General features: G+C 40.6%; 1 protein-coding gene across 5 annotated transcripts; it reads left to right on the top strand.

Moving 5' to 3' along the window:
* Positions 1-21,482: 21,482 nt before the first annotated feature.
* On the top strand, positions 21,483-128,498 carry phf14 (PHD finger protein 14). Of its 5 annotated transcripts, none has more exons than XM_034704301.1 (18): positions 21,493-21,615; positions 26,491-26,601; positions 27,644-28,425; positions 29,435-29,567; positions 45,622-45,781; positions 47,864-47,975; positions 49,236-49,373; positions 51,266-51,412; positions 53,764-54,034; positions 54,670-54,776; positions 59,375-59,470; positions 66,382-66,488; positions 66,855-66,986; positions 72,165-72,315; positions 80,996-81,058; positions 82,308-82,432; positions 104,162-104,279; positions 125,828-128,498. In XM_034704301.1, coding segments are annotated over exons 1-18 (2,829 nt in total). In that variant the 5' UTR covers positions 21,493-21,614; the 3' UTR covers positions 125,903-128,498. The 5 variants fall into 5 exon arrangements, with proteins under 5 accessions (XP_034560196.1, XP_034560192.1, XP_034560193.1 ...); XM_034704302.1 differs by lacking the exon at positions 125,828-128,498 and adding an exon at positions 105,190-105,465; XM_034704305.1 differs by lacking the exons at positions 104,162-104,279; positions 125,828-128,498 and adding an exon at positions 92,339-92,568 and having other exon boundaries at positions 21,483-21,615.
* Positions 128,499-141,324: the final 12,826 nt, after the last annotated feature.

Below are 141,324 nucleotides of genomic sequence, written 5' to 3'. Positions count from 1 at the left end.
CTACTTTTAAGAAAGTCAAATCCAAACATTAATGTCGGTATAAGCAAAAGTTTTATTTAGAAAGTGTTCAATGCTTTACATTGCTGTTTGTAAGTCATTCATGTTCCTCCGCCTGCAGCTCACTGATCAGCTTATTGGGTAAATGATGTGCAAATCACTGACATATTGTGAATATTGATATTTTTACGTCTCATTTTGATGTAATGATTGCAGAGTTTGTTATCTCAGCTCAGTCTTCCCCTTCAGCAGCTAACACAGTGTATTTTGATAAGGTGAACATATGGTGTGGATCAGTGAGAGCTGAAAACTTACTCTGAAGACGCTCTTACATTCAGCTTTTCTGATGTAACTTCTAAAAATTGAAGAAAACGGGTAAAACAGCGGCATTCAGTGAGGCTGGTACTCTGGATGGTGAGTGATGCAGACTGCAGCCATATGTGATATCCTCTGATTCAGAAAGTACTGAAGTACTGTTGTTACATAGTCCCAGTCCTGACTGCAGGAGCTCTCGGTGGGCTCACAGTTTACTCACCTGCACCACCAGGTAACTGTGGATCTCTCTGCTCTCCAGTTAGCTTAGAATTTTCTCCTCTCTCTTCTTTGGTCCATTGGATCTCATTCTTCCTCGTAAACTCTGGCTCATAAAGGTTCCCTTGTGTCCACAGTAATTGCAAAACTGCTGATCAGTGTACTGCAAGCAGGAGAAAAAATATATAAATAAAACTTGAACAAATTCCTGATGCCAAAGGACAGCACTGACATTTTTTTAAACAAAGCGTACAATTTGACTGTTCATATTTGTGTCTGACCTTCAAATTATCTGAAGTATGTGATAAAATTAACCCTGTCTGATAGCCCGGCTTCCATCATGCTGGTTCCAGGATACACACAGCAGAGGGGTCACAAATGGACCCTTGAAGGGCTCAACTGTGTGTATCCTAAGTAACTTTTATTGTTGTAACTTTATTAAGAAAAGAGCGTAGACACACTATGGTAATGAACATCTATACAAACTATAAGAATACGACACCATCCATCCATCCATCATCTCGACCGCTTATCCCGTTCAGGGTCACGGGGGGCTGGAGCTTATTCCAGCTGACATCGGGCGGAGGGCAGGGTACACCCAGGACAGGTCGCCAACCTATCACAGGGCTAACACAGAGAGACAGACAACCATTCACACACACACTCACACCTAAGGGCAATTTAGAGTGATCAATCAACCTGGTGAGCATGTTTTTGGACTGTGGGAGGAAGCTGGAGTACATAGAGACATGAACATGACACAAACACACAAAATAAAAGCAACTCTTTGTTACATAATACAGACCATTGAACAACCAGTAACTTCAACATCAGGTACGACCGCAGTCTCTCTGTCAAAGTGCAAACATTTTAATCAGATTCATAACACCTCAGGGATGTAGAGTTATGTGACCTTGCACAAGCTGGTGATGTTTTGTGCTGCTGTATCTGAGATACATTCATGTTTCAGACTTTAATATAACATAAATGAATGTTTGTACAGTCTGAGAAAGAAGAGAATAAACACACCATGTACTTCAGCTTCAGACTTCAGACACACTTACAACACACACACAAACACATACACACACACACAAACAGATGTGCACACTGCTCAACACACGCATAATGTGTTAAATGGTTTTCTCTGCAAAGCTAAGTGATCATTTAAAGGCTGCAGTCTGTTCACACAGCTGTGTGTGAACCTGCTGCTGTGTGCACGGGGAAGATGTTACCTTCATGTTGACAGTCGGGTTGCAGTCAGGTAGAGACAGTACAGCTGGAGACTGTTTAATCCCTCAGAGTGAAAAGCTCTGCCACTGGCTGCTCATTTAGCTCCTGTGGTATCAGTCTGTGCTGCAGCCTCTCTCTGCAAATCACAAACTGTCCCTCCAAAGCTGTTTATGCAGTTTAACCGAGTGACAACACATCCAGACCTGGACTGAATTAATGCTATCTAGCTAGCGGCATGTTTATGCGACGATTTTTTTTTTTTATCACTTTAGATTTTGTTTTTGTGCTGTTGGACCAACAGGAAAGTATGTGACAGGTAAGCTAGTGAGCAGTCCCTGAACTTCATGACATTTTGGTCCCTGTATCATCAAAGTAGAAGTCATTTTTCTTTGATGATGCAAATGTACCATTACTTTTTAACTTGTTCCTACCATACCTTTAAGGGGGCTTCCAGCTTTTTTAGCCATGGTCCTTCTCTTGTATATTTTCAGGTATGTAACATTTACCTTGGTCTAATTTCACAAGAATGACCCTCGCTCCTAAACATTAGCTCTATCTCTGCTGGGATCATTTCTGTAATGTTGAATGACTCTTAGTTTACCAATCTGAACCTATCAGAGACAAAAAACATAACTTTTAGTGGACTTAAAAGAGCTTTAGTCCGGCATACAAGCACTTAAGGATACTGTAACAGCCTGTTAATAGCTGCCTGCTAAAGATTTCACTGGAGTAAAACATATATGGGCTAATGGACTCTTCAGCTGGTCCAAAATGCTAGACTAGAATTTAAAATCCTTCTTCTGACCTACAAAGCTCTTAATGGTCAGACACCTTCGTATCTTAAGAGCTCATAGTGCCTATTACCCCTCTAGAACACTACGCTCCCAACATGCAGGCCTGTTCATCGTACCTAAAGTCTCTAAATGTAGTATGGGAGGTAGAGCCTTCAGCTATCAGGCGTCTCTCCTTTAGAATCATCTACCAGTCAGGGTCCGGGAGGCAGACACCCTCTCAACTTCTATGAGTATATTTAAAACTTTCCTTTTTGATAAAGCTTATAGTTAGAGCTGACTCAGGCTTGGACCAGCTCTTAGTTATGCTGCTATAGGCTTAGACTGCTGGGGAAACTGGCCTGTGTGCCTGCCTCTTTCTTTAACTCTCTCTGTTCCCTTAAAGTTACTTGGCATAGACCTTTCTGGAGTCCCTGAGCTCCTTTGTCTCATAGGTTCCTCTGGATCTCTGCCGTAGACGGTCTGCTGCTGTGGACGTGCCAGACTCCAGTGGCTACAACTATACTATCCGTCTCACAACTATCATCGCTCTCTTCCTGCATCTCGTTCTATCTCTCTTTCAACCCCAACTCAGTCTCAGCAGATGTCTGTCTAACATGAGTCTGGTACTGCTGGAAGTTTCTACCTGTTAAAGGAAGTTTGTCCTTGCCACTGTAACTTGCTAAATGCTGCAAAGTGCTCTGCTCATGGTGGATTAAGATGAGATCAGACTGAGTCCTGTCTGTAAGATGGAACTGGATCTGATCCTGTCTTGATGTTGGGTCTTTGTTAATAATAGAACATAGAGTACGGTCTAGACCTGCTCTGTTTGGAAAGAGTCTTCAGGCATCATTTGTTGTGATTTGGCGCTATATAAATGTTGATTGATTGATTGATTGATTGATTGATTGATTGATTGATTGATTGATTGATTGATTGATTGATTGATTGATTGATTGATTGATTGATTGATTGTTGGAGGTACCTTCTTTTTTATTTAGGGTTATTTTCTGGCATTTTTTGCCTTTATTGATAGGATAGTTGAAGAGAGACAGAAAATGTTGGGAGTATAGAATGAGGTAAGATATGTAGCAATGGTTTATGGCAAGGACTGGAACCAGCGACTGCTGCTACAAGGACTATAGCCTCTGCATGTTGGGCAGGCACTTTAACAACTTGGCCAACGATGCCCCAAACCTCTATTTCTTTGGTAAGTGCAACATTTTCATGTCAAAAAATGAAGTGAATTATTTCAAAAAAAGGAATTGAACAGCTTGTTCTGATTCCAAACTCCTCAAATACAGCAGTCTGTGGCCAAACACTTGTGAAATTCTAGCTATAGTAACAGCAGATTATTTAAATGGACTAATCAGCCCTGCATGTTTAAATCTTACCGTCTTAGACGGATACCCAGTTCTTAAAAATTTGAAGCAAAGGCTGCTGAAGGTCCTTTTGGCAGGAAAGGAGTGAATCAAGGGATCGGTTTTAGATGCTGCGGCGTGGAGAACATCTGCAGCTCTTAGCTGGTTTCATGGAAATGTTTGATTTAAGGAAGCTCAATGTTTGACAGAGCTTGTTAACCTTTCTGTGTTATTGATTTGTTTTCCTGTAGCCCTTACCATGGACACCAGCATCTCACCTGTAACTCAGCCTCAGGTAACTGTTCATACTTTGTGCTAAATACAGAGATTATTAATAACACCGACACTATCTGGAGCCGTCAGTCCAGCAGAATTATTCCCATCAGTACCTTTCAGAGCAGAATGACTCGAGTGTCGCATGATTTTGTTTACTCACGTTTTCTTTCCCCTGGGATTGAAGCATGCATATGAAAAGAAGGTTTAGATGCACTTTTTCTTTCTCCTTTGGTTTACAATGCTTTTTTTTCATCAGTGTTTATCACGTCAAAGTGAACTACACACAAGAACAGTGGCTTCCCAAGCGTTGACCTGGATGTGGTGCGAGTGCAGGGAAACAAGGGAATCAGCTTCTTTTGGACGAGCCGTCGAGCAGTCAGCAGATAAAGAGAGAAAAACAAAGCTGAGGCTGAACCTGCTGCCAGCACAAAGCTTTACTCAACCTGCCAATTAACTGATTGTGGGCAAGTGATCAGCAGCTGGAACCAAAACACATCCTCCTCTTCCAGGTTAGGATCTGCAGAAACATGAAGTGAGTCGTGTTCCACCCAGTTTCACACATTCAGCTTTTATTTTGGGGCAAATATCAAAGCTGCGGTTGTTATCCGGAGCATGTGACACCTCCTGTAACTGCAACTCCTGAGCATCTCATGAGTGCATCCTTTAGGAAATGATTTACTGTAAAATGTTTTGATCATGGAGCTCATGTTTAGGCTGGTTTTAGATTCTGAAAATATCTGCTGACACCCTAGTCTTTATTAACCTGTGTATATTTGAAGACAAGAACACAGGGCCAATACTTTAAACGGACAGGTGTTTGGGAGGGATGAACCCACCAGAGCTTGAGGGACTCATTCAACCATCCACGTAGAGTTGGGAGTGGCTTATGTGATGATAGATGAATGTCATCACAACTCCTCAAAAGTGAAGCCAATACATTTGTGGCTCCCCCTGCAGACTGGCTGCAGTAGAGATCTCAATATGGGTCGCAATAAAAATTAAAATACATGTCAAACAAATGTTTCTCAAACATGGTGTCCGTTGTTAAAGTTAGTTTTTATCACGCTGATTGTGTTTACAGTTGTGACTTTTGTGCATGTAGAGCTCTCTGTGCTCTCATTGGTCAAAATCACTGAAAGGCAGAGAGAAAAATTAAACATGCAAGCCTCTCTGCCAGGAGGTTCAGAGTTTGCAGATGTGGCCCCTTATTTTCGTTCACTATGACACACTATGCCGGAAAAAATCAGTCAATCAATCTTTATTTGTATAGCGCCAAATCACATCAAACGTTATCGCAAGATGCTTTTACTAACATAGCAGGTCTAGACCATTCTATGTCAAATTATGACCAGAGACCAAACATCAACATCATTGCACCTTGCAGCATGTAGCTAGTTACAGCGGCGAGGAAAAACTTCCTTTGAACAGGCAGAAACCTCGAGCAGAACCAGACTCATGGTATATATGTTAGACAAAATGAGCAATTATCTGGGCTGACAGGTCATGAAGTCCTAGGTCTGCCTATCAGGCTACGATGCAGTATAAAAAATATGGGTATGACATGCAGTCTGACCTCTGTTTTTCTTTTTTTTTTTTGTGGCCACCGCAAACTAACAGCCAAGGCTCTGTTAGTGTGAGCCCTACCACATGTCCACTAATGGCGGAGACATAGAGAGTCTGAAAAGCAATGTTAGGAGAGGACAGGGAAGCCTAATCCAGGGAAGAGAACGTTGTTTGGGTTGGAGCTCACCCCAGCCGTGTCAGGTTCTCTCCCTACTCCCTAATTTTCATGAGAGTAGAGAGATAGAGAGGGAGATAAATGATTATTTCTTAACTCTATTTAGCCCTCCAACTTGTGTTATTTCTGCTCATTCAAAGAAAAAAAGCACACTAAAATCTGTTTTAATCAAAGAAAAAAAGGACACTAAAATCTGTTTTAATAACCGAATCATTTTGATTTGGTCAGAATAAAATCTGTTAACGCTGTAAGAAGATGATAGAGAAAATACGTTTCCCAAAGGCTTTCCAATATATGAAATCTGCCTCAACTTACTGACAAGACTTGGCAGCAGATGTCTAAACATTACCTTCTGTGTGTGAGGAAGCAGTTTGAGCCACAGATCCCAGACTGAATGACTCAATGTGGATGTTTTATGATATTTCATGCTCTGTTTGCATGTTTTTGCATGTTATTATGGCCAAGAGTTTTCTGTCTATTTGCTCTGGCTTACATCAGCCTCTGTGTTTGCTGTTAGTTTTACTGCCCTCTGCAGGACATTAATACAGGGCACACACAGATTAACACACAGAGGTACAGTAGATGCATGTCTGTTTGCAGCTGGACACTATAATAACACATCAAATCACCTGCTTTAGTATTTTTGCATGAACACAAACACACAGAGAAACTGAACCCTCTTGTTCCCCTCTTAGTTAGTCTCATTTAAAGTTCTGCACAGAGTCATGACAATTAATCACACAATGCAACATAACACACCCTGCATGGTGTTCCTTGGGCCTCTAAATGGGGTAAATAACCCCGGCGCTCGCCATGCAGGGAGACATTTCGTCAAACAAATATGATCAAAACAAAACTAATGACGTGTAAATTGTTTATGATGTATTCTGAAATGAGCGGGCCCAGCGCTGTCTGGGAGTAATCACAGACACGAGCAAGACATAATCAGGAGGAAATGAATATGAACATAGCCGCAGTGCACTCTGACACTCGCTGTGTGTGTGTGGGAAGGTGTGTGTGATGGAGATGTGTGGCAGCTGGAGAACATGTGGTCTCTCTGCCATTTGTGCTCGCGGAGAAAAATGCAGTTTGAAGAGAGAATGACTGACACAGATATGAAAAGTGTTCCTCCGTTTCATAAAAGAGCAATCACAATACTGAGTGTTATTTGTAAGGGAGAGAGGCTCTATTGAATTTCCTGAACCGGCTGCTGTTGAACAGACACTCAATAAATGAACTCAGAAAGCTTCATTACACAACGTTTCAATTAGACAGCACACACACTGGTACCAACAAAGGCTGTGAAAACGAACTAATGGTTATGGCATGTATGTCCAAAAGAACCATGAGGCATATTAAAGGCATGATAGAGCGTTTTCGAGGAAATACAGAGGAAAGTGCCCGTGTAATTCAATCTAAATCTAACACCCATGTTTCCTTTTGTTCCACTAAGTCTGCCAATCTGTCACTAAATCATGGCCTATTTAGAGTTGTATATAGTCAATGTATAGCCAAACATCTCTGAAGAATATCAGCATGATTTCTCTACTCTGAAAAATAAACCAAGCTAGAACTTTTATAGGTGTTTCTTAAATATTTTAAATTTAGATTCTTAACCTTTTCAATATAGTTAAGAACACAAATCTTGTGGATGAACTTTGTTTTAGGCCTAAAATAATCATATTTAGGAATAATATGTTAAAACAGTTTCACATTTTAGATGGAAATAAGTCCCGACTACATCTCCAGTCATTAAAACCTCCAAAGTCCCTGTAAACCATTAAAGACTTGTCCCTTGTGTCCTTGACTGAAGCTGGGTTCCTTGTTGTGGTCGAGGTTGTAGTTTTAGTTTTACTCGCCAGGAGCCGTGTCCAGCCTGTTCCTTCACTGGTGGCCCCCTCCCACAAACAAAGCAGTGTGTGTCTGCAGCCGCTGTGCGACATGTGCAAACACAATCCAGCCCCTGCCAAGACAGTGAATTACCAGCGCTAATCCCAGCGGCTGAAGCTGAGCATCTTACATCAGAGAACAAAAGATTTATTTCCACAGTCTGACAGAGGCGGACACACAGCAGGGGGTTTGGCCGGGTCCTGAGGGGTGCTGCTGAGGAGGGATGAAGGTACAGACACAATGTTTTTTAGAAAGATGATAAGAACATGCTGTGGATATGAAAGCAAAGACAAAGGGAGGTAAAGTATCAGTTAAAGTCAGGTTTATTTTTGTAGCCCTTTAAATGAGACTAAGTATTCTCCATTTCCTCAAGACGGCCATGTTTCTTCCTTTTATTAGGTGCCCAGCAAACAAGACTTAGATTGTACCAGCATGTAAAATGTTGTAGGTTTGTGTATTGTGTAAAGATAGATAAAGAAAACAGGGTTACCAGGCTGAAGAAAAAGAACATAATGTAAGGGGCCATTAGTTCATGCGAAGACAACAGCTAGAATCAGCCTTACCGTAAAAAACATGGGTAGTTTCAGTTGCGTCGCATGTTGGTTTTAAAGAGGCGCTATGAGGCCCAATGAATGCGGTGGCCATATCGGAGATCCAACTAATTTTTGATCAATCTAGAGAGCTTTTTTTAAGATTACTTCTCATAAAGTTTTTTTCTTTTCTCTTCAAGGTTGACAACATTTCTGTTAAAATTGACACTGGGCTTTTGGAGACAGTCTCTAGTGGACACTCTACAAACTGCATTTTTGCACTTCTGAATTTGGGTTCATTTCTCACTGGAGATTTCTGCTTATTTTAAACCACTTCCAAGCCAATGTTAACCTATGAAAGCATGTTTGATTGCTGGTCTACCACTGGCTAGATCAGTCAGTTTGATCAGGTTACTGTCTAACCAAAGTGTTTAAAAGGTGTGTTTGTATCAAGCGGCAAACTCTGGTCTCAAACGATGAAGCCAATGCCGAAGTGCTATAAACTGCAATACATCGAAAATCCGCTCGAGGCTGGCTGCAGAAACACCGGAAACCACATAGATATGAATGGGGAAAAGACGATCTTTGCAGCATTAATAAACATGTTTACAGCCTGGTTCAAAAAACGGCTTGGCCCTACAACGCTAATCTCTCTAATGGCACTCACTGTATGGAGGTGAATTTTTTTCTAACGTGACGGTTAAGAAGATATTAAGATTATGAGTTTTGCCCAAATAAGGACATGACTGACGTGACTCCCAGTCGGGAACACACAGCCATTGGCTAAGAGGCTCACACTACGTCACACTCTGCCTAGTTGAGTTCCGCATTACCAATATGGCTGCTGCCGTCGATTTGCTTCAAAACAGCTCTCAGGAACAGATGGGTGACGTCACGGATACTACGTCCATATTTTATACAGTCTATGGTTTGTATTCAACACAGTATTTCTGTAACATACAAACAAACTTGATAATCAAGAAAGTGGTAAACTCCTGCATGTGTTAGATAAAAAGAGTCTGGCAGATTTGAACTAAAGATGTTTCGGGTTAAAAAAAAAACTTGAACAAGAAGGCCTGGTGTTCTAGTGTTGCTTGTTATTTTGTGTGTAACATTTGTATATACCTTGCATTTTTATTCTTACCTTTGTGTATCTATCTTTATTTTTATTTTCACTCATTTAAACCTATTCTAGATTTGTGTATGTGTCTTCATTGCTACAACAGCCGAATTTCCCCCCGGGGATCAATAAAGTGTAATCTTATCTTGTAAAAATATTGACCCTTTTAGGGCCCACGTCTTGATGATGTCACAGTATTAGCTGACGGCAAAAAGCAGCAAAACTGAAGGCAAACACGAATGGCCACCACAAGGGGGTAGACAACAGAGGAGTGTTAAAATGTTGTCTTGTTGTCTTGTTTGGGCCAGAATAGAAGGAGCGATAGTAATGTTTCAAAACTGAAATTCTACTGCACACCAGCTGACACTGCCCTTCAACAACAACAAAAACAACTATGGTTAAAGGCAATATGATGATAGGACTGGACCTCTGGATCATCAAAAATGCTCACATGTGAAGTGCAAACTTCATACAGCATGTATACTGTTGTATGGATGGATGACATTATGTACATTAAGGGTTGTCATCATACATTTCAGAGGCATTAAGAGGAATACTGGATTACTCCATTAGCATTTTAGCACATGGGCTAACATTAGCTTTGTTAGCAAAACAAAATGTCACAAATTGTTGATTTATCTTCCTCCTTTGTATTATTGCCATTGTAATCAACAACAAATATAAAGTCACCTAAGGATTTGAAGGTCCTCAGTTTGTCTTTACTGTACACACTTAGTTTTACCATCCAGGCATTCAACCTTTGGCAGCCCTGTCAAATCATCCATTCCTGGAATGTACGGGTTGGCCAGTCTCCTACTGTTCATCAATGTGAACTTATTCAAGTATTCGAGGACTCAGTCTGAACAGTAAGTGACCTTACAAATTCAGACAGACCAAAAATAGCACACACAAAAACAACCAACTGAGTTGTGGTAGATGAACAACGCCTGTGTCCTGCAGGGTACAAATATTGTGTTGTTCATGGAGTTTGGCAGCTTTGGAGAGACCAGGCGATGTTGATTCTGGTTAAGAATGATCACTTTCTCTATCTCTGTCAGAATCCTTTCTGTATCATTATCAGATTTTAAAAACAATAAGCCTGTCAGTAACAAAAAGAAGAACTTTTCGTGGATGCACAAAGATAGGTTTATTTGTCCCAAGGATTCCATCGCTGCCATTCAGCCTGTTTTTGGACTACAGCTGCAGCTGTCTCCTCGAGCAGCCCTCGTGTTTTTACACCTATTAGCCATTTAAACCCTCAAATGTAACAACCAGCTGAATTTTATTTGAGAGCAAAAAGTGCTGCTGTTGTATATCATGTGGTTCTCTTTATCTGGGTTTCAGAGTGAAGCACTTTGAGACTGTTTTCACCTTTCACTGAAATTTACAATGGCCCCAAAATCCAGCTCATGCACTGATTTTATTCTCCTCGTGCTCGTTTCCATCGTCTCTTCTCAAAGTTCTGAAAAACAGAGCAGTTCTCAGAGCTCGTTTGCTGTACCCAAACAGTGTTCTATTAAATCATACCTGTCAGTAAAACTCAGTGTTTCCCTTTTTTACAGCTGTGTATAATAGAACATCCTCCCTATTTCACAGAAAATGTATCACGTGCAGCGTTGCCAGAAGTTAATTTAGCATGGCTCGGATATGGCGAGCTGCTCTACCTGTTTTGATGTGGATGTAAATGGTTGTGTTTGAGGGCTTGAGGAAACATGATTTCTCCATACAATCTGTGGGCGCAACAGATGGATTTTCCCCTCCAGGAGCTGAATGAAGAAAAAGAACATTCAATATGTAATTACCTTCCATAGACATCGTCACGCTGTTGTCAGGAATTCAATATGCACCCATGACACTGGCGCTGTAACGCTAAGGAAATAAATGTTTGTTTGGCTTTGTGGAGGAGGGAAAGAACCACCTCAGCTGTTCATCATGAGAAGCAGGTCGAACCCTCGTCTGATACGGGAGGATGTCTCACTACACCAACGAGTTCTTGTCTAAACACACGCACACACACACACACACATACACACTCTCCCAGCAGCTACGTCTCTATGCTGTGTTTGTAATGCTTGTGTGAGACGCCGTCGCAATATATTTCTTATTCTTATTAACTGCATGTGTGCAATTTATTTTCCTCTCAGGCGACGGAGGTGGTTGGGCGTGTGGTCGGAGCTGATAAGCTGCTGCTGACACGCAGGCCTGCTGGAGGGACCAGATTTACCAGGAAGACAATGTCCACCAGGTCAGCACTCACATGCACGGACACAGACCAACTCATTTGATTAAGTATTCTTGTCAGGACAGCAGCTATGAAACTACCACAACCTCTAACCTTGAAATTAAATATTTTAGTGTTTTCAAACTGCTTCATGGATGAAAAGAGAATACAACTCAGCAGCTTTGGCATCAAGGTTCTGCTGATTTACGTCTGTATTGGAGCAGAATTTTACATCAGTGAAGAACATTTTTTGATGAAGAATACAAGCAAAAACATCATATTTGAAAAAACGGAACATTATCAAATAAAAGTGTATTTCTGATTGGTTGGAATACTTATAAAATACTATGCTACTTAATTAGGACTGTATCTAGCCCAAAGCCACTTAGCATGCAGTGCAAGTCTCATTGATATTTCCCACCTGACATACTCATAATCTTTAGCCCAACACCAACGTTAGCACCCATGGGTGGGTCGGTCTTACAATGAGGTGTGGTCAGGCACAAAGATTGCATGTTGCTATCTTGAGGAAACAGAGAGCGACCGCACCTTCGACCAACAAAAATCTGGTTCAGAGTCTTAAGTCAGTGGCGTAGTACTTTACTGATATTAAGAGGACACATTGACGAGACAGTAACATGAGCATCAGAGTTCACAATGAGCTTCCCTTTGCTTTTTAATAATAATACTAATTGATAGGACTTGTATAGCGCTTTTATGGGGGCTCAAAGTCGCTTACAGAAAGTGTGAAAAATAAAGTGAATAGATAAAACAGAACAAAGACAGAGGTGGGGCGGGAGTAGAGGTTATTCGTTGTATGCTGTTTTGAACAGGAAAGTCTTGAGGTGGTTTTTAAATGAGTGAAGAGAATCAGAGATGTAGATGTTTGGAGGGAGAGAGTTCCAGAGAGTTGGGGCAGCGATGGCAAAGGCTCTGTCCCCCAAGGTGAGGTGCTTTGTCTTGGTGATGGGGGACAGGAGATCTGCATCTGATGATCTGAGGCGGCGAGATGAGGAATGGCGTTTGAGGAGGTCGTCAGGTATGAGGGGGCGAGGTCATTGAGGGCTTTTTAAGTGATGAGCAGGATCTTGAAGTGGATTTGGTGATGTATGGGGAGCCAGTGGAGGTGCTGAAGGATGGGTGTGATGTGAGCTCTGGAGCAGGAGGGGGTAAGTAACCGTGCAGCTTAGTTCTGGACATATTGGAGTTTTGGAAAGTCACTGGAGGGAAGGCTGTAAAGGACGCTGTTGCAGTAGTCCAGTCTTGAGGTTATGAAGGCGTGGAGGGTTTTGGCAGCAGAGAGAGAGACACATACACAGACATACAGCATTTTATTGGGACAAGGGGCTTAGAAATGCATCATCATTACATCATTGTGCTTTTGGTTTGGTATCGAGGCGAGGACACCATCACTGCTACCTCCTCCCGCTTTGCGTCAGGGTCTTGTCTCACCCTGTCAGGATTATTTTTCCCATAACAACCTGCTAACCGTACATTATCCCTTACTTATATACAGTCATTGTTTAAACTGTGCTTTATTAACCAGTACGTATGGGAAATGTTTGGTAAGTATCTAAAATAAGCAGTTGTGGCACAGATAACAATGAAAGAAGAAGCTTGGACCTTCACAGCAGTGACACTGAAAAACTGTTCCTAATTGGACAGATGCAAGGTGTTGTACTTGTTTACTCTTTAACAGTATTGAGACAGCTGACCAGATGGAAGTACTATCATTTACCCTTACCTTCACCCTCAACTCACAAACTGACCCTTTAAAGACACCTGCACAGGGTTGTTTACCTTTGTTTACCTTTCTGATAGCTATTTTAGCTTGCAAACTCTTGCCCACATCACATGAATACGTATCATCTCTGCAACACTACAATGTTTATGATGAGTAAGTGAGTTATGATGATGTCCGTATACTTTCTATGAGCTCCGAAGGCTGAGATAAACCCTCCCAAAGTCCTGATTATTCAGTGGTGCTGCTTGTTTGTTTACATGAGGAGGCCAGAAGCAGCAGTGTAAAGATAAGGGAGAAAAAGTAGAGCTTGCAGTGCACCGTCAGGAGCAAAGAGACGTCCATAAAGTGAAAGAAGCGCTGCTCTGTCGGAATATGACAGCCAATCCATCAGAGAAATGGAGGCTGCGTCTGAAGCGCCAAGGAGAGACTGCTCGCAAGTTTTATAAATAGTTGCGTCTTTTAAAGGAAATTGGAAGTTGTCAGACACATGCCATCTGCATTTTTTTGAGACTATCTCCAACAGAGGCTCTCTTTGAACACGACTGAAGCATCATAACATATGAAGTGGCAGAGCTTAGAGCCGATTGGATCTGCACTGAGACGAGTCTATTCGCAGTAACACAGTGTCAAGGTGCCCGACTAATGAATACTGTTTCCATGACATCTATTAACCTTATTTATAGTTGTGTTGTATATGTGCTTGTGTGACTGAGTGTGTGTCAGTGTTTTCTCAACATCTATCTTCATGAGGACAGCTGACTAAAATCCTCACAGGCCTTTTTTCTTGTTTTGCTAAGAGGGCATTTAAACTTTGGGGCCTTGAGACTCAAGGTTGTTTAGTGTCGAAGAATTAAAAACTTTGAGTAAATTGGACAGTTTAAGTTAAGTCTAAAGAAGTTATAAGTATAGACTAGCAACCCTGATGTCACACTTCATTTGTGTATGCCCTTGTTTCATATAAGAGCTCAAAGATACTGTATATGGACAAGAGAGTGGAGCTGGAAAAAAAGTGAGGTTATCAAAAGTATAAAGTCTATTGCAAGGGCTCATTCGAGAGCTGGCTACAAACACCTTGTCTCCCAAAGATTGGCCTTCTTTTTGAAGTGGTAGCTGATGAGAGTTGCTTTATCCAGAAGTGAAAGTGCTTGTTTCCATACCCAACACAGTCTCAGCAGATGTGTGTCTAACATGAGTCTGGTCCTGCTGGAGATTTCTGCCTGTTAAAGGAAGTTTGTCCTTGCTGCTGTAACTTGCTAAATGCTGCAAAGTGCTCTGCTCATGGTGGATTAAGATGAGATCAGACTGAGTCCTGTCTGTAAAATGGGACTGGATCTTATCCTGTCTTGATGTTGGATCTTTGTTAATAATAGAACATAGAGTAGGTCTAGACCTGCTATGTTTGGAAAGTTTCTTGAGATAACAATAGTTGGGATTTGGCGCTATATGAATTAAGATTGATTGATTGTTGATTGATTGTTTGCCACGTTACATCAGTTAGAATCAAACAAGCTGATTATCTGGAAAGAAACAATATGCCCTGGCAGCACGCCAAATGGGACGGGGTCACCTGTGGGCGGCCTTACACATGAGATGGGTGGTCCCACACATAAGATATTAAAATATATTTCAAAAATTAAAAGTAATACTCATTTGAGAGCTATATGTTGTATTAAATATAAAAATGTATGCTGCATTCCCAGAAATGGATTCATTTTTAAGCTGTAGTTTCATGTATGATATACTATAGATATATAAATAAATTGTATCACTATTTCCACATAGAAAAAAAACAATAGATCTGAAAAAACTAATTCAATTGAATCATTCAATTTCTTAGATACAACAAACAAGTGTATAATGACCCAATTGGACAGCAGCACAAAAAAATAATCTTGCATTTTGCATTCCCCATTCCATATTCAGCATTCTGAACTTTGTATTCAGCATTCTGAATTCTGTATTCTGTATTACATATTCCGTATTCTGTATTTCCAATCCATATTCCATATTCCATATTCTGTATTCAGTACCCTGTATTGTGTATTCCGTATTCCATATTCTCTATTCTGTATTCCTGATCTGTATTCCGTATTCTCTATTCTGTATTTCGTGTTCCGTATTCTGTATTCCCTGTTCTGTATTCTGTATTCAGTACCCTTTATTCCATGTTCCGTATTCCGTATTCTGTATTCTGTATTCCACTCTTCGGTATTCTGTATTCTGTATTCTGTATTCCCTATTCCGTATTCTGTATTCTGTATTCCCTATTCCCTATTCTGTATTCAGTACCCTGCATTGTGTATTCTGTATTCCATATTCTGTATTCTGTATTCCATATTCCATATTTCATATTCTGTGTTCTGTATTCCATATCCAGCTTTCTGTATTCGGCATTCAGGAATCTGCATTCTGCCTTCCACTTGCCATGGACCTATTGAGTAGTGCGTTTAGCAATACAGAGAATGTCTGCATGTTAGCTTATTTGTGAAAAACTGAAGCAGTAATTTTTTAATCAGTATATAGTGGAGAAAATATTATCTTATGGTGACAGTTTGATCATTTATTTTCAAAAAGAAAACATGTCATCTTCTAAGATTTTATGGTTCCCATCAGTCATGGACCCTTAGTATCATACTAACTTGTCTTCCTCATACAGCACCTATTCCTGCAATTCTTGTGGTCTTCAAGGTTCAATGACTGTTGTTATCAATGTAATCTGGTGGATCTGAAGAGAGTGGTATAACAGCTGTGTCTGGTAGAAAAAAAGGGTCTTACTGTAACAGAGATTTATCTCTCGAGGGATACTTTCTGTTAAGTTTGTGTGAGTCACATGCAGGTATATAAAAACTATAACTTCCATTAAAGAGAGAGCACTTTCATAAAAACCCTCTTAGCACATATTCAAAATGAGCACGATTTCCACTGTCCTCCTTGACTTTGCCAGTTTAGCAAACAAGAGACGATTAAAATAAATGAGCCTAGATTGATCCCGATACATGGTGAGGGGGAAGACTGATGGGAAAGGCAAGCAAAAGGGATGATTACAACTGTCCTGGCCTGATGACAAATGGCCCTGTATTGTTCTGGAAAGAGGCAGTTTTTTATCAGCTGCATCAAAACACTTTGAGGATATCACAGCAGCCATCACTGTCATCATCACTATCAGCATTTTCATCTTTTCTCTGCGGCCCGGCTCTGATCAACATACAGACTGAGATGCAGGCTGATAGTGTCTGAGGGAATATGACAGGTAGAGGGCCTGAAATTGCATTGATCAGTGAGATAATGTTAGTGAGGCCAAGTGTGAATTTAACAGAATAACACTCACTGATACGCAACTTTCTTAGCAGTTTGAAAATATTCTGAACAGAATAAAGGGATATAGTCCCATCAGGAGAGATGAGACAACAACAACAACAATGTGTTTTTGACCTCCACTGAGACTCCTGAGGAAAACATTCAGGAACAAGTATCACACTGAGAGTGCGTATGTGTGTATCAAGACCTGTGCTTTCAAATGTGTCATTTGAGTTTCAAATTAGAAGTCATATCCTGCATCATAACAAAGGGAAAACTGTTCCTTTAGTATAGCTCTAATGCTCACAAAAGGCTGGAGTCATTTAAAAGGGACAAATGAGGTGCACAAACAGACGGCACACATTGGAAATTATCCCCATCCCATTAGTCCGAGGGGCAGAATGAAATCAACAGACGATAAAAGTCGTTGGTGGCGACTTTAGTGAAGTTTGATTTAGTAGGAGCAGCAGTAGGAGAGGCTGTGCAGGCTAAGCGCAGTGAGCTCCGATCTTGAGGAAGCATCCTGCTGCAGATATCAGTCAGCCTGATGAGCCAGAGGACAGAAGCAATTACACTGAGAGCAAGAATAACACAGGGTTTAGGAAATAAAAACATTACTATAAGGACGCCCCATGACAAGTAAGGTTTAAAAGCTCATTTGAAGAGGAGTAATTGCATTGGATGTTATTTATGAATCCAGAGGTAAAAATGTACCAAAATGTCAGAGTTGATCTACAGCCTCGCTCTACCTCCGGATTTTGCATTTAAATTGGAATATTTGTCCGTTGGTACGGTGTAAATCATGTGACACCACTTTCTACATTTATCTTTCATGAGGCTGCCTTTACATCTCATTCTACATCTGCAGAGACTGAACTGTATACTCCACCAGCAGTGCTCGACTCTGTCTCACATAAGTGTTCACTGGTAACCAATTACCTCTGAGGCATGTGGAACAAATTATATTTAAACAAGTGTCATCTTCAGCTTTCACTTATATCAATCTAATATCGCAGCACCATGAACACAGAAGTCAACCTTTTACTTTTCATTACAGCTGCTGACAAACATGGGCTCAGGGGCTCCCGTCAGTCCATTAGGGGGTCCAGGAGCCTTTGTGGAGGAGCACTCAAATTAAGAGGAAAATAAAATGATGTTATTATTTTTTAGTATGATTGGGCCTCATTCACTCATATCTGCACAATATATTTTTAAAATGTGTTTTTGAGAAAGCTCTTACTAAGACTCCCAGCCACAACCCTTTGCTGCATGTCTTCCCCCACATTTCCTGTCTCTCTTCAGATGTTCTAGCAATAAAGACTAAAATGAGTAAGAAAATGGTGGATGCCGATACTACATGTAGGCAAAGTTTCAATTTGTGAGGTAAACATGTGTTGGAGTGATCCCAGGATGAGACCACAGGCTGCTGTGAATGACTTGTCCGGGAAGTCAGACGAGATTTGTTCAAAACGTGACATCACCGATGAATGACTTTAAAAGAACATAATCATCAACTACCAAACAGAAATGTTCTGCTCTGTTTTTCGTAGCTGGGTATTGTATTTTTGTTCCTTTTCAAATTTTCGGGTCAAAAACATGTGGCGATATTTTAAGTTTGTCATTTTAAATAGACATGACTTTGAAGCATGGCAACAGTTGAGGAGGCCTCCAGATTGCTGGGTTCTACAGTTCTGGTGGGGGGGACTTAAAGATACTGTAGCTGAAATTAAGCCAAGTGGCAACCTCCGGTCTCAAAATATGAAGCCCATGTGGAAGTGTTATAAACTGCACTTCATCGAACATCGGCTTGAGGCTGGCTGCAGAAACACCGGAAACCACATACACACCAATTAAAAAAAGACGATCTTTACAGCATAAATAAACATGTTTACAGCCTGGTTAAAAAAAACGGCATCGGTCTGAAAAGCTTATTTCTCTATCCGCACACTGTACGGGGGTTGAATTTTTTTGTAACACTACAGTTCAGAAGTCTTTAAGATTACGAGTTTTGCCCATTTAAGGACATCACTGACTTGACTGACAGGTGGGGACACTGTAGCTGTTGGCTAGGAGGCTCAAAGCCCGCCCCTTTACCTCACACTATCTTGACAGAAGTTAGTGTGCATTCAGTATTTCCAATATGGCTCCCGCTGAAGATTGGCTTCAAACAGCGCTCAGAAACAGATGGGTGATGTCATGGATACTACGTCCATTATTTGTCTATGAATTAAGCGTTTTAGAGGGAAGCTCAAATGAGGGTTTTTAAAGACACTAGCCTGAGTGAAGAGTTTTTTGAGCTGTAAATCATGTAAAACTGCTGTCAGAGATATAGAAGAATATAAAGCCTGAAAATGAGAATAATAACCAGTCTTTAAACTGCACAGCTGGTTGCACCTGTGTTTTTAATTTCCTGAACACCATGTCCTCGTCAGTTGGAAGCTTTCCTGGATTTGTCTTTTATCTTACTGGTTATTATTGTTGTGAATAAATAAGTCTTCTTCTTAACACATATTCAGAATTGTCCCCTAAGTGCTCAGTTAATATTCAGAATTAACACTTTAAACATTGACTTGATGTGACTCGTGTATTTCACATTTTAATGATATAAAGGTTAAATTCCTTCTTTAATTATTATGATATTATTTTCAAATCATAAAACCCAGTTTGAAAAACAAAACGTTATACTGTGGAGCAATCGAGTGACCAGTGAAGTCAGAACCATAATACTCTGAGAAACATAGAATTGATAATTGTGTCATGTTGAGATTTGCTTTTGCCGTGGATGCACCACTGTCACTTTAAAGAAAACAGCAAGACAAACAGAGAGTGTGTGTGTGTGTTTGTGTGTGTGTGTGTTTGTGTGTGTGTGTGTGTGTGTGTGTGTGTGTGTGTGTGTGTGTGTGTGTGTGTGTGTGCGGTCTTTCATTATACTCTGTGATCTTTCATTTCACAGCCTGTGTGATTCATATCTGTGAGTGCTTACAGTGATAAAGTGGGGTTGTATTGGGAGGTTTAATTATGTCTTCATGTGTTGTATCTTGTTTATGTTTCTTAACATCAGCATTTTTATTGCTTCTTCACAATAGTGTGTCCTTTAATGTGTGAGTCGTACCTTCAAGGTAATACAACCTTCGATAAAGGATGAGTCCAGGTCAGTCAGGTTCTACATGGACCTCTGACATATCTAGAATATGTTCAATTGCATTTGAGGCTCTCACAAGCAACTATATAACAGAAAGTAACATGATGAATGCATAAACTTCATCACACACCGCAAAAACACGAAAACAGTGCAGATGCATGAACATACACATGAAGCAGGGTCACAAACACCCTAACATGCTACAAAACATTTATGAACCTGTATTTGATAAGAAGTTTAAACTATATCCTAAAGAGGTAATCAAATCTATAGATGGATCCCACAAAAAAAACTGAAGAATCTTTTGGAGGTTTTTTGTGACCAGGTGACCATTTGCATTGTTTTAAAAAGCCTCAGACATCGACTGGAGGGATGAGCACCACCAAGACATGTGATGAAGGCCAGAGATGTACTGTACTTGCTTTTAGCTACGTGTACCTTTGTGCATGATGACTGCCATGTGTTTCCTGCGTCTGATTGGTGCGGGGGTTGTGCACATCCTCAAAATTCAATACCAACACAAGATGTAATGAACGGTGGGGGCAGTATAGGCAGAGGAGATGTAACAATCAACACAAACAGCACAACAATGGCAGAACGTTTTCAGGACAATCTGCTAGACCAAGTCTGCAATTTTATGCATTTGAACAATGTTTCTTTGCTGCTGAACAGCAACAAACATGCCCATCAAAGTAGCTGGACAAAGATGGGTTCAGTTTAGAAGTGGATATGGTAACCTGCAAAAATAAATGGAAACAAATATGGGAAAGATAAGCCCAAGAATGGAAATCAGTCAATCAATGGGTTAATGCGCTTAGCCTGATGTGCTTCTCACAAATATAGCCCTGATAGCGCTGATTCCTGACCATATGATGGTGACTGACTCAAAACCGGTCCTCAGCACATCGTTTGTGTTTTGCACAACGTCAACTCATGTCTCACTCAGCGGTAAGAAAACACCAAAACATTATCATAGTGAAAGTTAAAAACACAAACAAACATGAAATGTACGCACAGGAGGCGGGCAGAACGGAAGGATGTGATTTGATTGGTTTCGTAATTGGGCTCCTGATGACAGGGATTGGTTGGTGTTTTCCCAGGTTTACTCCGGCTGTAGATAGCAGCATTTTTCACTATTTTTTAAGAACACATTATATATTGATTACCATCGGGACATGAAGATCATTTTAACCAGTATAACAAAAAGTGTATCTAAATCTGACTACCAACCCCAGCTTTAAGGAGCCTATGTTTGATAATTGGGTAAAAACTCCTTACAGGAGCTTTAATGATGGACGCTACTTTTGGAAACAAAACACTGTTTTATATCAGAGAAAAAAAAGAGGTGAATGATACAACTATTTATAGTGGTATTTTGTAATGGCCTTAATGTCACAAAACGAGGGAAATAACTCAAATCGAGAAGAAAGTAACGGATATGACCTATTATGGACAAACTGAGTGGATATAATATATGCATGTCCTCTCGGGGCTTTCCTTATGGTGTGTAAAGAAAATAGAAAGGAGTAATTCTTTTTGTAAATATTATTTAATACATAAATAGTATAATCAGCTCAGTTTTAGTGAATAAAGAGAAATGTTTGTGTTTATTTCTGACCGTCTTCATGACCGACCTGTGTCCCCCACGTTAACTATCCCCATGGTAACAACATCCAGCCGTCGCTACGTCACTGCTGCTTTGTCCACAGAACATGCTGCCACAGGGAAAGCTGTCCTGTCCCCTGTAGTCACAACCAAACACAGAGTGAGTCCTGCATTACACTTTATCCTTTTCCGATGACATTCTGCAACATGTGTGCTGTTTGTTTTGCCTGTGAGTCGATTGAACGACGTTAAGTGCTGGTTCCAAGATGTGCTAGCTAGCAGCAAGCCGGCTAAAGTAGCCCAGCTGTGCTCTGTGACTCGGTACTGCTACAGAGGCTAATGCGTCTTTGATGCACGATCAACGCTGCACCTTTCTTCCCCTATAATTAAACCGAAATGCAATACATTACATGCAATTATAATTATGTTGTTTGAGTGAAGCGGAATGCACAACACCGTCTCTTGACGTGAAATGCTACAGCTAATGCTACCTATGTTAGCTAGCTTGCTGCGATGCTTCTCAGAGATGGGTGTGAGAATGAGATAGAACCGTGTTGTTAAGTTTTGTGAGCGCATATAACTATATCGAACATCTTAGGCGACAGAGATTCAGTGTAGCTACTTACTGCACGAAAACGTTACAGGCCGAAATGTGCAGCTATGTGCTAACAGTGATCTTTGTTTGCTAACAGATTGCTAACATCAAACGTAATGTGCTCACATCAGATGCTCACCTTTGTCCCCATTACAGCATCAAACTGAGAGGATGTGTACCTGAAGCAGATGGTCTGAATCAGAATAATATGGTGTTTAAATGGTGTTTTACGTGTCTGTTGATGGTACTTCATTCAGACACGGTGGTCTGTGTGACTATGCTAACATGTAAACAAACTTTGGTTGTAGGGTCTTTGAACATCGAAAAGGGACCAGGAGCCAAACCAGAAACACAAACTAATGCAAATATACCATTTTCACATTGAGTACCTGCCCATAGAGTCCTAATCTGGTACTTTAAGTTGTCTATATAAAGCTGCACACCATATTATTTTTTATAAAACAATTAAAATAAATGACTTAAAGAAAATATGTCTTCAGCTATTTAACTTAGCCCTGATAGCATTGTTATAAAACCAAAATAAATCAAAATTCTACTCAGAATGGTGTTATAGCTTAGTTTAACTTAAATGTTTAGTCTCAGAAATAAGGCACAGATCCCCTCAGTGCTGTATTAGAATTTTAAAAAATAGACTTTACTTGAGATCAAACTTAATCCACTTAAAGGTGGTGTAAATAGCCTGACATGAAAAGTCCGTCACAGTGTTCAATGAGGCTCAGCAGTGACATGGGACAAACATGTTGTCGCAAACTTTGCTGTACAGCTCCGGTAAGGTGATGACATGTAGTGTGGAAACGCAGGACAGACTGCAAAGCTACAAAACCTGCATTCTCTACCACAGATAAACTGTTGCGTTAGAAAAAAATTCACCCCCGCACAGTGTGTGACAATAGAGAAAATAGCTGTACAGACCGAAGCCGTTTTTTGAACAAGGCATGTTTATTTCTGTTGTAAAGATCTTTTTTCTTGAATTAGTGTGTATGTGGTTTCTGGTGTTTCTGCAGCCAGCCTCAAGCGGACACTTAATGAATTGCAGTTTATAAACAGCTTCATATTTTGAGACTGGAGGTTGCCGCTTGCTCAGACCTGGTTGTATGGATCAGGGACTCCCTCATTCTTAGTGGTGTGGTTGTAGACCAGTCACGTACAAAGATGCAGATACATATGCATGTGTGTGGTCAACATGTAATTTGTGGTTGTGACCGTCTAATTCTACGTGGGCATCAAAATTGTGAGGGACTGTGTCTTATCCAAGAGCTTATCAGAGGCCATCACAATGTAATCATTTCTGCATCTTTGTGACCTAACCATGTTATTTGATTTCATCAGAATCTGTCTACTATGGGTTTATCATGCTGGAGTAAAGTGTACCGACTGACGCAGCTTGGACAGTCTCTTGAATTGGTCATTCGTGTCCATCCTGGCTCAGACTTGTGCTGCTTCCAACTTCACTAGCAGGTCTTCAGACTTGGCACTGGTCAGGCTGGAGTAACTGGAAGCAGCAGAAAAGTTGAATCAAACCCAGTTCATTGACATGTGTACCTTTGGTTCGAGGTTTTGCTCGTTTTTCTGACAAATCTGGAAAAGACAAGTTGATTCGAGTGATCCTGCTGTCAAAGAGGTGTGAGTAACACAAGCGATGAATGCTCCGGCTCGTCTGAACACAGGAATTCAATTTTGTAGCTGATGTTCTGTCATTGTTGATCCTGACTGTTATGTCCACTATTAGTATGCTGCTGCTGTAGCACTGGCACTACTGATTCTTACTGACACACGCCACTACTTATCATGATCTATTGCTTCAGTGCGTCTCATACACGTGGCACATCCTTAGAGTTCACCAGCAGAAGCTGTTCTCCACAGACATCCACAGATGGTGTGTCAGATTTGTTTTAGTGTCTGATTATTGAGCATGGCGATTGTTGGTGGAACTTCAGAGTGTTGCTGCTGCTCCTCTTACCACTGGTGTCGTTAGGTAAGAGGAGGGGGCCCCAAGAAACGCCAACTTTAAACTGTGTCACGTGTTATAATGTTCTCACATGAGGTGATTTGTGTGTAGTTGAGGCTTGTTGTTTCGTAGGTAGTGTTTCGTAACAGTCCAGATCTAAGAGAGTGCAGATTAACATCGGAGCACAGCCCTGCAGCAGCACATGTATCAAAGATCAGTTCAGTCTAAAATGAACTAGTTCACGTTCATGTTTTTTATCTGCATCTATTTTCTTTTTCAATAGAGCTTCCTATACTTCCCTTAATCACTGACATTTACTAAACTACATGAAATATTAGGGATGTGCCGATCCTGATCTCAACTATTATATCGGAGCAAATCTGGGCGTTTCTTAATTGATCTGTGATCGACATTTGAGCTGATCACCTCAACCGATCTGCCGTTCTCTATACCGGAACGCCCCTCTGTAGCTAGCAGCATGCAACCGGGCGTGTTTCAATCTCGCGGTCACTCCTAGGGATGGGTACGATTACTCGAGTACTCGCCGTTGACCCCATTATTTGAATAGCATTTTGTTATTCGCGCACCTGGCAAGATAATCATACAGCGTTACATGTGTGACCATGTGCTTTTTGTTTTCGCCTTAATGAATATACTAGGTAGGAAAATAATTAACGGGATATAAACGTTTGACTTCTCCGGCCACGGCTTCAGCTTTAGAACACACCGAGCCAGATTTCAGCAAAAACAACTGTTTTACGGCAGCTACGGCAACTCTCTAGGAACACGTTTTTCAACCGAAAGTGAAAACACAACAAACACAGAACCGTCTGCGACACCTGAGACATGTCAATTAAAAAAGTAATGTCTGGAAGTACTTCGAAAAAACGATGAAGTTAATGAGCAGTGCAAGATATGTGGCGTTAAACTTACATAACATTGAAATACTAGTTTGATGTTTAACCACATACGCTTAAAGCACAAGGAGAAAACAGAGGAGACAGATAACAGGCAGTCTCGCATCACGTCTTTTGCTCGCCCTGTTATCACACGTCGTTGTGATGAAACCAGAGCGGAGAAGATCAGCCTGATAATAACCACAATGGTAACTGGAGATATGCTCCCATTAAGTTTTGTGGAAGGAGAAGGCTTCAAAGAGCTGATTGCGTAAGTTGAGCTGGAGTACGAGCTACCATCACAGAGAACAACAACTACGAGAGAGGAAAAGATGTCTGAAGGAAAGGCAGCAGAACTTACTACAACTCTGGTCCGGTAGCTCCGTGTCCGACGGACTTTTATTTATCTGTTTTTGTTTATGGTTAAAAAAAATAGAATAATTGCGATTACTCGAGTGATCGTTCATTAGGAAATTCGAGTAATCGATTACAAGGATTACGGTAAATTCCCATCCCTAGTCACTCCCAACAATTACGTTCTCCGTCTCACAGCCAGATGCTGCCGATGTGAATCACGCACTGTCTCGTGAAAGGTGCATTCAGGGCAGCCTTGGATTTAAGCGTGCTCTAATGAGTACACCAGTTTCTTGGTCTCATATAGCAGAGCTTGTAAAGCAGATTATGAGTTTTACAACAATGCTAGCTGGATTAAGTTAAATCGAATAAACATTAAATATATTATAGTTTTTTTTTTAATTACTTATTTTAGTTAAAGGAAAAACTGCGTACAACTCAACTCTCTAAGGAAACACAAGTATCGGATCAGGACTCGGTATCGGCAAATATTCAATATTAAAAAATCAGATCAGGATCGGGGGCCAAAAAAGCTGATCGGAACATCCCTATCAAGGAGAGGTGTTTAACTGGCTCATTCGATTGTGGGTGGTAGTCGTATACATATAAAATAAATAAAGATAGTTGGTAAATATAACAGCAGCTGCAGACAGTTTGTGGCTCCCCCAGGTATCGTGTCTATGTGTGAGTCACACTGGCCTGAATTGATGCACAAGCTTTTGACTCCTCAACTACTTTGTATTGTCATTTCAGTTTAATTGACTTGGAACTCGGTCACCAGGAACAGCCCTACTGTCTTTCAAGTCCCCACAAAAACACTATAAAACCATTTAAACTGATTTAAATCTAAAGGAACAACCAATAGATGCAGCCGCCAACTGAGGTCTATTTCTAGAAGTCTGAATTTGGACACCACACCAGATTTCAATGTATATTTACATTCTGAGGTAAAACAGGATTGACAATCTTTGATTAATCTTTTTTGGACAGTCTGTATGATATAATCATGATCATTGTAACGCACTGAGTCTCTATCTGTAGGAGTTTGAGTGGGAGCAATCATTGTAAGACAGCACTTTGATGACAGGTGACATAGATCATAGAGATTTCTCTAATTACCTGCTTTGTTCAGGTAGGTTTTTTTTTTTTACAGATTGAAAGTTCTGTGGTGTGGACGTCACAGCTAACTCTCAGTTCTTTCATTTATTCCTCCTCTCTCAGTGGACCGCAGTTTGAAGCGCCGGCAGGTGAAGCCACTTGCTGCCTCTCTGTTAGATGCCTTGGATTATGACAGCTCAGATGACAGTGACTTTGAAGTGGGAGATGCCACAGGTAAGCTCAGTCTATCTTTATATCATTATACATCCTAATTAAACATGAATAGAGAAGAATCACAAATGCAGGGTTAGTTGAAGGCCTATGGAAGATTTATTTATTCATAATCCTCCTGCATGTATGGAAAAACAGTGGTTTCCAATTCTCTTGACTTATCACTCTTTCTCAGGTATTCAGACCTTGAAATGTAGTCACAACAGAGTCATCAGTGTTACAGTAGTACAACTCTAAGACCAAGATTGCAAGGTATGGGAGAGGTGGGGTTTGCTCTGACCAGGTCAGCCATATTTAAAAACACCAGCTGATAACAAGGTGTTATGCAGAACTTTCAAAACTGCAAATTTTCGAAGATATCTGACATCGCACTGAGTTGTGATTACAACTAAAGACATGGGACACAAATAAGACAAGCATGCAAATAAATCATGCCATGTTATAGCTTAACTGCTGCAGAAAAAGCAGCCACCTTGGATTTTGAGAGAGGGATTGGAAGGTTATTCTGGCTCTCCAGGTAGGGCTGGGAGATAATTCGATAACGATAATTTATAAATAAACCTGTGATTACACCCCCCAACCACTGGAAAGGGATGAGGGCGCTAATGTGTCTTAAACGCTAGTTGCCACCCAACATTAGAAAAGAAGAAAAAGAAGACAGCATTGAACAGCCAATCATGTCGCAGGGTGAGAGGTAGGCGGGGCTTAAAGACGTTTGGAGCGGAATGTAAACACAGCTGAAACAAGCGACAGCTACACTGAAGAAAACTCAAAACCTCCCAGCTCGAAGCAGAGTCGTTAGTCTGACACTGTGCTGACCCTGCATTAACTAGCTTATCAAGCGACCTTGTAATTGAATATATTCTAGTACCTGAAAATAAACTTGAGTGGCCCGCCCAGGTATCATCTAAGAGTGGGACACACTGACTTCATTTCCCCTAAACACACCTGCCTTCAAACAGTCCCTCCTGTCACTGGAGCAGCTTCATGGTTGTTCTTAAAATCATGTCACTTCATCTTTTAACTCTTCTCTATCTTCTGACAGGATCAGACGGCACAGGTAACGGCAGTGATGAGGAGGGGTCTAAAGCCAGCGCTGCAGGTTCAGAGAGTGAATCTGAAAATGCCGGCTCTGCAGAAGACGTAGTAGATGAAGAGGAGGCCAAAGACTTGGCAGCTGAGGACAACCTGACAGAGGATGAAGAGAAGACCAAACAGCAGCCTTCCTCTGACAGCTCCACCAAAGACACTCCTGCAGTCACGCCATCCAAGAGACGACGCAGGAACAAGAAGGCGTCCGAGCCGGAGCCTGATGCTGCTTCTGGATCTGCTGCTGCTGAATCTGCAGGTGAAGCTGCTGCTGCCGAGTCTACCTCAACCTCAGGCTCCGGCAACAACAACGCTGAAGAGTCTCAGACCGAGCCCAAGAAGTGGAACTTCCGCAGGAACCGCCCCCTGCTGGACTTCACCACCATGGAAGAGCTGAACGAGATGGATGACTACGACAGCGAGGATGACAACGACTGGAGGCCGACAGCGGGGAAGAAGAAAGGGAAAGCAGCTTCTCAGAAAGGAGGCACTGAGGAAGAGGAGGGGGGAAGTGCAAGCGACGATGACGATGACGATGATGATAATGACGACGATGACGACGATGATGATGACGACGACGACGATGACAACGACGACAAGGAAGAAGGTGGCGAAGACAACAACAGCAGCAGTGATAGTGACAAAGAGTTAAAGAAGCCCAAGAAGAAGACGAAGAGCAGCAGCGCTTTTGATGAAGAGCTGACTAATGACAGCATGTCGCAGGGAAAGGGCAACGAGGTAAACACAGACAAATCTCACAAAGTCTGAGGCAGAGTTTCAGAGTCCTGAAGTCTGATTTATCACGTTTTACTGAAACAAAGAGCACGAGTGTTTCTGCAGAGCTACTCCCAGGACCAGAAACCAAGAGAGAGGGATGAGCACACTCTGCATTACGTCATGGCGCCTCATTCCTAAAGCAAACAAACAAAATCCTGCAAAACAAAAGTCATACTAAAGTCATCAAATCTTCCATTGAAGCTAGTTTGAATGAATTCTGTAGGGTAATTCAAATACTCTTATATCTGGATCTAATACAAATACGTACGCCAAATAGAGACTGTGACTGATGACATCACTGTATGCAGAGCTCGAAGGCGGTAGCTCAACCTTGAGGTACTTTGGTGATGTTTTAATTCAGTTTAACACATAGTACATACTCCTGATTGTGCCAACAGGGAAATGAAAAGCACAGGATTAAAGAAATGAACGTGCCAATTTGAACTTTAAAGCTAGGGTTGGTAGTCATGGAAAACTAGCAGAATTTGAATGTAGCATCTAACCTCTCCCCATTAAACACACACCGGGTCAGAAAGGTATGAGACAGTTCCTGGTTTCAGTCATAGTTTTGCTCTTAACCTTCTCGTGGACTGTCTTAGTCCAGAGGTTTTGTAAGAGGACTTCTGCTCTGTTTAGACAGTCAGATTTAAAACAAATGCAATCTTTAAATGTTCTTATTTATAAAACCCGATCCAGATGAGTCTCGTTCATTTGTCTACTCTGTTTGGCACCCCATGAAACCAAACAACAATACGAGTCACAAAGTCGGCGTATAATCCAATGACGGGTTTAGATGCTATCAGAGTGATTCCAGGAGATTTTTTCCCTTTGTTGTAATCGACTTAGCGCTGCGTCCATGAGCATTGTTTGTTGGATTTACTAACTGCCAGTTACTGGATCTGTACCCGGATCAAGGGGAGGGGGCGTCCGATAAATGGCTTTACTGAAGCTCTGTTCCCTGATTTCCCAGGACGCCTTGCTGGACAAGTCCCAGACCTGGAGCACTCAGCACATCCTCATCTGCTGCGTTTGTCTGGGAGACAACAGCGAGGATGCAGACGAGATCATCCAGTGTGACAACTGTGGGGTGACGGTGCATGAAGGTAAGCGAAAGTTAGGCCAGAACGAATAATGAGGAATAAGAATAAGATTGGGAGGGTGAGGTTTCAAATGTTATTATATTTTTTTTATTCATGAAGACCAGAGCCAAAGTGGACCTGTGTCCACTCTGGAGCCTGGTTCATATCTTTTGTAGCTGTGAAGCATTTAAACCTCCTTTTTCGAATATTGAGATAGTTATTAATCTGTGAATATTTTAAGAGCTTGTGCAAATTTGAAAACGGTTTATAAACCACATTTAATAACAGGAGAAGAAGAAAGCATATACACCCGTTGGCTGTAATAGGATTGTGTATGTCCAGCCTACATGACTATGAAATGTAAACATGCTGCATCACAGAAACACCGGCACAAAGCCTGAGGCAGACGCTCAATTATGCCAGACGGGTTTTAAGTTCATGTAATGCCACTGTCAGCTGCACCTCACACTATGTGGACACATGGAGGACACAGTGTTACAAGAAGAACTATATTTTAAAGGCTCCAATGATATACCAGGCACTACGCAAGGTGTGCCAAAGTACACCCTTATAAAACACACACTTAAATAATTCCAAATACAACAGCACTGTTTGCTGTCAGCATGAAAATAGGGACTGTTAAAATGTGTGAGAGCAGTTCTAATACATTTTTTGTCCTATACAACTAATGTAGCAGTATAAGATGCAGAGCGAGGTGTTTCACTGTGTTGCAGTGTTTTACTCTGAAGATGGCGCTCAAAGAAGCAGCGACCACTTTAAAAGCATAGAGTATGTTGGATATGTAGCACGGTGGATCAGGCTGGCCTTTTCTCCCTCATCAGGTTTTAGTCAGTAGGTAGGTCCGCCCATACCTCACAACTATCTATGCCACTATAGGCTGTGCACAAATACAATACCGGTCAAAAGTTTTAGAACACCCCAATTTTTCAAGTTTTTTATTGAAAATGATACAGTTCAATGTCTTATTGTGCTCTGAAATGAAAACATTGCACAAATAAACAATTTAATTTAAAAAATAAATCATGGAATCAATTCATAAACCAAAATGTAGTCTAAACTTTTGACTCATCGAAGTAGGTACCTTTGGCACCTTTCTCTGGCCAATTATTAAGCAACACATTACTTTCTGGAGTACAAGACTGTTCAAATATTGCTTTCCAGGGTATGGTACCACAGTGTGTTCCAACACTACTTTTATGCAGACAGAGGGGGTTGTAAGTAATCAAGAAGTTGGGACACCCGTAAGAATTGGTAGCACCAACTTTCAAGGCTTGACTAACCTCAATTGCTGCAGAACAGCAACCAATTTCTTGTTCCCTGAAAAAGGCCTTTTCATATAATTCTGAAATGTACATTATTTTTTCAGTTTTGGGTGATCTTACCTTTTTTTTTTTTTTTTACTTTTGGCAGTTCACCACTTACCCTTGTACAATTTTAAGCAATTCAATGGACTTGAACTGTTTGAATTTAAATAAAAAAAGTGGAAAAAATTGGGGTGTTCTAAAACTTTTGACTGGTAGTGTATCTTAAGAGCAAGAGCAAAGAGAAAGAGCTACACATCTGCATAAAAATGATACATTGCTGGACACAATAGAAGTCTTCATGTAGGAATGTAGTTTCAACCTTTTTCCTGCTGTGAGGCCTCCCAAAAACAGACTGGGTCTTCTGCACCAGTGTGATTTATTTTCAGGATTCTACAGTTGGCTACTGTTAATGCCCTAAACAGTCTACTTTGACTTCTGTCTTCTTTCCTGCTCTCCTGTGGAGGGTTTCTTAAGTGTATCGCCCTTCTTTAATACACAGCTTGACAATCTTTGGAAAAGGTGAAGCTTCCTGTTCTTTAGCTGAGATATAGATGTATGAAGACAGATTTTTATGTCCAAAGAAACTTTTGGGAGTGAAGGACACTTTTCTGTCATGGTATCAGAAAACCAAAAGGAGGAGGACAATCAAAAAGGAGGGAAATAACAGGAAGTAAATGTAAACTTAACACACAGATAGACTATTCTACAAAATAAAACAGGAAGCACTAGACTATACACAGACATGAGGGTATACAAAAAAGGAAAACGTATAACACAAGGGGAAATCAACACATGAAATAAAGACACTAGAAATTAAATTAACCTCAACAGAAACAAGAATCACCAAAAAATCACTTAAAGGAAACTTAGAACAGACCAGAACATAACACTATGTGATTTTGTGATGCTTTTCCACAAATATTGTTCTCATGATTCAGCCTTTTCTGAAGCACCTTATAAAATATTTAATTTTAGGATCTTAGTGGGGTCTAAATGGGTAAGTTAAATACAATAAAGCAGAGATTGTAGATCATTCCCCTTCGCAACAACTCAGAGGTGATTGTACTGTTCTGTCCACTCTGACTTCCCAGTAAGCTTTCAGACAGCATTAGTCCTCAGACCCTCGCTCTCACACTCACTTACCCAGTAACCAGCTGTTGGCCTATTTCATTCAAAGGCTGGTTTTCTTTCTGGAAGTTTTTTTTCTCTGAAAGCAAAACACATCTTCAGACAAGGCAAGGCAACACAACACATGCAGTTCATGTTGTTGTATTATCCCATCAGGAAGAGAGAAACAGAGTCTGAGGAGGGAATAAACTTCTTGTTTCAGCTTCATCAGCTGAGTGAGTCTGACTGCTTGGAAACAAGATCAATGCCTGAGTCATCTCCCGGGGATTGGACTTCTCTCAGACATCCATAGTCACAGCTGACCATGCAGAGTGGATCAATGTGACACCACTGATTTTCAATCACTTCATTTATTAATTTATTTCCTCTGATTTGGACTGATTGAAAAGCAACAAAGAAAGAAAGACAGAGGCTGAGATGAACTGCTTCCTTTAATACTGGCAGAACATGTTTGTATTAAACAACAGAGTCCACATCCTCCAAAGGTTCAGGGCAGCTTGTGACACTCAGTACGAAGTGAATTTAATTTTAACAGACTTCATTAATGCTGACGTTAATAATGAAACAACTGGTGACTTGAACTGATACAGAGGGTTGTTCAAAGGGTTGTGTTGTGGTGTGCTGCGCTACACGTGTTCTCTAGTTAGTTAGGTATCTAGTTTGCAGTGGCTACTGGCTCGGCTGAATCAACCCAGAGAAAACAGAGAGCTTCTCTTAGAAAGACTGAAGCTGGGGAAAGAAGATGTTATACAAAACAGACCCCTCTTCATAGGCGCTTGTTAAAGGTGACATATCATGCCCTTTTTTAACCATTTAATACAGTCCCCTGTTCTCTAAATCAGGGGTTCCTAAAGTGAAGGGGGTCGTGAGATGTCTTTCAGAATGTTTTTTTTTTAAAGTTATTTCAAAATAGTACATTTTACCCATTACAGCAAAAAATATAGACAAAAATAGTCGCTGAATTTTAAATAAAACCTTGAAAATAGAAAATGTTAAATAAGAAAAAGAGTTTTCTGCCTTTCTTGTTGCCAGATGACTCCTAAGTTTAAGATTAGTGAACAGTCAATTATCAAAAGCATCAGTAGCAGTAGGTTCATTCATAATGGCACAGGAAACACAGCCACATGCTCACATAGGTAGGCTATTTTTCTTCAGACCAACTAAATGAAGCCACATTAAATCACCATGAGGGACAGTGGGGGTCGCAGGTCCTTGGCACCTATATTTTGGGGGTCGTGGGCTGAAAAGTTGGGGAAGCCTTGTTGTCTAAATGAATCATCCATGCCACGTGTCAGTCAAAATATTATATAACTCAAGCACCAAAAAAAATACCAATACAGATAATCATATTTGTCTACTTTCCCATGCCAACATTTGTTCAGGACGTGTAGTTAAGTACCATACTTTTTTGTTTTCACCCAAACTTCTCACTTCATGTTTGATTGACAGTGGCACGAAGAAACATAAGAACCTGAATGCTCAACAAAACATCAGGGACACTCCTCTCCACTGATTTTAAAAGAATGAGCAGAGACATAGCCTAACTTAAACATCTGCTCTGAGGATGAAATGCTCCCAGACCTTAGAAACCTAAGGATGCTCTGGTGCTGATTGGCTGCCACTATATTGATATATTTGGTGTATCTCACTTAGCAGTCACGGTTTGGCTTGCACATCTCTCTTCAGAGGAGCAGAGATTGTAAGGATGCAAGATGTCTCACCTCTTTAGCATCTCAGCTTCAGAAAACAATAAGTCTGCTCAGCATGAAAGATGTTTGCAAAGACATAACTGATTCATTATCGAAGGTTAAGTTCGTTGACTGGCTTTTGTCATAGATTTCTGACTTTGCAGCCCTTGTTTTGTGGTGTTGCATGGTGCTTCACCGCTATAGGGAGTTATCCAATCACCTTTAGTGTTTCCAGTACAGTTATTTTGGACTTTTTTTTTACCTGTATCTGATGCTCAATGGCGTTAAAGGTTAGGGTTTATTTGTCCTGACGTTGAAATCAGTTATCACAGATTAACAGCATCATTTACTGTTGGTTTCTGTTTCCCTTTAAGCTGCACCTTGAATCAGAATAATCCATGTGATCCAAAATGTGACACTTATTTTATTATCATTGAGTTGCCTCCTGTGACGTAAAGTCCTTTAATGTATGGTAATTTATTTAAACGGCACATTTAATTCATTGAGGAAGTTTGGACACGTTTACCAGTTTACTGATGAAATAACACTGTAATGTGGAGCACTGGAGATAAGGAACATTTGGTTACATAATCAGCCAACATGTTGACATCTGCCTTTAATCACACAAACCAACACTCAAACATGTGTCTGTCACTGTCTAACATGATTGTGATTGGCTGAACTGTATCAGAGTTTAGCCTCAAAGCAGCAAGCACCTTTGAGCAGGACTTGTCAGATTATCTCAGTCATATGATATGCACACACACACACACACACACACACACAGACACACAGACAGACACACACACACACACACAGTGATAGAGGGTGGGAACTGTCCTAATCACCAATTCTCCATAGGCAGACCCGAGATATTAGGAGCAGGTCTTAAATTTATCTTGTTCGTTTGGTCGGCTGATATTTTCCTCCTCTGAGACACGTCTAATCTCTCTGAAAAGACACACAGGGGAGACTAAGTGGTTTGCAGTGGCAGCACTTGAGGCCACTTCCTATCTTGCTCTCCAAGGACATGAATAGTGCTTCCTTTTTTTCCCGGGCAGTGAAATATGGAACTTAATTCGAGCCATAAGTTTGGAGTTTCTGTGTACTCGTGCTCAAAGTGGACGGATCTATTGTGCTATTTGAGGTTTAATTCAGGAGCTCAGCTATTTTTTTTGTCACCTTACATACGATGCTATCCCTGAAATTTACAGCAAAGTGCTCCATCTCCCAGGGTTTCAGTTCACTCAGGCTATGTTTAATCATTAACGGGTAGGTTTGGAAAATAATGAATTCCTTTTTTATCATGCACATTGTTTTGTTTTTATTAGATTACATAATGAAATTAACTAAACCAGGAATCCCCACCACTGTAGGGAGGGGGTTGAAGTTGTCATCTGCTTCTTAACAACGATTTGCAGTTCCACCTTCTGTAAAGGTTTGGTTTATTAATTTTAAAGCTGGGCCCTGTTTGACATAATTTGGGTGCTAATGACTAAAAGGTAAACAAGATTTGGAGTTTGATTTCCATGGCCATCACCCAGCAAATAATCTCTAATGGCTACAGCTAGACCTATGAGTGGAAATACATAACTACCTTTACCTCATTGGGTCACTGTAACCCTACATTTGGTTGATTATTATGATACATATAGTTTAAAACATCGGCAACGAAACCTGAACCCCAAGAAAAGCATCAGCTGGAAATGTTTTGATGTCTTGCCTATTATCTCTAAATTCGGAAAACTCTGTAAAATGTAAACACAAGACTCTTGTTGGCTAATGAAGCAATTTGGTATTGTGCTGAAGATAGATGCTTGCATTTAATCAATTAAACATTGTCAAAATAGCTAGTTAGTACCAGTGGGTTTTCATATCGAGGCGGTCAAATGTGGGGTCTAAAGGCTGTGTATACTTCTGCGTTGACCCTACGCAGCAGGGGCTGACGTGGACATGAGCACCACTACTTACTTGTGCGTCGATGTGTCCGTGTTGCACAGCAATTCTTCAACAAACGCTTGAGGGCAGTGTGGTCTCTCTGATAGCCGGTTGCCTGTTTCCGGCCCCGCTACGATCTCTGTTTACTTTTCCACAGCGATTCAGAACGTGGAATGTTAATCTACAGCTGATACATGTTGCTGTTTATCATACAGACATGATTAAATGAAGAATAGAGAGGAGGAGATGTGCCGATGTGCGGCCGATGTCCAGTATCCTGGAAGTGCTATAAATGTAGGGGCAATCACAGGGCTTGTGGTCCGCGTTGATTCTACGCGTAGTTACATTTTGGAGGAGGTGCACGACAGCTACGTGCATAGGCCTCTGTGTAGGTACGGGAGCTACGCTGAACCACGGGTTAGGCTACGCAGTCGATTTGACGCAGAAGTATAAGTCAGCCTTAAAGCTAGGGTTGTTAGTCTCGGAAAACTAGCATGAATTTGAATGTAGCATTTCCTCAGGACTCCGTCTAACCCCTCCCCTCCTCCCTCAGAGCTCCTTCAAAACGACGCCCCACCGCTCACATGCACGAGCGCCGCTGACTTGCGACCATATGATCGTGACTGATTCAAAACCGGTCCTCACCAAAACATTCTCATAGTGAAAGTTAAAAACACAAACAAACATGGCTGCTGCTAGTACTCACAACTGTCATGCTAGCATTATCCAGTTGTGCTGGTGACACGATATCAGGAGAAAAGTTATAACACATATATAATACTGTAACAACTCTACTGTTTGTTAAACGTGTTCAGTGTAGATGTTCCAGTGAAGGCATCAGGAGAGGTGTAGAGTGTGCGAGCGGTAGAGAGGAGAGACAAGAGGAGAAGTTTTTCATTCATTCAAACATTGATTGTTGTTTTGTTTGTTGACGTGGTCACGGCAGACAGTTACCAGTTATTAAAGCTTAACGTGTTCACGAATCGGCTCGTCATCACGGGACGGACGCTACAGTACATATACATTTTCTGTAGGACTTACTGAATGTCATAAATTCTTCTGCTTGTCAGAGCCCCTGTGGTGAGAGCTTTTTAGACTCTGATCCGGACTACAGTCCTGAGCAAAGCATCTCATCGGGTCAGAGGGGACAGGCATGAGGTCGAGCGAGAGGGGCAGTGAGTAGAGTCAGGGGAAGCAGAGACAGGAGACAGGGACTCGGAGTTCACGCCGGGGAAATGTACGCACAGGGGGCGGGCAGAACGGCTGGACGGAATTTGAATAGTTTAAAATTTTGGCACCCAAAAAACGGTGATTGGTTGGTGTTTTCCCAGGTTTACTCTGGCTGTAGATAGCAGCTTTTCTTCGCTCTTTTTTAAGAACACATTATTTATTGATTGCCATCAGGACATAAAGATCATTTTAACCAGTATAACAAAAAGTGTATCTAAATCTGATTACCAACCCCAGCTTTAAGCTGTAATGAAGCTACCCTGCCACTAGCCTGGGCTGTAGCTCTGATTTATATCTACTTTTGGGCATTCAAACCAAAATGCTGTTTAGTAGTCACAGGGATCTATTTGACAGTTATTTGTGTTCAAACCAAGTGGCAACCTCTAGCAGTGAGAAATGAAGCCAATGCAGAAGTGATAAAAACTGCAGTTCCCCAAGTGTCCGCTTGAGGCTTGCTCTGGAAGTACTGGAAACCGCAGACACACCCATTCAAAAGAGCTGATCTTTACAGCAGAAATAAACATGTTCACAGCCTGGTTCACAAAACAAGTTTAGTCTGAATAGCTCATTTCTCAATTTTTTTTCATAACTTTCGAAGATTTTAAGATTGCAAGTTTTTCATAATTAGAGGCAGGATGTGTCTGATTAAACTGACTTTTAACCACTCGGCCAGAGTAATGAGGAACCAGCACAGGCAAGTAGAAGCTAACCTGCAAGGACTGAAGGCCGTTGGTGCTAGCTCTGCTATTGTTAACCACATTTATCAAACTGATTTGAGGTTGTTTACCTGCAGACTCTGGGATCCCGTGTTCAGCTGTTCCCCAGTTTGGACTGTTTTCTGAGAGTTTTCTAACCTTGAGAGTCGTCTGTTAGTTAGGATTAAATTTCCATTTAAATAACCTACATTAGTCACTTCGGAACATCCCTAGTGCTATAATGATGATAGTTACAAAAAAATGGAAGTCCTTTATTGATTCAATTAAATAAATTGTAACTGAGGTACAACCCTTAAGGCAACCTCTTTCCTACCTTGAAAATCTGCAACTGTGTATTTGCTTGTTTGAGTTTTGTGACGTCCAAACGTTATTGCAAAGTTACCGGAGATGATATCATCCGCCTCCACTGAAAAGGTGTTATTACATGTTAGCTCATTTTAGACATCACAGAGCAACTTGTTCAAGCTAAAGACGAGGTCATACAAGGGGAGGACTTTGAGGCAGAGATGAGAGACGAGCTGTCAGTATCTGGAGCTCATACCAGTCAGTCTTGCTGCTCGACTTCACTGCTTCTCTTTGTTGTTGCGTTTGCACAACTGTCCGGACACCATCACTCCCTCTCAGACGAGAAGAGAGGCTTACATGAAAGGTAGGCACACCAGACCTGAGTCAGAGATCAAAAGCTGGAATGGGCAGAAGCGTCTCCACAGAGCACACAGAGGAGTCCTGTTCTTACCAGCCTTTCTTTGATTATCACACTCCAGCCAGCAGTACAGGCAGACATCATTACCATACCACAAGTTCTCCCTCTGCCCTGTGTTTGCCTTTGACTCTAAATACCAAAGAAAGAAGGCTTCTCCTGTCACTGATTTATTGTTAAGCTCTACAGCTCTTTTTATTTAGTTGCTGGTACACTGATTGATTTTTGTCACCAAAGGGCAGCATGTCTATTTATCAATCACAGGTTTTTGTAGGAAAGGAAGATTTTAATATTACATAACGGTAAGTTTGCATCACTTTATGGTCCAGTGGTGTTACATTTACAACCAAATCCCCACATAGACTCAAACATGCATACTGTCAGCTTTATTTGTTTAGGTAAACACAAGGAAAAGGCATTAAGTTATAACCATAAACGTTTTTAACTTTCCTTATATGTCGGTGGCACCCAGCCACAAGCTTCTGCTAAGAGCCTTGCTGACCCTGAGTTTGCTGAATAGCTGTCATAAAGACAAAATTCTATGTTGAACATTTAATCGTGCTTGAAGTTATTAAAGGTATTGGAGTGTACACCTTTTCTGGCACTGATCTGACACCATAACTTAATAGCACTGGCATTTAAAAAAACCCCCAGTAAATGTATATTGTGTATGTGGTTTATTGTATCTTAATATCTGTAGTGTCTCAGAGTTATGTATTATTGAACTGTGTATATTTGATTACACTAGGGGGTGAGTTGACTAAGAATGGATTGGAGCATTTAATAGCACTAATTGTGCATCATTTGTCCTGCTATCTTCTTCTTTTTGAGGCCCAGTTCACTACAAAAATTGCACTAATGATGTTCAGGCCCAAACACCTGTAGAGTTTTGCAGCTTTGTGCAGTTTGCTCTTGTTTTGCGTCTGAATGCTGAGATGAGCTGTTGGCATAACCACTTTGCTGCGCTGAGCTGTGCTAATGTCCAAGTAACATTAACAGACTTTATGTTCAGATATATAATTTTTAGGTCATGCAGAGATGGCATAGTTGTCATGGTTACTGGAAAGTTGTATCTTAACATCCATTATACTTAAATTGTGGCAAAGTTAGCGCTAACTCTCAGTAGATGGTTAGAAGGTGTCTTTTTGTCTCATGCAGAAATGTAACTGAGCAAATGCTGAACATTCCTGTTATGAATCAGGCCCTGTATATGTAAAGACCCAACCTAGGACAGCAGTTAAAAATGAGCAAACTCTATAAACTCTCCTTTTAATATCTTTGTTTCGTGCTCTCCATGCGCACTATGCTAAATGGTATTCAGCAACTCAACCTTTTTCAACCGGATCCAAGTCTTCATAGTTTGAAGATTGTGGCCTACACAGCAAAGTCTGCTTTGCTTCCACCATGGATTTAAAACAGCTTCATAGGCATCTTCTGTTTTAGAGACGCATTAAAGAACCTTTTTTTGGAATATACTTTGAGACGTCGGTGATCTACGACAGTGTGCTGCTAGAAAACAGTGTTACGTCCACGCAAGTCAGCAAAATGTCACTAAATTGGCAATAATTTACACTGCAGAATACAAACTGTACAATGAACGTGTACAGGCAGTGAGCAAAGCTGCTCTCTCAGGAATGGCACTTTGTGTTGCTGTTGATAAGTATATATTTCATGCACTGTAGTCTACTGGTACTAGGCCTCTGTGATGTACAGGTGTAGGCATCAGCTTGCTTGTCTTCTGTCTTTTTATAAAAAGCAACAACATAACTTTGCTTACTGAAAGGTCACAGAGCATGCAGACCTCTGGTTATGTCAACCTGTCTTGGAGGCAAACTTTGGTCTCATCTGCCAATAGACAAACTAGGGCTGGGCAATAAATCAATAACGATAATTATCGTGATGGGATTTTTCTCAATATACATATAACAAATGTCGATAAAAAATTTGATATAACAAACCTGTAATTACACGCCCCAACCACTAGGAAGGGAGGGGGCGCAAATGTGCCTTATACACTCGTTGCCACCCAATATTAGACAGAAGAAGAAGACGGCATTGAACAGCCAATCATGTCGCAGGGTGAGAGGTAGGCGGGCCAGAAGACATTCATCAGCAACACTGAAGAAAACTCAAAACCTACCAGCTCAAAGCAGAGTCGTTAGTCTAACATTGTGCTGAATCTACATCAAATAATAACTGAATACACTTCATTAAATATTCTTTCAGGAATTGGGTAAAGGAAGAGCACAGAGACAACTCCTGCTGTGCATTTCTAACACGTTTAATGTCCACAGTGACCGTAGTGCAACTGAACACTGAATAAACATGATGCATTCACTGCACCGCGGGAAACGATATTTCTCTGCCCGTAACCCTTACTTATCTTAAAGGGGAGAGCACAATTCAAAACAATACTTTAAACTTAATCTGAAAACCTTAAACTGAAACAGAATACAGTTTGATATATCTTTGTTGTAAATTTAAATCAAATTATGCAAATAATCTCAACCTGAGAAAAATAAGAATTTTTAAACTAAAACTTCACAAAAATCTCATCTTACATTAAAGACCTGCTTCCTGTTAGCACTGTCAGAAATGATGGATTTAAGAAGTTCATCAGAAACTAAATCCAGATACAAACTAACAAACTGTCTTTAACTTTCACTCAGGAGCAAAAATCGACTTTAAATTTAAATGAAATATTGATTTGATATTTATAGCGATAATTATCGATTTCGACTGATATGGAACATTTTATTGTGATAACATAATTTTCAATATTGCCCAACTTAATTCAATGTGCCATTATGGTTAAGAAAGTTTTCTTCAGACGTGCTTCCAATAGTGCTGTTAAACATTTTTTTTTAGAAATTCCTCTTGGTGTTCAGTGGGGTTACGTTCTGGTGACTGCAAAATCTAAATCAAATAATTCACATCATTTTCTTACTCATCAAACCTTCCAGGAGCACTTCTGCCCTCTGTGAAAGCGTCAGCCTTCATTATGAGTTCTTATTCATTTAGTTGTGTTTTTCATTTGACGTTTCACCAATTCATGGCACTGGTTCAGAAGACACCTTCAGATAGACTTGTAGATGACTGCTGCCTGGCTGAAACTGTGAACTGTCAGAATACAAACATGTTGCTTCATTTAAGTGAGGTTCTCATCACTTTCCTTTTTATCCCATGCAAAACAACTCCTCTGTTATCCTTCGGTTGATGTCTTCATACACACGATTACATTTGAGTCTTTGTGGATGAGAAGCAAACATTCCTTTCTATTGAATCTCAATACAGTTAAAAGTACTCTCCGGTTCAGTCAGCTCTACCTTGCCCCTTCTTCTTTTTTTATTTCCTGCCAAGCTCGTCATTTCTGACAAGGATAATCTTTCCTCCAGGGATTATGAAGCTATCCTGTAGTCATCACTTTTTGTCAGCTTAGCTCATATTAGCCAGCAACCCGTGGCTTAGCGGTCTGAGCTTTGTATCCCAGTTCAAAAGGAACACCCAAGATTTGTGCCACGGTTCAGCCATAAGTCGGTTAAACCAGCATGGTGGTCGTTTACAACCCCCAGTTTCACGGTTGAAAGCCCAATCAGTGAAGATGGAGCCCAGCTGTTGCCAAAGGTATTCCAGTAATACCTTCACTTAAGAAAATAAACGTTGATAGGAGCTATATTAGTGCTAGCAGGACATAGCATCCTGCTCCTGCCTCATGCTGTGAAGGAAAACAAAGGCAGTAGTTTAGTTCACATCTCGGGTAGTTAGATACTAAGATGTACGTGGTTTTGAAGGTCAGGATGAAGTCCAGCTGTGACTTAATTGCCCCAGAGGAGTAACCAGCTGTTTGATTGGTGTGTCCTGCATTTGAGTCGATCTCAAGAAGAAACCAGTGGCCTGTAAAAACTGAAGATGAATCCCTCCAGCTGAGAAAGAGCAGAGTTCGAAATTAGTGATTCACCGTGACATGCAGCAAATGGTACTCTCAATCAGAAAAGGACATGCAATAAACAACTCCGTCTGCCCCAGTGTTTGCTTTCCATGAGCCACCCGGCTCCCCAGTGTGGCTGGCAGTGACGGGCATGCAGAACATCCAGCTTTTGATTTGTGAGTCTTTCCTATTGCTCAAAAAGCCTGAAGGCTGGTGGACTGAATTAGGAGTTAGAGCGTTATCTCCCCAACGGAGGCAGAGCACTGATTGCTGCCCTCATTGGTAGTGAGGAGCACGTCTGCCTGGTGTAATAGCTGCCATAGAAACCACATCAGCCAAGTAATTGTTTAGGCAACCTCAGAAAATTAAGAGGACAACATTGAAATTCTTTCGCTTAGCTTCTTCTTGCTTAATTTTTTTATCAAATGTTCAATTTGCGGTGCTGCAGTGTCACAGAAGATTGACAGCTTCAGGCCAGAGTCGACCAGGTCTCCCTCTACTTTTTTGTCTTCTATTTTGTTCCCAGAGTGTTAGAATATTAAACCACATGGTTGCATGAAATATACATTCAAATCAAACGGCTGCATACAGGACTAAAATCAAAGTAATGCTGGTATTTCTATGATGTGTGATCTGAATTAATTGGGTCTGGATGCCAATTGGTTTCTGTTTTGTTCTTTAATGTACAAATGCTAGTCTCGTATGGCTCTCAAACATTAAATGGGAACAGATATGAGTTTAAAATGTTAGGTTTAAATACCAAGATGGAAAACTGGCCATTTATCAAGGCCTCCCCAACAGAGACTTTGTGTATTTGCCATTACAGTATCATTTTAATTGTCTATTGAAGGTCAAATAATCTGATAGCAGAGTGAGAAGTAAGTCTTATAGTCACCTACTGTACCTTCACTTTTAAACACTGATAATCCCAGATAGTGATGAATGTCGCAGTCGTTTAAACAGAAATTTGAATTCACACTTACTGAGTAGTCTAAAGGTAAGAAAACACTCAGAAAACAGTCTAAATGCACAATTAAAATAACACAGCTTAGCACAGGATCACCAAGTCTGCAGCCAAAGTGTGTCAGTTTGTTACCAAATTTTGTTGGCTAAAGTTAGCAGAGTGAGCACCACCAGTCTTCAGTCCTCCTTGCAGGTTAATGTCCTCATGACTGTGTTGGTGACTCATTGCTCTGGGCGAGTGGTTATATGCCAGTTTAACCAGACACAGCCTACATATAACTTCATCTCTATTTACTAGATCAACATACTGACAAACCATATTGCATTACCAGATTATATCTGTTATCTGTGCTTGTTTATATACAGGTAGTAGAACATTATAGCATTATGGAAGCTGACATTAATTGGAGCAGCCACAGCCAGGAGCAGGAGGCTGGACTACAGCTTAGACACAACATATGACCAACATTTTGGGCCTACAGTCATACAAATATTTCTAATCCCTTTAACCAACAAGTAACTGTTGCTAACTAGCGATGGTGACTAAGTTTAATTGTTAAATTGGCCAACCCCAATCTAAGTATATTAATACATTCTTCCCTTTACACTATAAGAACATCACGGCCAATACAAAAATCACAATAAAGTTGACTTTGCAAAACACTGGTAACCATGTAATTACTCACAACAAAGTCTCTTAGCATCAACTCTAGAGAATTTACCATAAGGTATTTAAACTCATTAAACAAAACCCAGAATGAATCCATGAAGAGTTCTGGACACCATAGAGAGCGTAACAATGTTTTCACGGCCATTTAAAATTCATAACTTGTCATTTCCTCCTGAATTAACAGCAGAAAAAGATACAACCAAAGCAGAAACCACAAATGTCCAAAGGATTTTGGTTCTATAGCAGTCTCAGATGAAGTCACACATAAAAAGTTCAAGAGTTTTTTCACACCATGTATTACACATATATACAGCACTATGTTGCAAGGAAACCCAGTGGCTGCTGATAACCTCCTGTGAAAGTGAGTGTGTTGTCGTACTCAAACAACACAACAACTTAACCTTCGACTTGTGCACTGAAATATCTCCCAAAGTCTACCATAGCAGGGGTTCCCAAACTGAGGTAGTTTGGCCTTTGACTGATGGGACTGTAATGGAAGCCCAACAATGTATTATAGGGAACAGATGTGACACCAGGGAACCAGTTACAACTGTGTTAAAATTACTTCATAATGGTTAAATATTTAAGTTATAAAGGTAGTCTCTGCTTAAAAATTCATATATCCATATCAACACTTGGATATCCCAAAAAAAAGTCTTACCTGGGTCCCAAATGGAACAGTGTTGTTTCTCTTTTTACTTATAACTTCAAAACAAGAGTGATACAACATTATGTTGTGAAATAATACAATAAATCATATTTTGTTATTATTCTATATTGTATGGGGTGAAAAATTTAGATTATCATCACAATTTCTCAGAGCCAGATCTTTTAAGATTCTACATAAAAATGTACAATCCGTACTAAGGGGTCTGTATTTTATTATGGAAGGTGCTCTGGTTTCTCTTTGTGGCCTAAGTGGTATTCACCAATCAGAAATCAGCAGGCTTTGGTGCATGTAGGAAAAACAGTCTGTATGGAGAGCAAAAGCAGGAGGAACACAATCCAGTGTAATGACACCCCTGCTCCTTTGTTGGTTATCTGAGGAGGCTTTATTTCTCTCTATAAACAGATATCTGTATGAAGAGCAGATTTCTATAGCAAACATTTACACTGAGACACAAACCTTTTCGATGCTGTGTCGAGAACGCCGAAGTACCCAGTGCTTTTGACGTTTTAACCATTGTAGGGACTAAAAGTAGGGACAGTTTGACCCCTGCTTCTCTTTTAAAACTCAATTGAATTGTTTCAGTATTGTTTTAAGAAAGATGTAGCTTTATTTGAGGGTTTTTTGGGGGGCATTTTTGTGTTTATTGGATAGTACAGCCACAGAGAGACAGGATACATGGGGCACAGAAAGTGTGGGATGACATGCAGGAATGGGTCGTGGCTGGAAGTTAAACCAGCGAGCGCTTCAGGACTGCAGCCTCTGTACACGGGGTGCGCTCCTCAACTGCAAGACCAAACCAGCAGCCCGAGACGTTTTATCTTTTAGTACCAGAAGATGAGGATAGGAAAATGCTTGAATTTCACATCACTGTGGTTTTGAATGAAACAGTGATATAGACAGTCGGATCTTATTGTGTTAGAGTTAGCTCCGTGAACAGAGGCTGGGTCGGCATGCTGTTATTGTACCTTGTTTACGGTTTTGTGCCTCCTCTTCCCTTAACTGCATTTCTTCCTTTCCTCTTTTCCCTGCAATCCTATATTTCCCATTGTATCTTCAGATTTCGTTTGTTTTCCTTTAAACCTTAAAAAAAGTAAATATATTCTCATTTTCTGTGTTTCCCAGGATGCTACGGTGTGGACGGGGAGAGTGACTCCATCATGAGCTCTGCCTCTGAGAATTCGACAGAGCCTTGGTTCTGTGACGCCTGTAAGAACGGAGTGGCTCCCAGCTGTGAGCTGTGCCCCAACCAGGACGGCATCTTTAAAGAGACGGACGCCGGGAGGTGGGACACAGCCGCACACTGACCCCTCGGTCAGCTGTCATTTACCAGAGGCAGCGAGTGGAACGTGTTGAGAAACAAATGATGCTTTAGTTAATGACCTCAGCTGGTTAAAATGCTGAAGGCTACATAATAAGAATCTGAAATTGTTCATATATTCAGCAGTGGGAAGAAGGGAAGTTGGATTAAGGAGGAGAGAGAGAGAAGTGGCAGAGGAGTGAGGGAGGAGAAGAGATAGAGGAAGAAAAGGAGTGAGAGAAAAGAGTGTGTTATGTGAAGCGTGGAGACTTCAGCCACGTTATCGCTGATAGTGCTCCTCAGCCAGGCTGCACCCGAATTTACTACTTCACTAGAGCATGAAAAACACAGCAAATTAAACTGTGAAGCTGTTGCTTGCTAGAGATGGATATCTTTATATTGGACTTCGGATTCTCTTCCCTAAAGTCCGCATTTGAAATTGTGTCACAGCAGACTGTAGCTGGAGTCTGGGCCTACATAAATCTATGAATCCATTTTTTTTTAAGTGTCTGAGTGACTCACTGCAGCCGCTTTGATGATATTAAGTGACTCATTGTCTGCAGTAAGACACCACACTTAATGCTAACACAAACACAGCCACAGGTTTGCCTCAGTTTGACCCCTGTTTTTAACATTGGTGCCCAGAGATTCATTCTTTTAACAATCACATCTTAAAGGTGACATATCACGCTTTTTTCATCAATATATATTGGTCTAAGAGGTCCCCAAAACATGTCTTTAAAGTTTATGCTGGAAAAACACTTTGAAATCACATTTTGACAAAGCCCTCTTCTTCAGTCCTCCTCAGAACACTCTGTTTTCTCTCTGACCACGCCCCCTCAGGAAGTGGATGTGGTCTCGGCTCTCCAGCACGTTGATCTAATGTTTACATGTTGGCTGAATATACACGGCTGCTCAGAGATCACGTTACTTCAACCCTCTGAATCTGATCCAGAATCTGATCTTGACGAAGAGGTGCCTGTAGCAGGACCTTTCTGAAGAATTGGTCACAGATTTAGTGTTTCTTGTTGTTTTATTTATCAGTATGTAGACGTGTGTCTTGGTTCACAGCTACAAACATGTAGCTATGTGGCTATGCTAACTAGCGCTAGCACGTATCCATGATAAATAAAAATCATCCACTAGATCTTCAAATCTGCAGACGTGGGGAGTAAAACCGACCTTTGCCAGAAAGGCAGCAGGACCTTTCTGAAGGATTGGTCACAGATTTAGTGTTTCTTGTTGTTTTATTTGTCAGTATGTCGACGTGTGTCTTGGTACACAGCTACAGCTACAGCTATGAACATGTAGCTATGTGGCTATGCTAATTAGCTCTAGCACTTATCCATGACAAATAAAAATCATCCACTAGATCTTCAAATCTGCAGACGTGGGGAGTAAAACCAACCTCTGCCAGAAAGGCAGCGGGACCTTTTCTGAAGGATTGGTCACAGATTCTGTGTTTCTTGTTGTTGTATTTGTCAGTATGCAGACGTGTGTCTTGGTACACAGCTATGAACATGTAGCTATGTAGCTATGCTAACTAGCGCTAGCACTTATCCATGACAAATAAAAATCATCCACTAGATCTTCAAATCTGCAGACGTGGGGAGTTAAACCAACCTTTGTGTTTATTAAGACAGCCTACAACTAGCATGCCTCCCTCCTAAGCTCCTTGTTAGCACACATTTGTGCAGGTAATGAAAAACGGAGGGGGGATTCAGTATTATTTTATACAGTCTATGGGCTGAACAAGCTCAGAGCTCTGACTCCGTGACAGACCGGATATTGTTGTTACGTAACAAAAACACGGAAGTCTGAAACGGCTCGTTTCACACACATTTACAGAAAGGTGTAGAAATCAAAACAGGGGCAGAATGGATTTTTTTCATTCTCGGGGGGTTTGTAGACATGCCAGGGACACATATTTCAGGTAGAGAACCATTAAAAAGTCCATTTTGCATGATATGTCACCTTTAATAACTATGTTCAGGTCATTGTTTTCATCCTGATTGAATTTGATCCCTTCAACATGATATTCTGATTGGTCCCCTCCTGTGTTTTTAGGTGGGTGCATGTGGTTTGTGCACTTTACGTTCCTGGAGTAGCATTTGGAGACATCGATAAACTCCGACCTGTGACGCTCACAGAGATGAATTACTCCAAATATGGAGCCAAGGTATGAACTCCTTTACTTACAGATGCTTATAAAAATGCTGCTGCATGTTCATCAGGTAACACTGATATGTTTGACTGATCCCCTTGTGTTGGTTTGATGAAGTGTGGGGATGCCAGTTTGGTTTAAAGCCTAAAAATACTGAAGTCAGGTCTGTGAGTCAATATCTTTTCAAGAGTCATTTAAAGGTCCTGAGAAATCAGAAAACCTTACTTGTGCCCAAACAAAGACAAACAAGAAGCTATATAAACATTCAACAACCACTACACAACACGAGCAGATTCAATTCAACTCACATGTGTTATTAAAAGAAAAATAGTCCATGTGAGAGTGTATATTTTGAGATTATACAGAAAAAGCTAAGTTAAGATTTGATAAATTGCAGTACAGAAGGACCACTCTCGTCCTCATAAGGAATTATTTGCATTCAATAAGTTAGATTTGGTGGTATGGCTCTGTTCTGGGAGCTCCCTGCCCTTCCTGCCACATTCCTGATGCAGGGCGAGCACACCTCCTCTCTCTTTCATGTGCATACACGAAAAGCTAAGGCAGGGAGAATATCAGCAAAGACCCAAAGTGGTACAGAACAGAGCGAGCATCAGTGACAAAACATAAGACACTGGTAAAATCAGACACAGCAGAAAGGAGGAGCTTGGGTGGAGGAGGGTTGCAAAGTAGAAGGAAAGCTGAAGCAGTTTAAATAGAACCTACATTCTGCTCATTTCTTATCAAATGCGTAGATGTCATCACCAAATGTGAGGGCTTATTAGGCTTTAAAAGGTTGATGTCTTATGTTGGTTCATCATCATTCTCGCTTACCTGTTGTCCTCTTGAAGAGTCACAATAGTTCTGCTGTTTTCTTTCTGACAACACTTGAAACTTTTAAAACACAGTTTTGAAATATTTATTTTTGCGTGTAAGGTGCGAGGTGAGTTGTTGTCAAAGCAGGGTTTGAAGTTTCAGCTGAAGTCTTTGGTTGAAGCGTAAACTTTGAGCGTAGAGTTCAAAGGATAAGAAGAAGTCAAACATTGAAGCTGTTGAACTGTGTTTATGATAAAGTCCTTGAAAAAGATAGAATCAACAGTAATGTTTTGATCATAAGGGTTAACGGTTCAGGTTTGATTTGATATGCAAGCATCATCAGCTTCTGCAACTGGTCTTGAGCTCAAGTTGTGACTGAGTTCAAGATGAAACAGCTTTTTCTTCATGTACACAAGTGAAATGTTGCTGTTTAACTCCTTTGCTCCCTTCTGTTGGACTCAGGAGTGCAGTTTCTGCGAGGACGCCCGTTTCGCTCGGACCGGCGTGTGCATCAGCTGTGACGCAGGAATGTGCCGTTCGTATTTCCATGTCACCTGTGCTCAGAGGGAGGGGCTCCTGTCTGAGGCTGCAGCAGAGGAGGTGAGGAAACAAACCTGAACGTTCAAACCACATGAACTCATTGTCACATTGTTAATCTAAGGTGTTGCAATGACAGACTCAAGTGAAGCTTTATCTAATGGATGAGGTTTTGTAATGTGGATGAAAAACACAAAAACACCCAAAAAGTTCTGCCCAGTGAGCTTCATTGTTCACCTCACAGAGGACGTTCAAGGGAAAGGACTTCACGACCACTAAAACTGAGTTATAAACTTTTAACAGCAAAAAGGTCTGTCATAAAAAATCTGAAGTTTCATCACTGGTGGATTTTGATCTGAGTTTCAGGGAAACATATTAAGAAATTAAACCTCCTCCCTGTGGGACAAATAAAAAATACATTTCTGACAGCATAGAAAGTCAATGTGTGAGTGAGTCAGGCTCACACATTAACGTATGTTACTGTCATGTTAGAGGTAACAGAAAATATTTCTAAAGGGAAAACCAAATGTGTTCCCTTTGATAAGTCTGAGGTTGCTGCAAGAGATGTGTGTCGGTCTAACCCATAGACTGTAAATAAAAATGGACAGCGTTGCTCCGCCTCTTCCCGCTGTACAGTTCTGAAGCCAAAAAATCCCTCTCCTGGGCGCAGCCATTGCGCAGCCAGAGCCTGTGAAGCCTTTGTAATAAGCTCCGCCCTACAGCGTAACGTCACAAGACGCTGTGTGTCCTTTGAAGTTTCGTTCTACGGCGGCTGTGAATCAAAGGAAACCCGGAAGTAAAACCCTGTTTTTTAACCTCTAATAACTAACGAAAAAGAAACTTTTCAGAAAAAAGAGGCCTTGGACACAAGACAGTCAAATACTAACTACATATAACCACAGCATACGGATGTGAGAAACATTCGTACGACGTGTATTTATTTTTTAAAGTTTGACTGCTCCCCCATTCAAATGACCGTGCAATCAGGAAGCAGGTCTTTGGTGTAAGGTGAGATTTTTGTGAAGTTTTAGTTTGTAGATTCTTATTTTTCTCTGGTTGAGGTTATTTGCATAATTTGATTTGAATATACAACAAAGAAATATCTAATTGCATTCTGTGTCCTTCACCCACATCCTGAAAGTTTATTTAATGAAGTGTATTAAGTTGATAGTTAAGGCTGAGTTGACACAGTGTCAGACTAACGACTCTGCTTTGAGCTGCTAGGTTTTGAGTTTTCTTCTGTATCGTTGCTGCTCGTTTCAGTTGTGTTTACATTCCGCTCCAAACATCTTTATGCCCCGTCCACCTCTAACCCTGCACACTGATTGGCTGTTCAATGCCGTCTTCTTCTCCTGTTTAGTCTTGTGTTGCAACTAGTGCTTAAGGCTCGTCAAAAATATATATCATTATAATTATCGTTATCAAATTATCGCCCAACCCTACTTTAGGTAATGCAGATTGTAAGGGTATGAAAAAATGAAGACACTCCACGAAATGACATCACAAATTTACTGATTCAAGGGGCATACATGAATAAAACGTCCTCAAGAAATGAGATCACAGTAAGCAAAAGACCACTGCAGAAGCTAGTGAGTCGTTTCTATCCCCGAGTTTTTCGGGTTAATAATCTCTGTCCGTCCTGCTCATGAGTTCATGCACACACCAAACATCACTACCTCTGCACAGTCACACAACCCTGAAAAGTGCATGCTTCCTCCGAACCACTTCATCCAGTAAATTGAAATAAAGACGTCTATTAAAAAGCCAAAACGCTGATAGCATCAACACTGAAAGAAGAGCTTAAATAATTCCAGCAGAGCAGTAGACAGAGAGGGGGATGAGGGGATCGTGGAGGAGGAGGGGGCTGGCTTGTAAAACTTGTAAAAGCTGTAATGTTGGCAGTGTTAAATAATTATGACAACTGTTAATCCATGCTTGTGTTTTTGTTTCCTCAGGATATTGCTGATCCGTTTTTTGCATACTGCAAGCAGCATGCAGACCGCTTTGACAGGAAGTGGAAAAGGAAGAATTATCTGGCCCTGCAGTCTTACTGTAAGGTCTCTCTGCAGGAGAGAGAGAAGCAGCTGACTCCTGAAGCACAGGTGAGTGATTATGATGATAATAATTTATACCACTTGCTAACCATAAACCCCAAAACCTGCTAGAGTGCTCTCTTTGATTCCACTGTAGTAGGAAAATGCATGAAAAAGTGCCCTCTAGAAGCCCCTTAAATACATTAAACACAAAAAGTGCCTTCCAGAAGCCCCTTAAATAAATACAATAAATAAAAGTGACCTTTAGATACCCCTTAAATATATAAAACACAAAAAGTGCCTTCTAGAAGCCCCTTGAATAAATGCAACACATACAATTGACCTTTAGATACCCCTTAAATGTATAAAACATAGAAAAAGTGCCCTCTAGAAGCCCCTTAAATACATTAAACACAAAAAGTGCCTTCCAGAAGCCCCTTAAATACATTAAACACAAAAGTGCCCTCTAGAAGCACCTTAAATACATTAAACACAAAAAGTGCCCTCTAGAAGCCCCTTAAATAAATACAACACATAAAAGTGACCTTTAGATATCCCTTAAAAGTTTAAAACATAGAAAAAGTGCCCTCTAAAAGCCTTTACATACATTGAACACAAAAAGTGCCCTCTAGAAGCACCTTAAATATATAAACGTAGAAAAAGTGCCCTCTGGATACCCATGTAGTTAGTTATGTTAATTATGTACTATAATCAATGATATTGAAGTAAACAAATAGTCTTGGGTTTTTTTGTGAAGTGACTCTTCTTGCCATGGAGTGTGAAGCTTTGAAGAGGATGCTGTAATGTGTGTTACTAACTTCTCTGAAAACACTCTGAAAGATAAAACCTGACCATGGCATTACAAGCTGTAGAGCACAGTCTTGTTGCTTTTTCATGGGTGAGGTCACTGATGGAGCTGCTGAAGTTTTCAGCATGGTCTGGATTAGGGATGACCTCAATTAAATTACTCGAAACACGCATTTTTGTTCTCAATTTTCCGTCACGTGGGACAAACATCATGTGGTCTCATATTACACTCATCTATCAGGGAGGTGTTTTAAGTTTACAGCATGTTTCGATGTGAATCAGCTGTTTAAAGGTGTTGCGCACAGCGGAGACGCTCAGCTGGCGGCTGCGGCTGTGCGTCAGGTCTCCACGTGCGCTTTTTAAAAGAGGATCAATACAAAACTGCTGCCAACAACAACACAGACACGAAGGTTCATAACTTTAAACAGGACATTTCCCACCTTTGGATACGAAGGCAACAGACTGGGGGGGAAAAGCAGGTACACTATGTTTGCAGAGCAGCAACATCAGAGCGGTCTTAGCTTTTCTGTTGCCTGACTGATTCTGACCCGGTTGCGCACCCGGCTGTCACACGATCAAATATACATGTTTATTTTTCTCAATAAGAACAAGTAGACAGAAAACTGGACACTGCGAGTCTTAAGTAATTGTCTGTTAGTAGTCTCAGCCTTCACTTTATAAGATTATGTCCGCATAGAATATTTTAATGAGCCTGTTCGTTGATATTCTGCGTGTCAAACATGTTACCCGTATTCAATACACTCAGTTATTTGCATTTTTTTGCTGTAGAAAATACAATTTAGGGGGAAAACAACGTATTTAGCATTGTTTTTGACGTAAGAATAATAATGGTTTTTTTTATCGATTAATCAATAATTGATCGTTAACATTTCCAAAAATCGATCACGGAAAATACTTAAAATGTACATCCCTAGTCTGGATCCTGTTTTTAGAGAGCAGCTCATGTGTTGTTCAACCCCGACTCGCCCAGTTAGTTATCTAATGGATGGAAGCAGAACAGACCAGTAGCTCGGATGTTTTGCGTGCTAAAGTTACTTTCTTCTCCGGTGGAGTTGGATGGCTTTAAAGAGGTGATGTAATGGCAAAGGTCTGTCTCTGTAGGGATCCTTTCTCCCAGCCTGTCAGTGACATAATTCAACTCTCAACTTTCATCTCATTTGTATTTATATATTGCCTTTCATACATTCAAGCATGCAATCCAAAGTGCTTCACAAAAGAACAGAGACAGAAAACAAAAATAACAGATAAAATGATACAAGACTAAAACAAGATAGAGGAATGTGATATGAAATACTTCAAAATAAAATAAAATAAATTAAAATGAAATCAATCAGTTAAATACAGGGCTAAAAGGAAATGACTCTAAGTTAAAAGCCAGATTAAAAAAGTGAGTCTTAAGTTTACTTTTAAAAACATGAACAATAACTTTTTTTACATTGCAGCCATAAAAAACAGCAATTCTTAAAAAAAGAATACCATAAATAGCACGTTGTTTGGAATCACATGATGATAAAACATATAAACATACAACAGCCTGATGATCAGTATCTGCATATGGGAGTGTGTTTATTAGATGTGTGTGTGTCTTGCAGGCCCGTATCACCACCCGCCTGCAGCAGTACCGAGCCAAAGCCGAGCTCTCCAGGAACACTCGACCTCAGGCCTGGGTGCCCCGCGAGAAGCTGCCCCGACCTCTGACCTCCAGTGCTTCGGCCATCAGGAAGCTGATGAGGAAGGCGGAGCTGATGGGCATCAGCACCGACATCTTCCCCGTGGACACGTCTGATGCCAACGCCAGCATGGACGGACGCAGGAAACACAAGCAGCCCGCCCTCACTGCAGACTTCGTCAACTACTACCTGGGTGAGGACACTGGAGCATATCTCTTCTCTCAGACACAGAAATATTTATGTTCAGAGACTAAAGACTGAAGAACAACAGACTTGAACTACACTTTCATAGTGATGCTAGTCACAGCTGAAAACCTTTAGGCTTTCTTTTAAAGTCCATGTGACCCAGGAGTTGGAAATAACATGCTCCTTAAGCATGGTTTATACTTCTGCGTCGACCCTACGCCGCAGTGATTGACATGATACTTGTGCGTCGATGTGCCCATAACCCTTTCCATTCTCCTCTTTTCTTCCACTATGCTCTTTTATATTTAAGACATGCATTTATAGCATCAACATGTTACATTTAGAAGCCTCCAATCTCTGTTTATACCAGAGTGCAAACATTTAGTCTGGTGTTCAGCTGTAATTTGAAGGAAACTGAAAGTCCTTAATCTGAAGTTACCATTTAAATGATGTCTAAAGTCTTCTCTCCAAGAATACTAGCCTGTGATGCCGGCTGTCGGAGACGTTGTGTGGGTAACCTTGAGAGCACTCTTGATTAGCCTGCAGCAGAGGGCCTATCTGCCATCAGTACACCCTCTCATGTGCGTTTTCCTGTGTATAGATTGTGATCACGCCATTGATTTTTGTCCCATTGATATTCAGAGCGGAACATGCGAATGATCCAGATCCAGGACAACATCTCCGAGCAGAAGAACCTAAAAGACAAGCTGGAGAGTGAGCAAGAAAAGCTGCACGTGGAGTACAACAAGGTGAGCCGCTCCATCCCAAACTGCAGAGAGATGAGTCATTTCTAATTCGAGGGGAGAGCGCTAACAGACCTGTGCTAGCTAATCTGTGTTAACATCACAACTAGCAAGATTTTTGATACAAAGCTACGCAAGAGTAACCCGGGATTTCCACCAGATCTGTGTCTGGTCTGTCTCAGATCCACTGCGGTCCCGCTCCGTGCTCTCCTGTCTGTCAACACCCACCGGTTGCATTTTCAGAACAAAGCACGGAGCAGGACAGCCGGACAGCTGGAGTCATGTGACTGAGGTTTTCCCGTGGCAATTACTGAATCAAGGGTTCTCCTCCTCTCCTCATCCATGTTGTCTTTCTGGTCCTCTGAAAACCTGAGACCTGTTGACTTCAGGCCTGGCTCCGCTCATCATGACGGTTTGTTGTTGTAGTTAAGTGAAATACGATCTGGTGATAACACAGAGTGTTTTATTCTGAAAATTGACCGGATGTTTTCATTTTGTTTTGGTGTCTGACTTCCTGTCCCGCTCCATCTGCTCTGTGCTGATTGATGCATTGTTCTCTGTCATCCGGCAAAAATAGAAGTCTTGTGTATCTGATACGGAGGGCTCCGACCTGCCGGATCAGAGACGCAGCCAGAACGCAACAGAGCGGATCCAGTGGAAGTTAACACATTGACTAGAATAGAAAACTATCAGACAGATCGAAGACGGACCAGAAACGGATCTGGTGGAATTTGGCCGTAAAAGCACGGCATGCTGAACACTCAGACAAACTCAAACTGACTCCTCAGCGTTCATCTATCACAAGGATTTAGATGAGAGCAACATTTCACATCTCAAGAGAAACAGACGTGCCGACTAAAACCAGTTCAACCACAAAATCAACGTTACTTTAAAACATTCAGCGTCTCTTTGACCCATTTTACTCTGAGCTGAGATTGCTGCAGCACCATCATGAAGGTGTGCTGTCACCATGCCTATGTACTTTGACATTTCACATCCTAATGCCATAGTATTGGTGCCTTAGTGAGCAATTTTACATCGCATTGCTGGAGCACGAGAGGCATGACCTGTAATCTCCAGAGCGAGCCTCACATTATGTTCCCTCCTCACATTTCTAACGTCTATGACTCCGTTTTTCCTGTTATGTCCTTGTTACTGCCTCAGATGCGGTCTTGTCGGCGTAACGACTTCATCCCACCATTCTGCCCCACACACAGATGACACCTGATACAGAGATATGCTCAAGTTATTTCAGCTGCACGAGTAGACTCGCTGACCGTTGAACCTGTTTCTGTATTTGTGTGTTATTGGCCAAACACAAGCTCTGCAGGTGATCAGAGCAAGTGTTTGAAAAGCCACGTGAGGCTGGCTGCTGCTGCTGCATTCAGCACCGTCTCTGTAGAGCAGGCAATGTAAAAGGAGCTACTGATCAGGATGTTATTTTAGAATGAAAAACATTCAATCTCTAAGTGAATCATTGCACCAAAACATTGAACGCAGACTCCTCTGAATGTTTTTGGTCTCATCCAACATTGACAACAAAACATTTTCAGGTCACTGTGGCAGAGACCTGTCAGTCACAAGCTTGCCACGCCCTAAAACATACTGCACTCAATCATCTATTTGACTCTACATAGGACCAAATTTAAAAATCATGGATGTTTTGATGAATTAAAGAAAACTAGAAACTAGACATAAAGTTAACGCTGAGGCTTTAGATGCTCTCCGCTCAAAAACACAGGACCTCATCATGATCTGCGAGCGAGCAAAGCTGCTGCTGACTCTTACTTTCAGTGATCGTCCTCCTCTTGGTGTCTGCATGTTAGGATGTACTGACTTGTGCAGCGTGCAAAACTTGATTTTTCTTCTCCTTAATTTGAACACAGCCGTTGTGCATTTACTGGAAATAAGTAAATCTTCTTCAGTTCAGTGGAAAATCGCAACCAGGCAGAGCTTATCTGCAGGAAACGAACAATATGTTTGAGTATTATTCAGTAAAAATCACTCAAACTTAAGCAGCAGAGCATTCACCAGAAATTAAGATTTTAATCTGACAGCTGGTACATGTGTAGGAAAACACAGGGAGCAAACACAGCAGTTAGTTTTACCCTCTTTTTAAGGGCGGTGCCTGGTCTTTTCTGTAAGATGTTGCCACTCCACGCTCCGTAATAAGACCTGATCCCTCTGTGCGTCTTCCTCCCATGTCTCCTCAACCATGTGACCTCTGTGAAGGCACCGCCGCTCCATCTGTCAACATGAGGAGGGGAACACACAGCAGAGTAAAAGTCACGAGAGTTAATGTTGCGTTCAGTCTTCTGCCGTGCGTGTTAAGCGTTATTAATGGAGTGTGTGTTGCTAATTGCACGCCTGGAGTTGCTCTTGCACGGCTTCGGCCTTGAAGGAACTACCAGGGAAGAAATGTCATTACCCAGCTCACTTTGACTGCGACATACAGGGGAAGACCTGCACAAGGTTTAGTGGCAGCATGAGGATTTATTCTCAGAGTATTAACATTGAAAAGTTACGCCGACTGCAAAACAGGTTCAAAGGTTTACATGCAAAATTAGGGGAGCTGATGGGCCTAATGTAACATTTAATCATCAGTCATGTTTCCCTCAGTCTCTGACCCTTCTCACTCTTCTTCCCCCTCTGTTTGTGAGTCACTTACACTAGAGGGTTTCAGTTTCTCCTTCAGCGAATGGAGTCAACTCAGAGCCTCTTGATCAAAAAGAAACCTGCATTTGTGAGAAGGAGATGAAATATTTCTTATTTCCTCCCTTGTATTAAAATATGTTAGAAAGGTAGAATCAAGTTCACCTGATTTATGGACATTTCAACAAACTCATGCATGTTCAAGTATTTCTAAATGTTAAAAGAACATTCTGGTTTAGAGCAGTATATGATCCCTTTTTTGACACCTTATAATACACAGAAAGACTGAGGAGTAGGTCAACTATTAACCATTCCTGTTAAAAAGGAGAATTGATTGTATAAGTGGAATGTATAATAGGGATGGGCAATTCAAGCCAAAATACTATTCGATAATCATTGGCATCTATTCGACAATTATCACCCTCCCACAGAAACACACACACGTTTATGGATAGACAGGTATATACAAGCTTAAATAATGGAAATACAGTTAAATAGTTAGCTTAAAAATGTATTTACTGTTCTAATAATATACTGAAAAAAGTAAAATGGTTGAATAGAAGAAGCCAGAAGTATTTAATAGAAAAAGGATGAAAGCGTTATTGAGAACAGTTGAGATAATTAGCTAAAAGTAATAATAAACAGATGTATAAGTGAGCTTAAGATTGGATTACAAAAAGTTGAAATGGTTGTAATAAGAAGCTAAAATAAATGGTAAAATGTTAAAATGGTCAGCTGAGAGAAATGTTTTAACAGTTTTAATACTTCGCTCAAGTAAGAAAAATAGTTTAAAGGTTAGCTCAAGTAATGACCCAATTAAGCTCAAATAATGTATGAATTTTGAGCTTAAAGAAATTAAAAACTCTTTTAATATTCAGTTTAATTCATGGAAAAAGAGTTTAAAATGTCCCCTGAAAGTAAATGATTAACAGTTATAATATTGAGATAATAATTAGAAAATTAAAACTGCAAGCGGATATGTGCGGGCCCTCGTTCAAGCACCGCCTGATATGCGCGAACGCCTGATGTGCACTACCGCCTGATGTAAGCCACCGCCTGATGTGCTGCAGGTGTTGCTGTGCTGCCTAGGCTGAAACTGTGAGCATACTTGTGCAGTTATCAGCATAGTGTACATTGCAGTACCGCCTGTCACCAGTAGGTGCTGCTGTGTCTTTAATTAAGTTCTGAAGGATTGTTCATCACAGATCATTATAGAAATCACAAGCATGTTAAAAACATGTTCTGAGAGTAAATACTCATTGTGTCCATTAGGTGGCGCTATACAGAAGACAAACATGTGTACATAGATGAGTTCAGGCTGGGTCCATGATGAAACATGTCAAATTTGGAAGAGATCGGGTATTGTATGTAAATGTCAGTACAACGTATTTCCTGTGGGTGGCGCTATGGCTGTAGTAGATAAATGAGTCCATAGGTGTGTTGAGGGATGGACCCTGATCATGTGTATGTAAGTTCAAACAGATTGATCACTGTATGAAGGAGCTATAAGTACTTCCTGTTTCATGGCAAGACATCAGAGTTTGAGGGGTCGCCACGCCCACATCCATTGACTTAGGAAGATTGCTTTGACAAATGTTCATCTGCAGTGTGACAACAACATTGTGAGCGAAAAGGGCCTTCGCCGACCTTGTCGGTGCTCGGGCCCTAAATATTTAAATAGTTAATAGTTGTGATAATGCTAATAACTCAAACCTTTTTAGCATAGTTAGCTTAAAGTAACAGATAAACGGTTGAAATAAGAAGCTAAAGAATGAAACAGGTTAAGTGATGAGTTGTTGTAATAGTATATTGAATCACGGAAATTAGGGCCGTGGTGAATCTCAGGTCAGAACATACAAATGTGTGTGCGTGTGTGTGTTTGTTTGCGTGTGTGTGTGCTAACAGCGAGTGTGCTGTCCCTGCCTCACGTTGTGTCCTCTCCCCTCCTGCAGCTGTGCGAGTCTCTGGAGGAGCTGCTGAATGTGAATGGAGACTTGAGAGGAGAAGGCCAGTCCATGTGGACCCTGCTGGGAGGCATCCTGGGCCAGGTATCTGCACCATCTCCACACACACCTTCACCTGTTCATGTACCCTCAGTTGTTCAGACACTTCGCTGAACATCCTGTTGACAGAGTTTCTTTTCTCAGCGATGAGAGCAGCGTCAGCTCTGTACTCACCCTGCTGTTTATGAAAATCCTTTCATTTTGCACTAACTAATGAAGCTGTCGTTTACCGTGAAGTTGGACCTGACTGCCGGGAAGTAAGAGCTGTATCCCACTTCTCGTTCCCATGGAAACCAATTGCTGAGATGTACCTCTAGAGCTGATGGGTTATTAAATGAATGTGAACTGCAGTCTGCAGAAATAGACTGAGATCTTTCCGTTTGTCGGCTGGAACTAAAACTTAAACGCAGGGGCTGAATCTTTGTGAGGTGGCCATGACATGGGCATCATCCCTGATCCAGAAACAGACTAGAGCTGCACCTAACAAGTGTCATTGATTATTGAAACGATTAATCAACTAATCAGATAATACAGTGTTCTCAGGGAAAGGTTTTAAGGTGAGGGACTGAAAATATAAGTTAGAGAAAAATCACACAGTGTGGTCTCATTACAAGCAAGTTCTTGTTTACAGATCTTGCAGTCGGTATCGTGAGGGTGAAATGCTCCGGCCTTTAGAAATTTGAAGATGCAATGGTGTTGGGTCGGCCACCGTTTAGTCTGTTACTTAATACAGGGTTCCCACGCGTCCTGGAAAACCTGGAAAACAGTTGACCATTTTTCCAGTACTGGAAAACAACTGGAAAATGGGAGAAAAAGTAAAATGTCCTGAAAAATCACAGATTGTCCTGGAAAATGATTCCAACATGACTGCGTGCAACTTGACAAGGTTAAAAAAAAAAAACACATCCCCGTTCAACATTTGTGGCCATTTTTGCCATTCAGTTCTATTTAGGTCATTAATGCACTGATCCTCTGATTGTTATTATTAGTATTTATTTATTTCAGTAAGGCAGCTTCCAGATTCCTTTGCTGGCTCTTTTGTTTTTTACTGAGGTAATTTTATATTTCTTTAGAAAAAAGAAAGCTGAGATGAGAGTTGGCCATCATTGTTACTTGGTTGCACTAATAAAGTGCTGTACATCTGTGGTTGCATTGTTCTATTATTAATTTGCCATCATTTTTAAGCATATAAGAGATGATTTCATGGATAGCCATAGTCTGCACGTCTTTCAATGTAGACTTCCACTGAGAGGAACATATTAGACTATTTAGGAACTAAATTAGGAACTCAATTTAGACAGTCATACCAGCTTGATCATCAATGAAAATGTCCTGGAAATGTCCTGGAAAATGATCTCTGGAAAAGAGTGGGAACCCTGTTAATAATAATAATAATAATAATAATAATAATAATAATAATAATAATAATAATAATAATAACAGTAACTTTATTTATATAGCACCTTTAAAAACAAATGTTTCAAAGTGCTTTGACAGAAAAAGCATTGTTGGAATAACAAAGTAAACCTTTTGACAGACAGGGAGGAGGAATTTTAACAATGCAAAACAGATTACATGCAAGAGGTTAAAAATAATTCACGTAAATTAAACAGAATGAAGTGGTGTGACAGTAGACCAATAAATCATTGTTTAAGAGGTTTTCCAAATAAAAATAAATACAATTAATAAATGAAAATTAATATATAGATAGATAAATAAATAAATAAATAAAAATGGATAAGTAAATAAAATCATTAAAAGTACAATAAAAGAGGTTTTCAGAATAAGATGATGACATCACATCAAAACAATTAGAAAAAGTGAAAAGGATCAATTTGGACCATAAAATACTAAATTAAAAAAAACTTATTTAATTCTTTCATTCATTAAAACAATAAATAAGCAAATAAAATAAGCACATAAAATTGAAAACAATGAATTAGTTGGATAAAAACTAAAAATAATAATAAAATAGAAGTAAAACCGTGTTTACCAGTCTCCTACCTGTTGTCGTTTACACAACTCATCTCAACTTTATTTATAGAGCAAATTTTCAAAATGTAAGTATGCAACCTAAAGTGCTTAACAGAAGAAATGAAAAAAAATAATAGAAATGGGTAAAATAATAAAAGACTGAAACAGGAAAGGAAATGGTAATCGTAAAAAAATACTTCAATTAAAATGTAATCGATCCAGTAAAATCAATCAAATATGTAAGGGTAGAAAATACAATAAAAATGAATTTAAATTTAAAGAAATCTGATAAATACTAGAAATAAAAAGTATAAACCATATAAATAGAAGATGATGATATAATAATGATATAACTCCAACTATTTTTAACTCAGATCAGATATTGTTAATTAGTATGATTTTATAATATGGATAGACAATTGTAATAATGAAGTACTTGTCAATGTTAAAAGCATGTTCTTGCCAATTGTTCTGAAAAATAATCACAGTGTTTAAGAATTGTAACAGTGCAACCCAGTGTGGTGATACCTGTGAATACATACTTAAAAAAAAGGTGGCGATTAAGGTCTTACGTCAGTGACGAGGTGAGGGTTGTTCAACAAGAAGGGAATTTACTAGGGATGTTAAAAATTAATGGAGTATCAACTAAGGATTGTTAAGAATGTCCTCAAACACGTTTTTTTGTTTTCTCTTTTATATCACGTGGAACAAACATCATGTGGTCTTATATTTGGTTCTGCTATCAGGGAGGTGTTTTAAGTTTAAAGCATGTTTCAGAATCAGCTGACTGAAGGTGTTGCTAACAGCGGAGACGCTCAGCTGGGAGCTGTGGCTGAGTGACAGGTCTCCAGTGTTTTTGTTTTCTGCCGACTGACACCTGACCACGTTCACATGTTTATTTTTCTAAATAAGAACGAGTAGACAGAAAACAGGACACTGTGAGTCTGAAATATGTTTCTGTTCAGTTCTCTTGTTGCAGTAAATCCACATGTTGAAGTCTGAGCCTTCACTTTATATGACTATTCGTCTGCGGAGATTATGAGCCTGCTCCTGCGGCATTCAGTGTGTTTAACATTTTGTACGCCTCAATAAGATCTGTACATATTCAATACTGTCAGTTATATAAATTGTGTCGTTAAGGGAAATTTGATTCAGGGGAAAAAAACGCATTTTGACATGGAAAACATCTAAGTTTTATTTAATGATTTATCGACAATTCATCGTTAACATTTCCAAAGATCGATCACAAAGAATACTTCAAATTGACATCCCTTGAAGTTACAGTGTCAGTTAACCTTTTTTTAATCACTTGTTGATGCTAAACATCTTACATAGCATGTATGTAATAATTGTAACAGCTTCCGTAGTAGTCACAGAGAAACCTCACTTGTCATCACCTTCCCCTATTATATTTTCCTCAGTGATGCTTTAAAAACCTTGATTGTCTCACAGCAAAGGAAAATGTTGAAAGCATCAGAAACAGCTAGTATGTTGCCCTTTGATTGAATCCAATTAAAGCAAAGCTTCTGTGTGAAGCGTAATAATGAACATTCATGCATGAAGATTTCAACAGTGGCAGGAATAACATATCAGAGCCATTTGTTGGTTCTGCCTGTAATGCACACAAACATCTGTCCTTTGTCTCCTCTTTAATGTTCTCAGAATCTATTTTCAAGACATTAAAGGAAAGAGAAAGCAGTCAACTCCAGCCCTTGATCTAAAATTGTTAAATGAAAGGTGAGATATCCATTGAGGTGCCGGGGAGAGTGCAGTCACTCCTTCAGCGATTTATGTATATAAGTACCATCTAAACCCATAAAAAGCCCTTTAAAAGTGAGGCCGTTGAAGAGCATGAGCCTTGCAGACAAATGGTTGAATGATATTAATGTGGTGGCGAGGCAGCAGAATGGACAGGGACTAGAAGCAAAACTGGCAGTGAATCTGCAATGACCACCATAAATCACCTAATTATGAACACGCACGCTTTAAGTAGCAACATCAGTCACTGCACCGCATGCTTTTGTGTCATCTATCTGCCACGTTTTCATCTCCTATTTGTCATCCTGCCTGCCTGCATTTGCAGAAATTATTGATGTCCCCAACTGGGACTCTCATCCCTCTTCCAGTCCACAGTCAGTGCTTTTGTTCCCCGTGCTCCTGGAAGTTTAGCACTCCTGGCAACCGGACAAGAAAACACACAACACATTTTCCAGCAGCCTCTATAGCAGCCTCTATAAAACAGCATGGGGCTCAAGCAGCTACTGGGTGGTGGATATTATAACACTTATTAATGTTACTGAGACCAGGCTGGGAATAATCAATAGAAAAAATAAAAACATGTAAGCAGACCTATTGAGATCCAAACGTGATGCACGACATAAACATGTCAAGTCTGTACATGCAGGTCTGGACTTAAGTAGGAGAAATGTTCTGATATCTGTTTGTTGTATGTTTGTGCTGGAGTAGTATTGTCCGGTCACGTATGGACAGTCTGTATGAAGAGCAAAAGCAGGAGGGACACGATCCAGCTTCATGACATTCAGGCTCCCATAGTTGGTGATCTGAAGAGGATTTATTCTATTTCTAGATCAAACATTTACACTGAGACACAAATCTGCGTGATGCTGTCACTAAAGATAATCAGCGTTTAGATTTCCTGACTTCCTCGAATGCATCAGAAATGATGGATCCCACCTCCAATCAACAAACAAACATTGTTACATTAGTTTTCTTCTCCTCTTGAGGACAGACCTGACAAAGCTCGACTTTTGACTTTTGACTTTTGATTAATCTGCATCATGATGTTGTTATTTCAGCAAACTTAGGACCCGTTAATTACAAGAACATCACAAAAACATTAGTTTCTGATTCAGGTTCATACCGCTGTAGTGAGTCAGAGTGAAGCCTCTGTGGAACTTACTATTTACAGTAAAACTAAGACTGCAGAAAATGGGAAGGGGCAATGCTATGGGGATTGGAATGAATCTACATGTGACACTGGTTACTTTTTACTTACATTATTTTTGCAGTTATTTTGCCTTTATGAGTTAAAACAGCTGACGAGAGGCGAGTTAAGCGACCGACCGTTGTGATTACGGCTACACCCTCAGTGCATCAGGCACACGCTTAATCAGCTAGACCAGCCAGTGTCCCTGCAGAGGGAATGTAAGTTTATATTTGATCTGAACACATGGTCACTTGTCGAATCTTGAGTTTTTTGTTTTGTTAGCTGTCCTGCTTTATTGACAGGACAGCTGAAGAGAGATAGGAAACGTGGGGAGTAGAGATTGGGGGAAGACATGCAACAAATGGTCAACCGGCCGGGAGTCGAATCGGTGACCTCTGCGACAAGGACTATAGCCTCTATACTCATGGGGGGCTTAGACAGCTAGGCCACCAGCGCCCCACTTGTCGTATCTCTAATTGAACTCTAAATGATGCAGCATGTCTCGGTGGAAAATCTTTAATCGCTAACTTCTGGCTTCACTATAATGCCTCCAAAGATGGCCATCATTCTCAGAGGCAAATACTGTCCTCAGATGGGTTCTTAGATCACAGAAACTCAAGATTCTTGAGGAGCTTGAACCAGAAAATATTTGACATTTCTGCATGAAAAAAGACTGAGGGTCATTATTGTACAAATGCAGAGTTTAAAAGAAAGCTTTTCAAAATCTTAACATGAAATCAAAGAGGCCTGCTTTGAAACAGCTGAATGGTTTGATTTAAAAATATATTTATTCAAGACTTTAAAAGTTGGAAGAAGAACCTCTGATGCTGAGACAGTGTGGCACAATGATAGGAGACAAAAAGGCCTGAGGATAACAGCCCTGATTGGTTGTGTTTAGATGCTGTCGAGAGGAGCTGCCAGCTACATGTATCCTCAGGAGGTAGTGGAGAGATTTTAGCATCCCACAATCTGATATTAGATCAGAGAGCTTTAGATAGAGGAGGCTTTAGGCCCAAAGATGCCAGCATGAGTGGATTAGTCTTACAGCTGAATCTCACAGCTTGAACTTGCAGGCGTAGTTATGCAGGAGCGCTCTTGCCTTTGCAGAGCTGTCTTTAAGTGAGGATTCAGGCCACGGCTTCTTTGTTTTACTGTAAAAGACGTGATGAGAATGCTCTCAGCCGGAGATATCGCCCTTTACTGCTCCTGCGCTGCACGGTTTGACAATTTTCCTCTGGACAAAGCAGGAAACCAGACAGCCTGTGTGTGCTGTTTTCACTCACTCTATGCAATCTTTACCTCTAAACTTCCTCATCTCTCTGATAAAGCTTGTTAACAATGTTGAAGCTGCTCCATATCAGCAGCAGAGACGCTTCCTTGTCGTTGGGATGCAGGTGGACTGCAGTCCAGGTGGAGGAGATAGCCCCTGCAGCCCTCTTTGTGCTCTGGTCACCCCGTTCCTCCATCTATCAGGCCTCCCTGCGGGGACGCTCCCTCACCGCTACAGGCAGAGCAAGCACGCCCAGATTAGAACTTCCTCCGGGAAAACCTTGTCTGTTTAGTGACAGGCTCGGTCCCTACGAGATAAGTTTTCTAATTAACCTGCGTGGCAGGGACGCACCTGAGATGGAGGGGAGAATAAACTGGCTGTCTGCTGCTGCTTTTCACCTGCCACATACAACAGGTTCCCCTTGCCTCTCTGCACAACTCTGCTGTGAGCCAACTTTTACAGCTCAGATTAAGCTAACAGTCTTAACTCGCAGGCAGCACAAAGCAGATGTTCAATAAAGTGCCACCTGTCTGTAACCCTCACTCTGATGGAGCAACACAAGCCTGCAGTTTCACCTCTTTCTCTTTCTCTCAGCTGTATGAGTGCTGACAGAAAGTGTAACGTCTGCAGAATACATGACTGAAAGTTTGCTCTTTTCTGCTTCTTACAGAGTAATCGATGAACACTCAAACACACTTGTACAGTGTGTTTAAATGTTGCAGTACTCAGCTGTAACCACAAAACATTTGTGCTTCTCTTTGGCAGAAACTAAACACCCCAGCTGTTCTGAAAGCCCCAAAAGAAAGGAAGCCCAGCAAGAAGGAGGGAGGAACCCCGGGGAAGTCATCCAGCCTGCCAGCGATCCTCTACAGGTACACACACAGGGTCCTCAGGGTAAAGAAAGATGGAGGTTAAATTTCTGAGTCAAAGAGAGGACCGGGCAATGGTTTTAATACTATCAGATGCCAGAGGAAGAATCAAAGTGCCTTGCTGAATAGGTCTGTTATGGTTTTTAAGATCATTTGGTGTCAAGTGTGTGAGTGTACACCTGCTTTAATCCCTGTCTCTGTGATAAAACAGCAGCAGAGAATACTCTGCTCTGTTTCCCAGGCTTTGCTTCATGTTAGCATGAGGTACCTCACCACCAAACTCCAGGAGTTTAACATGTTACTGGGGAAAAACATCCCTCAAAACACCAGCAACAACCACATCATGTCATTTTCTCCTTTTCTCTGCAGCTGTGGCATCTGTAAAAAGAACCAGGATCAACATCTGCTGGTTCTATGTGACACCTGCAAGCTCTACTACCACCTGGGCTGCCTGGAGCCTCCGCTGACACGCATGCCCAAGAAGACCAAGAACAGCTACTGGTGAGAGGCACAGAGACACGATGAGTGGGAGAAAATATTTGGAATAGTCTTGGGACCCCAAAGGAGGATTCAGATATTATCAAACTTAGCTGCCTTTCCTCAGGCTCATTCACCTAAACAAAATACCTCCACTTAAAGTCCTGTTTTTAGTCCCTGACGGGCTCCGGTTGTTATTCTAAGTGTCTGACAACATTAGAGAGAGAGAGCTTTATGTTAAAGTGGTAAATGATTGTTTTTCAGCAAACCAGCTGTTAAATCGTTCTATTTAAAGCCAGCAGACTCAACACACAAATATTTGTCTTTCAGAACTCTTGATGGAGATTCAATTTTAACAATGCAGATAGCATTATCAGCCTCCTTATTGCGTCCTAATCAATTCCATTTTCGATACTGTTCTATTACTTAGTGGAAAGACAAGACAAAGAGAAGTTTTTTAAAGGTGACATATCATGCATAATGGACTTTTTAATGGTTCTCTACCTGAAATATGTGTCCCTGGCATGTCTACAAACCCCCCGAGAATGAAAAAAATCCATTCTGCCCCTGTTCTGATTTCTCCACCTTTCTGTAAATGTGTGTGAAACGAGCCGTTTCAGACTTCCGTGTTTCTGTTACGTAACAACAATATCCGGTCTATCACGGAGTCAGAGCTCGGAGCTTGTTCAGCCCATAGACTGTAAAAAATAATACTGAATCCCCCCTCCGTTTCTCATTACCTGCACAAATGTGTGCTAACAAGGAGCTTAGGAGGGAGGCATGCTAGTTGTAGGCTGTCTTAATAAACACAAAGGTCGGTTTTACTCCCCACGTCTGCAGATTTGAAGATCTAGTGGATGATTTTTATTTATCATGGATAAGTGCTAGCGCTAGTTAGCATAGCCACATAGCTACATGTTCGTAGCTGTAGCTGTGTACCAAGACGCACGTCGACCTACTGACAAATAAAACAACAAGTAACACAGAATCTGTGACCAATCCTTCAGAAAGGTCCCGCTGCCTTTCTGGCAGAGGTCGGTTTTACTCCCCACGTCTGCAGATTTGAAGATGTAGAGGATGATTTTTATTTGTCATGGATAAGTGTTAGCGCTATTTAGCATAGCCACATAGCTACATGTTCATAGCTGTAGCTGTAGCTGTGTACCAAGACACACGTCGACATACTGACAAATAAAACAACAAGTAGCACAGAATCTGTGACCAATGGTTCAGAAAGGTCCTGCTGCCTTTCTGGTAGAGGTCGGTTTTACACCCCAGGCCTGCAGATTTGAAGATCTATTGGATGATTTTTATTTATCATGGATAAGTGCTAGCGCTAGTTAGCATAGCCACATAGCTACATGTTCGTAGCTGTGTACCAAGACACACGTCGACATACTGATAAATAAAACAACAAGAAACACTAAATCTGTGACCAATCCTTCAGAAAGGTCCTGCTACAGGCGCCTCTCCGTCAGGATCAGATTCTGGATCAGATTCAGAGGGTTGAAGTAACGTGATTTCTGAGCAGCCGTGTATATTCAGCCAACATGTAAACATTAGATCAACGTGCTGGAGAGCCGACGCACATCCACTTCCTGAGGGGGCGTGGTCAGAGAGAAAACAGAGTGTTCTGAGGAGGACTGAAGAAGAGGGCTTTTCAGGCATGTCAAAATCTGATTTCAAAGTGTTTTTTTGAGCATAAACTTTAAAGACATGTTTTGGGGACCTCTTAGACCAATATATATTGATGAAAAAAGCGTGATATGTCACCTTTAACACAACTGGTATTGCTCTCTAGGAATGACCTTTGTTTACCTTCGCCTCATGATCATTTTACCAACCCTCGAAACATAAAAATGTACTCTTACGTCACCTCCTTCAGTTAGCTAACTTTCGATGGCCGAATTTTCAATGCATCCCTACTTTGTACTCATATGAACCAAAATCATGAAAAACAGGGCTTGGAAATATCAGGCTTACTTTTTAAACTTCCACTGAAACCATGTGGAGTAAATTAACGTCAGCTGCTGACAAGCTACATGCAGAAAAGATTGTGTTCCGTGGACTCATACAAGCGTCAGATTCACTGTAAGCTTTAGAAACTCTGACTGCTGGAGAGCCATTAGTGAAGGTTACACAGTTCAAGATTCCTCAGAAAGAAAACCTGCATATCAGCGAGACACCCGACTGTACAAGCCCTCGTGCTGCAGAACACGATTCAACATGACAGCACAGAGAACATGAGAGGAGTGCAGCGGATAAAGAGCAGAGGATGTTGCTCTTTCTCTCTTTAATAAGGTTACAGATTCATCTATAACAGGACGTTTGTGGGTTCAGTCAAAACATGACAGGTTTAACTACAATCAAAGTCTGCACCCAAAGACCAGACTAGCTCCACCAATCACCATGGAGGTCACAGAAGGTGAAAGGACCGCCATGTTGGGGAGGAACACACCGGTTGTACGTTACTCCATCCTAAAAGAACTTGTACTTTATTAAAAAATCTCACGATCAGAGCTGATACTAACCTCATAAAGTACGTCTGGTATGAGAGAGGATTGCTTTTCTTCCTGCTTGGAGTTTGTTTTTTCATATTGGTGGTGACATTTGAGGCCAGACGGTGGCAGCAGGATTATCACATGACGGATGCTGAGATGGTGGAAATGTCACAGTCGCTTCTCTCAACCACGGCAGTTCCTTTTAATCTGGGGAGGAGATTTAGTGGACCTGTTTTTATGACGTGTGATTATTCTAAGATACTCTAATACTTAGTGAACTACTTCTTCCACAGTTTATAGAAAGAGAGAATGCTTTTACTCTCTCAAGTAAATGAAAGTAATGAAGAGTCGCAGCTGCTGTTACAGAAGCGGACATGTCGGAGTAATTAATTTAGCATTTATTTGAGCGTTGAGCTGTTTTGGAGGAAAATAATGAACCGCCTATTAATAAAAGAGTCTGGATGCAAAGTCGTAACCAGCAACAGAGCTGTGCCCACACAGAGAGCCGCAGACGACTGAAGTTGTTTTTGAGGAATGCTTTATTTATTGCAAGTCGGTCTCCTTCCCAAGGTCTAACTCTCACCTGATTCAATACTCTTTATTGTTCTCTTTTAGGACTGTCCTGCAGAATGCTCTTGCAGCAGTCACAGCATGAGGTTTTATGGGTTGAGGCTATTTTTCTTTCCCTTCCTGGAAAAAGTTTTATCTCAGAAACATCTGAGAAGAATACCTTCCAAATTGGTACAAATATTCACAAACTTCACAAACTCAGTGTGCATTCACCTTCTGCTATTCTTCTGCATTGTGCGTGTCCGTTACTCTGCATTACTGTTCTGTAAACGTGCCCTCTCACCAAGGTTACACTAAGCCTAATGTTTAGTTTATCATTGGCTTAAAATGCGCAAAGAAAAAGGAGAGACTCCAATATAAACAAGCTTGTACTGAAGACGTCTTTTATAAGCTGCGGAGTTTAAACCTTACATGAAAAGATGAGTTTTAACAGCAGAAAGCTGAATTGTTACCAAGAGCCAATCCTGAAGTGCAAAAAACTGCAGTTCCTCAAGTGTCCACTAGAGGCTGAGTTCAAAAGCTGTGGAAATCTCATTACCACCCACATTAAAATGTACATTTTACATTCAACATGGTTACAATCTTGTTCACTAGATGGTTCTGGTTAAGGAAGCTTGATTCTTTATTAGTACCAGTGTTCATTTCGTTAACGAAAATTATGACGAAAATGTTTGTCAGCAAAGTATTTTTTCATGACGAAAGCAAAACTATGACGAGCTTAAGTTCACCACTGATAATGAAAACTCTGACGAATGTATGTTTTGATTTTGTTAACGAGACGATGACGAGACGAAAACATTAGTGGCGGACTGCAGGACATTTGAAATCCATGTTTTCCCCACTGTGCTTCTAATCTGTAAAAATAAAAGCGATTCAATCCTGTGACAGGCTGAGTTATTATTTAGAACAAGCAGCCGCAGGTGGCTGTCTAGGTCTTTGAGGGTTAAACATCAAGCTGGATGAGAGGCCCGCATTAAGTTAGTGTAGCATGTTAGCATGTGTGAAAGCTCCTTGTCAAAACACAGATATCCTTGAATGTATAATGTTGATTAATTCTTTATATAAACCAATTAGTTCACTGTTCAACATGTTAAATGTAACATTGGTTTGTCACCTGTCCTCCACTACAATGTTTAAATTCCACTAATTAAACCAGGAACTGCCAAACAGAGCTGCAGGGGTGCTGATACGGATGGAATAAGAAATACGCTTAAGTGGAAATTCAGGGGATTATTAATGTAAATGTATTTGGATAATGTTTTGTGACCTCATTAGATATGTTTAGATCTTTTGTAGAGCAGGTAGACGTCTGATGTGAGTTAACTGATCACAAACCATTTCTCCCTCATTGTAGGTAGGAGCTAGCTGCTGTAAGAAAAGAGGTTGGATGCCCTTGGGGTTGTTGATGGTTGAAGTTAAAGTCAGATCAGAGCATACTGAGCTGGGAGGGCCCAAGTAGTATTGTGTAAACCTCTGTCCCTAACTTTTTAAACACTTTCATTCTGTATTTTCTCTTTTTTTCTTCCTTTTTTGCTGCAAGTATTGTTGTTATTTTCTCGTTCCCCAGGCCTGCATCCTACAGAATGGAAATGTTTTTTTTTCACTGAAAATAAATGGACTTGGGATGCAGCTTGGTTTTTGCCTCATTGTTGAACCAACTTGGCCAACCTTACATGGGGACTTCTGTTGTTGGAACAGACTGTTTTCAAAGCTGTTACTTAAGTAAGAGCGACGTCAAAACAGTAGCTGATCTGACTCCTGCTAGAGTTTGGTGATAAAAGTTAGCTGCTGAGGGAAAACATACACCTGTAAGGGTTAATGTATAGTGAATGGGTGTTTGTGCACATTAGAATCATTTTTGCCACAACGTTTACCGCTTTATGGCACTCAAGGAAGCCAACGTTTTTACCACAGTGTCAACAGGCAGAGATAAAACGTGCCGGACTACTTTACAAGGATTGGTTTGATATGACGCTTGGGATCCGTCATTCTCTGGCGTCACTTTTGCTGTTGAGTCTTGATTACAGTCATTATGGGGTTTTGACCAGAGTCAAGTATTTAACACCATGGTGCGTAAAGCTTGATGTCTGTCTTGAGAAAGTAAGATGAACACTCTCTTCATTCTCTTTAGGCAATGCTCCGAGTGCGACCAGGCCAGCAGTGATGAGGCTGACATCGCCATGGAGACACTCCCTGACGGCACCAAGAGGTCCAGGAGGCAGATCAAGGGACCAATCAAATTCATCCCACAGGAGATGTCACCGGAGCCCAAGAAACATCAGGTGAGGGGCACGATGTGTATCAACACACTGAGAATCTCAGTTATCATCACACAGACAAAAAGCACTTTCTTTAGGGCTCCACTCACCCTCCACTCTTGTTAGAGCATAATTGACATCAGCGTCAGCTAATTGATTGATCTGTATTGATTACAAATAATTAACTCTACTTCTCATTAGTCTGATGCTCTCCTTAATCTTTCAGAAAGTCACACAAGGTGATCTTTTGTTCCCTGGAGCATAAATATTTGAATATTTGTAACCAAAGGAAATCTGCTCGAGAGGGGAGAGCAACACAGATCAGAAAAGAAAGGTACAAGTTTAAATAAATAAGAAGTGGAAGTAGAGGTGCAAAAGTGAAGGGCCTTTATCATGCATTATTTCTACTGGCCAGCAGGGGGCGACTCGAGTGGTTGCAAATAGTTAGCTGTTGGATGTTAATCGCACTGGGTCTTAAATATTACTACATGTTGGGGCTCAAAGTACAAAGACATGGGGACGGATGAGCTGCAGTAGAATCTAAATGAAAACTGTGACCCACGGATGCACCTTCCTATCAAGCTAATGCTAGCTTAACTTGATAAATTACCACTTGCTCACCTAGCGTTTGGGCTCCACTCCATTTCCTGTCCCTCGTCCAGTTATGGTCACTTCTGCTTCTATATAAAGCAAATACAAGACTGCTTTGATTCCAAACTTGAGGCCTCAAAACAATAGTCCACAAACAAATGGGTGACATCAGGTTGTGTATCTACTTCTGATACGCAGCTGAGTGAGAAAAGCACAAACATGAATTTGCTGGAAGGCAGGATGCAGTCACTCAAATTAACGAGAAACAATATTTCAGCTTGAACACGAAAGAACGAAGTTGTTATCCCTTATTGTGCCGAGATGAACGACAAGAACAAGAAGTGCCTGGTGGGAAATAATTGAAGAACAGGTCTGTGTGGCTGTCGCATCCTCACACATTACTTCAGTTACTTCTGCAGGACAGAAGCTTGCTCTTTAGATAGAGGTAAGGAAACATGTGAATCCCAACCTGCAGGTTTGTTACACGATGAAGCTTCAGGTCTTCACATGATTTAAGCCCTGATGTCTGCCCCAGCCGCACAAAGTGATGTGGATTTATGTAAAAATCCTTGAATAATGAAGATGTCCTCTCAGGGAGGTCTAGACGGAGATGGAGAAAGAGGATTAGTGAGTAAATGTTAGTTATTGTGGTGATACAGGATGGGTTTCTTAAAACAATGATGTGCAAGTGAGCGTGGAAACAGTTACATGTTATTGGAAGATGGAGATTAAACCCTGCTTAAGTCCACACCTTCAACATCAACCAGAACCTGAGAGGGTATAGAATAAGATCTATGAAACTACACACTAAAGATACCACAAATAACAGGGTAACATTGATAACAGTACGCCAATCAATACTTTACATTTCAGATGAAGTCAGTCTGAAGCATCTGATACTTTAGGAACACTCAACTGATAAATGAGTCCATCTTTCCACAGCATGGCCAAACATTTGTCTTTGTTAAGAGCAAACTATTACTTCAGTTTTTTAATCTGTATCTTAAAAAAACACAACAAAACAAGCACACGGGCGAGAAATCATCCAAAGAGATTTTCAAAGACCTGCGTGTTGTTTTCTACGCTGTGACTGCTTCCTTTCATGTTCTTTCAGGCTTGTAGGGACGGTTTTGATTTTAAAGGGGGAAGTAAGATGCTTAGTTTTTATTGATTTCATAAAAGAACTATATATATATATATATATATTATATATATATATATATATTTTAATTGCTAGCTGACTCTGTGGTGATGATACATGACAGGATGATTCATCCAGTCATGTATTGCTCTGCAGGTTTGTTAAGATACTAACACGTTGGAAAAAAACTTGGTCAAATGATTATTTTATTGATTTAAATGATTTATGTTTTTAAGGTAGATATGTTTTTAAAATAGTCCCAGTGTCTCCTCGTCAGTTAACCTTTCTACGGTGATGGATTGAACATGAAACTGTCCTCATTCAGCTCTCCTTCTTCTCTGAGCTCTGCAGTTCACACACACCTTTAAAAAGAAACTAATGTCACAACTTTGAACCCTGCTTTGTAGAGATCGCTAACCTAAAGTTTGTCTCACCTGCTCAGTTCCTTGATAATCTCGCTGCACAGGATCCAATATGAAAATGTCGTAGCCTGCTGATTTTGTATGCTAACCTAAGCTAACGTTTTAGCCACATTGTTTACCAATATAATGTTAATGGAAGCTAACGGTTTCTCCTCACCCTACGGTCTATGGTGTCAACAAGCAGAAGCTAAATGTGCCAGAACTCTTTTCCTTGGATTGATTTGACATGACGTGTGTTCAGTTTGCCTCTGGTGTTGCTCATGTTAGTGAAAGTTAATAACCATCGTCAAGGGGTTTTGACCAATCAGAATCAAGCATCTTACACAACTAGAAGAAAGCAAGAAAGCCGGGTAATAAATAGTGATGATAGTGAGTGATTTGTGACAAAGCCTTAGTCAGTCGTACAAAAGTTACTGAACGAATAAATTAATTGAAGTCCAGCGTAGACTTCACCAGGTTACATTAGCAAGCCATAAGTTTGAAACAATTCGGCACAGAGAGCAAGGCACCCAGCAGAAGGAGGGGTGACTTTTCAATTAAATATTTCCCTGAAACTATCAAATAGCATTACTGCTTGAAATCCCCATCCATAGTGCTTATGAACACAGCTTTAGAGTAACAATCTGAGGCTGACAGGGACAAAAACAAGAACTGTCAGTTGGCGTTTTTCCATTGAGAGAATTTGGCCTCAGTGATTACGATGCAGCCTTTATGGCCTGTTTTGCTGACTGACACAGTCTACCAGAACACTCCAAAACTCTAAATATGTAAAAAAAAAAAAAAATCAATAAGGGCCCAGGTTTAAGAACATCGCAAATCAGCTTTGATACGACATAATGACGAGACAACCAATGTGACAGTAAGTGTGTCTACATGTCAGTTCACTCACACCCTCGTTCTGAAAGCCACCCAGGCAATTTTTTTGTCAATATTGCGGCTAATCCTCAAGTCTTTTCCCCATAACTTTGATCCAGAGGACAACAGAGCAGCGGTATGTGGACTGTGTCCGCCTGCAGAGAAACATTTGGTGTCAGCTGTGAGGGGGAACAGAATCCCTCACTGGATCCTACTTATCTGCACCGACCATGCTCTGATCCTGAGATACAGAGCCGCCTCCCCGCTCCCTCAAGAAACACTCCAGATTGATATCTGACAGCTCCGTGCTGAGGAGCGGGGGCTGGGCTTGTCTTTCACTTCCCCTTTTTCTTTTGCCCACTGTCAATATGTGACCCAGTGCCACTCACCTGGGACTTGAGGGAACTTTCCTCTTGTGACTGTGGATGCTCACAGCAGAGTCAATTCCACTGAAGCCACTCCTGACTGCAGCCTGTGTTACAACTAGAGGAATGAACAAAGAGAAGGAGTGTTTCAGCCACTTCTCTCACTCTCCGCACTCCATCTGTCTTAGAGGGGAAATAGTGGAGTGTTGGAGCACAGTGGCAGCCTGGGTTAATGTGTTTTTCTGTTCAGGTTTGGAAACCCTGGGCCCAGACATGTGCCGAGGACCCTGCTGGAGCTCTGGGGGATTAAGCAGCTTTCTGATTTTTCTCGCAGCCACAGCCACTCGGGCGAGGCACTTCACTGCAGCATTTATCTTCAAATGCAAGGCGTGCAATGGCAGACACTAAAAGGGCCCTGCTTTGCATTTTTAATGCTTTTACCAGGGCACCCAGGCGCTGGCACTTCTCTAAAGCCATGTTTCAATTTATCAGGACTGGCTAATCGACCTCCTGCTGGCCTCCGAGGCTGCACGATGCATGTGTGTGTGTGTGACATACACACATTTACATTTAGCCAAAAGGGCTGACATGGCCTGGTGCCACCTTGATGAAGCTGAGAGTCTTGTGGCTGTTATTCATGGCCTGTTGTGCCCGCTGGAGAGAAATGTTTAAAGTCAACCTGTGAGCGGAGTTTTATGGAGGATGTGTGCAATGTCACAGCTGTAAAACTAATGCTCCGTGATTTAACTCTGTGTAAGGTAGAGACATCTCAAACACTCGTCATGCAAGGACACATCATTAACACACGTTGGTCCTTCAGTGTGTGGCGTGTAAAAGAAGCTCAGCCACTGTTTCATGTGACTGTCATGAACTAGTGTTTATAGTCAGCACTTCTGAACCTCTGCTTACTCTGAGGATGTCGGCGGAGTGGATGGCTCTTTAATGGCCCTTTTTACACTGAAATTCAACAACAGCGCTGCAGAGAAGCACCACCGTAATGCCTGGTTTGCAAATTTGTCCCATTCCAGAGACATTTCCATTGCTGAAGGTTAGCTGCTCGCGTCTCCTACTTCTTTTTTAATTAGAAAACATCCTTTAACGTCACACCCTTGTCCTGTCCTTCAGGCTCTCTCATTTACACAGAAGTCAACTCCGCTCCGTCACTACCTCCTCTGCCAGCCAGGGAGCCAAGAATTATTACCCCGTTCAGTCTCTGAAAGAGTGATACAGAATGAAGCCAGCTTCAAACAATCAGTTTTATATTTAAGTATAAAGGACTAATTTTACCCAGGACCCGTTCCCATACACACATCTAAAACAGTCCGGCCATATGTGGTCCAGATCAGCTCCAAATGTGGTCTGAGTAATCTTCAGCTGTACCCACTCATGCACCAAGCTCCTGAATCCTCACTGAAGGAGCTGCATGTGAATGCAAACAGCGGAAACTTTCCTTATGACTTGATCCTGGCTTTTCCTTCCAGACCCTCAGTGAAATTTTCATGTGAAGTCGGGGTGAACTGGTGTGAGAACGCAGCAGGAAATGTTTGTGAAAATTCACAGAGGGGGAAGGGATGATGACGTTTTTTATCATGCAGCTGGTTCAAACTCTGTGAGAGGATGAATAAAAACATCTGAGGTTGGAGAGGACAAATCGTTCTCAGGATGAGAACAGGAAAGATGTCGGCACATCAGTCTGTTTACATGTAGCTGTGATATAAATGCAAAAGCTGTCATCGCAGTGAAGGCTTCTGTTGCTTTGTCCGCCGTCATGTCTTAAACATTACTCTGGCTTCTGCAGTCCTGCCTCTTAAGACCTGTAAGCCCTTTCAGAAGTAAGACTTAGCACAAAAAAATATGTGAACAACCAACATCAGAACATTTGGGGGCAGAGCTCCTGAAAATCTCAAATGAAGCATCACCGTGTAAAATGCGTTTTGGGTACTTTTTCAGCCATCGGGCCAAGTCTACACCGAAACTCTGAAACAATCTTCACCATGAAAGTGTAATATCTCCATTCTAACTAATATTTGTTTACAGATTATACATAATATGCTGAATATCTCAGCAGGTGTGATGATTTTTGGCATCAGAAGCGTTGAGTTCAGGTGTAATCATCTATCAGTGCTCCAGCAGACTTTGATCGTGCACAGGAAAAAGAGAACGTTGGGGAGATGCATCAGCCGTGATGCAATCATTGAACTCTATTGGCTTTTAATTAGTGTCTTAAACAGATATCTGTATGCTAAAGCAGCTTACAATCAGCTCTTAGACATTGCCCCTCAACTGCAACTCCAATTTTGCTTTAGACTGACTGATAACTACAACAGTGTATCAATGCCGTTTAAATAAAAGATAAATTAAAAAACGCAGGAGGAGATGAATAATTTTTAGAAATTAATCTCACAAATTTGTGAGGATTTGTTGTAATTTAGGACGGATGATAATCAAAAGCTAAATCTGATTGAAAAGTACAATTTTATGAGGTTGAGCACCGCAGACATAATAAACAACAGCGGCATTTGATGTGCTAAAGTGGGAAGTGATAAGGTTCTCTTAAAAACTGAAAAAACTCTGTTTCTTCTCACAAATGTTCAACTTCATAATCTCACAATTTAGCTCTGAAAAAAACGGCAATCACTTGGAGACTTTGTAATTTATAGGTTTTAAGAATGCCTTCACACTAATAAAAACTACTGTTACATAACCAGCACACACACACACACACACTGAATCAGCACTAAAAAAAACACACATCAATCTGAAACTGTCCCTTTCAGCCTGCGAAACAAACACAACTACAAACATTTTCAAAGACCCTGTTTAGGAGAATCTTAACGGAGCAAAAGTTTTCATTTCAAGACAAAAACTCCAAGCTGGATTCAGAAGGAGACCCCGAGGGATGCAATTTACATTCTTATTTGTGTTTTCAAACCTGAGACTCAGACGTGTGCACATACATCTTAGAGTAATACAACTTACTCTTTGGAGTGAAAATTGTGTCTCTAGATCTGGAGTCTTAGTCCACTAAATTAAGAAAGATCCACTTTGAAATCTTTTTTAAAATATATATTTACAAGGAGTAATATTAGAGCTTAACTTTGCCAACATTTGACATTTTAGTTGCAATCATTTTAATCAACATGTTAGCGTCTCTCATCACCTTTGTATCTTTTTCTCTTGTCAGAAATCCAAACCACTTCCACCGTAGTTAAACGTTTAAATCACCTGAAGAAGGGATTTAATTACTCTGACTCCTTATTGAGTTATTGAATGCCATGATGAACCCATGTTTGATCCTTAAAGCAAAACAAAAACGGCTTTAAAGAGGAATTCAGGGTTCAAGCAACAACTAAGTGCAGCTTTAAAACGCTCCTCCTAATTGGGCGTGATTTACTGCTGCCTGCTCCAACCCCAGCACTAACATTAAAACTCCCATACAGACATATGTCATTAATCAGTTGTAAATTATGAGAATTAAGTTAATATATGTAGTTAGTAGCTTCCTATGCTCTGTTAATTTCTCTAATCCTGTGTGAAATGATTCATGCTTGTTAAAGATGCACTGATGTACTTAATTAAAAGATTGATTTTGCCTGGGACTTATAAACTGCCTGCAGTTTTAATTTCCTCACCTGAGCAGAGCCTGAGATTAGCTGTGCCGTGCGTGTGAGAGCTTTTTAGCTGAACCAGCTCCTGATCTGCACCCTGCCTTATAGATTATTCTACAGACACGGCTGTAATGCAGAAATAACTAAATAGCATCAGGCCTTTTGTTTAGTGCTGGAGGAATAGTTAAGGTACGTAGGAGCCAATTGGCAGCAGTCTTGCAGTTAGCATTCTTAATGATAAGTGCTCCATCTGGCGAGTAGTGGCGAGCCAAAGGCGACAGATGGAATTGTTTTCACAATCTGTTTAAATATGTTGTCGATTTTTCTTCCCCTCTTTAAACCTCCCAGCAGCTCCGTTGCTCGCTCGCTTGCTAGCAACACAAAGGAGATGTTTGATTTTTATTTCCTTTCATGCATCTGTGAGGACAAATACAAGTTCAGACAAGTGTTTGTGAACATCCAGCCAGCACGGATAATCTTTGATGGAAACAATATTATTGGTACCCAGGGATGTTCAGAGCCATGACATGACTAGTGGTGGTGATGTGAGTGAGACTGCCTAGAAAGAGAAAGATCAGTGTTTGAACCCCAGACTCTCAAACAGGGATCCTGTGGTTCCATGAAAGTCTTCAATTACTTGTGTTTTAATCTAAGGTCACAACATGTCTTTGAAAGGCTGATTCTGTGTGGAGTCTTACATTTTGGATGGCTCTTCAACAGAGGCATGCATTATCAAATCAGCACCGTCATGATTCTTTACTAATCTTTTTTGAAGATGACACAATTCACAGCATTTATGGCAGCATATGACTCACATATTCACAAACTGTGATCAGACGAGTGAGAGAGAAAGAAGGTTGGGAAATGAAAGCTCAAAGAAATTTGGTGTCACAATGAGAAACACAGGGAATCGAATGGTTCTGACTTCTGAACAGGGAAACAGTGTTAATGAGGCGGTTTGCTAAAAAGCCTTTAAACTGGGTTATATATAGTTAATTATGCTACAGCTGTGTTATTGATGTCCTGCTGTGCAATGCCTATATTCATTTTCTTTTTCCTGGTCTTTATAAAATCTGAAATCTTAAAAGTGTGCACCAACCCTGTTAGAAATCTTAACCCAAAACTGAACAATACCGATACTTGTCCCAGCTGGAGAAAATCATCGACCCGTATGATGGCAACTCTTTCAAATATTCAAGCTGGAGGAACACTGGCTAAGTTCACTTGGTAGAGCAGGCGCCCCATTATGGCCAAATTCCACCAGATCCTCGTCCGATCTTGATCTGACACAACACCGGGTCTGATAGGTTTCTATTCTAGTCAATGTGTTAACTTCCACTGGATCCGCTCCGTTGTGTTCTGGCTGTGTCTTTGATCCGGCAGGTCGGAGCCCTCCGGATCAGATACATAAGAATTCCCCGGGTGCCAGAGCACGACGCATCAATCTCAACAGATGGAGTGGGACAGGAAGTCAGGCACCAAAACAAAATGAAAACATCCGGTCAATTTTCAGAATCAAACACTCTGTGTTATCACCAGATCTTATTTCACTTAACTAAAATAGCGCAGACAACTAATCAGATGTTGAAACTGAAAAATGTTATTGTTTCATGAAAATTATAAACTCATTATGCTTAATACCAAAGACATTGGCAGAAATGTGCTATCAGGTGTGCAGCTCTGACCTGACCTCTGCTTAATGTGAAAATGTTTGTTTGACAGAGAACCAGAGGGCAGAAGAGGAAGAGGATCCCCATCTGTGAGGACAGAGACGATAAAATTGAGGTATGTACCTCATTTGTGCTTCACTTAGATGATGTGTGGCTGACATTTTCAAGCTCCTTACAATCGTCTGAGCTCTCATTTTTAAAATCACTGCTATTTGCTGTTCTGATCCCTATAATTTATTACATGGTGTTGGATAATTTGACCAGGTAATTATCTTGGTTTGTCAGTAAAAGTGTTTCCTTACACCATAAGTTGTTGTCATTGAGACTTGTATTAGAGATCTTCCAAAGCACTAAACACATCTTTAAATTCTGACTGGCCAAGTTATCTGAAGGTGAGAAAGTTAGCAGAGCTAGCACCACCAGCCTTCAGTCCTCCTTGCAGGTTAATGTCCTCATATCTGTGCTGGTTCCTCATTGCTCTGGTCGAGTGCTTATGTCAGTTTAACTAGATACAACCTGCATACAACTTTATCTCCATTTACTAGATCAACAAACTGACAAACCACGCTGCGCTAAGAGACGCCATCTGTCATCTGTGCTTGTTTACATCAAGGTAGTAGATAGTTACAGCTGGATGGTCGTAGCGATTACACAGAGCCCCTGCTAGTAGCAGGATGCCACACTACAGCATAGACAAAATATAGGAGCGACTTTTTGGGCCTACGATAACACAAATATTATCCTTCTAATTTTCGCGGTGTGAGGTCATCCGCTTATTCTGAAATACTATTTTATTATCCTTTTAATAAGTAATCCTTTGATTTACTTATCCATTTCTATTTATTTATTTTATTTATTTTATTTATTTTATTTATTTTATTTATTTTATTTATTTTACTTATTTTATTTATTTTATTTATTTTTATTTATTTTATTTATCTTATTGATTTCTTTATTTTTTATTTTATTTATTTATCTTTGAAAAACTTTTAAACAATGATTTATTGGTCTATTGTCACACCACTTCATTCTGTTTAATTTACTTGTATTCTTTTTTAACCTCACGTTGTATTTTTGTTTGGAATTGTTAAAATTCTGTCTGTCAAAAGGTTTACTTTGTTATTCGAACCATGCTTTGTTTGTCAAAGCACTTTGTAAAAAAATGTTTTTAAAGGTGCTATATAGATAAAGTTATTATTATTATTTATTATTACTTCAGTGGCTTTCGTGAACTGTACTATGTAAATATCGCTCTTATGTACTCGCCATCTCTCTGTGCTTTAACACTTTATTTCTCTTTACCTTCAAACCATCAACACTTCCCCATATATACAACTCTTGATTCTAATCCTGTGTTGTGTTAGGAACCGCTTCCACGGGAACGCCGACAACGGCAATCTGCAATGCAGAAAAAAACACCCAAAGCCGACGACACAAGGACTGAGTGCACAACCTGCAAAGGACCGGGCGACAACGAAAACCTTGTGAGGTAAGGGAAACGTGTGTGTGTGTGTGTGTGTGTGTGTGTGTGTGTGTGTGTGTGTGTGTGTGTGTGTGTGTGAGTGTGTGTGTGGTTCGGAAAAGGAGGAGGGGGTTATTAGACATGCTCTGTATGCGTTTGTGTGTGTGTGTGTGTGTGTGTGGGAGGGGGTGTCTCGTGAAGCAGCCATATCCTCCTGATGATTAAAGTTCAGTCTTCATTAGGCTCCGGCCGCCTGGGCTCTGCAGATCGAGGGGGCTGAGGGTGTCTTCTCCATAGGCCGCCTATATTGACCTGCCACATACATTTGCACAGTTCATTAAGGCGTAATGAATAGCACAATTTATCTGCTCCTTTCCTGGGATTTTAGGTGTCAGCCCTCTAATAAGCAGGATTCCTCTTTGACATTGGAATTTTGTGAGGAAATAAAAAAGTAGATCACAGCAGGCGTCCTGTCAGCGCATCGTCATGTGATCAATCTGTCGTACAAACAGTTTGCTTCGTGTTCATAAAAACAAAATTCACTTCAGTTTCTTTCTGTCTCTGCAAACACTGCAACTCTCTGAGTGAAACGTAACTCTTACTCTAAAGTAGACTGCTCGCTCTCCACATTCTTCGATCTACCGATTAATGCTGTTAAAAAGTGACAGAGAGGTCTTTATTTGAAGCAGGCTTGTATTAAAGACATACATGTTTCTGTTTCCACTGTATGAGATGTGGATAGAGCCAATGCACGAGTGCCTTCAAACCTGTATACTTTCTAATCAGCAGGGGACAGCTTCACGATCTGACTTTATATTAATCTTTTCAAACCTGCTTCTGAAACAGTTTATTCCCTCAGTAGAAAAAATACGAATGAGTTTAAGTTCTGAATCTGTAGTTTGAACTCTCCTTGAATACAGCATGATGTTAGTTTTGTAAGTGATGATTTTGTTCAGATATTTTAGCAGGGGTTAACTGTGATTGACAACCACATCTACCACATGTGACTACCTGGTTAGGTTAGATCCATACCCGCCCTGTCTTCCAAATGTGGTCATTTCACACCTCCTTAAAACAAACTAACTCTATGTGGTCACTGTGGGTTCACACACACATTGTGTATGTTTTATGGTTCTCTCTTTTTTTGACTTTTTTTGCCTCTTTTTCCATTTTCACTTTGTTTGATCTTCTAATAAAACATCTCCACCTATCTTTCTCCTCTTCATGTCTTTGTTGTTACAAACTCCACAACTCCTTCAATCCACTTGTCTTGTCGAATTTGAATCTTGTTCATTCTCCAGCAGTTCTTTCATTTCTTCATCTGAACTCCCCATTCATACATCAGTAATATAATAAGCTTTGCACTAAAGTTGTTTGTTGTCATACAGGAGACCCATGTGTCTCCTGACACATAACAACGTATTATTTAAAACCAGAGAGAAAAAAAGAAAAAGTTTTTGGTTATGTGAATTAAAAAAAAAAAAAGATCATGTCATCGTCTTAAATCTGTGGAAAAACATTTCAGTCGCCATTGTCTTATTTTTTTAAATTCCAAAAATTCTGACTTTTTTTTTTTTTTTACTGGCCTAGCCTCCTCAACAATTGTCTTCAACATCCCTAATCCTCTTATGTTGAACTCCACATCTATAGGCCGACAGTATAGAATATAGATCATCACTTGAGTAGACTTTTTGTATCAGTACATTTAAGCACCATTAAAGTTCCTGTGAGGAGTTTTTAGCTGGTTATGATTGAAACACACTGAACCAAATACTGATGCCTCCATGTGACCTCCTAAAGCAAACCAGACCATCAGAAAGAAGAGTCTGAGACTGCTGCGAGGGTTTAGCTCAGAGGTGATTAACAGCATGCTGAAAAAAACAGTCTATGTTGATATTTTCTCAGCAAAGATTCACTGTGATACAGTTGACACTTCAAAAGACAGAAATGTAAGAGATTTTATTTAGAAAACACAAATTACACTTGTACGAGACAAATTCAGCAGAGATTAATAAACCTGCTCTGTCCACAGGGGGAGCCACAATCAACACAAATGAAACGTTCCTTACTAAATAAATAAATACACAAACAAATATAGTATATTTGTTTGTATATTTAATATACCCATCCTAATCCCAACCCCAAACCCAGCCCACAATCCTAAGGTTAAGAATATGATATATGCACACAAAAAAAAACATTTAAAAATGTAAAATTTGAAAAAATTACAAATAATAATAATGATAATAATAATGGTAAAAATAAAATGAATAATTCAATGAAAAACAAAAAATGAAGTTGCTGAATGAACTGGGGTAGAGTAGATAATAAATAAATAAAGTAAAGTGAAATAAAACTATTATAAGAATAAGACTCAGTTAAAAGGTGTTCCAGGCGTGGGCCCTGATGACAAAAAGCTGCCTAACCTTGAGTCCTTGTTCTTACTTTTGGTACCATTAAAAGTTCACTACCTCAAGACCTGAGGGCTCTCACTGGCTCATATAATAAAATTAAATCTGATAGATGAGACGGAGCAAGACCATGAAGAGATTTAAAACCCAGTAAAATAATCTTAAAACCTATTCTAAAAGATACTGGGAGCCAATGCAGAGACTTTGAAATCAGTTGCACATGTTATCAGTTTAAAAATCTATCAGTAAAAATCAACAACACACAAAAACAACTCTGTTTCAACTTACGGCCACACATGAGACTAACAGTGTTAGGCTGCAGTTTTCTATTTTGTCCCTAAAACAAACAAAAAAAGATCGAATGACTGAAACAAAGCCAACATCTGTGCACATCAGACACACAAAGTTATGTTGACGCCTCCTCAGATGCCATTCACACTATCTGCTGACTGTTGCACAAAACAAAACGGTCACAGAGGGCTTCTTGCACATTTGTTTCTGACAACAGTCCCTGTTAATCTCTAACAGTCCGTCAGCAGATTCTGATCTGCTAATAATTTTCATAATTATCTTTTTTTTTTGCAGAAATTAATTCTGGCTTGACAATGACTTAAACACAAGACGAATCAGCAGTTTAATCAGTGATATGAAATAAAGATTGTAATGCTAAAGTCCTTCTTTTCATGGTAGCCTCTAGCGTGATACAGCAGCAGCCTTTAAATATGTTTTATCTTTAAAAAAACTTCAAACCAGAAGCTCTTAGTCTGCTCATGTTTTCTTAGTAGAAAGAGAAACTTCGAGCAACTGAGTGTTGTTGTTGTCAACCCTTAGGTTGTTAAAATGCACATCATTTCAAAAATACCATGCAAAGCCCGTCATTACAACACCCATCATTTTACATTCACCCAGTTGTTTTGTCCTTCTTTATTTGTCTGTGCAGCGTTATCATTTAGGACTCAGTCATTCTGTGATGAAGGCATCCATCTAAGGATAATGTATATGTTTTAACTTCATCATTTACATCTTAGTAGTGACCTGTCAGACTGCTTTTTGAAAATGATTTTGGCGAGTTTCATGGAAGACAAAGAAAAAGCTCAACACTTGTGTTTGTGTAGTATTTCTGGAGCTCTTGAGCTCGTGTTTCAGTTTTTGAGGGTTTCTGGTCGGGGGGTGTGAGGTGTGCTGCCCTGACTCTTTCTATCTTTGCATTGCACAGGTTGTGAGAGCCGGGGCAGCCACCTCACCTCCAATAAAAACTGGGGACAGATGACCGGTTGGCTTAGAGAGACAGAGAGAGGCAGATTGAGGCGTTTGAAGAACGAGACCGTCACGCTGCTCAGCAACCGCCTCAGACCCAAACTGGACCAACAACTGTCCAACGAAAAACTGAACTGGACTGTAAACGTAAAACCTGAAGTCGATATGTGTTAATGGAACCAATATCTTTGGATCACTCCCGGACTCTTCGCTGCTTCAACACACTTTGAGTGTGTGGTTTATTCCTCGTGTGGCTCCAGCCGACTCCACTCAGTTGTCTTCCTCTTCAAAGTTCTGACTGTGTGAGAAACAAATGTACATCCAAGAACATGTTGGGATACACTCAATACCTTTCTAGCAATACTCTGAACAACCAGGGAGAGAAGAGCTTTGCATAGAGCCAATTGATGGATGCAACTGTTCATACATGTCCTCACTAAGGTACTGAGTCATGGTAACGTCAAAGATCCCGTTAGATAGAGTCCGTACTGTCTTCAGCTGTTTCTACATGCAGAGAAGCATTACATTCACATTAGTATCCTGGTTAGGATCTGGTTTTTGAAAGATGGCATCCTGGTAACAAAAAGTAAAGATGATGCCCTTTATATTTTCTCCCTGGGCCCAGGTGATACATATTAATTTTGTCCTAGAAGAATTGTTTCAGATCCCAACATTTGAAGATTGCCAAACTGGGATTACCGGAGCTTTAAATGGGACTACAGGCTACATACTTTGTCCACAGGGGATGCCAAAATCCATACAAACTGAAAGATCCCCAAAGCTGCTTTACATTGAACATTTTAGATTTAATATTGAAGATATTTGGCGGGAGATTCTGGGGGACATAATCCTTTAAGGTTAGGCACTATGATGATTAGGCAGATGAGGAGGAAATATAAAAAAAACCCATCTTAATCGTTAACAAAATGGAAAAAAATGTGTTTAGTTTGAGCTTCTTTAAAAGTTGTCTTACATTTAGCTCCTGTAATCCAGCCTGAATTCAGCGCTCTGCTAGGATCAGAGTAAGGTTATCCCAATCCTTCTCAAATGTATAACTTTAAACAACACAAATACAGATAACAACTAGAACTGGATTACCTAATCTCATCTGGCTAGATCTAACCTGATTACATTAGTTTTAAACAACTGGGCCCTGGAGTGCTACGACAGAAGCCAGTACTCAATTGCGTGTACGAACCAGTTGTTAAAAAACTTTTAATCCATATAAAAAGGATCCAGATTTGGTAATCCACTATCTTTCTTCATCCCAAATCGTATAAAGGCAAAAGTAGATTTGGAGCGACCTGATCCAGATACAGACTTTTAAACATGACCGAATCTGTCCTGCATATGGGGGCGCCAACATTCACTCAAATTGAAGTTCCTAACAGCTGAGCTCTCTGCGCTCTTTGTTTTCTGTCCTCGTCTGGGAGGACTACATGTTTGAACACAAATCACCCTGTCTTTAAGCGGACCGCTCCCTCCAGCCCCCTGTGAAAACTCTGTGTGAAGCCGGGGTGAGTCAGTGTATGAACACAGCAGGTAGAAATATGGAGCATTCATGGTGGCCGAGTGTGCAGGGTGATGACGACGCTGTCTGTTTACCACTCGCCTCAGTGTCTGTACTATATTTTTAAATGCTGTGTTTGCACGACTTCAACCTCCTTTTTTTACATGCTGTAGTCAAAAGTTTCCATCCAAAGTCCTTTCTTCCTTTTAAAAACCTGATTCTAAGATCTGATACGACTAAGCAAATACGTTTTCTGTGTTCCATGTAAACATTTATCCTCACTGAGATCAAAACCAGGATATTAATGAGGATGTAACTTAAACGCTGAAGTTTTGGCTGTAGAATAACTTTAATCAGACGGGCGGTATGTTGATACCTCTGATCAAGAAAGAATAGTTAGCTTTGAAGAGATAGCTTTCAAGGATGCTTAAGTGCACCTTTACTATGAGATTTGTTCTTAATGTTTGAATCTGAGATTTGTTGAGTGTGATAAGTTTGTTCAAAGCTGCAGAAAATGAGCAGGGGACTCTTTGCTTGTTTATTTTGTTGAGTGTGGAAGTGAGGTAAGAACATGAAGTAGGAAACTGCTGAATTCAAATCTTCTGACATTCTGACTTAATCCGGACTTATTCCTCTCCATACATCAAGGTGCTTCTTACCTGTATGTGAATAATTTTAGATTAACGCCTTTTTTTATTGGTACGAGGCCATTTTTTTTCACTTCTGTTGACCCTTACTTGAGACGTCTTATCAAGGCCAACCTGTGTTATTGAGGGAGGTCACCCTGATCATTCCAGAGTGAAGTCTCTGCGATGCACTTGAAATTTCTCAGACTCGAGTGTTGCGTTTTTTTAAGTGAAAGGAGGAAAAGTTGGTGTTGTGTAAAGAAAAGCCAACTGTTGTGGTGTGGCAGTGAAGTAATGCTATCATACAGCATCTGTAGTAGAAACAAACTAGCGTAGTTAGCAGTAATAGCTCTTAGATATATAAGTCCAGATATTGTCAGCGTACGAACACATTTAGAAGTCTTCCTCTTGTCGTCATTTCTCAGAGACAGTTAAACTGACAGAAAGACTCGCAGCTTCGTCTCCTCGTCCCCGCCGGGACAGAGTCCATCCTGTCAAAACAACAGCTGCCTGCTGCTCCGTCAGGGATCGTGACGAGTGTCACACTCTGCCCTCGTGTGTCACTCTGGTGCCTGTCCAGGCCCGATATGCAGGCTTCTGGGAGCAGTCAAACCCGGGCAGTTTGCTGCTTTCTGCTCCTCTGCAGAGTGTCAAGTATCAGATACACATTGGGTTTGTGTTTGCTGACCCCTGACCCCATCACTCATAGTCTGTCTGCTCAAAGACCGTCAGTTCTAGAATGCATGGCTCTAACTATTTACTCTGTACAGTACTTTAAGCTGAAATAAGTGATGTGTCCTGTAGAATCTGAATGCCTGGTAGCTGTGTAGTGTGACAATGTACAGTATTTATTGAAGAGGCCAAACATTCATGTGTTTCTTTTTGTGCCTACATACTTGATTAGATACCTTGAGCTTGTGTTGTGAACAGAGTTGAACTCTGCTTTGTCACTTTTCTTTTAACTGCCAAACATTTGTTTACAGACGTGTTGTGAAGGGAATATTTCTGATGAACTGTGTACTGTATTTCTGTGATTCTGTATGGAGTAAGAATGTGAATGTCGCTGCTGTTTGTGTATGTGAAGTGTCTCAGCCTCTGGCCTACAGCTCCTGAAAATTAAGCGGAGCTTTAATAAACTCTTGACTTTTTCACCTTATTGCCGCAGTGATAAATGAGTGTCAGCCAGCTAATTAATTGTTCTAAAGGTGCGGCAGCGGCGGTCCGTTTGTGCGTGTAATGCCCTCTGTCATCTGTGATTTATCACCTGGGAAGTGGCCTTCCTGTTGGGAGGGGGTAGCTCTGTGAGGTGTTTCTTTTCAGCCCACATAGAGCTCAGTGGAGAAGGTATCTGCTGGATTCTCAGCCTGCATACAAATAATTATCACCTTTGAGAAAGACCTTAGATGTCTAAACCATTTACAAATGGGACTCCGACAACCAATGGATAACCAGTAAGACACTGATTGGCTGTAAATTATTACTTTAATCATGCAACCAATTTAATCTACATGAAATCAAATTGAGACTAATGTCGGGAGTTTTAAATTAGAAGAATTATAAAACTGGATCCATTTTATTTCCAGGGTATGAATGACTATGAGGCTCTAAACTGCTTCATCCTGCTTCTAAACAGACTACAAGAAGAAAATCATCTTGGACAAATGTGCCCAATCAAAGTGTGTCCACTGAAAGACACGCTGTCCCTGACAGGCTCAGATTTTATTCTAAGAACTGTACAACATTACAGAAAGGATCCCTGCAGGCTCAGATTTTATTCTAAGAACTGTACAACATTACAGAAAGGATCCCTGCAGAGAGAGAGCTCTTCAGAGGAAAGCCTCTGTGACAGTAGCCAAACATAACTGCAACTGGACAGGGTGCAACATTTGTTTTGGGCCCCTTTCTTGACCCAAACAGAAGCACACACTTGCGCACACATACATGGACATACACACACTTAGAGATAGAGGAATTAATAAGTTGGTCAATTAATCAGGCTGATTAATGACATTTTGACAGAATCAGTCGATGCCTGTGCTCGCAAGGCCGAATGCAAAAATCTTAAAAACAAAGTCTGCAGACACTGCAGGCAGCTTCGTCAGTGTGACTGCTGACAAGCAATGTCAGTGATCCCCCGTATGTCCATTTGGCTGTTCTGCAATCTATGAGCAGCCCAGGTGCTGTGGAATTGTGGAAAACATGTCTACGCTAGATTCTACATGATGTTCAAAGTTCAGTTCATGCAGTCTTGAACTATTTCACAGTCAATTTGTTTTGATTGCATCTATACCAGCCTGTTGAGGTCTGTCCTGATTCATTCATAAAACTCCTTCAAATGTTCAAACAGCTGCTTCACAGGTACCCCTCACTACATCCGGATTACTAGACACATAAGACAAACTGAATGCTTGTCAGGTGCCGTGAGCCTGACTTCGGCTACAGTAAACACAGCAAACGGTAACTCTGGGTAACTCATGGTAACTCTCTGTTCCCTCTCATGAGCTGTAAACTGAGCGGTTCAGTTCACCGTTCACTGAAATATGAACGCGTTCATTTTAGCGTGTTAACGCACAACACTGGTTACCCGAGTGAAAACTGTAAGCCCGCCTCTTTACCTCACAGTAGCTTGACAGCAGTTAGGTTGAGTTCAGCATTTCCAATATGGCTCCAGCCGACGATCGGCTTCAAAACAGTGCTTCAGAAACAGATGGGTGATGTCACGTATGCCAAGTCCATTATTTATACAGTAGATGAGTCTGACGTAACCTCTGCTCTGCAGGGATCCTTTCGTTGATGATGTCAAACACAGAGAGTAACAATCTGAGTCTGTCAGGGACAAAAACTGTAGTGAACAAACTTGGATTGGGCTCATTTGCCTCCAAGGATTTTGTTGCAGGTTGAACTGAAGCAGTTTGGAAGTTGTTGAACCAATTAATCTTTTAGTCCCCACAATAGATACAAGTTGTACTAAGATTTAGGAGAACATCAATTTCCCTCATGGACAATTTGAACATTTACATCTGATAATTAAAACAACAACAGTGGCTTAAATTTGTGAAGATTATTTGGTGTAAAAAAAGCTGAAGTTGAACAGTTGAATGTTCTTCTGGACTCATGAGTAGCTTTGACATCATTCATCTGTTAGTGATGATTTTGTGCCCCTTCTTTAGTCGTACAGTAAATGGGAGTCATTGGATGTTGGACTGAAGATGCTGTCATGTTGAGCTATACCAAATAGTTGAGTGCATTTTTTGGACAAGTGTTTTATCGATTATTTGTCAAGATAACCAACAAAATTGGTAGCGAAATATCTGTTTGTTGCAGATCTGCTAAGGTAAAGGGAGAGGGACAGGAACATTATTTATCATCCAAATTAAATATCAGCACAGTAGTTGAGATTGTATGTTTATTACTGACCTTTGGAAAGCGCTAAAATAAATCCATTCATGTTCTGCTTATATGACACTTTCTAGATCTCTTTTAATCATGTAGCCTTCATCAGATGATTAAGTTGTTTGCACATATGTTATATTTGTTCATTTTTCATTCCTTTAGGACGACTGAGTTCATTTTAATTTGGGTCGTATCTTTGGGTGTTCATGTGCTGCTGAGGTTTGAAAGGACTGAGTTACAGCTGCTCCCTACAGTCGTGTAAAAAGCCCGCATAAAATCAAAAGCACGAGGCCCCTTTGTCTGCAGGTGTTTGGGCAGACTCTTCTTTTAACAACAGTGTGAGAAGCAGACAGAGACATTTTGGGCCTGAACATCTCTGCGAAATGGAACCAGCTCACCGTGGAGAACTGTGGCCGCCCCAATCCCTCATCCTCGACCCCCGGGGTCCTCTGGGACCAAACAGCAGCCTGCAAACCAGAGATGAGCTCTGCTACAGCTGGTTTCTGGTTAGGTTTGAGGATGAGGCTGAGGGGAGGACGCACAGGAAGGGGGGAAGGGATGGTACTAGGGATAAAGAGAGAGAAAAGCTAGCAGGGGAGGTTCTGGAAGGCAGTAACCTTTCCGATGATGAGTGCGTTTCCCATTACTGCTCTGACACCGGATCCGGGGAGATGATTTAATGGCGGCATTTTGTTTTTGCTGACTTCACCCTTTTTTTTTCGTCCTATTAAAACAGAAAACACCCGAGCTGGGACCAGGGCTGTGTGGGAAGTGTGGCCAAGCAGCTAAAATCTATTACTCCTCAACTCCTTCTCTCGTCTCTTTATCCCAACGATTCCGCCCCGGTGTGGGTGCACTCCAATTCCTCTCTTCCTCCTTCACTGCTTTTTGTCTTATCATCCTTTCACTGCTCCTCGTTGCCTCCTTACCCAATAATTTAACCATTACACACTGAATATGAACCATAAAGCCTTCTAACTCTATTGATTACCTTTTTATTGACTTGTTTAAACCCTCAACATCCGAACTTCTGTCGCCACAGAACGGCTGTGGGAGTTATTCTGACCATGCATGCACGTTTAGCACTTCTTATCGAGCTTTGATATAGACTCATATAATAAATACTATCTTAATAGGATAGAGAACGCAGTATCCTCAGGAAGGGAAATAATAAATATCAAACAAGAATTTAATATTTGAATGTGAAATATATTAGTTTCATTGACAAACTAAATACCTCACAATTCGAATGATATCCTTTTTTTTTTTAAATGTAAGCTAACATTCTCCTTTGACTCTCAAAAAATAATCCTTGATAAATCACTAACATGTTTTTAAATGCGTTATTAAACTGACAGAGATGTTAGATCAATATTTGCTGAAGTAAGAAAAAACCTGCTTAATGTTCAATGAATATAACAACCAAATAAAAACGTTATACTCAAGTACTCTGCTGAAAATCTCTTAAAAAAGCCTTTGTTTTGTTCTACACTGAGGACCTCAACTTGATTTAGCTCAAAGCTAAAGCTAGCTTTAAGGTTTGCACTTTTGTAAAAGCAACGATTAGAATAGGTTTTATCGGCACTGGTGAATAATATCTTAAAGAGTGAGGAAATGGTTAAACACTTAGGAGCTATGATGTCTGTAATGAATCTGGTCCAAATAGTTATTATGCAAATGATAGGCTGCAATATTGTACCATAACATACAGTAAGATACGACACGACAAGACACAATACAATGCAATATGGTTCAATAGGATACAATACAATGAGGTACAGTAGGATACAATATGATCACTACAATATGATATTATACAATATAATGCAACAATGAGATAAAGGGTAAAATACATAAGCACTATATCTTCTGAAGCAGATCTGGCCCTGATAGTTAAATACAATGTAACAAGATACTATATGATAAAGTAAGAGGCAAAGCATTTACAATTCTATATGATACAATATATGATATGATATAGAACTATACAATATTATCTTAAAGAGTGGGGGGGGGGTCAGACACTAAAGAACTGTTTCTTTGATATATCTGGTCTGAACAATACGATACTGCACGGAACGATATGATATGACACGTTACAATACGATACAATACGATACGATACAATATAATACAATACAATACAATACCATATAATACAATACAATACAATACAATACAATACAATGCAATATAATACAATATAATATGATACGATACAGTACAATACGATACAATACAATACAATAAAATACCATTAATACAATATGATACAAAACGATAAGATATGGTACAATCATACCTTAAAGAGTTTGGGAAAAGGCGTCAAACACTGAAACACTTAATTTTTCATGACAAACCTGTTGATTTATAATTTTATCTTAAAGAATGGGAAAATAGCTAATTATAATGAGTTCATTTCATTTCATTAGTTATAACACAGCATGATACGCAATAAAACTTGATACAAAACAATACAATAGGAATGGTCAGATGTGTTATAATGTTATGCTATACAATACTTTAAAATCATCTTGAAATTGCGTTGCGTTGCGATGCCTTGCATTACATTACATGTACTACAATACAATGCTATGCAATGCAATGCCATATAAGATAAGATAAGATAAGATATTACTTTATTGATCACCCGGGGGGGAAATTCAGTTGTTACAGCAACCCAGACATAAGTACAATCAAGAAAGAAATTTCAATAAGTACAAAATAGTAAAAATAAAATGAAATAAAATAAAATAAAATAAAAAATAAGTAAAAATAAAATAGATAAATAATGCTAGAATACAATTTTGATATATACAATGTTACAAATGGAATTCAAATTAAATAGAAGTAATTACAGGCAGTATTTAAAAAAAAAAGTTTCAGTAGTGACAGGTTGACATGGTGTGATTATGGTTGGTAATGACAGATTAAGCAATAAATAGAAATAATATTTGTATATAATATGACCATGGGTTGTAGTTCGAATATTAATGTAATATAACATAATATAGCAAGATAATTATATACAATACAGTATATTATACATTATAATGCCAGCAGCAGTCAAGAGAGAGTTTGGGATGGGATGATGGAGTGTGACAGACAGAGCAGGGATATTATGGATCTGTTCATGGGGGGAGGGGGTCAGCATGGTGCAGTCTGTGGCCTCCGTTACTGTTCAACAGTCTGATGGCAGTATGATATGATGCAATGTAATTCACTTCAATTGTCACTGTGTTCTTGAACTCAACTGCTGCACTCGTTTAGTGCACAGACACAGACACTGATATTACCAATACTGCACATGTTCCTCAGGAAACAAAACATAGATATATCATTTAATGTATACATAAAGTAATAAATAAGACATCTGACCTGTGTTGCAGTGATGATATCAAAGGTTCAGGAATGAAACTTTTGTAGGAAAGTCATGATCACATAGTTGTGTTTAGATTGATATAACATGTTGGAAAATGTAAAGTCAGTCCTTCTGTTGACGGGGTTGCAGGTGGTGATTGAGCAGACTGAGTCTCTGGCCCGGTCAGGGTCTACAGGACTCCACTTTGTCCCGCAGAGGTGAGGGCACAGACCTGCTGCTGACATAAATTCCCCTCCAGGTGGTTCACTGGGGCCCCCTGCTGGAATTATCCAATAACTTCAGAACTATTCTAAGCACAGAGGTAGAGCTGCAGACATCTGTCCCCTTCTTTCTTCTCATCCCAGCTCAAACCTCCAGATGAGCTAATAAAGCCAGGTGTGACTTCAGAACTCCATTCATTACTTCCCCCTCTCTTGTAAAACAATGGCTCCTTTATAATGTTGCACTGACCCAACAGTAAATCAAAAAAAGTAGGAGCCTCTAGAAGTCCAATAATCCACTCCTTTCTATAGAAAGACAGCAGCACACTCTGTCATGGATAAGAGTCAATGGCTGAGTGCTTTGTGTCATATTGATTTCTGTCACGTGGCGGCTCCCGAGATAATTGCATTGCCCACTTGTGATAAATTCACTGCCTTGTTTCAGTCACTCGGGCTGCGGGAGAGAAAAGAAGTTTTTAGGCTACAAACCCACCATCGATACCTGGAGCCCTGACTGAGGGGGGGAGCCGCAACAAGCATCAATAACCCGACACCTTCTCTGCCCCATTGTTAGCGTGTCATGTTTGTGTTTTTGATTTGTGTCTTGTTTTGGTGATATGGTTCAGCTTTACTAAATTGTCACTCGTCAAGGGGTTCAGCCACTTAGAAGCTCATCAAAACAGGTGAAATGATTGTGGTCTGAACAACACAACTCTTAAGCTGAAATCAAAACAACAAACAAAACACTTGTGCAACCAGATCCACACGTCTTTATCCTTCTTTTAATCTATCACTAGTTTATCAGGACCACAAGCTATGGCTTCTCATGATGAAGAGGAAGTGCTGAGTTTTTTTTTTATTACTAAAGACGAAGATGCACGATTGACACTCATGTAGATTTGACCTCAGAGAATACAGGAGTTGTTGCTCTGCTGCTGCCTTGAACAGTTTGTGTGTATTCTTGTGTATAAAATGACTATTGTTTTGGATCCTAACAAATTATTTTATATACTGAGGCAATACTAAAGTACAAAAAAAACTGTGGGCTACTTGTACTTTTACAAATATATTGAACTTTCTGGTCATTTATAAAACAAATGTGTAAAATTTCAAGTATCCACCAGAATCCATTGACAAATCTACTTACTCTGCCTGAGTCCTTTGGTTTGTTTGTATTATCCTACTACTCTTGTGTCTAAGATGTTATTGTGGATAGCTGCTTAATACATACTAACACCAAAAAAATGGGTATCCTCTCTGTGATGTTGTCATACAGGTAGAATAACAATCTGAGCCTGTCAGAGTCAAATCCAAGAACTCTAAAAGGACGTAATTTAGTTATTTATCTAGTTTAGCAGCAGCCTGAAAAGTCAAGCCAATGTGGAAGTGCAAAGAACTACAGTAACTCAAGTGTCCACTTGTGGCTGGTTCCAAAAGCCAAGGAATCCCCATAAGGTCCCATATTAAAATTCTCATTTTTACGGCAGACTCAAACATTTTAACAGCAGGGTGCTGGTCTGAATGGCTTGTTTATGAACTCATACACAATGATTGGTTGGCAAATCTTTCAATAATTCATCTGTTTTGACGATATTAAGAGTAATAGCTATGTGTGGTATTTTTATAATTTCATAAGGGGAACAGTTGAGCTGACAGGCAGCGAGGTGTGATGCAGGTGTAGCCAGGAAGCTAAAGGCCTTACTCTATGTACAATCAATGATTGTGATATAGAAGAATCAGCATGCTTTGTGCTGATCAAGTGCAACTTCCAATCACACCCTGATTATTGAATGAAAATGTAGCTGATACATGTTGATTGTTTAATTTGGTTACAGTCATATTTCATTGAGTATATTTTCAGGTTTTGTTGATGAGTGAAGTCTTCTTGGTGTCCCTCGAGTTGGCGTTCCTCTTTGTGAGACCTGGACCAAAATGTGACAGTGATATTTAAGAGAAGGATGAGATCAAACAAACACCAAATGACATACGTCAGCCATCAGCACCGCTTGGCGAGGATGGGGTCCCAGGGTGACGCTGGAGGGTGGGAGGGGATCTGAGAACTTCACACAGAGATTAAACAGCAGATGAAAGTGGACACGAATCACCAACTGAGTGCAACACGTGTAGCAGACAAAAGCAATCAATCATGTCCCCTCCAACACCTCACCTCCAATAAGATTACATCAATCAATACGCTCTCTTATGAGTGATTGGATTTTGTCTGCTTCCAAAGTACAAGGGAGGGGGGGTGACTGGGGTGTGCTGCTCAATTTTCCCAATGATTAAAGCAGGGCCAAATTGGTTTGATAACATCAAGGACCTTGCTGTGGCAGGTGTGTAAGGGCAGCGCTGGGAGCACAGAGGCTCACACAGTGAAGACACTGAGAACAACAAGGACTACGTCACAGGGATCGCTGTCCAAATTCAGGATCCTCCAAGAGCGCTTAAACTTGACTTTAATGAATCAAACAGACGCTGCATCTGTGTCGTCATGATCGAGTCAGGGACCAGTGTAGCAATGGAGGACACCAGAAGGCTATTTTTTACATTTACATTTAGCTGTTAAATGTTAAATTGGCCATTCACACATTTGTATCATGTCATAATATATTAAGATTAACATTGATTGGGAGATCTTAAGTTTTAGAAAGCCAGAAATAAATTCCTTTAAGCATAATTTATTTACATTTTAAGGAAGAATGCAGCTTTGATTTGCAGAAGTGGATATCTAATTTGGGTATCTTAAGTATAGTTCCTGAAAACAGCTTGTCACAGGCTGTGATACAACAGGGCTGATTTATTCATTTGTGATGATTTCTGGCTGTTACTAAAACTAGAGCCATCACAATTTAGGAAAAGGAGGAGCTAGATGAAGTCTGAACAAGCCATGAGTATCCAGGTGAACTTTTGGTTTGAGCAGGTTTTTGTGCCCCCTGTGGCCAAAAATGTAATCTTAACACACTGCAGATCTTGTCCTGTTCATACCAAGGTTTTGTCTTCTGACCAAAACGTTTCAACTGTCAGTTTTAATCTGTCAGAAATGTCACTCACTGTGAATACCTGTGGTGAAAAATGTTAAGAAAGGCTGTTTCTTTAGCGTGCAGTCAGTCATCTCTGACACCTATCCCCTTGCAGCAGTCTCAGGCTTTAAAAATACAATATAGATGTTAAATTGCACCCAGTCTATACTGGTGGTATTACAGCTTTCTTCATTTAAAGCTCTTCCCTCTTTTAACATACTTTTCTACACCAAAGTTCACCTTAAACTGACCCCTACATATAAACGTTTGCATTCCTCTGATCATTCCTCTGATATTTAGACTAAGGTTTGGTTGATAGAGTGGAGAGAGTTTAGCCCACCTTGCACAGATAAATGAAGATTAAAGACCACATTACTGCACACACACACACTTGGAAAACTGTGTACCTGCATCAGTGAGCATTGCTTTAATTCAAAGACACACAGCAAACCTTACAGAGGATTCATTAAGGTGGAGTAATTAGGCAGTGTGTGTGCAGTCGTCACAGTGTTGCAGAATAAAACGAGCCCTCCTGTGAGTCTGGAATGTCTTCAAGAGTCTCCAGCAGAGAAACTGAAGACTTTGCTTCTTCCTCTTCGCCTTAGCCGGAGATTCATGTGAAATCAATTGAGCGGTTTGTGTGCAACAAAAGGAGCGTGCTCATTAGCGGAGCACACACACTTTGGTCATTTGTCTTCTATTCACTGGGTGGCCGGAGGGCGCTTTAAATTCCCATCGTTACCCAGGCAGATATGCCTGCTCAGCCCATCCAAGATCCTCCACTGTGTGTGTGTGTGTGTGTGTGTGTGTGTGTGTGTGTGTGTGTGTGTGTGTGTGTGTGTGTGTGTGTGTGTGTGTGTGTGTGTGTGTGTGTGTGTGTGTGTGTGTGTGTGTGTGTGAGATCCACCTGCCTCTGCATATCTTTGCTAATGTGCAGCAGCTGTTAGCTTATGCTCCTACAACTCATAAGATGCCAATTATCTGTGCCAATTAAATCTCTGCTCTGATTCTGAGTAAATCTTCCTAACTTAATGTGTAAACACTATAAGCTATATTATCAGAATGATTTCACAGCTCCTCTCAGTCTTGTGCCAGAGAGCTACTCACCATAACTTTATGCTTATTAGAGTTTGGCTCTTCTGCGTCTCAGTGGAGTCTCTTCTGTTTTCCGTTGGTTAATTAAAGGAAAACACTTCTTCATCAGAGCTTTAAACTTGGTTTCGTTTTCATGTTTTGGCCCTCATTCATCGTCACCAGAGGGATAGCTTTAAGTCTGGGCCGTCTTTCCATAGTTAGAGTTCATATTATGGGGTCTAAAGAGTAAAAGATACATAATGTGTTGGAATTGCTCCAACAGATTTCTCCAGCACCCGTCAGTGAAACCGGCTAAAGAAGCTGTAACATTATTAGCTGTTTTGGGACAGATGCAATCGATCGACCTTTAACAGTTCCTGTTTTTGTCACTGTCAGGCTCATGTTGTTATTCTAAAGCTGTGTCTTTATCCCCACAAAGCTGCTGAAAACGTTTCTTTTCTGGTTGAGCTGCTAGTGTGATCAAGACCAACCAATCTTCTACTCCCCAACCACTGAAGACCAACCACTTCTACTCCCCACATGTCATGTCTCTCTCCAGCTTTCCTATCCAATAAAGGCAAAAATGCCCAAAAACACAACTTAAAAAATACACATAATAATACTTTCTTTATGCATCACCGGCTTGGTCCCTCATTCAATCTAAATCAGAACCAGACAGACTTTATAAATCTGAGGCGCATCATCCACTTTTAGTCATAGCCTGAGGCACAGTTATCGTCCACCATATTGTGTCTGTCTGTAGATCCATCAGATCCGAAACCATCAAACTGCCTAATTTCTTTCAGCACTGACATCCAACACAAAGCTGGCTTCATTGTTGAAGACGTTTAATTGATATCCAAACACACAAATCATGCACAGACAGCCTCTTGGACTGAGTGTTAGTCCTAAAACCAGTGCGAGTCAGTGTGAAGGAGCAAATGCTGATTCATTTAATATACAGTGTTCTGTTTTATTGGAAGAGAGGAAGAGGGCAGTTCAGCAGCGTTACAAGTGACACTGGTGTGTCTGATTGAAAGAAAACACGAAGGTATATTTAGATCCTTAAAACTTCTGGACTATGTGTGTTTAGATTTATTTTAACTCATAAATGCAGTTAACTCAGTTTGAGTCAGAAACAGTTGAAGTTAACTGCATCAGCAGTCTTTAACACACTGCTTCAAAAAGAATGAGTGACATCCCTGGGTTTTATAATGTACCTTTGCTACAGCCATGGTCGATTCAGTTTGGCTCACAATACCACAATGTTTCCAAAAGAGTTGAGACGTAGTGTAATTTGTAAATAGAAACAGGATGTGATGGTTTAAACAACATTGAAACCCCATGCTTAATAAAAAAAAATACAAAGACAATATTCTCATTTTAAATTGATGCCAGCCACACGCTTTAAAACAGTTGGGACATGGACATGTTTACCGTTGTGTTGCATCACCTCATCTTTTAACAACACTCTGTAATCGTTTCTGAACTCAGTAGAGCAGTTTCTAGAGTTTGGAAAGTGAAATGTGGTCCCATGCTGTTGTAATATGTGCAGCATGTGAGTCATCAACTACTTAACAGCAGTTGCCTTTATCAAATTCAAAATGGGCAATCGTTTTTAAATTGAAAATACTAAGAGTTTCCTCTTTTTATTATTTGATGTGTTCTCATATCGCTATCGTCATTGACGGTGACATTGTGAGCAAACATTATATTATTTTCTATTCCATTCCTTTCTTTCCTTTCTTTTCCATTCTATTCCATTCTGTTGTAAATAATTCAATTAAATTCCATTGTATGCTATTCTATTCTATTCTAAAGCATTATATTATATTCCATACCATGACATTCCATTCCACTGTGTTGTATTATATCATATTATTTTCTAATCTAATCTAGTCTAGTCTAGTCTAGTCTAGTCTAGTGAAGTCTAGTCTAGTCTAATATAGTCTAGTCAAGTCTAGACTAGTGTATTGCTAACCATTCTACTCAAAGCCATGTCATTCCATTCCATTCCATTCTACCTGGTTCTATTCTATTATCTTCCATACCAATATGTTCTATTCTGTTCTATTCCATTCCATTCTGTTCTATTATAAATTATTCAATTAAATTCCATTCTATTCTACTCCATTCTAAACCATTGTATTATATTCCATACCATAGCATTCCATTCCACTGTGTCCTGGTCTATTCTAGTCTATTCTATTCTAGTCTAGTCTATTGTTAACCTATTGTTAACTTTGTATTCAGTACCATATCATTCCATTCCATTCTATCCTGTTCCAATCTATAATCTTCCATACCATTATGTTCTACTCTGTTCTGTTCTATTCCATTCTATACTATTGTAAATTATTCAATTAAATTAATTTCCATTCCCTTCTATTCTAAAGCATCTATTCTACTCAATACCGTGTCTTTCTATTCTATTCCATTCTATTCCATTAATGTCAGGTATTCTCTGAGATTATAAAATACAAAAACTCTGCACTAAAAAAAACAAAAACAAAAGCTGTACATCAGTTTATTTGAATAATTTTCAGAAAAGAAATACAACCTTTTGTTCTCTTTTTTTTATCCACCCTGCCTGGATAATTTTCCAGTTAGCAGGGCCAGTAGAGGAAGTCAATCGTGCATCGACACACAATCAAATACATTAAAGGGAGTGTGAATCAGAGCCAGGAGAGATTGACCTGTGACTGCAGCACAAAGAGAGGAGACTTTTCTTTTAATCATTTATGAGCCTGACTGCCCTTGAAAGAGCTCCCCCTGCCTGGTAAACACACACACACACACACACACACACACACACACACACACACACACACACACACACACACACACACACACACACACACACACACACACACACACACACACACACACACACACACACACACCAACACACCAACACACACTCCACAATTAGAGCCAATTATGTCCTAATCAATGGAGGAGATTCACATTCTCCAATGAAAATCTGATAACCGCTTAACAACAAGGGAGGTCAACCTGAACCGCCTCTATTCGTCTCCATTACTAAGGGAGAAGGGACGATGTGAGGAGTTTGAAGAAACAGATAAAAACATAACGAGACAACATCCTTGAATAGTGTATCTGCAGGGTTCAAACAGACATTTCAGAGCCTCAGGGATCCGCTTACATCCTGTGATTAAAACTAAAAACAGTATACCAAGAAAAACACAGCAGTACATGTATGAATGACATGTTCCTCTAAGCCCTATGCTAATTAGATAAACAGAACAGCAGGAGCTTTATTTTAATGTTTTATAATATATATACACATTGTGTTGTTTAACGAATGAGTTGCTGGTCTTCCCCTTCGTCAATCACCTATTTCCTGTTATTGTGTGCCATGATGTTGAGAATTGTTAGTTTTGATTAATTACCGTATTTTTGAGACACAAAATAACACAAATAATCTATGTGGGCAGCAGTAGACCAGCAACTCCTGTGTTCTGCAAGGTAAGCTGAATGTCTTCATCAATTACAGCTGGGGGCTTTGAATGGAGCAATACAATCAATCAATCAATCAATCAATCAATCAATCAATCCTTATTTATATAGCGCCAAAACACAACAAATGTTATCTCAAGACGCTTTTACAAACAGAGCAGGTCTAGACCGTACTCTATGTCAAATTATTAACAAAGACCCAACATCAAAATAGGATAAGACTAAGTCTTATCTCATCCTAATCCACCATGAGCATTTCACCTCGCAGTATTTAGCTAGTTACAGCGGTAAGGACATTCTTCCTTTTAACAGGCAGAAACCTCGAGCAGAACCAGACTCATGTTAGACACACATCTGCTTCGACCATAAAAATATCTACACCAAAAAAACTCCATCTCTGAAGAAATCCTCTCTGTAATGTTGTCGAGCACTTTTAATATAGGAAGAGGTAGACCAGCAACTCCCGCATTCTGCAAAGTAAGATTACTGTATTTGGCTATGGAGTCTGATGGTGAAGGAGAGCAGCTCATCGCCACCAGAGAGAGGACTGTGTCTGGTAAAAGAGATGAACTTCTTCTGTTTCTGAAGAGATCCTTTCTGTAACGTTGTCAGACACTTAGATTAACAATCTGAGATGTTAGGTGGCAAAACAAGAACTTGTAATGGACATACTTCCATCACAGGCATTCTGTATCAAACTAGTCTCAAATCTATCTGTAACTTTTAGACAGCCAGACCCAAAAATATGTTCAAAAACACTAGACTTTTACAGTGACTTCCCTTTAAAATGTCAGATTGGCCACAAAGGTTTTTGAACTTCTAGAGGCACTGTTTTGGCTTGATTGGTAGAACAAACGCCCCATGTACAGATGCTATAGTCGTGTTTAAAGAATCAATTAAAAGCATTGCACACTTTGAATACAACCTGAGGGTGGAAATGTAGTCTGTTTATGTTAGCAACAGCAATCCAAAATACAAACTGCGCCTTCACTTGACGCTGATCCATGTTTCTAGAACCTGTAATCTGTGATGTTATGCTTCAGTGTACAGTGATGTGTACATCCAACCAAGTAACCTCCTGCAGGAACATTTTCTTTGAGTTTCTGTGTATGTTGAGAGTTGTTGGGCTGATCTTAGGACACAGTCTGTCCAGCTCTACAGACATTTATCTGAAGCTAGCAAGGACTGTATTTATCCACCTGCATTATGAAGTATTGGACAGTCAGCGGTTGTGTGAGGTCAAGGCGGTGCAGTGATTAGAGGGACTTTAAAATGCATTAACAAAGCCTCATGACTGACAACAAGCTGCCCTGTCACCATCCGTCATGGCTCCTTCTCACTGTGGAAGACTGAGGTTTTATTTATGTGAGGAGTAACACTGGTCCTTCCCTCCTCTCCTTCAGGTGTGACGAGTGTCGGCTCTGCTATCACTTTGGGTGCCTGGACCCCCCGCTGAAGAAATCCCCCAAACAGACGGGATACGGCTGGATCTGCCAGGAGTGTGACACCTCCTCCTCTAAGGTGAGTCTAGACTCTGTTTGGAGTCAGAATGGCAGGAATTGGGATCTCAATTATGACGCACACGCACACGCACTCGCACACACACACACACACACACACACACACACACACAATACTGTCAGTATTTTTGCAGCCTTAACATCACTTGTATCACAAAGTCCTCCAACACATTACTATACTGTTTTTTTGTTCCTACCCTTAAACACATCACAACTATAGTCTCTATAAAGCATGCGTGTAGTCTCAATGACAACCAATCGGTTTCTGAAGAGGGGTATTACATAAACAAAAGCAAAAAGGTGGAGTTGAGGCAGGATTCACATCAGACTTCCACCGGATCCATGTCCGGTCCGTCTCCAATCCACTGCAGTCCGGCTCTGTGCTCTCTAGTCTGTCAACACCCACCGGCTGCGTCTTCACAACGCAGCAGGAAGCAGGACCGCTGGACAGCTGGAGCCACGAGACTTAGGTTTTCCTGCGGTAATTAATGAATCAACGATTATCCTCCTCCTCTCCTCATCCATGTTTTCTTTATTGGACTCTGAAAACCTCTGAACTGTTTACTGCAGGCCTGGCTCCACACAGTTATGCATCGTGCTCCGCCATCAGGCAAAATAGAAGTCTTGCGTATCTGATCTGGAGGGCTCCAAGCTTCTGGATTAGATACGGATCCGGAACGCAACAAACCTAATAAGGAGCAGAGACGGGGAATTTGGCTGTTAGTCTTCTAGCAAAGAGCTACAAACGTGCCCACACATCACATCAACTTGCTATGCCCCAATTACATAGAATTGATAACTCATAGCCTTAGAGTAATCAAAACAGATCCAGTATTAGAAAAATATATCATGATTACAGTTTGTACGAATACATGAATGAGCTGTTGAAACCAAAACCATGTTTGTATCAGGCTGTGAACAGGTTTGATTCTGCTGTAAAGTTGGACATTTTGACATGGGGCTGAAGAGGATTCCTGTGCTTCTGGAGCCAGCCTCAAGTGGACACTCAAGGAACTGCAGCTTTTTGCAGCTTGAACGAAACATGTCCTCATACCTAAGCTATCCCATAAAACTGATTTACATGGAAATGCTTCAATTTGGTTTGGTTCATGCACCAAAAATCTCTCCTTTAGTTTTTAGGAAATGATTGATGTCTGGGTAAAAGTGTAGCAATTCAACCAGCAGTAAACAATAAAGCAACAAGAGGTTGATGCCTCACCTACTATAACGGCCTCACCAATTATAATCGGAAATATGTGGCATAATTAGCTGATGCACAAATAACCTTTATGGTTATATTTTTAGTTTGTACTGTCTATTTTTCTTCCCACCTGTGCTGCTCATTAAAACAGTCTGAATATGATACGAGAACAATTTACTGTTTTTAAATAGTAAAAATAATTTTACCGTTGACTTAAGTTTGTGAGACAGTCAAACAGTCCAAGCCTCATATTGAGTTGACTGTATAAGATAAGATAAAACTTTATCGATCCCCGGGGAGGAAATTTGATTGTTGCAGAAATACAGGCATAGGCACAAAATAGATCAATAAAAACAAGAATAAAAATGTAAGATATATAAAAATGTTACAGATGGTGTAAATAGTTGTAATTACAGGCAGTAAGCAAATATTATTCCATCTGACAGGCTGAAATTGTGAGATTATGGTGTGGTTATGACAGATTATAAGCAGTATAAACAAATAAATATATGGGTACGTAATATGAATGTATGAAGATAAAGATAAATAGAATAGTAATAACCGAAAATGTATGTATGACCAATAAGGAAAAGTCTTTATTCATCTGAATCTCCAAGAAACTCTTTATTGGTAGTGTAATTCTCAAATATTAGATCTTTACATGCAGGATTTAATTTTATGAAAAAAGCAACACATGATAATGACACAATCCATGCTCAATTATGATCTTTTTCTGCCTTTTTGTCAGATATTTGCTTGTTTTTAGTTGAATTGCACTAAACACCGCTTCTCACCTGATGAATGCATTCCCATTTTCACCTCTCTATATCTGTGCACGTCCGTCCTGCTGGGCTCTGTATACGAGGAGAATGGAGGCTGATTGATGCTCCTGCTGAGAGGGAGAATGTTAAAAGCCATACAGTGAAAACGCTGAATTACAGGAACAAAATGTTCAGTTATAAAAAGAGCCAAAGGTTAGAGCTGTCCTTTATGTTAAGTGGTTCCTATATGAAACCTCACATTCAATTACATTTAGCTGAGTTTCAAAATGCACCATTAGCATGTTTTTACATCCAGTAGTGTATGTTCACACATGACACAAAGCACTTGTGTTTAAAGTGTTTACCTTTTCAGGCAAACAGTTGCAGAGAGTTCAGTTAACATCCCTTTGTTTAAGTTGAGCTACAATAAAAAACATAATGGACAAAGCTTAATTTACATAACTTTTAAAACTGTGGGTTCTACAGATTTATGGAATATGACACATTTGATACTTAAAGAAATTAATCACAGTGAAAGCAGAAGTACCAACAAAGACACTTCATCTCTGGTGCAAAAAATAACAAAACTACGGTGGCCCTGAAGTGCAACACATAACGACAAATAAGCAAACACATCAACAAAATAGATATGGAGTTTGAACCATAGACTGTATAAAATATGGATGTAGTATCAGTGACGTCACCCATCTGTTTCTGAAGAGCTGTTTTGAGACCAATCATCGGCAGGAGCCATATTGCTGTTGTCGAGCCAGTGTGACTTAAAGAGGCGGAGTTTGAGCCTCCTAGCCAACAGCTGCAGTGTTCCCACAGGCAGCTGTGCCTCTCATTGGAAGACTGGAAATCTCAATATCTTCGAAACTGCCGCGTTAGAAAAAAATTCACCCCCCTCACAGTGAGAGCACATAGAGAAATTAGCTATTCAGACTACACTCATCTTTTGTACCAGGCTGTAAACATGTTTATTTCTGCTGCAAAAATCGTCTTTTTCCCATTCGTGTGTATGTGACTTCCGGTACTTCCGGAGCCAGCCTCAAGCGGATCCTTGATGAACTGCAGTTTTAACACTTCTGCATTGGACTCATATTTTTAGACCGGAGGTTGCCGCTTGGTTTGAAAATATATAGAAAGACTTAAAATGCATACTATCAACTGTAACATGATGTAAAATGCTGAAAGTGTAAATGAGACAGTGATATTTTGGTCCCAAGTGAAAAATATAAGACCTTGAATAAAATATTTCACAATTTTTTTTGTAACTTAGAGAAGCCAGGGTGAGGAATCAGTAAAGGTAACGCCTCTTTTCCATACACTTATAATGTATGTATGAAATCCATTAAAGCTTGTATTCTCTGGACACATTCATGTTTTCCTGGGTCACTCTTAACAGCGCTGTCAGAAGCCAATCAGCTTGAAGGAGGGAGGAGACACTGAGAGAGGCAGCACAGAGACACCCAAACGAAATTGAACGACTCAAGATCAGTCCAGATTTGATGATGGTAGATGTAAAAAATAGATAATAAGCCAGTTAGCATGGCAGGCCGCAGTGTCTCATCAATGGTAGCTGATTTCTTTTGCAGATATTTGAGGGTTGACCTACATATCCAATCACTAAATGAATCAGAATCAGAATCAGAATCAGCTGTATTGGCCAGGTATGCTTGAACACAAAAGGAATTTGACTTTGGTAAACTGTGCTCTCTTTGTACAAGGCATAAGAATAAGACCTACAAATAAAATAAAATAAAAATAATAACAATAACATCAGCTATAAATACAAAAGAACAACAAATAGGTATGACTAATATGTACAGGCTAAAATAATATGATAATAGTGCAGTGGTGAGTTGCAGAGGTAGTTTTTACATTAAAAAAATAGTAGTTAAATAATAAAATAAATAGAAATATGGAATTCTGCTTGGAGAATTGTTGCATTGTATATTTACAGAGAGTATTGATCCAACAGGTATGACACTGTTATGGTTTAGTGTTCATCAGAGTGACAGCCTGGGGGAAGAAACTGTTCTTATGGCGGGTTGTTTTGGCGCACAGTGATCTGTAGCGCCTGCTGGAGGGGAGGAGTTAGAAGAATTTGTGTCCAGGGTGTGAGGGGTCAGCGGTGATGCTGAACTCCTGCTTGAACAAACCTTATGGTCTGATCTGTGCTCTCTGACATAACTGAGCCCACGTTTTCAGACCAAACATTTGAAGAAAGAGTGAATATGAGCAGCAGACATCTGTCTTCTTTTATCCATAGAGAGATTTTAGGTCAAAGTCATTCCATCTGGATTCAGCTGAACTCCTGATGCACTCGAGCATAGCTCTGTTAAAAAACAAGGTGAAATGAGATTCCTCAACTCTTAACTCAAGACTTAGGATTGCTTGTAGAGCAGTTTGTAGATGTAGGTCCAACAAATGTTCAGATTGAATCAAATATTTGAGTCCGTTGAAGAGCCTTGCTCCTGAAATGATCCATGAGAGAATTTTCCAATATTATGTTAAATTAGGTAAATGTGTTTTTAAACCCAGGCCCTGTTTTAACCTGATTGCAGCTGGTAACATCCCTCCTGGGTGATCTGATCATAAGTGGAGGATACATTTTGGGTACTGGAGAATCTCGTACTGCTGAGGAAAGAGGGTGAGACGGCGCGAGTCAGAGATGTGATCATAGAAAGGTTTATCAGAGTTTATAATAAAGCAGTGAAGTTACAGATGATTTAGAGAAAAGATGCTGGGATAAGAGAGATGTGGTCAGATAATAAGAGACGTGATCTTTCCTGCTGTGCCCTGAGTGACAGTTAATGGTTTACAGCTGCCTTGATTCATTATGTAATTGCCCTGTGTTCCGTCAGCGCCACAGGTTTGCTCCGTCCGTGGGCGCCCTGCTACTTCAAGCTTTTACTGAATGTACAAATATATCTTCCTGTAGGGATCATGTTGCAACCGTCATGGTCTCTTTAACTACTGCAGGCTGAAGAAATCTACAATCTACCCAATTTTTTTTATTTGATTTTAATTTGATTTGATGTCTTTATTTCGAACATGTAAAAGTAAAATAGAAAAAGACAGCAATCCAAACTTCATGATTAATTTAGTTATTTCTACTGCAAAAAAAAATTGGAATGCAATGTTCATTTTTCTTTGGGTGTCTAAATCCGCCATGAGTATGGCTGTGGTGTTAGAAAGGATCAATTAAGAACAACATTCACAGCAAATCCCCACGTTGAATAATACACAGTTTTTCACCATTTATCTTTGAATCACTTTATCCAATCATTACATTTATAATGCAAGTATCAAACAGTAAAGACAAACAGAATTAAACAAGTGCCCATAGTTTTCTCTCCCTCTGCTCCCCTTGTTGTTGTAGCTTTTTCCTCTGGAGCATATTGCTCTTATGAAGTTGCCTCCTCCTCCTCCTCCTCCTACTTTCTTTAACTTAACATCAAATATTCAAACCTCAGGGTTTCAGCTCTCTCTGCCCCAAAGCACGCCGACATTTCACAGCTGACAGGAGGATAACATTTTCTTCAATGACGTGACAAACGAGTGTGAACGTTTTATTCCTCTCCATCCCTTTTCCCGAGCAGAGATCACTTGGTTTGAAGAAGTTTAAGAAGTTCAAAGTGTTACTTCAATCTGTTTATGTTTCAGAAAGATGTTCTTATATATGTAAGGAATGCTTGTTAGAGGCAGTTTTACTATTCAGTTTGAGTTGAAGATGTATGTTTAAGCAACAAATGGATGAACGGAGCCAACACGTGTGCACCTTTCTCTTAATGTTGCAGGGTCTACATTTTGAGAGGCAGTTAAGAGTGTGACATTTTTGAGAAAGCATGGTGTACAGACCTTTTAAGGCGCGAGGTGCTCCGAGTGTCTCAGTAATAGCAAGTGTGGGGAGATAATTGACTCCACTAAGGGCATCTAAAAAGCACTCTGAGATGAGAGCTGTATTTAAGGAAAGTTTTATTATCTGCTTTTAAATGCCAAGCCGTGCACCGTTTTTGCCTGTGGGGGGAGGATGTTTCTTAAATGCCAGCATTAAGTGCAGAATATTACCTGATCGCAGCGACAGAGATTCAGCTGCCAGCAGAGATAGCTCGCGGTCAACTCCTCTGCATGACTGTCTGCTACAAAGAAGAGTGCAGGAAGTGATTTGTCAAAGCTCCCTGCAGCCACAGCTCTTATCTTTGAGGGAGATGTTTGACATCTGACGGGAGGGCTATGCAGGAAGCAGAGGATCTTACAGTGTTTGATGCTGACCACAGTTTTGGTTTCACATCTTTGAAAAGAAGTCAGTTTGTGCCTTTCAAGAGAATCAAAGGTTTACTTGAAGTGAGGACAACATGAAAGTCTGCTTTTCTTTTGAAACATTTAGGTTACATCAAGTGCTGTCAGTCAAACCCGAAAGAGAAAAGCATGGTACTGGAGGTATTTGAAACCTGGTCATTAATTTGGTGTATTTTTGGGTTTAATGACTCTCAGCTACAAAAAGGCTTTAGCAGGAAGTAGTGAAACATGCTGTAATGTCTGCAACCTAAGTGCTTGTGTCCACTAACAGCATTTTTTGTGCTGCTTTCTTCCTATTTTCTACAAAACCTCTGCAGTTCAGTGTTTAGTGCTCAGTGTCCTAAGAGTCATCTGTTTTTTGTCGCTTTGCTCTCCTTTTAAAATGGTTGTTCACATAGATGTCACTTCCCCTTCAACGACCAATCAAAATCAAGAAGGGACGGGACTTATGATATAAACTTTGTCAACCACAGTGGTGAAGGCGAAACCATCCAGGCTAATTATTCTAAGGATGCAATTTCCCAGTCTGGAGCTGCTCCTAACGCCATGACACAAGTCCTATATGTTGTTTTTACATTTTCTTTGTAAAAATGTTGAATGTAAGCAAATATAAAGTAGAACATCTTAAAACACACTTACTGCTAAGGGAAGAAGATATGTCACAAGACAGTGTTTGTAGCCAAGCAGCAGTAAGCACCAGTGAGAATCCCTTTGAAATTGAAGTAGTGGGTGCTCCCTGTGTACAGTACACTAAAAACGCTTTTAGTGTACACAGGCCCTAATCCTTTACTTCATATTTAAGTATGTCCACCAACAGTTCTTGTTTTTGTCCCTGACAGCCTCAAACTGTTATGCTAAGGTTCTGACAACATGGCACAGGAGTTGCTGCTCTACTGTTACATACATGTGTCCGTCATTTTTGTGTTTTTGTGTCACCATCATGTAGAAAATGGTTGCTCCAAACTGAATCAGAGATGAGAAGCATTTGAAAATATTTTTTTGCCATTTTTGCAAATTTGTGTCATGTAATTATTCCGGACCCTTTTTTTTTTTTTTTTACAAATATACTGTAAAACAGTAATATCTGTTTATTTTGGCTTCATGGTGCAGAAGTAAACCAGATTTCAGTTAGCATGTGACTTGCTAGATACATTGAAACTGAGACTCAGCAGAGATGGATGGACTGGTGCTCCAAAGCTGAAACAGAACTCTGGTAGTTGGCGTCCATCAGAGAAATCCTGGTACTGAACCTAGCTAACAGGTCCTCAAACTGGAGAGTTCATCCCGACACAGGTCATGGAGAACTCATGAACCAGACATGATGGTGGACATCAGGAACATTTAGGGGCTACTTTTAACCAACCTGAATTAACCCAAATGATGCTTGTCAAAAGTTTGCTCTGTGGTGGTGTGATCACAGCTTCTGGCTCACGTGCTTTTGGTCCTTTCTGTGTCTTCTCCTTTCAATTCAACTTGTGTGTCAGTGACGTCCTGATTAATAACAGTATTTGTCCCTGCGGTGTTGAGATATTTGTAGAGTGGTAATCATAACACAGGAGCTGCTACGTTACAGTGCTGTGAGAACATGCAGGAGCTGATCGTTGGTGTCATTGCGGGCGTGTTCCTGTTGTGCGAAGGTCCAATAAAAGGCTTTATTAGACAGGCTGGAGTTCATTACAGACGCTGTGATTCTCCCGGCCTGCTTGGCTTAGATAAACCTCGCTCTGACCAAGGCCACATCCCTCCTGCTGTCTCCCCGGGCCCTCGCTGAATTGATTTCAGTAATAAAGTGACAGTCTTTCCGTAATATACGAACGGCCTTTAATTCCAGCCTGTTAGCGTGCCAGGAGCTGCTTGTTTAAAGCTTTATTTACACCCTTGCAGCGCCGCTTGGCCTGCCGAGCTACACTGTGAATCAGAAACCAGAAGATTTGGATAAAAGGTTTGAAATGCCAAAAGCTCTTAAAGTTGCTCCGGCAGTGTTTAAAGTACTCAGCTGTGAACTTGTGTGGGATGCACCACTTTAGCCGCTCTCAGACTGGCTGTCATCAAAAGGATTGCAACTGTTGAAATTACAGTGCGTATAAGTTTCATTTTCTCCACTTCCTCCGCAGCCACAGGCCTACTCCTACTCAGAAAACAGTTTGTATTTGAAGTTCTTTTATGACCGCAGAGCTTTCATATCTGTTTATGTACATGTGACAGTAGGATGGTGTTAGCCGGTTTCCTCTGCAGGCTGTTTATGAGGCTGAAGTGTTTGTAATTATTGATGTTTGTCGCTGCTAATGCTCACTCTGATGTTCAGAGGAAGATTACCTTTACAAGCTGCGCCATCAATCAGAAGCTTCATCACTTGACCTGTGAAAGACTAATTAAGTTAGCCTAATTAGCTTAATGAAGTGTCACACTGGGCTGACTTTACTATATCGAGGAAATTGAAAGAAAAATAGGCATCATTACTCATCAGATGCTCTGAGCGAGGCAGAGGGAATGTATTTTTACCAACTATCTCAGTGAAAAAATCTCACCTTTAGCCTCTTTTTATTCTCTCAATGAGGCGTTTTTCATTAGTACTGTGATTGGTTTAATCAGTATCATCGGAGCGTTTGTGGAGTGGAGATAAATCCCTGAGTGCGATTTAAATTTGTGGCTCTCTACTTTCTCTGATCTGTATTCAAGTTTAATCTTTAAGCCGTGAGGACTGTGCGATCGATAAGTCGGGGCTTTTTACTCGAGCATATGAGGTGCTTAGAGCACGATAACCTCATCAATGAGGGCTGTCTCCTCAACGTGGCCAAAGTTTAACCACAGTTTAATGTGATTTACAGGCAGCCAGTGGCAGCTAAACAGGGGCAGCTAGCTAAAGTAGCCTGCAGGGAGCACAGGACATGGTCAAGGGTGGCAAGGCGGGACGCTGAAGACGAAGAGGAAATCAATGGCTGGGAGTCACCTCAATCACTTTAACTAGGCGCTACAGAAGCCAGCACCCCTCTCAGGGGCCAATTTGTGGAGTAAACAGGAGTGTGTGATTGCAGTGCAGGTCCCCAGCGGCCCCAGTAGTCCATTTTTCTAGACCTGGCTCATTCTAATAACCCTCTTAGCGCAGGGCGTACATGAGACCACCCTCGGTCCCCCTCAGTATTTTATGGTCGTAAACAGTGGGGCCGACACGAGCAGCAGCTCCAGCAGCCTTCGTTAAGATAACATCCTCCCTCCTGACTCCTGCTGCGTGGGCAGAAAGCATGCTGGATGCTAATGACTCTCTGCATGGAGACACTTCTGTTTCCTACAATAAATTTACGTTATGAACTTTAGTTTAACATTTCTTTTTGTGAAACAGCCACAGCTTTAAAAAAGGGAAACTATAGACATATTTCTGTCTCTTAACTTGTGGAGGACTCGTCTGTTTTCTCAGATATCTGCCTACAAATGTGGAATCCAGTGGCATGACTTAAGGTATTTGAAAATTGTCACATATTGGCTGAACTGGTTTGGCTTACTTTCAACTAAAACAAAGAGTAATTTTTTTCACAGCCCATCCCCTGTCAAAAGTCTCTGAAAGTGGATTTATGAACATCAACATATCATCGGCATCTAGAGATAATCACCATTAATTATGACTAACAAAACTGAAAGGTTGTTTTCCTCCTTCAAACAAGAAACGACATGTAAACAATCACTGTGTGCTCAGGCTCCAAACATTTCCACTTGCTGCTTTTCTAGTTTTGACTTGAGTTTCATGTAATTAATCCCAGCCTTGTCCTATTATCAAGATGTAACCACACCAAGTTTAAACAGAACCTAGATCAAACATAAAGATCTCTTTATGTTGTATAAAAAATATTCAACGCTTTTCTTTCATTTTCGTTTTATGAAATCTTTTTTGCGTCTTCTCTCTGACCTGCTGTGCGTCTGCAGCCTTGTTCAGAAATAAAGCAGAAAAACAATCGAGCAGTTTTACAGCATAAAAGCACTCTGGCCTCGTTATGATCCTCGGCTTTATTCCAAACACTTGAAACAGAAATCAGGGGCAGGGAAGAGGCTGTATATCCTCTTCCAGAGAACGTCTGCAGTCATCTGACCGGGCGATAAAACGAAAAAGCTGCTGGTGAATGTTACCTCTGATTAAATTAAGTGTTGCCTGGTAACTTCACCTCGGTACAAGTCATGCCTCACTAAAATGGAAATACGTTTCTTGGAAGAGAAAGAAGGATGTTAAAGAATGCCCTTTGTAATAAATGAAATGGGAATTGCAAATATGCGCAGTCATGAAATTTAATTGTGCTCTGAGGTTTGTGGATGCTGAGGAGGAGGAGGAGGAGGAGGAGGCTGTACGGGGGCAGAGGTGGTTAAATGTAGCGCTCAACGCAGCGACTGAACAGGCTAATGAAGCCGCTGTTTATGACCCGATGCAATTGTGTCATCTCTTGAATGGCGACAAGACGCCAGGACACACACAGAGGCACTTAAACACACACACACACACACACACACACACACACACACACACACACACACACACACACACACACACATACACACAGCTGAGTGAGCTTCTGTTTACTAAATGCGGAATAGTCTGCAGTAAATTTTATTAACGTTTTAACATTTTAATAAGAAATGGGGGAGAATGAGCTCAACTGCTGATCCTGTCAAGAGCTGAGGATCACAGGATAACATCACAACAGTACACAGCGAGCATGTTTACATACCTATTAAAAAGGCTAGTTTAAAAAAAGAGAAGTGAAAAGGTTCTGGATTTCTTTAGTAAGGCATGGAAAGCTGGGAATTTAAACGTGTCTATAATGCAACTTTTTGATTCAAGAAAAGACTGATGTTTAATTTTTTTAATTCAGTGGGCTTTGCCAAATCTCTCAGCTTAAACAGCTTGGGTTGAAACCATTGACTGTATATACAGTTGTGCTCATAAGTTTACATACCCTGGCAGAATTTGTGATATTTTTGGCCGTTTTTCAGAGAATATGAATGATAAGAGAAAAACTTCTTTTTCACTCATGGTTAGTGGTTGGGTGAAGCAAAATTTTTTATCACACAAATGTGTTTACTCTCTTTATATCATAAAGACAACAGAAGCTACCCAAGAAATCATAAATTCTGCCATGGTATGTAAACTTATGAGCACAACTGTAAATATGGACGGCGTGCCCCCATGTTCTCCAACTGTGAGATGTAAAGCCAAAATACCATCACAATGGGTGCTGCCATATTAAGCTGGTGGAGAGGCAGGACTGACATCATACTCCTTAATGTCACATTTAACGCCAAAGAACAGATTCTTGCGTGGGTTGGAAGCAGACACTTTCTTGTATGAAAAAATGAACACTGTGACATAGATCATCCTGATAGGAACTAACTGTAACGACATAAACCATGTTACAAACATTTGACGTGTATTTAGATTCGTTTGACCCATACTCCATCTATTAGAATGGAGGAGGCGGGCTCTATGACCTAAACTGCAGCCAGTCACCAGGGGAAGCTCTAAATGTTTTGGCTTCACTCAAGAAAGCTGTTGTCCTGTCCATTATTTTAAAACAATATATGGTTCAACTTTCCAATAAAACATGCACTTTTGTTGATTTGGCCCTCATGCAACCACTTAAATAAGTCTGCTGTACAACATGAGCGTCATCTACGACATACTGAGGTTTTGATGCCAATGGATAGACTTCTTTATACTTATTCAACAATGGTTTAAGCCTGCACACACTTTCGTCACAGATGATCAGGGGGGTACAATAGTTTGTCAAGCTACGAGAGGGAATTAGTCACCAAGGGCCAAGATAGCTACCTAATCAAATGGATTTTGACAGATCTGTGTGATATCAAGATATTAGCTAATGACCAAATACTCATTAGTCAGAATTTTTTTGGTGGACAAACCCAGTGTGTACATAAGAGAGGAATTAACAGGATAAAAGACACTTGATGCTGGTGACTACATTGTCCATGTTCCTGTTCAGAGCATCAAATCTCAACTCATAGACTCTGAGTTTGTGTCTTCAAATCAGAAATCCTCACAAGACACACAAGACCTGTAAGTATGAGACCTGGGTCACCATAAATGAGCCAGAAAACTATGTCTTAACCGCGAACCGTGCTGCACATCAGGGTGATCATCACTTGTGTTTGTTAGCTGGCTAGCAGAGTTATTTGTTCGCTGATGTAGTTGTAATGGGAACATGGAGTCGGCTTGTGTTTACTGTAATTGCAACTTTCACTTATTACTTACCTCTCCATATTAAGTCCTGATTGTCATGCCCCTTTAACTTAGTCAGGATAACCAGGACTGACTCTTTCATCAACTACACACACAGAAGTGGTTAAGTTCAGTTGATATTTCTTTGTAATGATAACCTGAGGTTGGATACATGCACACATTTTCCAACATGTTTTATAGCTTGCAGACACTCGTTGCTCTAAACTGGATTCTGTTTGAATCCTGCAGAGTTTTTGTCCATGGTTTGAATATCGATTCAGACATCCAACTGCAACAACACGACCTTTAGACGCTGCTAACAGTTTTAACTCAATGTGGAAATCTTGCTAACTCAACCGGTTGAAGACAGCAAAACATTACCCATGTGTCCGGAAGCGTAGATCACAAACTGTGGTGGAAAAAACATAAAGTACCCGATCAGCTGACCTTTAGTTATCACAATTATTTTAGCCACAGACAAAATTATCTTAAAACATTTCTGTTTACTCTTGATTAGCATAGATTTGTTTAGCAAATGTATGAATAATACTCTGATACTTCATTATGTGTAAATATTGAAAAAAAATTCCATTGAACGAGATTTTGGTTCAAATTGTGACACATTGCAGTTTTAATGCAGGTATGATTTCTTTGTAATAAACTTGGTTTAACCTCGCCGTGATCATGGATTTCATTTCCATAAAGCCTGATGCTTCTTCCTTCCCCTGATGTTTGCAGCCTTGCACAGAAACGTGCAGGATTGCGTTATTATGAGTGCAGCTGAGCATTTATCTCACAGTGAGGGGGGTGAATCCATCAAAGGCGAGAGGACACTATAGAGCCGAGCCTCTTCTGCATGCACACGCCGCGCAGTGTAACACACACTCATAAATAAACACAGAGAAAGCAGAAAACAGGATAAGAGAATCAGTCACACTAATTAACTGCTAATTCTTTTGAGGACTGTAGAGGCTCGATAAAGGAAGGGGAAGCTTATTAAAGTGCACGCTGTGTTGTACAATATGATTCCTTTACAGTGAGGTTTAATCCCAGTTTATGAGGTTGACTTTACAGAGTGTGTGTGTGTGTGTGTGTGTGTGTGTGTGTGTGTGTGTGTGTGTGTGTGTGTGTGTGTGTGTGTGTGTGTGTGTGTGTGTGTGTGTGTGCGTGCGTGCGTGCGTGCGTGCGTGCGTGCGTGCGTGCGTGCGTGCGTGCGTGCGTGCGTGCGTGCGTGCGTGTGTGTGTGGGGATCTCTTCCTGTGCTGGTCTTTGTTGCCACCTAACGCTCAGTCTGATCCCTCCTCCTCGTGTCTGCTTCACGTGACAGCACCGCTCTGCTCCTGCCCTTTAAAGCACCGACCCCAGCCAGAATGAAAAATGTGGCATTTCATTATCATACATGTATATGTTAGAGCCAGAGGGCCCGACAGCCTATGGAAAGCAGGCGGTGAAATCAAACCCGCCCTCCTCCTCCTCCTCTTCCTCCTCCTCCTCCACTTCTTCTTCTCCGTCTCCCTGGAGGAAAGTGATGGAGATATCCCACAATGCCAGAGCCCATCAGCTCCTCCAGGCTCCTCAGGGGGGGTAGGGGGTCTTTAAACGTCTCAAGCAGGGGCCACTGATGCAAAACACAGCTCCATACCTCCACTCCTGTGGTCCACAGTGAGCGAGCAGTGGGTCTTGTTCTCTGGATCAGCAGCTTTGAAACGTGCTGAAATTATTAATGACACTCACAAATCTTCAAATCACAGATAATATTAGGGTGAGATAATAATCATTATATACTGTCATTATAAAACAGCATCTTTGTTATGTTATCCACAGGTTGATTATAGATCCACTACAGTATTCCTAAGTTTTCAGATCTGAATCAAACATAGATTTAGCATTTTTTCACAGGAAAATCTGTCTTATATTTTATCCCGTGCAGTTTCTATGTAACAAGAAACATTAACTTCTGAGTTCTAGACCTCTGAAGGTGTGCTGTCATATCTGGCACCAAGATGTTTGCAGTAGATCCTTTAAGTCTTGTAGTTGTGAGGTGGAGCCTCCACGGATCAGATTTGGTGGTCCAGCTCATCCCATAGATGCTGGATCTAAGATCGGAATTTTCAGACCAAGTCGACATCTGGAACTCTTCGTCATGCTCTTCCAGGTCATCTTCTTCCATCGCTCCTGATGCTCAAGTGTTCATTGTATGAGGACAGAGATCTGCAGCTACACACCTCCATACGCAGTGTGCTCTGACTCCTTTCTATCTGAACCTTTTGCTGCGTCCTGACCCCTGCAGACCAGGTACACCCCACAAGACCTGCTTTTTTGAGATGCTCTGACTCGGTCGTCTAACCATCACAGTTTGGTTCTTGTCAAAGTCGCTCACATCCTCACACTCGCCTGTTTTCCTTGCTTCAACACGCCAACGTCAAAACTTTGAGGACAAAATATTCACCTGCTGCTGAATATACCCCACCCACTGACAGGTGACACTGTGAAGAGGTAATCAATGATACTGTCTCGACCTGTCAGTGGTTATATTGTAACAGCTGATCAGTGAATCTAACATATTAAATCCACAACAGATGTTAAGATTGACCTCTAAAGCAAACTCCTGGCAAAAATGAGGTGTCCCTGAAAGTGCGGGTATTGCAACACCAGGGCTGGGCGATAAATCGATAATGCTAATCATTGTGATATAATTTTTCTCAATATAAATATAACAAATGTTTATTTATATAAATAAACCTGTAATTACACCCCCCAACCACTGGAAAGGGAGGGGGCACTGATGTGCCTTAAACGCTAGTTGCCATCCAAAATTAGACAGAAGAAGAAGACAGCATTGAACAGCTAATCAAGTCGCAGGGTGAGAGGTAGGCGGGGCTTGATGTTCAGAGCAGAATGTAAACACAGCTGAAACGAGCGACAGCGACAATGAAGAAAACTCAAAACCTAGCAGCTCAAAGCAGTCGTCAGTCTGACACTGAGTCGACTCTGCGTTAACTATTAACTTAATACACTTCATTAATAAACTTCAGGATGTGGGTAAAGGAAGAGCACAGAGACAACTTCTGCTGTTCATTTCCAACACGTTTAATGTCCACCATGACTGTAGGAAAACTGAACACTTAATAACCATGATGCATTCACTGCACTGTGGGAAAAAACATCACTCGGCCCCTAACCCTTAGTAGCCTTAAAGAGGAAAGCACAACTCAAAACAATACTCTATAAACTGATACACAGGACACAATTTGATATTTCTTTGTTGTAAATTTAAATCAAATTATGGAAATTACCTCAACCTGAGAAAAATAAGAATCTACAAACTAAAACTTCACAAAAATCTCATCTTACATTGAAGACCTGCTTCCTGTTAGCACCGTCAGAAATGATGGATTCAAGAAGTTTATCAGAAAACTAAATCCAGATACAAACTAAAAAACTGTCTTCAACTTTCACTCAGGACCAAAAATCTACCTTTACATTTAGATTGAATAATGATTTAATATTAATCATGATAATTTTATCGTAATAACATCTTTTTCAATATTACCCAACACCCATAACACTCCTGAGTGCAATATGCCTGACTGAAAGGGGGTGAATACAGTTCACACATTATTCCCTAAATCATCTATCTCTTCTCTTGTGTGTAGCTTTCTTCCATTTGTGTAGAAGAAATGTCGAAAGACACAGAACTCTCCCTTTTTAGAATTTGCAACATCAGATTTTGTGCCTAGAAATGTTGAGGTAACAGTGGTCGAGAAATCTTTAAATAAAAAAATCTTCAATTAAAAAAAACGTCTTTTAATTGCTTCAGAAAAACGAGCAGACTTGAGGAGTACGTGCTCTCTGACAGGAGGTACATTCCTCCAGAGAGCCATCAGAGGTGAAATGTGCCTCTCTAAAACGTTTAACTGCTTGCCGTCTCCATCTCTTAGACACTTGAAGATGCACGTTGCACAGCCACTTTCTGCAGACTCACTCTATAAGCCTCGCTCTCAGGGATGATACATGAGGAGTGGGCCTTAACAGTTTCAGTATCACTTCAGGCTCAAACTAAAAGAAACATGAAAACAGATGAAGATTAGGCTGCGTCTCTCCTCACTGCTGCCCTCCTATCAAGACTGGAGGAGAGGAGGAGGAGGAGGAGGAGGAGGAGGCTCTGCGGGCTGACAGACAGCAGGATAATACCAGCTACACCCTCCTGCTCCCTTCAGGCGGAGGCAGGAGTGATGGGAGGCTGAGGGGCTGGAGTGGGGAGGATAAAGAGCAGAGAAATCTTGTGAAGGCCCCGAGAGGCCAGGAGGACTGGTGTCACCCCTCTCCTCAGGGACACGCACTAAATCAGAGGAGGAGGAGGCACATCTCCGGCTTTATGAGATAGTTAGCATGCGCTGGCCCCTCCCCACCTCTTGTTTCCCATTTAAGAGCTGACCGGCCCTCCGATAACGGATGGCGCCACAGGTAATTGGAAAATTGGCAGGCTTGTCAGGGAGATTTGGTGGATGGCACGAATGTATACGATGGCGGGGTTCATGAGGTGTCACCCCTCAGCTAGATTTATATCAGCCTCATGGACCGGCGCCGCAAAGTATCCAGAGTTCAGGAAAAAGTAGCACATTTTTCTCCAGGCGAGACCGCATATCAAGACGGCCCTGCAGGCACCGACAAGGTTCCTGTTGGTAAAGAGATGATATACGAGGCGTCCTTTGCATTAACCCTAACCTTAATTTACTGTTTCTGCACAAGCCTTAACAACGTCTGCAAATAGCTGCGCACATCCTCAGCCCTGATTTATTCACAGCAAACACACGAGTCCATCTTCATCCTGGGTTCTCTGACAGTTTAAATTTCAATCTCTTTAAGCAGACTGTTATTTGATAAAACATGCACACTTCTGCAGTCATTTCACAAAGGCTAAATAATGAGATCTGTCTGGTAAATAAACAATCACATTTTGTTTTCTGTAAACAAAATGTGCAAAGAGAGTCGTTATGTCTGATCATAGCAGCCCGTGTATCTTTGATTCGCTGAAATCAGTCGGCAAACGTCTCAGTCCTCCTCGTCTTCAGACATCAGAGCAGACACCGAGCTTTCATCAAGTCTCCATGGCAACCAGGACACACTCTCCACTTATTCTAATTGCAGAAAAGCACCATCGTGTTCTTCAAAGTATTTCACACCAAACTCAAGTTAAGTGGGATGAAGCTAACTGGACAGGTTGTGTGGTTTTTGTGTTTCCTGCGTGACAAATGAAGCGAGCGTCAAGTGACCTTAATGGATACAGGGCGCGATGAGTGTGGGCGTCAGGAACAGGAAACACTTGCTCTTTGATGCTTTTGTAAACTGTTTATTCCCGCTGCAGCTCAGAGACTCACATCACAGATGGGAAATGAACCAGAACACAAAGACGCACAGTCCTGAGTGAACATTATCTGTGTGAGCTTTGTGCATGTGAAAGTTTCACTCTTCACCTCCACATTTGGTCGTATCATGGAGTCATACGAGTGATGAAAGGATTACTATTGTACTCAAACTCAGCGGCAACCTCCGGTCTAAAAATATGAGTTCAATGCAGAAGTGCTAAAAACTGCAGTTCATCGATGATCCGCTTGAGGCTGGCTCCGGAAGTACCGGAAACCACATACACACCAATTCAAAAAAGCCGATCTTTACAGCAGAAATAAACATGTTTACAGCCTGGTGCAAAAGACAAATGTAGTCTGAATAGCTCATTTCTCGATCAGCACACACTGTACGGGGGTGAATTTTTTCATAACACGGTAATTTCAGAGATATTGGGATTCCAAGTCTTCCAATGAGAGCCACAGCTGACTTGATTGATAGGCGGGAACACTGATGCTGTTGGCGAGGTGGCTCAAAGCGCGCCTCTTTATGTCAAACTCTCGACAGCAGCAATGATGATCAGCCTCAAAACAGTGCTTCAGAAACAGATGGGTGACATCATGGATACTAAGTCCATTATTTATAAAGTCTATGAGGCATACCAGTGAGAACTACAGGGGAAGATGGCGGCACAAGCTGATATTCAGTCAGGCCATGAAGTCAAGCTCAGCCCACAGAACATCAGCTGATTACATCTACACATCCAATCGGCAAACAGTAAAATGTGCGTTCAAACTGCTTCAGTCTGCCTTCTCTTGCGGCTCCCCCTGCAAACCGCTTTACATCCCTCCTCTACCCCAGCTCCTCCTTCTTTCTTACGTGTGTCTGATTCTACCAGTGTCATATGTTTTGCCACTGATGCTCGCTCTGTTCTGTACCTGGGGGTCTTTGCTGATGCTCTCTCTTCCTTGGCTTTTCATGTATGCACATGAAAGAGAGGGGAAGTGTGCTCTTCCTGCCTCAGGCTTTGGCATTCCACGTAGGCACACAGAAGAGCAGGGAGCTCCCAGAACAGAGCCCTATCACCAAATAATGAACTCTTTTGACGAGTGTGGTCCTGGATGAGCTGCTTCTTACGCGAGGGAAGCCAACATTGAGCGGAATGAGCGTTTATCACAGGAGCTGTGGAAACTTTTGATCATTTTACAGCTAACTTCAAGAATCCTAATGAAGTGTTTATAGATGCACAAGTTTTGTCTCTTTATATGAGCAGCTCTGTGCTTCTTTTTGCCCGTGAGTCAGATGTATGATTAGTCTTCAGTTGAATTCCCCTCACAGTCTATTGTTTGAAGATGTTTTCTGATGGTCATCCTTTCAGACTCGTCTTTTAATTAGCGAGCAGACAGCTGTGTAAACTGGTAGACTGAAAAACTGCCTCCGTTGGGATCACATACACTAAATGGTTTTATTGTAAGTTTTGAAGCACCAGGATTCGTCCGTCTGCGTGGAGCAGATTGTGGCCGGACGAGTCAAACAGGCAGAGTTGTCAGTATTTCAGAGAAACATTTATGTGCGCATACAAAGATGGTGTGGGAGAGGAGCCGTGTTTGATTGATGGAGAATTAGAGCTAATGTCTGCTCTCGGCCGGCTGGAGGAGCGTGGAGTCACGAGGTGTTGTGGGCTGAGGATCCTAACCTGGTGATCACACACTCTGGTGTGTAGATGTGTTCATTAACCTCTGGAGGGGGGATAATTGTATCTGTCAGAGTCGTTTAATCACCGCTGCAGCTCTCTCCACTGTCACTTTCACTTTGTCTACTTTGCTAAATCAGCTGGCTCCTCACACAGCCTGCCGTGACTCCTGCTCGCTGTGCCACACTTTCTTAGTGTTTGCTTAAAAACACACATTTACAACAAGGAGGTGTTTCGTTACCAATAAACAGTAAATATGTTGTGTGTTAAATCCTTTGAGGACATGTTTTAGAGCAGACTGATGGTAGAAACACTGCTTTAACATTAAATATGTACATTATATAAAACATGTCAACAAAGCAATCAATATAAAAAGTTCAAAAGGACATAAGCAGTATAGAGGTCTTTAAGAGCAGCAGACTCAAGTTAGACCATCAGTGAATTTGTAGTCTCAGCCTTCTTCGGCTAAGTTCAACTTTAATAACACAACATTGCAGACATTTTCCATTTGCATGATCTAAAACCTGTATTTCAGAACTCAGTCACTTTCAACCTAAGCCATATTTTTATATTTATTGTATTAAAACGTTTCGATCTGGGGCGCTGGTGGCCTAGGGGTCTAAGCCCCCCACATACAGCGGCTACAGTCCTCATCGCAGAGGTCGACTCCCGGCTGAGACCATTTGCTGCATGTCTTCCCCCTCTCTCTACTCCCCACGTTTCCTGTCTCTCTTCTCTTCATCACGGAGAAGATCCCTACCAAGCAGCAACCTCCAGCCATGATAATTTAAGTCAATGCGGAAGTGCTAAAAACTGCAGTTCATCGAGTGTCCACTTGAGGCTGACTCCGGAAGTAACAGAAACCACATACACACAAATTCAATAAACCCGATCTTTACAGCAGAAATAAACATGTTTACAGCCTTGTACAAAAAACAAATGTAGTCTTGATAGCTTATTTCTGTTTCGGCACACACTGTCAGGGCGGTGAATTCAAAGCCCGCCTCTTTACCTCACACTCGCTCCACAGAAGTTATGTTGAGTTCAGCATTTCCAATATGGCTCCCAACAACGATTGGTTTCAAAACTGCCCTTGAGAAACAGATGGGTGACGTCACAGATACTACGTCCATTATTTATAGTCTATGATACCTACATAGGTTGACTTTAAGCTAGAGAGTAAAGTTATTTCCTGCTAACATCTTTTTTCTCTTCAGAGCCACCAAACTCTGACAGTTGTTGGTCTACAGGGTTCAAGGTTACTTTACTTGTACCCGTAGGTAGATTTGGTTTGCAGAGTGAGTTAGCCTCCTTTTAACAACAACCAACAAACAGCACAAGAGTGGCTAAGTGATGAATTGCTCAGTAATAAAATGTAACCCTCAATAAAAACAAGCTATCAGCAAAACAAGATCAAGGAATACAAGGAATACAAGATATAGAGTCAAGATTTGGAGTATGCTGAACGAGCAGCAGTCAGGTGTTCAAACAGTCAGGAGGTTTGATTGGTGGGTGAAATATAAACATTGTTAACAATGCACATAGTCCATCCAAACAAACCGTCTGGACAGCATCACATGATTATAACGAATGCTAATTTGTGGCGATGTTGTCCTAAACCATCATTGATGAAGAAGAACACCGAAAAGAAAAAAACAACTCATCTACTGGTCAGAACAGGAAATGTAAATCCATTCCCTTTTGCAAAAAAAGAAGACAGGCTCTGATGAGAGCGAGGTATTGATATGGATTTAATAGTTGGTCCATTTCCAAATCCGTCTTGCACCATGGTTACTTGGAAGCAAAAAGAGACCCACATTTTCAAGCTTTTTGATCAGCACAAGAGTTGAAATCAGAGTTCAAACCATTCCTAAGAAACGTACCGGGGTTCTCTTTAAGTGGACCTAACAGCTCTGGTGTGAATTTGACCTTACAGTAACACTTTCATTATAGAGCAATGACAGGTCAGTTTTTTATGATGTCTAAATTGACAATGTGATGTGTTGTGTGTTTTCAGGAGGAAGATGAGGAGCAGCTGGAGGAAGAGGGCTCTGTGAAAGAGGAAACAGCAGAGCAGGAGATCCCAAACTGAACCTGAGCGAGCGGGGACACACGCAGCTCTCTCTGAGGCTTCACCTCCAATCACAGCGTTTCTGTCAGCACACACAACTTTCTACTCAACTCCCAAAGTTTATAGTCAGCAGCTCGCTTAGATCACTACAGATAGTTTAGCAACCAGAGGTGTATTTTAGAAAACACATTTTAAAGTGTGATATCTTTAGATTTAAGGGTAGAGTTTGTACTTTTTATGAACAGAGCTGGACAGACAGATCTCAGACATCCTCATCCACACACACACACACTAACACCACTGTGCTTCTTCTACAGCAGAGACATGTGTCTGACTGTTAACGCCCAGCCACATGATGTATTTATGACACTTTCCATGTGATCTATTTTCATACACTAATGATGATCAGTCCACAGAGTATCCTCAGTGTCCTGTTTACACGGTGAAGCTGGCAGAGTGGGTGTGAGTCCACAGAACGAGTCTGATGTCAGCATTGAGACGCCCAAAACGCTATTCACTCAGCATCTGACCGGAGGATTTTATTTTTATATTTCATGTATATCTTTTTACTCCGCCCCGTTTTGAATATCTACATATTTTCTCATTTCCTTCAGTTGCTCTTATGAGAAGTTTCGTGTTGGGAAAAGCTTTCTTAGCCTTTATTTACAGTATCTTAAAAAGAGGGGGTCTGGTGTTTTCAAACTTGGGCTCTTGTTTTTGATATTTTGGAGTTGAATGCCTGATAGGTGCAAAGACGTGTGATTTCTGTGATTGCTTCAGCATGTAGTTGTGAAACAGGCTGTAATGGCTGCAACTTAAGTCCTGCAGTCAGATGTGAAAATCCTCTCACAGTGATCTAAATTATCAGGCTCAGATTATCATTTAAAGTCTCTGAGACATACAGAAAGGATCCCTAAGAGAAATAGATTTGGTACTGAGGTAGGATCCTTAATGTTTGACCAGAAACAGCTGTTTGGTTGCTCTTTTAAAGCCACCAGATACCATTGAGGGAAAAAAGTGTGTTTTCAATTTGTTTATACACAAAGTAAAGCCAAAACGTTCAGAGCTCCTTCTGGTGGCTGGCTGAAGTTTCGGTTGTGAAACCCCGCCTCCTCCATGTTAACAGATGGGACATGGGTGAAACTATAAAATCAAAATACACGTCAATTAAATATTTCTCAAACATGGTTTCTGTCATCACAGTTAGTTCTTATCATGCTGTGTTATGTAACAGTGTTCAAGTTTAGTTTTGTATTTGCCTCGTTACAGTGCATTTTAACCCTTACAGCCTGATTCAAAGCTGCAGACTGGAGCGATCTACGGAAGCAAGCTCGAGACGCCTTGTCTTTTCACCTATGAGCCATTTAAACCCTTAAGTATAAAAAAAAAGGGACCATGTTTAAAAATGACCAGGTTTCCCTTTAAAGTGTTACATACCAACCTACAGTATATTGTTATTGGATTTGTAATAAAAAACCTTTATGTTTGGAAAATGTCTCAAAGATTGTATTTGCATAATTTGTAAAGTTGAATCAGTCCTGGGTTGTTCTGAATCTTGTTCTTGGTCAGATGGTTCTTTGACCTGACGGTGGTCTCTGGTCTAGACTGCATCTCAAAGCTCTTTGAGAATCATCACTCACCCGTCCAAAGTTCATAAGAGGATTAATTGAATCCTTAAAGGCAGAAAGTGTTTATTCCTCGTTATGCTAACATGTAATGAGGCTCATTCACAGTTCATACGTATACCTGCACAGGTGATGCATTTAATGTTACCTACCATGAGCTGGAAACCTTCAAATGGGTGGATGTGGTTTTCCTCTAAACTAGTATTATGTCACCTTATCAATCACACAGTTAGAAGGGTTCCTTAAAACGTACCTAAACAGAAAGGAAGAAAACGTGTTATGGTTAACAATAGGTACCTCAAGGCATGAAACAAACTCAAATGAACCTTGAAACAGACATTTGTGTTTTAGAAAAATACAAAAACAGACACAGAACGCTACCTCAAAACAGATGTTATCATGTGTCTGAAATGACTCATCAAAACATTTAATATATACTGAAAGGTACCTCAAAACATTCCTGATCACATGTTTGAAAGGGAAAAAAAGACATGTTAAGGAGTAATTTAATCTGGAAAGAAAACAGAGGGGTGCCTTGATTAAAACAAGTTTCTCTTTAAAAGACCTGAAAGCTTAATTTTATGTCTGAAATAGGTAACTGACTCATAGGGTACCTTCAAACAGACCTTATAGTACGTTATTATGAATGAATACAAGCAAACTTACCATTATTTAGTTCTTACTATATGTCAGAAAGGGAAGAATTCAGAACCTTAAATTAACATTAGGGTACATTCAAACAGACTCTTCAGGGTACCCTTTAAAATATATGGTGCCCTCTGTGTCTGTTTGATGTTAAAACTGTTTTAATTTTGGCTGATTTATCCCAAATCTGAAATAATATAAAGTTAATTTAAAATAGTGATTACATAAAGTTGGAGTGATACCACAGAGATCTGAACAGAGACCACCATCAGTGCAAAGCACCGTCAGACTCCACAGCTGATCTGAAATTATCCCTCAAAGTGCCAATAAAGCTGAAGTGCAAAAAAGTTTTTCTTCTTCTATCACTGGTACTCAAGACACAGCCAGAGTTTTCAATATGTCTAACATGATGCTTCCTGGCTTATGTGGAGTCACTCTTGCTTTGAGTGACAGAACATTCACTGAGAAAGGGAGTTTTTTAATGTTTTAAACACTGCCAGAATATGGTTGGAATAAGACAACCTTAGTGATTTTATGTCTTTCAAAAGCTCCTACATCTATGACTTTTCATCCTCCAGCCTGTAATAATTACATCACTGTTTATCAGTTTAGAAGTTCTTCTCTATTTCAGTCTAAAAGACAAATATGGTTTAGTGAAGACTTCAAAACTTTACTTCACAAACCAGTCAACTCATTGATTCTGTACCCACTTGGAAAGTAGCATGAATTTTGAGTGGAGCATTTCCTCAGGACTCCATCTAACCCCACTGACTGTGTGGTTATGGATGCTCAGTGAGAAGTTCTGGGTGGAGGGGTCAAGGGGAGGAGAGATTTGGGGCCGATGAGAATGATTTCAGATTTTTTTGCAGTTAAGTTTGAGGAAGATGTTGCTCATTCAGTTTTTTTAAGTCAGTGAGGCAGTTTGTGAGGGTGGAGAGGATGACAGGAGTGATGTTTTTTGTAGAGACGTAGAGCTGGGTATCATCGGCATATAGGAACACAGGACACTGTTAATCAAGCATTTGTGTTGTGCCAAAACAATCAGCCAGCTCACATTCATTTTCACTGGCAGGAAGGTTTGAAGCTGCTGTCATTGAATCGCCTATCACAGCCATTTCAAATAAACTGTATGAAGTATTTGAGAATGCATGTTGCTGAATGTTTATCTTTTCTACCGCTCAACATTACATCATTGTGTTGCTCTGATTGGTTGTAGGTCTGTCCAATCTATTCCAGAGGCACTAATGTTGCTAATTCCCCCTGGAAAAAAAAATGCTTGTTCAAAAACCGCCTACTATACCAGTAGTACGTACTGATTTGGCCAAAATTCAGTATGTAGTATGCAGAACATAAACACATCTGTGCTGTGTATCTGTACCCGTATGGTCTTCTCAGCTATGATTTCACACATACTCTTTGTGTTGTTTTGTGTTCTCGCTGCAAAATAGAATACACACCAGGACAGCCAGCTGATAACGTGAATTGTCCTCCATGTTTGTTTGACTTCTGAAGTCACGTTTGATCACGCAAGTTTTTGTGAGATCTCAAATCTTTGAAATCTTTAACACAAACACTAAGTGTTTAGTCTAGCAGTGTTAACATCTAGTGCGTGTAATCAGAGGATTGTAATGTTAGAAATCAGTCCTTCTGTGGTTCAGCCCTTCTTCTCCCACTGCTTTAACATCAGATAAGATCTAAAAGTTGTCTGGTGTGAGGCCAGCTGGATTTTGTAAATGTAGATTATGTTTTTTGTGTGGTTGTGACATATGTCATATGTACTAAACACATGCAGCCGTGCATTACATCACCCAGGACGTATTTTGATCATTAAAAACTCTGCATTTTCTTATAATTTCTCAGTTGTTAAGTTTGTTGCTCTGAAGATTAAGCTCTGAAGAAAGTCTTGGATAATATCTCATGAGAGTTTCTGGGGTCTGAGGGGTTTCCCTCTTGATGCTGAAGATTAAACACTTCCTTCCTTTCATTCAGACACCACAGAGTACAGTACAGGTCCACGCTGAGCAGGGAGGAGGAATGTGTCTGTGAGGGGGGGTCCTGCATATCTTTACACCCCCTCACATGGTGTGTTTCTCAGATCTTCATATCCCATCAGCAGTCAGACCCGGGACGTCAGCGCTCGTCGAATTCTGACATTAAGGCATCGAGGGGTGTAATTCCAATTTGTTTCAAAGGAACTATTAATTTGCCCATTTCAAGGCCAGGCGGGAGGGAAGCCCTGTGAGCGCGCTGAACCGTGAAACACATTATCCCCAGCCTCAGATTTTGGTGAAGAGACGTGTGGAATTGATGACGGGAGGCGTCGGCGCCTGCAGACGTTTGAGCCGGGCTCCCCGCGGTCGAGCTCCCAGCATGCCATCTGAGAGCGATGTCATTAGGCGTGTGATAACAGCGATGGGCACATTAATGACAGAGTGGCCCGCTCTGCCACCCAGTGCCCCGCCAATCTCCCTTTTACACCCGCAGCATACTAAACAGCTCCTGATGAAGAGAATTAGACGCAGAGCAGGAGGAAACAATGCCGTGTGCTGTCTTTATATCCACGTTACAGCCTCAGAGTTTCAAAAGACTACTCTGCTCGTGATGCTACCACAGGGCTACAGACAGGACTGTGTGTGCTGACAGAGACTGTATGTGATTAGACCTTTCATAATCAAACAATTACTAAAACGGGATCATGATAGCTTTAATATGAGACTCGTTTTTAGCTGTAGCCTCTGGGAAACTAAAAAAGAGCTCTTTGACTTCATGTAGGGATGGGTGATACTCCAATACTTACAGAGAACTAATTTGGTATTGATTACTTTAGAAAATATTCACACCAATTGAGCACTTTCTTAAATTGTGAACCACTGCTTCTGTTTTGTCTGCTTTCAGTCACTTCCTGTTCTTACTGTTCTCTGGTTTGCCAGTGTCACATGACAAACACTTAACACTTCCTCCTTAAGCCTGGTTTATATTTCTGTGTCGAATCAACGCCGTAGCCTATGCCTTAGGCTACGCCATTAGGTAGCCCTGTGATTGGTCCACTGGACACTAATGTATTTCCTGCATTTAATCACAGCACATTGGCCGTACTATCCATCTCCCCTGACGTCATCTCTCTGTTCCTCTTTGTACACGCTTCGAGTCGTCATAGTTCACTGTGGACAACAAGCAGGAAACATAGCAGGATTGGAAACAGGCGATCTGACTTGCATAGAAATCACACTGCCTATAAGGGTTTAGTTGGAGTATTGCAGAGCAACGTGGACACATCTACAAGTATGTAGAAGCATAATGCAAGAAGTATAAACCAGGCTTTAGTCCTTGTCAAACTTTGTGAACACGGCAAACTAGAGAGCAGAGATGGAGATTTTAAGGATGGGCCAAAACAATAATAAATGCACAATTTATTTTAAAAAGACAGGTTTAGGTGTTTGCCCAGGTTTAGTAAGGATATCCAACACTGTAACATTATATCTATGTGTTAAAATACAGATCAGCATAACAGGTCTCCTTCAACTCAAAAGGAACATAAGGATTTAATTTCAGAGACTTCAGTCAGGACCAAGCAGAATCACAGACCGAGCAGCTGTCAATAAAACTCCAGAGGTTTGTTTAGTTCAGCACAAACCTCAGAAACTGAAACATAAGAATAAAAGTTGGGAGCATTGCTTAGCAACAAAGATGAAGAGTGATTTTTTATTAACTAGCACTTTGTGTCAAATGGTTTATACCTGGAATAAGTTCCCTGCAGCTCGATCACACTTTTATATTTCATACATGGTGTGTGTTCTGATGTCTCCACTTCACCCGGGCTAACTCGGCGCCACGGGAGCTCGCAACCTGCGAGTTACATCAGCTGAAAAGAAAGATTTGCATTCCCTGTGACATTTACCAGAAGATTTGAGTATGTTCTCATTCTGTGTTTCTCCGTTTTTAATTGCCAAGGATAATTCCTGAGAGAACATTTCTTCCATGTGGTGAAGATGTTTGGATGACCTTTTCCAGCTTTACTTTAATGACAAACTCTGCTTCTGCTGCTGCTGCTGAGGCTTTCTCCGACGTCTGTCTGTGTGTAACCTCACACAACACAGCCCTGTATCTCTCCTGTATATTCTAATGTATTCACCCTTTTCAGACATTTATTCAAAGGAGCTCAACTAGCCTCAGTTATTTAATAAGCTGGGGCGACACTGAAAATCACCACACAGGATTCACACCTGAAACCTCAAACTGATCAGACAGAGGGGGAGAAAAGCCTCAAATGAGTCGATCTTTACAATTATAAACCAGTGTTACAGTGGCCGGTGATGCATTTGTACTGATCAGTGATCAATGCCAAGAGAGACTCAGCTAACAGTGCTCCATTCTGCATGAAGAAGCCATAACATACTTTAATTAGGAGCATTATTCCCCTCCATCCCACCTGACTCAACAGTTAAAATAGGAGCCTGGTATACCTGTAGGATTTGAAACCCTACATAGTGACGTAATCGACATTTTCACAATCACATGAACAGAAAAGGTTTCAAAATAACAGCACTCAGACATTGGTTTCATTAGAAGCTAAAAGCATTTGTGAGAGGCGCACTCTGCTGGCAGTCACCAGTTAACAGGGTCACACTTTACACTGAAACACCAGCGGTGTCTGTAGCTGCAATCTATTAATTGTCTTCCTTATCCAACATTAGCTTGGTCAGGTTTGACTGTTATTAATACGTTTAACTGCCGAACATCTGAACCCAGTTTTCACCATGAAAAAGTTGGTTTTGTGCGGAGGTTATGACCAAATAAAACAATTATGACTCGATGTGGAGAGGTAAATATTAGTGATTAGTATGCAGTTTAGTATTAGTGGTGCAGTTTGCAGCTGGACGTAGTCTTCTGGCTCATTTGGTCTCAGACCTAGCGGTCTTGTGAGCTTGTCTTTGGCTTGGGAGGATTTCTTATTTCTAGACACAAGTTATGTCTTGATATTTGACGGTCTGTACATGTCCACAGATAATGTCGTCATAAGCATTGAGTGAATTGTGTGTTTAATCGCTCTCAGGTGTTGGTTTCTCAAATAAAGAAGTCTGTCCACCTGTTATCTGTCCACTTTCTGGTGTCTTCTATCCACTCACAGATTTCACACAGAGCTGCAATTTGTTTACCGTTTGCCAAAGTGAGTTTGTTTAGGTAAAAACTGTGGTTAAAATGCCTGAGTGAAGTACTATTCAATATTTATGAACACTCAATGCATCAAACAGGGATTTAAAAGCAGAAAAAACAAGGAAATTAGCATACAGCACCAGAATATTTCAAATATTTCACAAACTGATTCAAGTTTGAAAACTATGTTCCTCATCTTGGTGTTCATGCCCTCCACGTGTTGGATAAGAACCTGAAATGTTCAGTTCTGTCTCTAATCAGACCAACAACCCATAATTCAGTCTGTTCCGGTATCTGAAGCTGTTATGACAGATCCAACAAGCAGCAATCAGAGCTTTCAGACGCACAGCTTCATACTTGTGAGCTTTATGCATGTTCCTAGGATACTGTACAGCTAGCAGTTATTGAACAGCTCCAGCAGGGGCAGGTGAGTTTAATTATACAACCACTGCATGAGTCAAAGTATTCTGTGCTTGTCATGTCTGATGACTACAATTCCCTTTTTCCCGTGTGGAGTTTTTGTACGATGAAATATCTTTCGATGTTTTGAGCTTCAGACAGGACGTTTAAATCTTTCAGTCTTTGATTCAAGTCTGTACTCAGTCATATTGTAATCTGTGGGATGTCTTGCTAAAATTTGCAAAATGCGTTGATGCATGTGTCCACACGTAGAATCTGTGATAAGCTCTGTTTTGATTTCTCACCCTTGTGTGTGTCTGTTTCAGGGTACCCTGTAGCATCTGTTTGCTTCCTCTCTTAATCACTGGTAGGTCTTACTGAGGTCTTTATTTTGCTTGTCAAGCCTGTTGTTATGTTTCTTTTGAAGTACATAGGTAAAGTTTGTCCATTGTCTTTTTGGAGAAGTGTGTAGAAGTGGGAATATTTAGCGATATCAAGCAGTCAGGTTCTAGACAGAAACGCTCCCTTGCTCGGTCCTTGTGTCGGTGAAGTGACGGTGGCCTTTGAGGACAAGAAGCTGAAGTATGTGTCAAAGTACCCTGAGCAGCCTTATTTCTCTGCTACCAACACAGGAAGGTTTGTTGTAAAGCTTTGTTCAGCTGTTGTTTTAAGATGAAGATGGCCATCTCAGATTGGCCAAGTCCAAGTGCTTCCTCAGTTAAATGTGGTTGGGTCTGTTTCAAGGTACCCTCAGATCCTTTCTCCTGTTAAACCTACACTTTTTTTCAGGTCACCTTTTGCTTCTTATCAAGGTACCTTTGAGCAAAAGTATATTTATTGACTTTCAACCTTGTAAGATCTGTATTTGTACTTTTAAAAAAAGTGATCTGAGGTGTGTTTCAATGTACCCATTAGATCCTGTTAAATTTATACTTTTTCAAGGTTACCTTTTGCATCTTTTCAATGTACCCCTGATCATATTTTTGTAACATGTAGTTATATCTGAATTTTATTCTCCAAGGTAAATTTCAAGGTACCCTAAATAGTCTGATTCCTCTGCTACCTGCACAGGAAGCTTTATTTAAATGTTTAAATCAGCTGCTGTTTATTTTCAAGGTCTGTCTGCTTCCTCTCTGTGGTTGGATCTTTTTCAAAATACCCTAAATAGTCTAGTCTGTGTTAATTACATTGTTTAATGTTTCCCTTTGCAGCTGTTTTTATTTATAGCAGATGGTAAGGTCTGTTTCAATGTACAATTTAGCATCTGTGAACATGTAATTTGATAGGAATAAAGATAAGGTGCCAAAAGTAGTTAGAATGACTATCTCGATGATGACTTCTTACTGCATTATTTTAACTTGTGCATCTTGACCACCACCCGAATGGACTGTATCAGCCAATTGATCTACTTTGAATATCTTGTATGATATTCTGTAACACCCCAAGAAGGACCTCCGATTGACTCATGATCACTCTGGTTATAAGCACATTACAGTGGGTTCTTTTTCTCTGGTCTAAGTACTAACAGTGAATGAGAACAGCCTCTTTTTTGAGGTCCTTTGAGCTGATACAAAAGGGAAAGACATCTGGAAAGAGGCTTGTCCTTGGCACCCGTCAAATTTACACCCACATAAAAAGGTAAATACCCTGCAAGGCTGCGCAGATACAAGCTGCTGATTGTCCTTCCTATTACAGCTTTATGGAAGGTGTAATTCATACAGACATCACCCACCAGTGAGCCTTAACCGAGAATTGTCTCCCCTCTGAAAATGATCAGCCCATATACAGTACCTCCAAAATACCTCAACCAGTAAAAGAGCCCATAAAGGAGTGGATAAGATGATGGAGAATTATATGCTGCTCACGTTATCTGCTGCTGCAAGAGGAGCTTTCTTCTATTTCTGATTCTATTTCATGGGGATAAACACTGTGGTTAGTCTGCTGCACCATCCTTATGTTCAGTTTAATCATGCCTGTAAATGCGCCGTCCGAAGAGCACGTATCAGCAGAAAACACACACGTGCACTCTGTGTATCAGACTGATAGATGTGTGGTTGAGCGTGTGAGGTAGGGCAGAGGCTCGTGTTTGGGGGTCAGACATAGTTTCCCCCCGTCTCATAAAACATCCTCCTGCTGCTGAGCTCTGCAGACCCCCCTGCTATTCTTCTCAATACCCCGAAGGACGCACACATCACTTCTGTCGCCTCCTGCCTGCTGTCCAAACACTTAACTGTTTGTGACCAAACAACAAGTCCTGGAGGGTTACAGCCAGGTGAACGGGCAAAGCACTAAACACTGCAATGAAATGTGCTGCACCGGGTCATAAAGAAGCGCTAACCTGCAAAGGAGTAAGTGCAGAGCTGTGGACAGACCACACAGAAACCATCAGACGTCACCTCAAAGGCCCTGCTCCATGGAGACCTCTCATAAAAGTGATAACAACTTTCATGCATATTTAAAGGGACAGCTGTACGTCCAGAAGGATAAAGACGTCTATCTGAAGAGGTATTGGAGGAAATAAAGAATTATATTAATCATTGTTTTTTCAAAAGAACAATCACTTAAATGTAAGAACTGTTGTGATTTATTACCTTTAAAATATTGTTTTCTCAGCACCCCTGAAGTGTATGATAATGGTAAAAAAAAAAAAAAAAAAAAGACCTACTATTACATTATGTTAAATTTAATTATTTAACTTCTTGAACACTGCTCAAAACTTGAAGTAAATGTTTGCACATGACCTGCCTTTTGACAGATTGAACCTCATGTTCTGTAGAAACATATGGCTGATAGTAAATATTGGCTCTTGGTCAGTTGGTTACTCTCAGTGTTAAATGATCTTTTGTGCTCTAGAACAAAAATATAAAACACATCATGTCTGAAGCCAATATGAAATCTTATAGCTTCCATATTGTTTCCAAACTTCTCAAAGTTTGTGAACTCACCTGAGTAGTGGTCGACCAATTTCAGTGTTTCAACAACCAACGCCAGAAATAAGAGCCAGAAATAAGGCGAGTGTTTGTGATGCACAGAAAATGTATACTCACATTTTATGTTGATATTCTTGTCATAAGAACGGTGTAATATAAGCCATAACGTATGGTTAACGTCCTTTGTAAGAGTAGAAACTTTCACATTATTACAGCCTCTGCACCCTGCCAGAGCCGTCATCCAGCTGAAAGCCTTAGATCACCACAGAGGCTACACATGGTTGTTTTCTTTTATTTGGACCAAAACTTGTCCTGATGGGTTCAATCTGAGCCCTCTGGTGTTTGATTAATCCATCCCCTGCGGGCCTGGTTTGATCACCTCAAACAGACTGAATCACTCAAACATTCAGTCATCTGACTTCTATGTATCCTCCTGTCATTAACACTCCTCAGAGGTCAGTGTCTGAACTGGGGTCTAATTAACTCTAGCATGGACGACCTGTGCAGCTTTTTTTACACTTGCATGCCAACAATTATGAGGTTTTCAAATTCCAAACAAATAAATGTTTGATAATTTTGTTTCCTGCCCTTTCAGAGCATTATTGGCCTCTAAGAGTCTGCTTGGAGATTAAATACCCTGTATCTCCTTCCTTGGCTCTTTTTTTTAAACTTAAAAGGCTGTAGAGTTTTTCCATCCACACGGACACATTTTTCCAGAGTAAACACGGTGCCTGTATCTTCAGGGCTTGTTTCAGAGTCAGACTGAGGTTACTCTCTCTCTCTCTCTCTTACGTCTCGTCCTGCCCGAGTGTGTGTGAACGCTCTTATTAAACCTCCGTACTGTTGTAGCTCTCTCCATGACCTGCCAGGGATAAAAAATCTGTTTACTGTAAATTGCACCCCGCTCCCTCTCAAATACCATCTGCTGCCCGAACCATGCTGCTCTCCTCTCCTAAAAATAGAGCTCCTGATTGGCTCCTGAGGAGACGGGGGGTCCACATCAGCCTGAAGCCCCTCAACGCTCGTTGATGAGTCTGTGTTTGACTCATGGCTGTTTTCATCTGCTCATGTCCAGCACTGCACACGAGGACTTCACCAATCTGCATCAGGTCAAATGAAACAGGTGTGCTTGTGTTCAGGGATGTCGACTCAAAGATGGCTGCTAATATGTTCAGCATGTTTAAAGGTCAAAGTTTGGTTGGAGTCAGAGATTCCCTCACACACACAGCTGAAGTTGATATACCTGAGAGTATTCAGTTTGTAACAGACTGAAGGTCTGAAGCTCTGCAAGCAGGCTCTGTTTCTTCATCTACAAGTGTGAGCAAAATTATACTGAAAAGAGAGAAACATGGGAGAAAAGAAGAGTTAATTTTATAAACTTTGTCACATGCATCATAGAAAAAGTGAGGGAGTCTCCAAAGTAGAAATTGTGCCGTCCCCTGTAAATGTTTTCTTATCAACTAGACTGCACATTTGACGGTGAATCAGAGTCAATGTTAATATTTATTCACAAAACTGTTGCTAAAGAAAAGGTCATGAGAGCGAGCACGTCTTTCTGAGATCCACATTAAACTGTTTTTTTTCTTGGGTACACATTTATTTATATCGTCATTTCACATCAAACGTTATCTGAAGACTCTTTCCAAACAGAGCAGGTCTAGACTGTACTCTATGTTATATTATTAACAAAGACCCAACATCAAGCCAGGATAAGATCCAGTCCCATCTTACAGACAGGACTCAGTCTGATCTCATCTTAATCCACCATGAGCAGAGCACTTTGCAGCATTTAGCAAGTTACAGTGGCAAGGACAAACTTTCTTTAACAGGCAGAAACCTCCAGCAGGACCAGACTCATTTTAGACACACATCTGATGAGACTGAGTTGGAGTCTTGGAGACTTAAAGGTGACATATCATGCAAAATTGACTTTTTGATGGTTCTCTACCTGAAATAATTGTCCCTGGCATGTCTACAAACCCCCGGAAAATGAAAAAAAAATCCATTCTGCCCCTGTTCTGATTTCTCCACCTTCCTGTAAATGTGTGCCGAAACAAGCCGTTTCAGTTTTCAGTGTTTTTCATACGTCATAACGCCATCCGGTCTGTAACGGAAGTCAGAGCTCAGAGCTTGTTCAGCCCATAGACTGTATAAAATACAACTCAACTCCTCCTCTGTTTTTCATTACCTGCACAAATGTGTGCTAACAAGAGATAAGATAAGAGATAAGAGATTCCTTTACTCGTCCCACATGGGGTAATTCAAGTGTTACAGTAACAGAGTAGACAAAGTGCAAAAGAAATATATAAAGCAAACAAGAGCCTATAAATGAACAATTATTAAAAAGTTAATAGCAATTAGAATTAAAATTAAAATTAAAGAGGTAAAAGATAAGCATATCTTTAAATCACACATATATATATATATTATTGATTATAGAGTCTGACCACTGCAGGAAGAAAAGACCTGCGGTATCTCTCTGTGAGGAGAGAGCTTAAAGGAGCTTAGGAGGGAGGCATGCTAGTTGTAGGCTGTCTTAATAAACACAAAGGTGAGACCATGATTTATTTTCTGCAGTTAATGTTTATCTAAATGTATTTATGATAAACTGTTGTACCAGAATATGCTTTAAAAGTATGTTAGACAGCCAACAGTCGGTCATATTTGATGCTTTTTTTTTAAGTTGATCAGTTGCCACACTCGACCAGTTCGTTAAGTTTGTTCAGGGAATCCTCTGATCGTCTTTATCCCACAATTTACGGTTAATGTGAGCCTGGAGGTCCTATGACTGCATCACACAAGAAATGTCTGTGAAAAGTCAGGAGAGCTGCTTTAAAGTGTTGAACTAACAAATAAGCAAAGCAGCAGGTGATGTTGTGAATTGAGTGTGAGGGTCCTTTAGGATGGAATTTTAAAAATAAATAGAAGGCATTATACTCAACACAAGAAGAGAGGCCACAACCTAAATGCTCATCTTGTTAAATAAAATAAAATAATTAAATAAAATAAGATAAAGTAATGAAGTACAATATTAAAATAAAGTTACAAGATAAAATAATAAAACAAAATAAAGTGAAAATAAATCAAAATAAACATTCACTTGGGTAAAACAATGTATGACGTTCAAATAAAATGTACATTCAACAGGAGATCATGTTTGTAGTGAAAAATGTGTATTGCATTTTTTTAAATGTAAATTGACCTGCAGAAAATGATTATTATGCTGTAAAAAAAACACAGCATATTACAAAAATAGTATGTCGCATTTTGGAATGATTCATATTGTAATATGAAAAATAATTATTGCACTATTAAATTTGTATTGTACTGGAGATCATTCATATTGCACAAATAAAATGTAAATGTCACTGTTGCTGTATATTGCACCGTAAAAAATATTTTTTCTGATAGGAGATAAAATGTATTACACCATGAAAGAGCATCTTAAATGTAAAAATGTTGACTGCCCTGGAGATCATATACACTGAAAGTGAATAATGGATATTGCAGGGAAATATTTCTTCATGCACATAAAAATAAATAGTTCACCATGGATGATTCTGTTCTGTAAAGAAATGGGAATCTGCACTTTAGATTCTGAATTCTGCATTTCAATTTTTTTTTTTATTGCACAGTAAAAATGGAAATTGCACCATTATGTTGTGGCACACTGCAGTGTAAAAATGATTATGGCAGGAATAAAACCAAAATGGAAATCGCAAAGCATTAAAAACATTTATGTTGCATAGTTTAAATGTATTTGCAAAGGTGATGATGTTTATTGTACCAGAGGAACATTGCACCACTAGAAAAAATAATTGCACTGGAAGAGGAACGTATTACTCCGAGGTGATTTTTACATCCGTTTGTCCTTTGAGACCAGAAGTCTGCATTGCCTCCTGAATCTTCATTATGCTGGTTACTTCATGTAATGTTCCTACATGAGTTTAGGAGAATCAAGGTTTACTGTCAAATGAAATTACTTTTCTCTCAAGAGGGGGAAACCCTTCTGTAAAAAATTTAACTCAGGTGGATTTTCAAACAACACTGGAAAGGCCGAAGTCAATAAGATCAAGTAGGTTCAACCTCTGGGGACAAAGATTAGGAAGTCCCACACAACCACTTTTACCTTTGCCTATACACCCAGCCTTGTTGAACATTTAGCACTAAACCAGGATGCAGAAATCAGGGAGACAGAGTGGTAATCTGTTGTTCCGATCCTGCAGAGCAGAGTCTTGCACAGCCTTAATTGATTTAACGTTAAGTGCCCTCTTTGAATAAATATCTCTCTTCATCATGACCCCTTTCTCCTTATTAAACCCAGAGTCAACCATGAGTGATAAAGAGCTATTTCATCGCTCGATAAGGTTAAAAGGATTTCAGATACACACATGGTTTAAATGTAACTGCTTGAATATTTAAAACCTTAACGTGGCCTCTCTCTGTGCAGAGGAGGAGGTGTCGTGTTAAAAATGACAGAGAGTAGAAAATGCCCTCTGAAGAGCAGAACTTTTTCCAGCTCTGCAGATAAAGCAGCTCGTAGAAAAAAGCAAGCCGAGGAATCCATAACAACGGTGCAGAGCCCGTATCTCAGCTCTGCACATATTTAAAGGTCACCGCTGGTTTTACAAGAGGAGGTAATGGCGTTCTTATATTTCCATGAATTGGCTGATCTGTCACTGAAGGCTTG

Source organism: Notolabrus celidotus, chromosome 16 (genome assembly GCF_009762535.1).
Source record: "Notolabrus celidotus isolate fNotCel1 chromosome 16, fNotCel1.pri, whole genome shotgun sequence".
NCBI lineage: Eukaryota > Metazoa > Chordata > Actinopteri > Labriformes > Labridae > Notolabrus > Notolabrus celidotus.
This window is presented reverse-complemented; position numbering and strand designations above follow the sequence as displayed.

Coding starts and splice junctions, on each gene's coding strand:
- phf14 (XM_034704305.1), top strand. Junction 66,489..66,854: donor CTGCCAGCGATCCTCTACAG/GTACACACACAG, acceptor TTTTCTCTGCAG/CTGTGGCATCTGTAAAAAGA. Junction 72,316..80,995: donor CGGAGCCCAAGAAACATCAG/GTGAGGGGCACG, acceptor TTTGTTTGACAG/AGAACCAGAGGGCAGAAGAG.